The 117,681-nt window shown below is 55.3% G+C and overlaps 7 protein-coding genes across 7 annotated transcripts; 3 read left to right on the forward strand and 4 right to left on the reverse strand.

The window, feature by feature from the left end:
- The first annotated feature begins 10,937 nt into the window (after positions 1-10,937).
- CCNF (cyclin F) lies at positions 10,938-23,639 on the forward strand. Its single transcript, XM_084536309.1, has 17 exons — positions 10,938-11,024; positions 12,650-12,804; positions 13,232-13,338; positions 14,262-14,329; positions 15,112-15,305; positions 15,664-15,717; positions 16,252-16,356; positions 16,936-17,013; positions 17,430-17,581; positions 18,107-18,271; positions 18,940-19,063; positions 19,406-19,586; positions 20,031-20,118; positions 20,481-20,580; positions 20,883-21,013; positions 21,210-21,379; positions 21,918-23,639. Exons 1-17 carry the CDS (start codon positions 11,012-11,014, stop codon positions 22,379-22,381), a joined length of 2,349 nt encoding a protein of 782 aa, XP_084392435.1. The 5' UTR covers positions 10,938-11,011; the 3' UTR covers positions 22,382-23,639.
- A 333-nt stretch (positions 23,640-23,972) lies between these two features.
- Positions 23,973-37,308, reverse strand: VRK3 (VRK serine/threonine kinase 3; the record flags this gene model as incomplete). Its single annotated transcript, XM_084537006.1, has 12 exons — positions 23,973-24,300; positions 24,987-25,135; positions 26,039-26,100; positions 26,419-26,539; positions 27,250-27,382; positions 27,723-27,815; positions 28,177-28,276; positions 28,777-28,861; positions 29,677-29,743; positions 31,582-31,634; positions 32,763-33,072; positions 37,180-37,308. The coding sequence occupies 11 exons, from the start codon at positions 37,306-37,308 to the stop codon at positions 24,987-24,989; spliced, it is 1,302 nt and encodes a 433-aa protein (XP_084393132.1). The 3' UTR covers positions 23,973-24,300.
- A 1,531-nt stretch (positions 37,309-38,839) lies between these two features.
- On the forward strand, positions 38,840-66,790 carry ABCA3 (ATP binding cassette subfamily A member 3). Its single transcript, XM_084536310.1, has 31 exons — positions 38,840-38,929; positions 43,045-43,137; positions 45,187-45,451; positions 46,070-46,197; positions 46,329-46,494; positions 47,683-47,942; positions 48,805-48,921; positions 49,517-49,637; positions 50,084-50,257; positions 50,939-51,120; positions 52,062-52,208; positions 52,737-52,866; positions 53,359-53,513; positions 53,720-53,875; positions 54,194-54,404; positions 54,718-54,868; positions 55,496-55,594; positions 56,311-56,503; positions 57,291-57,594; positions 57,875-58,148; positions 58,388-58,592; positions 59,021-59,240; positions 59,483-59,641; positions 60,450-60,622; positions 61,069-61,203; positions 61,351-61,545; positions 62,145-62,332; positions 62,454-62,624; positions 62,726-62,913; positions 63,004-63,077; positions 63,629-66,790. Exons 2-31 carry the CDS (start codon positions 43,084-43,086, stop codon positions 63,758-63,760), a joined length of 5,127 nt encoding a protein of 1,708 aa, XP_084392436.1. The 5' UTR covers positions 38,840-38,929; positions 43,045-43,083; the 3' UTR covers positions 63,761-66,790.
- Positions 66,438-70,577, reverse strand: MCRIP2 (MAPK regulated corepressor interacting protein 2). The gene is made up of 5 exons (XM_084536312.1): positions 70,429-70,577; positions 70,201-70,279; positions 67,544-67,671; positions 67,366-67,467; positions 66,438-66,907 (listed from the first exon to the last, which is right to left on the reverse strand). The coding sequence occupies exons 1-5, from the start codon at positions 70,478-70,480 to the stop codon at positions 66,849-66,851; spliced, it is 420 nt and encodes a 139-aa protein (XP_084392438.1). The 5' UTR covers positions 70,481-70,577; the 3' UTR covers positions 66,438-66,848.
- Positions 70,578-72,220: 1,643 nt separating this feature from the next.
- On the forward strand, positions 72,221-75,192 carry METTL26 (methyltransferase like 26). Its single transcript, XM_084536342.1, has 6 exons — positions 72,221-72,445; positions 73,575-73,737; positions 73,899-73,958; positions 74,384-74,451; positions 74,681-74,759; positions 74,835-75,192. The coding sequence occupies exons 1-6, from the start codon at positions 72,255-72,257 to the stop codon at positions 74,880-74,882; spliced, it is 609 nt and encodes a 202-aa protein (XP_084392468.1). The 5' UTR covers positions 72,221-72,254; the 3' UTR covers positions 74,883-75,192.
- Positions 75,193-75,599: 407 nt separating this feature from the next.
- Positions 75,600-78,508, reverse strand: WFIKKN1 (WAP, follistatin/kazal, immunoglobulin, kunitz and netrin domain containing 1). Its single transcript, XM_084536341.1, has 2 exons — positions 77,963-78,508; positions 75,600-77,102 (listed from the first exon to the last, which is right to left on the reverse strand). The coding sequence occupies exons 1-2, from the start codon at positions 78,197-78,199 to the stop codon at positions 75,612-75,614; spliced, it is 1,728 nt and encodes a 575-aa protein (XP_084392467.1). The 5' UTR covers positions 78,200-78,508; the 3' UTR covers positions 75,600-75,611.
- A 3,245-nt stretch (positions 78,509-81,753) lies between these two features.
- Positions 81,754-113,551, reverse strand: RAB40C (RAB40C, member RAS oncogene family). The gene is made up of 6 exons (XM_084536311.1): positions 113,190-113,551; positions 97,806-97,866; positions 95,611-95,671; positions 86,991-87,068; positions 86,281-86,503; positions 81,754-84,907 (listed from the first exon to the last, which is right to left on the reverse strand). The coding sequence occupies exons 1-6, from the start codon at positions 113,329-113,331 to the stop codon at positions 84,627-84,629; spliced, it is 846 nt and encodes a 281-aa protein (XP_084392437.1). The 5' UTR covers positions 113,332-113,551; the 3' UTR covers positions 81,754-84,626.
- Positions 113,552-117,681: the final 4,130 nt, after the last annotated feature.

Here is a 117,681-nt window from a genome sequence, read left to right on the forward strand (position 1 = left end):
CCAACATCACTTATTTGGCTTGGCTCTGAGCAGTGGTGGGTCCCTTTGGAGCCAGAAGAAACTGGCTCTTATCAGACATGGCGCAGCTTCTGGACCCTTCTCACTGAGGCCACCCCTGCAGCCCCTGCTACCAAAACCTTGCCACATAAACCCAATACAGCAGGAAAGAGACTTCTCAGCACCTTTCTCCAAGAGCATTTGAATTCCTGGAACTTGGCTCTTATCTCAGCTTGGGAAGTCCAGGCCATGCTGACCAAAATCCATCTTCGACAAAGGGCAGGAAATGGCCCTGTCAACTGCAAGGAGCGTACAGCAGCAAGAAGAAGCCCACCGCCACCAACGGGGCCTGTCAAACACCCATCGTGAGGTGCCCCTCTGGGAGAAGAAGGGTCCATGCTTCATCCAATGTTGCCTCTTTGGATGGAACTTGGTTACTTTTTCTATGGGTGTCTCATAAAAGATCTAAAATAACTGTCTTCAGAATACAGTTTTATTTCCATTCTGGGAATACTTCCAGCTTGTTGAGTTACAGCATCACCGCAAAGAAAACGCGATTTTACGAGTGTAATTACTGAAGACAGCTATCAGAAGATGGTAACACTTTAACCGTGGAGCTTCTGGGAGCTTTGGGGCAGTGCCCTGGAAGGCACATTCAGAGACTTCTGGCCTGATTCCACACCCTCTGGGTACCATCAGGGCTCAGGGTCAGCCCTTGGAAGTGCTCAAGATTGTTTCAGGCTGCTGCCCAGCACTGGAAGCAGCACAGGGCTCTCTGCCTTGACCTTGACCCTGGGCTGGGGGATGCTGTGGGACAGACACAGAATGGGGTAATGAGCTGGTAGGACTTGGCACAGCAGCACTGGGACAACAGAACTTTTACAGCAAACACTTAAACATTTGTTTCTATTTGCAGTGAGTAATATTAATAAGTTTGAATTCATTTGGCTCTCCATTCTCATCCCCCAAGTGTTTCTGTCTCCTGTTGCTTTTGCTGTTCTTCAGGCTGCCCCTCCTCCACCGCATCTCCTCTTGGCCAGTCACTCGCTATCTTCCAAAGCCCTCCAGCAACCTTTTTGTTTCCGCAGCTGGGCTTATTGCTCTTCTCTTCCTTCCTGTTGCGTACGCACTCCCCTTCCTGCCCCAGTGATGTCCTGGCTTCAAGTTTGCCAGTGTTGGGTTGCAGATTCATTGGACGGGGCCCGGACCTGGCAGCGTGCGTGGTGTATTCCTGGCCAGCTGTCAGTAACGTTACGCGCCTGAGCCCGGAGCAGCTCTTTGAATGCGTTCCCATGCTCGCCTCTTTGGCTCTGCTTGGCCAAGCTTCTTCTGTTACACCCTCAGCCCACTTGCAGAAATCACTTCTATCCTTGCAGTTCTTAAAGCCAGAAATGTAATTGCAAGCATATCAGTGACTTCCTTTTCTCAAGCCAGAACTCCCTAGCAAATCTTTTATTTCACAGGATGCTAAAAAAAAATTATCTTGATTTACAGCAAAAATGAAAAATGTGATTCCCAAACCTATTGTATATGACTACTTGGATTTCCTGCATAGGTCATTTTTTTTCTTCTGACTTTGACCAGAGCTTTAATGCATTGCCACACTTGTCAGTGCAGGGATACGTGAGCATGCACTTCAGGCAGGAAACAGTCTGCAGTGTTTGTGCGGTGCCAGAAGCAGCAGGGTCTCACCTGCAGCTAATACTATTTAGTGATAATGTAATGCCAACAACAGTAATTAAACATGAGTGTAATTTAGCATGAAGACTCTTTTAATTTAACTTTGTCTAACGCCAGAGTGAGAGGAAAGCTATTTCAGCAGCTGTATTATCAGCCTCTGGCTGGTATAAGGCAGGTTGCATTTCCAGCCTCAGGGACATCACCTGTGCCTGAACTCAACCCCTGTCATGCATCCAGAGCCTAGCGACTGGGGTGCCTCTCCTGGAGAGCTCTGCAGAGCAATTCCACCCGCACGGCATCTTGGTTGTGTGCCAGAGACGCCTGTCCTTCGCTGCAGGTTCCCCTGAGACTGGTGGCTGCCAGCACCTGGGCTGGGTGCTTTAATTAATGTATACAAGTCCCTAATGCAACCGGCACGGGGACTGTTCATGTTCTCAGATGCAGGCTGGCAGCTGTGTTGGGCAGGAACTTCCACATGCTCTCTGCTTCTGGTCACATTTTGCACTGTTGTGTGGATTCAGGCAGGAGAAATCCAGAGCTCCCTTTACAAACGTGCGGCCACCAGACAGACAGGACAGGACGTAAGCAATGGCATTACAGCATATAGGTCAGCTGTTGAAACACCAAAAAGCCTGAGAGGCATAGGAATATATGACTACTGCTGTACTTCTTGGCACTGTGGCCAGCCAGAAGAGGATGGTAGCAGAGGGACAAATCACCACCCTGCACTCATCTCCTCACCTGATGGGGTTCTTTACCAAGGGCTGCAGAGATGTTTAATGGCCTGTCCTGCGAGGGATAATTGCTTGCGTTTTGGATGTACCATGTAGGATGCCCCCACACTGATCCACTGCAGCAGTGGGGTAAGGAGTATCAACTAAATAAGGAACAAATTCTTTTTTTCTGAACTAGATTTTAGAGATGTCTGCACCTGTGCTGAGCTGGCTGAGCCTGTGGCTGGTGTCTGTCGCCGCAGGAGGCCGACATTTTGCTCATACTGACTCAGAGAGGCAATTTCTGGGAAGCAGACTGAAACAAAAGTACCTGGGGCTGCAGGCGAAATGGAGCCACATTTTTATGTCGCAATTAACTAAAAGCAGAGAAAGTGCCTATGTCCTGCAGTGATTTCTCCATGCCTCATGGACTCCAAGAGGAGCTGCAATTTCTCCACTTGTCTAAAGGTGTGCCTGTAAATTATTATAAATATATATGTATTATTTGCCCCAAATTGGAAAAAAAAGAAAAAAAAAATGTCAATTAACAATTTAAAAGAATTTTGTCATAAATTGCCCAATTTGAATCTGTTCTGCAATCCCAAACTTTCCATTGCACAACAAGTCATGTGGGAGATTTTTGCCAGCCTAATTCTCACCCTTACCCTTCTAAGTACAAAGATGGTAGTGTTGCAGCTTGATTCTGTTTTCTGTTCTAGTCAAACTGTTTAAGAATGTGCTAACGGTTCATTCTTCTTGCAATTAGAATGACATGCAGCAATCAGATACTTTCCTACACTCCTGCAAAGTTTGCTGCAAAGGGGGGCAATGTAAGCACAGTGCTAGGAAACAAGTTACATATCTGTACAGAAAATCAATGGCAGTTAGCTGGCAAATTCCTTCTGGGATCTAGACCTGTATTTAATGCATGCCATTGCCTATTTGCAGGAAAAGAAAGACATGAGGGAAAGATGTTTCTTTCTTTCTGTTGAGTTCTCAAAGGATATTCTCAAGCATTTCATTTTCCACTTGGTTTTTGTATTAAAAATCCGAGTCTCTAAGGATCTACCTTTAAAGATTGCCTCTGAAGTGTAACAGGAGACACCACGAAATCCTGGCATCGCAAAGCTCAGGGAAATGAGTTTCCATTGTGGATGTGCACAAATCTGCTTTTTGTTGAAGCGGAGCCTGAAAGGTGGCTGACGTTTTTATGGCTTGTGCTTGCAGCGCTCTGAGGCTTGTATTTCCCAAGCAGTGCAGATGCACCACTGCTAGCTCCTTGGAAGCTGCACTGTTTACAGGGCTCAAACTGGCTGGGTGTGTTTAACCCAAGTCGAGTCCCAGCAGATTGTGTTCCAGCCTTCTAATCACCATCCAAACAATATTTTGACGTAGGCTACCACCGAGAAAACATTGCCTGTTTGGGAAGGAAGGGTCAGCAACTTCTCGGTAAAGTAGGGCTTGGTCCAAGGTCAAGGCAGGATGTCAAGTCAGCAGGCCTGGGTCTGAACCAGAGAGGGACACGATCAGGCATGGCCAGAGCTGCAAGCTCACGCAGGGCAGCAGCCCGAGCTTTCAGCAGCTCTGAAGACCCCCAGAAGGCTTCTCACTGCACCCCAGGATCTGCATCTGTGCCATACTGGAGCTAGCCTCGGCCACAGGGCACTGAGCCCCAAGGATGGGATGAGGTGTGCAAGGCCCATGTATAGGGGAGTGACCTGTGGGTCCTGCGGTGCCGTGGGTCCAGGCCAGCTCAGCAGCCACCGCCGGGCTCCTGCAGGGCCCAGGCAGCACCGTGGGACTGAGCTGAGTCATAAGACAAATATAAATCTTATTGACTGAGCAGGCCTGCACTGGCATGCAGGCAAGAAGAGGAAGCATCCACCATGGGGTTAGCCATGGGCAACGTTATATGGTAACGTTATATAACGTTCGTTGCAGGAAGGAGAATTAATTTTGCTGGTGTTGCAGAGAGCAAACCCAGTCCCACACAACTTCTCCTTCAGAGCCCTCGTCTCAGGCTGACTGGAGGGATGCTCCGGCAGACGTCACGGCACTGAGTCACACTACGGAGCGTTTGGAGCTATAATGGTGAAAGAGCTCACTCCTTTCTTCTGTTCTTAAACAGCAGCTTAATTTCCGGAAGAGGTCATAGATTACAAGAGAGGAAATACTGACACAGAAAGCTGCCAAGTGCTTACACTATCCTCCAGCTTGTCTTCTTCACACTCTGTATGAACGTTTCTCAAAGGCGCACTCTCCCATTATGTGCCTTGCCTGTGCTGCTGCTGCCTCAATAACCACACATTCACCATGTCCCTACGTCTATCTGGCAGGGTGAGGGGCAGCAGTGCTCGGGCACAGGCTGCTGCTCCTTCCTGGCCACCCGCAGAGCTCCCAGGTCTCGTGATGCTCAGCCCCTTTCCAGGCAGGGCACTCCGAGAAAAGGGGCTCTGGGCTGTGTCTCCTGTGTCTCCCCCTCTTGCACCTCCTCTCCCGCCTCAAGCCCTGGCGTTGCCCCTGGCTTTGCAAGGTCTGGGAAACGTCTGTTTTATGGCTTTCCTCTCTATAGCTCCTGCCCTCCAGAATCGCTGTCGTTTATCTCCCTGCATCATCAACTCTCCACCCCTTTCAAATTCAATTGAAAGCACATTTTCTCCCTTGCCTGTGGTTCTTAAATTATATACTCAGCTCACTTCAAAATATCAATTCAGAAACTTGGCGAGGTGATTATTAATAACAGCTCTGTTCTCCTCTGGAGGAGAAATAATACTAGAAATATGTGAAATGTGTACACAGTTGTCATTCTCATTCTCCTCTTTTGCCAAACGCTATGTTCTTTACAGGAAATAAAAACAACCCTACACCCAGTATTAAGTGGCTGAGACCGTGTAATCAGCGAGGCACCACGCAGGATGAGGGCTGTATTCCTTCACATGTCCTGAAGCTCAGGGTGTTCACCACCCTCTGCGATGAATTAGTGCTTGGCAGTACGTAGCTCAGCAGCACATATAGGGCTAGACCTTAACAAGCTGCATACGCAGCAATCTGGAGCCCAGCTGGGCATGTGTGGTCTCTCCATTCACTTGTGTACACGATAGATATAAATATGCTTAATTAGTCATGGCAAATTGTGCTTCAGCTGTATGGTTTTTATCCCCGGGGTTCCCATGGAAGGTGGGCCAGGGCTCCCCAGGGACCCAGTGCTGGCAGCACTGAGCTGTGGTCTGGCCTGCAAGCTGGGCTGGAAACTGCTTAGGTACATTTTTTATTTCCTTTCCTCTTTTTTCTTTGTTTAAGTGTGCTTATTAACATGCAGCAGAGTAGTGAAGGCTGTTCCATGGCCCATAACACCACAGCATGTGCGGAGAAGAAGCTCTGGGGTCTGACCCAAAATAAACCCGTGTGTGTGTATGTGTGTGTGTGTAAAAAATCTATGAGTGTCCAGGCACTTTTAACTCCAGGTTAGCTCTGGGAGAGGAGAGGCCCCGGCCTCCCCACTCTGAACCCTCTGGTGTTCAGAGACTCGCAGGATGATGTGCCAGCACAGACCAAAGCTCCGGCCCGGCACTTCAGCCCCCAGGCGCCGCGTGTTACAAGCATCTGTGCCAAGTACCTCAAAATTATACTTTTTTTTTTTTTAATAAAAAGATGTAAATTGAATATTTCATATCAGCAAGAGCGTCCGGAGGACAAAGCCTGGTCACAGCAAGAGCCTTTGGCTCTGTGACGACAGGCAGCACTCGGCTGGCAGATGGAGACCTGCTCCCTACCCGCGTGCTACAAGCACTCCTGCCGCTACTGCTGATCCGCACCGGGCACTCCCCTCCCACACAAATACGTTTTTTAAAGAAGTGGTGCCCATCCATTATTTGTAACACTCCTGTTTCAGCTCCCTAGCATGGCACTGGGGCCATACCACATGTCCACTGCAGCTTTGGGACAGATGGTGGAGGGCACCAGCAGCCACGCAGGATGGTCACCAGCACACCAAATGCTGGGAACCACAGTCCCCTGCTCAGGAAAATGAAGCCCATCGCAGGCTCCTTTGCCATGTCACTTGTTAGAAGCTACATTCACTGTTCCTCTGGACAGGCCTCAGTTTTGATTATCACTGAGTTAACCTGCTTCATGCAAACGACCGTGTTCGTGTTCATTTATTAGCAGAGTAGCATTTTCTCGTGGAAGGCTACGAGGTTATACACAGCAGTACTAAGCCCGAAGATGTGTGAAACAAAGACGTTCTGCTGCTAAAATACTAGTGCACTCCTCGGGTTAGGACTGCACTGAGATGTCCTCAGATTTGGAAAGACAAGCCAACAGCTGAAGGTCTCATGTCCCATAGTATGGGTTTGATGCCACCTCGTGGTAGTTTTATGTCCTGGTTTGAAAGGGGAGGTTTTCACTCTGAGGATGTTTCTCAAGTGCATTCCGTTCCCTATGAAAGAGAAATACAGTTTGGAGAAAGGAAGAAGACATTACAGGCATCCTGCTCTGTCCTTGCCCTTCATTGCAGATTTGCTGCACTGTAACCCAAGGAATTGTTAACAAATGTTAGTACAAACTAAAAATATTCTCCAAACCTGGACTTCAAATTAAACTCACTACTATCGTGCTGAAATTACCTAAAGTACAAGGAAGTGAGCATTAGAGGATACACTGAGATACCCTGACTTAAAACTTTAGCCACTGTTGTCTCACCTAAGGACCTCAGATGAACACTTCCACCCAATTTGCAGCTAGATTTGGAAAAGCTCCCTTGGGGAGCAACTTCCATCTCCAGCCCAGCAGTCGTTATATGGTGTTACAGGTGTAATAAAGAGCTGAGTTACATCACCTTCTTAAAAGCAGGACAAGAGAATTTGAAAGGCTGCTACCACCATTTCAACTGAGGATTGGCTCTTTCAAGAGAAAATTGGTTCCTCTATCCTCTCGGTAATTTAGTCGTACTACAGCAGAGGATGATATTTGCCAGGAGAATTCATAGAGCATTTCAGCCTTTCATGCAGTAAATGGCCTGTGGTTGCTTCTGTTTGCCCTTTGAACTGTGGAAAAGACACTCTTTTGCAACTGACCAAATGCATTCTTCAGATGTTATAACATAAAACTGTCACATTTATCGAGTGAGTGATCATGGTCTATGTAAAAATCATAGCAAAATGACTCCTGGGTGCCCACTTCTTTCCTAGCCTCAGGCATCCTCAGATTTGAAATGGCACCACATCAGCCCCTGCAGAAATGCTAGATCCTGAAGGCAGTAGAGCTGTGATGCTGCTGCAGCAGAGCTAATTACTCTTAGGTTTCCAGTTTGCTAATTAGCTTCCTTGTAAACTGTAATACCACAGGCATTTCATTTTTGGCTCCAGAACTATCTTGGACAGTGCCTGTCTTGGGGGAAGAACTTCTGCAAACCATGGCACTCCACTGTGCAGTGTACACAAGTGCTGTTTTAGTGTAAAGCTTAATGAAATTATGTTGGCAATGGCATGCAACACAACCTTTAGTATTCAGTTGCTTGTCTGCAACAAGCTGAACACATTCTGGATGTCTAAATTAAGTGGCTTGTTAATTTGTTCTTCAGATGGGATGCTGCACTCGTTGTTATCATTTTGTGATAAGACCTATTCGACTGAAACTCTTCATCTCTGCTCTCTCCTTGAAATCTGCATATATGAATCTAATCACAATCCACGTAAACATTATGGTGAAAAAATATACTAGCTCTAAAAAGACTTTCATAATTGACCATATGAAGAGGCTTAAAAGGCTGAAATTCCTGAGAAAGGGGACACTGATGAGCAGCAGCAATACATGTATATCCTCTTAATCCACAAATGGATTTTGAAAAATGCAAGTTGATATATGCCTTATTAACAGGTATATTTCAGCAAACTTACAGGCGATACTTTAAATGTCATGGGAGCTTAAAGACTAATACAGGAAAACCAAATCTAACAAGAGATTCTATGCGTGAAGGAAACCAAGTGGACAGACATTTCTGACAAGCCTGTTCTGCCCAGAAAAGCGACGGGGCCGCCACCGTGGTGGCAGGACTCCTCAACTCCCTCCTGCTTGATCTGCCACAGGCAAACTTCCCAGCGCCTGCAGGAGAAAGGGCTCTTGATGGGCTGTAGGCATCTATGAGAATCTCTTTCCCTGTAAGAAAATTGTCTCCTAGCCCAACAGACCTTGCCTTGGAAATAAAGATGTTTTGCCAAGGGAACGTATTTGCTGGCCATGCACATAATGCTCAGATGCCATGGTCTCAGACCCTTGAATCACTTCATGAGAGGAGTAAACACCTTGGCTGAAGATTGAGCAAGTGTAGCAGCATCTGTTGCCCCCAGAAGAACTGCCTCACATCTTTGTTGAGCTTTGTTTAAATCACAACAATTGAGGCAAATAAAAGGCTTTCACTGTGTTTAGCTTCACTTCCACAGCCAACAGATGTGAAGGGAAGAAAGACGTTCTGCTGTTCAGTGGAGACACGGCAAACAAGGGGAATCCAGCTCAGGCAACAGTGATTAAAACACACATGAATCAGCCTTCCTCTCTTTGGGGAAAGACTCATATCTGTGTCATGCCTTGCTGAGAAGTACAGGAGTGTGAGAGAGGTGCATCCAGCCTTGTCCCCCTCCCATCCCAACCTGGTCCCTCTCCCATCCCAACCTGCCGACTCCAGGCAGGGCTTGCAGACACCACAGGGTTTCAAAGCTCTTGCCAGATGGCCATGTTTAAGCAACATGAATCCCACTGCACACTGGTCTGCCTCTGATCTTGTATGTCAGAGATAAAGCCATCTGGATGTTCTGCCATCGGATTCCAGAGAGGACAAACCAGGACAAAGTTCACCACTGCTGAAAATCTCAACCACAATTATCATTTTCACAGAAAAGACAGAATATTGCTCTGAGTAATATATCTTATTAGAAGTCCTTTGTCTTTGTAAACCTGCTATAAACCCTCTGAAGATAGCCACAGAGAGACTCCCACATTAATTTCACTTGACTTTGTGTCAGGCCCACACAAGGTCGGCATAGTTGTTCCAGTAAATGAGCAATGCCTTTCCAGTAATAAGCACTGGGAGAATGGTATCTTCTGGCTTTTGGCAAGCAGCATCCCTTTAGCTGCAGCTGCTTTGGGGCCAGCTCACCAGTTCGGGTGTCAGAGCACTGCTGCCATGCCCTGCCCCAACCCTTTCCTGCATCTAGTCACGGACTTTGTGTTCCTGCCACCTCACTGCCAGCTCCCAGCTCTGTGTGCCCGCCTGGGTTTCTGTTGTAAGCTGCCCCCTTCCCCGTGGCCTGCCTTCCTCTGCTGCTCCAGTTTCGGGGAGGGATGAGATCTACCTGAGGGCACTCTGCCCCATGACTCACGGAGCATCTCCCGGGGGTATTTTAGCTTTCTGCGCAGAGCGGATTATTCACGTTTTGTTTGCTGACTCAACTTATTTTTAGTTGACAGAAACAGCTGTGAGGGGGAGAAGAAATACGGAACAAAAGCCGACAGCGTGATTAACTCTTTCACTCAAAACACTTCCCAGCTAAAAGGAGCTAAATATTTCATGAGAACTCGATGCCACTCTGCCATGCCCCAGGAACGTGAGGCAGCTCTGTGGATGGAGGTAGTGGATGTGCACGGGGGGAAGCCTTCCACAGCAGCTCCTGCATTCAGGGCTTTATTCACACCCGTGGTCACTGCACGGCTCTGGGGTTGGCACGAGGGGCTCCATCCCGGCACAGCATCATGGAGCCACCCGAAATAAGGCACCGAGCCGCCTCAGCTGGGCTCCCCCAGCCACCAAGCTGGAGCACCGGTGATACCTCAGAGCCCCCCAACCCCTCCCGTGGGAGCATCCAGAATGTTGTGTGATGAAATACGCTCCTAAAACCTCGGGGTGTCCTTAAATAAAACTCAGAGACACTCTACCAAACAGGAAAGTTTATTGAAGCTATGCTGGGCCCTGCGGGCCCCGCCTGGCACCGCCTGAGGGGAGCGGGCTCGCAGGCCGCGCCTGTTGCCATGGCAACGGCCGCCCCGCACACGGCGGGCAGGGTGGGGGGGATGTTGGGGGGGGGGGGGGGGGGGGTCCTTGCTCTCCGCACGCATGCGCCGCAGCCGCCGTGCCCGCGAGGTGCTCGAACCGCCAACTGCCCCGATTCGAATTCGCATCCTCGACGCCCAATCGCGGCCCGCGGGGCGGGCCCGGCCCCGCCCCCCCGCGCCCCGCCGGCCAATCAGGCGGCCCGCTGTGTTTAAAAAAAAAAGTGCGCGCGGCCGGCAGGCGTCGCTCAGCGGAGCCGGGCCGACGGCGGAAAGGGGCGGGGCTTCCGCCACCACCACCACCCCTCGGGGGGGCGGGGCCGGCGGGGAGGGGGCGTGGCTTGGGGCGGGGCCGGCCGCGCGCTCCTTCCCTGACCCTCGCTGAGCGCCGAGGGGGCGTGGCCGAGCCCCGGGGACGGAGCGGGCAGCGCGAAGCCCCGCCCCTCCACGACTAAACCCCGCCCCTCCTCCTCTAAGCCCCGCCCCCCGTAGTGATGCCCCGCCCCCGCGGCGCCTTCCCCTCAGAAGCGCTCCGGGCGCCGCCGCCGCTGCCGCTCGGTCCCCGGGGAGGCGCCGCGATGAAGGCGGGCGGTGAGTGCGGGCCGCGCCGCCCCGGCACCCCCACACGAAGCCCCCCGCGGCCCCTCAGCTCCCGGGGAATTCAAACCGGGGCGGGGACGGGGCCTCGGTGGGCTCCCGGGGTGGGGGAGGCCGGGGGGGGACCGGCGGGGAGGCTCCCGGAGGCGGCCGGGCCCCGGCGGCGCTGCCCCTGCCGGGAGGGCTCGGGCTGGGCTCCCCCCGGGGCCTGTGGAGCCGGGAGGGGTGCGGGGGTCCCGTCCGTTCCCTTCCCGGTGTGTGTGGGGGGAGCCGCGGGGCAGCGCTGGGCCCCGGCTGCGGAATTACGGAGGAGCAGGTCGAGGGGAAGGGAAAAGGGAGAGAACACCCCCCAAATATTCCCCGTGCTCCCCCTTTATCCGCCTCTCTCACCGTGGGGAGAAGCAGGGAGCGGTGCCGCGGGCTCAGCTGCTGCCTTCGGCCCCCACAGATCAGACAGGGCGGTTTGGTGTGTTACAGTGCTGCTCTCACCTACATCCAAATATCTCCACATGAGAAATGAGCCGGTGAGAATAGGGCCGACAGCGCCAGCTCGGGCGTGCAGCACGGTGTTGGGGTCTGTAGCAGAGCCAGAGAGTCTCCTAGGAAGCTTCTTTAGGAAGAAAACTAAATAAATTTCCCAGGTATAACCTCTTTTTGTGTGAGACTTGAACCAGATTTGAAAAGTACAACCAAGAAGCCCTCTGTGGCCAAAATGAAGACCTTTAAGTGGCCCTCTGATTCGTGGGGCTCAGGTTTTCACTTCAGAATTTAGTTTTGGAGCCCCCCATCTGTGAAGGAAACGTTCAGCTGCCTTTGGTCTCAGCAGTGGCCTCTGTTGCCCGAGCCTCTGCCTGCCCTCAGTCCGGGTGGCAGCCCAGCACTGTGCTCTCAGTAGCAGATGGAGAAAGGTTTGGGTTTCCTGTCCTCAGAGAGCAGTACGCTGTGCTCCCCTTGGGTTCGCCCCTCTCGGCTAATGCAGTGAGGGTGAACTCTTAACGAGCAACAAAAGTAGCCAGCGCCCTGGTCTGTGAGCTCTACAAAACGGTGAAGACTTCAGAGAAAGGTTTCCTGGTTCTTAGAGCTCTTCTCTGAGTACCCGTGGCAGCAACTGGCTGCCCAGGAAGGTGGGCTTCTGGCGTCAGCAGGTTTAGTGGGTCTTAACTTCCTAATCGAGCCGGTCACATTTCAAGGTCTGTTATCAATTGAGGAGGAAAAAAGTTGGGAGGTGGGGGAGGTAAATGGAGTTGTAGTGGTGACAGTTTAACTAAACAGGCAAATGGTGGAGTTAGGGCGCAGGAGGCTTCTCCTGGATGAGGAGTGTTTGAGCTGAATGGCGCGAGCCATCCTTCCTGAGCATCTCAGCTTAACTGACTAAACTGAACTAAGAAAAATGGAACCAGTCGCTTCTTCGTAGCTGAGTCTTACAGCATTCTGTGACGGGCTCAATCTCTACAGTTACTGTTTGAAGAAGTATTATATGCTGCAGTCAATAGGTACTTGATCAGATGTGTGTTTATGTGTGCATGTACGCTGTAAGTGCCTTTTTTACTTGTACTATTGCCTTTTTTTCTTGTACTATTCCATCACTAACTGAGGTGTTCTGTGGTTTTGTTTCCCAGTGATTCACTGTAGGTGCTCCAGGTGCTTTTCTTTCCCTTCAAAGCGGAGGATAAGAAAACGGCCCCGCGTCCTGACGTTGCTAAGCCTGCCCGAGGACGTTCTGTTTCATGTTCTGAAAGGCCTTCCTGCTGAGGACATCCTCTCGGTCAGAGCTGTGAGTCTGCAAGTGCTTCTCCTCTGTCGCATGCAATGGCTTATTTCTGCCATTAGGAGCCAGGACTGCGTACAGGAAAGTCTGTGTCCAAGTAAACCTGAAGGAAGGCAAAAAATACATGAAGTAGCTGGGTATTTGGTATCCTAGTAACTTTATTTCTTGCTACTCCAAGCTTCAAAAGAGTAGCAGTGATATTTGTTTGATTTGTGCTACTTTTCTGTGGAAATTGTCTTGCCAGCTCACTGGGACTGAACAAGTTGATTTGGTTTAGCATCTTTTGCCTTAGTGATGGTTAGACAGCAAGAGAGTTATGATCAACTTGTGATTAATTAGTTACCTATATAAAATTAGATCACAAAGAACTATTTCTCCTTTGGTCACTTTACTTTAACAATTATTATTTTACACTTCTTCCCCCACCCTGCAGGTGCACTCACATCTTAAATACCTTGTGGATAATCATGCTAGTGTTTGGGCATGTGCAAGTTTTGAAGATGTATGGCCTTCTCCAAAAAACCTGAAAGTGTTTGAAAGGTAAGTTCTAAGAATCAATATTCCCCTGAAGTTGTAGAGGAGGATGTTTCAAGCTAGATACACAGCTCTAATAAATCTTCACTACAAGTGAGAAATCTGGCTACCCTTTTTTTTTTTTTTTTTTTTATGGAAGTCTTTCCATAGGGCAATGAAGAATTATTGATTTCACGTGTAAGCTGCAAATAATTGCATACACTGAAGTTATTTCTCTCCAAGGGCATTAGTATTCCATGTTAGAACATGACACATTAACTGAAACGTTACAGGTGCTTCCATAGGAACGTGCAAGTGAGATCATAGGATCAAGAGCATAACTGTATTTCTGGGTCCTGGTTGTTTTGGTCACTTCTTGTGCAACCCACTGTACTGAAAAGCAGATAAACTTCAGTGTTAAAACAAGTGCAGTTTAAATGGGTAAATTATAAAATTAAAAAAGGAAGCACCATAAAAAGGAAGGAGAGTGTCTTACTCATCTGATTTGAAGGCGATGAATCAATATAAATGTCATGCTAATTGTTCTGCTTCTGGTTATTGCCTCTGCTCTGATGCATGTATCATCTTCTTTCTGAAGAAGATTTGTCTGAAAATTGGTCTGGAAGGGAGGAGCACAAGGGCTTGAGGCATGTCCTCGATGGTGCAAGTACTGAAGCATATTATTGCTTTCTTGTATCAGATGTTGCATGGGGCTGGGACACTGTTCCTGTGAATTGTCAAATTATCCTGGACATGGACATATGAAAGGGTTGCAGCAAGAAAAGCCACAGCATAATTTGCCTTTAAGTTAGGTAGTGAAAGCACGTATGCTGGTGGCTGGTGAACAGCAGATTCACAGCTTGGCCTCCACTGAAGTAACTTGTCTGCTGATGTGGGCCTGAAAACACCTACTGACTTCAACCTGAGGTATCTTCTGTGTTCCCATTCAGGGCTGCTGAAAGGGGTAACTTTGAAGCTGCTGTGAAGCTGGGAATAGCATACCTGTACAATGAAGGCTGTAAGTGTGGGAGCTTGTGCTTGGGTCCTTGGGGAAGACGGCATAATGGAAAGAAATAAAGACAAGCTGATGGCTTGTAGCTGCAGATCAGACTAATTCCCTCATCATTTTCACTGGCGACTTGCAAAACTATTTCTCCAGTGCCTTGAGCACTGATTTTTTTGTACCCAGGTTCTAGAGCAGTGATGTTCAGAGCCAATTTGCTGTCTTAAATGCGTGGTTAGGTCTTCTGTGTCATCATGCCTCTTCAGTTTTATCTTTCAGTACAACTTAAGAACTGGGCACTAAACTGCCAGGTGTCCAGTGCCATGGTGTATGGTGCACAGGGCTTTTAAAGCTACAAAATGAGTCTGTGCAAAGCCTACGAATTCATGTTTAGAAGTCATCTTTTGTAAACTCCTGGTCAAACTTGGCTACTTAACTAGTCTGTTGGTTGTAACAAAAGGGACTGATGGCAGGAGGAACCTCCTTGCTGAGGGTGCTAGCAAGGCAGGTAACTTGCACACTAATTCGTTTGTGCAGTGACAGGAATTAACATTGCTTTGAGTGTTGGTATTTGTAGAATGCCTCCTGGGTTTAGGGCTTTATGTTCCTACAGACTAATTATAATAAGATTTGTCTTCTCTTGCCATCTCCCTGATCTTTAAAGCTTTAAGGGGAAAATACAATCCAATCTTTTCCTGGTGGTATCTTATTTTCTCTCTCAGCCTGACTAAATGCCAAAACCATGATGTGAATAAACTCTGAACTCTTTCCTTTTTTTTTTATTGTTGTTTGTTTAGTGTCCATCTCTGATGAAGGTCGTGCAGAAGTGAATGGATTAAAGGCGTCTCATTTCTTCAGTCTGGCAGAGCGTTTGAATGTGTGCGCAGCCCCATTTATCTGGCTTTTTATTCGTCCTCCCTGGTCCTTGAGTGGAAGCTGTTGTAAAGCTGTGGTCTTTGAGAGTCTTAAAGCAGAGTGTCAGTTGGAGAAGGTAAGACTGCTTTCTGCCCTTGACTTTAAGACAGGCTGGTAGCTGCACCTACTTCTTTTGGAAAAATTGTTTTCATTTCCCCAAGGAGCTCCTATGCTCTTGCTGTTTAAGTGACTGAGGATCAATCATCTTAATGAATCTGCTGCCAAAGTACACAGTATATCATGAGTACCAGAGGCCTTGTGCTGTCTTCTGAGAGATTCAGTACTGTCTCAAAGATGACAAAACATTGAGAAAAGCCAGGGGGAAGAATGAAAGAATGAAAGGCAAACAACTTTACTCTGGAATTAATAGCAAAAAGTTGCTATTGTTCCTTGTTTATCTTTAGCAATACTTTATCTTGATGCTTTTTTTTCAGGCTCAGAAAGGATCTATTCTCTACTGCTTGGCTAAGGTCTTGAGTCTCTTTGAGGTGAGCGGTGTTTCTGATTTGATATGTTTGAGGATTCTGAAAGTGACTTTTATTGATGCTAATGCTGTGTTTGCCTTGAGTGAAGAAGAGAAAAATCATCCAAATGTTCTTATCTTCCTCAAGTGGCGTAACAATTTCTGCTCTCATGGGCTTAACCCAATAATTGTTTAAAGGAACATTATAAACTTAGTTTATCCAATTTTAGAAACAATTACATTAATTTTAGCACAATCATGGGCTTGCTGTGTGGTCAGGTCTTACAGGAAGCCTTCCATTCATAATGAGCATCAAACACAAAAATGGCCTTCAGTAGTGAACGAGGTAAAACGATTTTGTCTGGCTGAGGAAAACCACTGCTTCCTGAGATGGAATCTTTAAATGCTGAGTGGATGTTGGAGCAGCCCTCATAATCTGGAGTGGACTCACAAGTTGTTGATTCTGCTCTCCAGTTCTTAGTACAGAGCCATTCTGTAGCTTCTGAAGTATTGAGATCTGTCTGGACAGCATAAATACAGTCACGCCTTTCCTTCTTAGGATGAAGAAAAAAGGAAAGAGTCCCTTGAAATGTTTGAAGAATCTTCAAAGCAGGGTTGTTTAAACAGCTCCTACCTCCTTTGGGAAAGTAACAGAAAGGTTGCTGTAAGTAATTTTGTTTCTCAAAAAACATTTTCACTGCAATGTCTGAACCTTTGTCCTGTGCAAGGAACATATGGAGAAAGACATCGCTGTTTCTCAAATCTTACTTTCTTCATAACCAAGAATAGTAAGAACATTCACAAATGAGCTCTGGTGTCTGTCTTGGTGTTTAAAGTAAATGAGTCTACAAGTAGTTGTAAAAGGTGTTAGCAGTTCTTTCATAGTGAGCCTACTAAAGGCATAGAGACAGCTGGCCAGTGATCAGGTTGCTCACTTGGGAACAAGAGTGGGGAGATTGCCTGCGTTGTCATTTAAAAAAAAAAAAAAAAAAAAAAATGCCAAAACTAGTATGTTGGAATCTCCTGTAACCCTTCTCATTTCCTGCAAGACCCTGGGCAAGAGCTGAAGAAAGTTTTTCTTAAAAACAGTGTTGTCATGGTGAGAAACAGAACAGGCAGGTTGCTGAAATAATAGAGGTACCTGCAGGTACTGTTTTTTTTCTTTGGATATTAGTACTTCAGTCCTTCTGTTTGTTCTGTAAAGGTAATGGTTTTTGAAACGTGTTTACATTCTCCTCTACAGATGTCAGATCCCGGCAGGTACCTCCAAAGTCTCAGGAAGCTACGGGACTATGCAGCAAAGGGCTGCTGGGAAGCACAGGTAAGATTATTTATTTTTTTTCAACCCTCACACCAGAAAGCTATCTTCATTTGGTCTTATCTATGCGCTGTCACTATAGGCTTAGACTTCTCCCTTCAGAAGCAAGGTCAAAATTGCTGAATAATATCTATGTGTGTGTGTATATATACTCTGCAAATCACCCTCCTTTGGAAAATCCTGCACTTCTCCTTGGTACAATCCAAGGGTTAAGCTTGTGATAGACGTAAAAGCCTGCCCCTGAATTACGTGTGCAGTGTTGGGTATTTTAGCCAGACTAACAACTACTAATTATCTAGCAGTTCTCTCAAGTAGTTTCTCTTGTTCCCTCTTCTCAACAGGAAAATTACAGGACCATTCTAAGCTGCTTTATTTTGCATTTGGTAAAAACCCTTTCTTTTGTGTTTTCTCTACTACAGATAGCTTTAGCCAAAGCTTGTGGGAATGGAAACCAGCTAGGATTAGAGCCAAAATCTTCCAGTGAAATGGTGTCTCAGATCTTTCAAGCCTCCCTTCCTATCAGCAAGCAAAGTATCTTCACTGTGCAGAAAAGAATAAATGAAACAATGAGGTAAAAACTCAGATCCGGGAGTCAGGCCACACAGCAAAAAACTATTTCCCTTTACATCTGTAGAGGGGAAGCACACCTAGAATGAGGTCTGTTGGAAGATGAAATCTTTAGCTTTACTCCTCTGCAGTTCATTATGTGCAATCAGGTGCAAGCTAGTGCGTCAGCAGTGTGAATACTCAGCACTCCGGTGCCTGGGCACGCTCCCTGGCCTCCTGTTTAGGGGATGGAGGAAGGATCTTGGGGCAGGCTGGGGGTAGGTGGGAACGCCTTGTGCACAGTGTGGAGTTGTGTAACCACAGCCGTGCCCTCTCATGCGAGTGGAGCAGTAGTTGTCTCAGAATTCAGGTTGGGTATCAGGAAAAGGCTCTTCACTGAGAGGGTGGTCAGGCACTTAAACAGGGCTGTGGTCTTGTCTTTGAACTTTTAATTGGAGGAGGAATTCAGAAAACTAGGGAAAGGGAGGGTGTTTGGGACTGATTTGAATGGCTTCTAACAGGGCGGGATGTGTCTGTCTTTGCCATCTAGGTATATCCTGATTGATTGGCTGGTGGAAGTGGCTACCATGAAAGACTTCTCTTGCCTGTGCCTGCACATGACAGTGGGATGTGTGGATCGCTATTTGAAGCTGCGACCTGTACCTCGATCTCGACTCCAACTTCTGGGAATAGCCTGCATGGTTATTTGCACACGGTAGGGTTTCTGACTCATGCTGAGAGGTGGTTACTGTGATCATTCAAATTCATTTGTGCAGCTCAAGCTTTTTTCCCCCATGCTAATAATAGTACTGGAAAGAATCTTTGGCTTCCCTCTACAATGACTGCTGCTTGAACTGAATTCAAATACAAACAGTCCCAGCCTCTGCAAATGAGGCACAGAATATTCCTTGAACATGTTTTTTAATATGAAAACAACTCCATAGTGGTGGATAAGCCTAAATGCATTCCATCAATAACTGAAATCTTTCACACTCTCATCAGCATGAGTAACCCTGTAAGGAACAACTGCAGCAGTGTTGTTACCTAGTTCAGTCTGTTATGCTCAGATGAACAGAAGGGTGCGGTGGATAATTACTCTTCTCTGTTAATTACCTCAATATCTTGCATCTTAACCTAAGAAAGGTTTTATAAATGAAGAATTAGCAATGTCCTAGTAGGTGGTTTGAGCTAAAAGGTGAAATAAATGAAGAATTGCTATTTATTCTTTCCCAATCAGTACTTGACTTTATAAGGTACTTATTAAAGTTTAACTCCTTGGCCTTCTTGAATGCATTTATTGGCCACAGAAAGAAACAAATAGTGCATAAGTGCACAAGCTCACTCTCTTCTGGGGTTAACTGTTAGTATTCTTTGATATTGCAGTTTCATCAGCAAAGAGATCTTGACAATACGGGAAGCTGTGTGGCTAACGGACAACACATACAAATATGAAGACCTGGTGAGGATGATGGGCGAGATCATTTCTGCCCTGGAGGGAAAGATAAGGGTGAGTTTGGAAAGTGGAGGGAATACTTTGCCTGTAGGGCTCTTGTAATTAGTGCTTCTTATCTAAGACATTATTGTTTTATGCAGGTGTTCTTTATTAGCTATGGAGGCCATGCATGTTTAAGAGCATGCAGATGCAAAGCTCTCTCTCTTTCCGTAGTGATTAATACTTAGGTCTCTTGAGACAAGTTGAAGACACTTTTCTGCTGGAGAATATTTCAATGTTAGTGTAGTATTAAAAAAGGAAAGAAAACACGAATGAAAATGATGTCTTCTGGAAACAACTGTTCTAAATACTTGGTGTTTGTCTTGTATTGCCAACCTCTGTTATCCTTTGTATTAGATACCTACTATTGTGGACTACAAAGAAGTACTGTCAAACATAGTCTCACTGGAGAGAAGAACTCTACACCTTTACAGCTTCATTTGCGAACTGTCACTCTTAAACACAAGCCTTTTTGTGTATTCCCCAGCTCGCCTGGCTGCTGCGGCACTGCTGCTGGCTAAGATACTACACGGTCAAGGTAAGGAAAGCCCATTCGGAGCAGTTTGTAGTATGTCAGTCTGCCTTTCCCTTTTAGGGTGCCTTTTGCTTGTTTACTTGGAGTTTAACCAAGATGTCCCAGTCACTTTGGGGAGGCCGGGTGGAGAGGAGAACAGGTGTAAAATTTGAAAAATTAAGAGTTCAGTCTATTTGACTTCTTAATAGCTGTGATGAACAAGAGTATTAGCATCAGCCAATGCAAGTCCAGTGTTTAAACAAGTCTGAAGATTTCTGCCATTGTCTACGATGTAGGATTATATTTAGGTATATCTTAGGTTTTTCACGTAAAGCTATCCTTGAAGCTAATTCTTAACTTAAACTGTGTAGAGGCAAAAGCTCATGGCAATCGTTATCGCTTGATCTTTATCCCATAAAGAAATCTGATTATAGAACATGAAATGGTAATGCCTGTTCTCTTCTCTAGCACATCCCTGGACCAGCCAGTTGTCTGAGTGCACTGGCTTCTCTCTTGAAGACCTGTTGCCCTGTGTGCTAAGCCTCCACCAAAAATGGTAAGACTTCTGGAACTCTTTTGGGAGGAAACATGAGTGTGTGTATTCCAGCTCTCGCATCCATGCTGCATCCATAGGCAGCCCTTCCCCATGAAGGAGGTGGCTTTGGGGAACTGCCTTGCTCTCTCTACCATGAGGCACTGAAGTTTAGGGGCCGCTTCACTGACAGTTACTCTGTTTGTCCTGGTAGTGGCCCCAGGTTACAAAGACCTGGTGCTCCTCAAGTTAGTTCCCTGGTGAAATGCCAACTTCTTCAGCACAGAGCTAAGGTGGACAGAGGGAATGCACATAAACTGCTAGGTTTTGCTGTCACTGTTTCATGTAATTCATTCTAAGACTAGGACTTCAATCTGTCTTTGCAGTTTCCATGATGAGGTCCCAAAGGACTATAGGCAGGTGTCCTTAACTGCTGTGAAACAACGATTTGAAGATGAGCGTTATGAAGAAATAGGCAAAGAAAAGGTGGGTTAGCTCTTTGTTTCATTTGCTGAAGCTGGACACCCGGAGCAAAGCTACCATGTGGCAGGATGTACAAAACTTCACATAAGGGGAAGTGGGTTTTAACTTCAGGTTTTTGGAAGCGAGAACAACTAGGTAAAGTTGTGGCTTTTAAACTTCCCCTGCTGGGATTGCAACTGTAGGGTTGAGAACGTGTAGGAAGAACTCACCAGGATAGCTTACTTCTAGAAAAATAAGGATAAAATAGCTGTCTCCTGGCAGAGGGAATCACTTGATCTAATTCTTACTGACCCTTTATTTTTCAGATGATGAGTTACAGCCAGCTCTGCTCAGTGTTGGGTGTGAAACAGGAGGACCCGGAGCCCAGTCCTTTGCACACGAATGTGGTGGAAATTGAGACTTTCCTTAGCTCTCCCTCTGGAAAGAGAACTAAAAGGCTAGTATAAGTCATTGCTTTAAATGTCTCTGAAGACATGAAGATGTCTCCTCTTTCCTCCCCTCTGGTATCCTCAGGTTCTATTCTTAGATAAGATCATTTTTTCTGTAATCGCCTTAATTGGCATACCTATTAAAAGAGCTGGAAAAGTAGATCTCTTTTTTTAATGCGTGACTTCTGCATTTCTTTGCTACAGGAGGAGGGAAGACAGCATTCAGGATGACAGAGGCAGCTTTGTGACTACGCCTACAGCTGAACTGTCCACCCAGGAAGAAAGCCTTCTAGACAACTTCCTGGACTGGAGTTTAGATTCCTGCTCAGGTTATGAAGGTGATCAGGAAAGCGAAGGCGAGAGAGATGGAGATGGTGAGGCTTTTATTCTCCTTATTAAAAACTAGACAAGAATTAAAACTGGCTTGTTATCTTTGCTTAAAACTGTTTCTCAGGCACCAGGAGCCTGAACTTTCAGCAGAAGGTCAGCTGGAAGAACTCTTCCCCCTTTCCCCAGTGATTATAACTGTTAAACTGGTTTAGGAATATACAGAAGAAAAGGAACATACTGCTTCAGAACATAATGAGGGATTTTGGTAGTGGCTTAGCATTTCAAGACAGTATTTTCAGATACAACAGTAGGCCAAACCTGATGAATGGGACACTTGTAGCCAATTAGACACTATTATTATCTGTTTGTTCTGCTGATGCAGAGACTGGCCTTTCACTTTGCAAGCAGTTGTTAGGCAGTACCTATCCAAACAGGCTGATGGGGAAACAGTCTACCCTCCTGTCCACGTGTAAGAAGACACACAGTTCATATTTGTATGTTTTTTTTCTGCTTGACTGTGCTGAATGCCTGCTTGGTGATGCCCAAGTCATAACCAACCTTTCTCTTTTATCACCCTTGCAGTGACAGGTCCCAGTGGAATCTTGGATGTGACGGTGGTGTACGTGGACCCAGCGGAGCACTGCTGTCAGGACTCCAGCGATGAAGACAACCTCTCTGCAGAGTGGTCCGAGCATGCGGCACCGCAGAGGAAGGCCAAGACAGCGGATGACACTCACAGAGTTTCAACATATCTTGCCCCAAGAAACCCTAACCGGGAAGGGAGCTCGGGCTACTCTTCCATCAATGGTGCTAGTCCTACATCTTCTGTAGAAGGCAGCTGTGGAGTACCTCTCAAACCTACCTCAGCACTGTCTCTTGGCAGCGCCATGAACAAGGAGCCATGCCTGCCTCGTTACTTGGAATCATGTTTACAGTCAGTGTGTGCTAGGTCTAGTGATGGCAAGTGTGACAGAAGGCAAGTCAAACGAAAAAACATAGCGGAACACAGTGAAGGAAGGGTGAACTTGGGCTTCTTAAGCCTCTGACTTCACGCTTTTTACTTCTCTAGGTTTCCTGGAAACAGTATTTCTGTCATAGTCGTACAGGGATGATAGTGAATAATTGACAATACCTCCAAAAAGAGCCCTTCCCCTCAACTTTGCCTATCATGATCTGCAAGCCTGTCTTTTAATTCTGTAGCTCACTTCTGGGCTGTTTCCTTCCTTGATATCTGTCTTTTTTTAAGTATCCCCTATTGTCTGGTCCTGTGCAAATTAAGATCCTTTTCCACTGATGAAATGTTATAGCTTGTCATACCTCACCAGTTAATTCTTGGTGATAGGAAACTTGTCATGTCCCTTGCTTCACTGTGAGGCCTGGCACTATAAAAGAAAGGAATTTATTTTTGGTTGCCAAGTTACTAGATGTAACACTATGCTTGAATTCTTTCATTTGAAAAACCTTTTTGAGGTTGTGCTGCCTTTTTTTTTTCCAGCCAGGTACTATATCAAGTCAGCTGGTGCTTCCCTTGTCTGTGTGTGTGTATATATACCCTTTGCTGCACTGATCTAAGGTTTTTATGGATACAATCAAGAGGTAAATGAAGGCTCACAGCAGGTCTGAGCTTTTATTTTTTTAACCTACCTCTCACATGGTTTTAAGCCCTATTTGCCTCAGGCCTTAGTTGCCATATGTTCCCTCACCTGAAAAATCCTCCTCCTGTGCCTTATGCTTCACTGCCCAATGCTACAGTAATGTGATCTCCGTGAACTGTTAGTCTATGCTGGAACTGTGTGGTTAAGCTGCCACCTCCAGCCAGTGGCAAAACTTCATTTCCTGTCTTGCACAGTCTTCCTTGCTATTTCTATTAACGTGTCCTGAAATAAAGCACAAATCACTTGAACACTAGAAACAGGCATCAAGGTAATAATGGCAAACATTCTGTCGTACAGAAAGCCTTAACTTAATTTTTATTGTAACTGGATCCTAATTCACAAAGGCAGCATCTACTTTTCTTACAAAGAAATTATCTTCTGTGCTGTATCCATAGTGATGCTGACCCCAGCCTAGCCAACCCTGGTTAAAGCTCTGTCAGCCTGTGAATGTTGGGAAAACAGCCTTCTTTTTAAAAACATAGTGAGCATTCAAATACCAAGGTATAAGACTTCCAGGAGATGTCAATGAACTTAACACTGGAACTGGACTCCATGATTCTTCCTTTGTTTAGAATTTACTGTGGCAGATGGCAACAGTTCAGATACACACAATGTAGTGACTTTTTTATAAAACTTTTTTTTGTATAAATAGATGGCTCCTTGTATTACTTCTGTGGATGGTATCCCCTTTGCCTACTGCACTGAGCTGGAGCTTGGAGAGTTAAGGTACTGCTTAGGGATGAAGTCAGGGTTTAGCTCTGAGCCAAGTTGTTAGGATTGAGTTCCAAAAGGGACAGCCTGTAGGCTATTTACACGAACAGCATGAGCAGTTGGGAGAGCATCCTGCAAATTGCCATTACATGGCAAAAAAAAAAATTAGATGGGGCTCAAATCACCATCACAGCTCTATAGTATCCCCAGAAAGAAAGCCTCCAGAAATGCCTTGAACATGACAAATAACTGCATGACAGGGGGCCTTAGGTGCTTGTCTGTAAAGTTTATTATAAAACAACGTACTGCCACTGTTGTCACTTAAAAAAGTCCCTGATTTAGTTTCTTTGTGCCCTTCTCCTGGTGGCTAGAGTGCATTTCTCCAGCTGTTTACACTAACTTGCCATGCAGGAGCATCTTCACAGTAGCTTCTTACAGCAGTGGCTCAGCATTCAGTAGCACATTACGTTAAAATTAGAGGAAAATGCTTTTAAAAAGTCTTTCTCTAAACCAGGTAGGTAAAAGTTAAATGTCTTCTGAAAAGGGGCTCACACTGCAGAAAGTTTTGAACTCTGTTCTCCAGTCCAAGTTTCCTTGATCTAAAAGAAAAGGCACAAACAGGAATATTAACCAGCATTTGTACAATTCCTTCCCAGAAATCTGTTCCTGGGGCTCCTGCTTAATCCAGAGGCAGGCCCAGACTAGACGTAGATTTGTCTTTGTATTTATTTGTATTGTATCTCTTATCAAACCTTCACCTTGGCATGAAGTGTTTCATGGACAAAATAGAGCACTTGTGCCTACAGAGCTGCACTAGAAGCTGGCTTTATGAAAAAGAACTACAAAAGGTACAGCCCAGATTCTGGATTTTCTTTTTTTTCTTTTTTTTTTTTTTTTAAAAAAAAGACCACATCAATCTGTACTTTGTTAGCACCTTCAGGGCCCTGCAAACTTCAGCCTTTATTGCACCTGGAAGAAGGTGGCAAGTATAACGCCTTTCTTCAAAACCTCAAAGAAACAGATGTGACAACTGCTAAGCTTGGCCTTGCATAGCACTGGACTGGCCTCTTAGGAGGGAACGGTGAAAGAACAGTGCTGCTTTCACAGTCAGGAGGAGCCTCGTGGTCTCGGGTGAGTTCACAGACCACCCTACTCTCTTCTCACCTCTTGCTGCTGCCTGCAGCACCCCAGGGCGTACGGCACCGGGCAGCAGTGCCGTACTGCTCAAAGCAGCACAGGGGCACAAGTGTTTTGCACTGTGGCAGTCTGAACTGCAGGCACTTACTTAGGGCACTATCGTGATAGCCACAGAGTCGTAAGCTGATGCTTTCATCTTCTCCAGTGGCTTTTTGAAGAGCTGCCGCAGGAACTCATAGTTGGGCTTCTCCTCATACTCCAGTGCCATTACTTGCTGCAGGTAGTGCTGAAGGGCATCTGCAAAATGAGGAATGTCACTGCCCGGAGCAGCACGGCCACCCATCATCTTTACAAAGCTGCCAAATAGCCTCTCCAGACTGCATTCCCTGTAGACAGCTCACTCACCTGCCTTGGCCAGCTGCGGAGAAAAGAAAACAAAACCTGGACTGCATCAGGAGCAGTGGGAGCAGCAGGTACAAGGGCAGTGATTCGCCCCCTCTGCTCTTGTGAGGCATCACCCGCAGTGCCCTGCGTTCAGCTTGGGCCCCCAGCACAGGAAGGACAGGGAGCTGCTGGACTGAGTCCAGAGGAGGGCCACGAGGGCAACCAAAGGGATGGAGCACTTCCATTATGGCTGAGAGAGCTGCCTTGTTCAGCTCAGAGGAGAGAAGGCTCTGGGGAGATCTTACAGCGGCCTTCTAGTACCTAAAGGGGGCTACAGGAAAGCTGGAGAGGGACTCTTTGCCAGGAGCATAGTGATAGGACAAGGAGTCTTTAAAAGAGAGTAGACTTGGATTAGATCTAAGAAATTCTTCGTTATGTGGGCGGTGAAACCAGATGATCTTTAAGCTCCCTTCCCACCCAAACTGTATTGTGGGTCTATGAAAACAAAAGACTAATACGAAACTCAAAGATAGGATGGGGAAGTGACCCAAATCCTGCATTTTTAAAGCCCCCAGAACACTTGCCTCTTCAGCAAGGCTCATGAATACAGATAATGGGCAGCAGCCCTCCTTGTTTTGCTGCAAAGAAAACAAGGGATTCATTCACAGGGGGAGCCTGTCAGCTGCTCCATGCAATGCTTTGCCACCATCACCACTGGAAGCCATCCCAGCTAGCACGCCAGCACAGGGAAGGCTCTGACCTCAAGTACAGTCAATCCTCCCTCCACAAGAAGCCCACAGGAAAGCAAGCCCACACCTGGAATCGCTCTCTGCCCGATGAAGCACTGTCGGAGAAGGCATGTCACATCTGCTTTGTACCTGGAATAATCAGTGCAGAGTGCTGTCAGATGAGAAGCAAAGGAGCAGGCCCTCAAGCAGCCCACCTTTAACAACAGGGACAAAAAAAGGCTGAATTCAGGTGGCCAGGTTCTAAATGGTGCTGAACTCTGGGTTCACCAATAACCCTTTTGTTTGGGAGACACAACTTTGGCCACCTGCTTCCAGTCTCAGCCTTTACAGTGGATTAACCCACATCCCAATAGCGTACTGTGACCATGTGGTTTCTCTTTAAGTCATAGAACATTCCTCTGCACTTTCTGCTGAGCATTTCCCAAAAGAGCAGAAGATTTCTCCTACTTCTCTTTCTTCTCCACCACAGCTTCCACGTTCTTCAGATCATGAGACCAAGGCAAGAAGCCACAGAGCCATTTCAGGAGACAGTAGCCCAGAGATTCCAAGTCACTCCGTCGAGATGGTCCTGATGGGAAAGAAGGGAGATTGACACATGAAAAAATGTTTGGGAGGCTAGCACCTTTCCTTCAAATGAAAGTAGAGACTAGCACGCATTGCACAACCTCGGAAGTCTCTATTTTAAGCGTTCTTTATGTAAAACAGGCAGCCTTGTGACGGTGCACAAGCCTAAGGAGCTGAAGTACAGAAATGCAAGAGTTTCACTGCTAGAGGATATCGGTAGTTCTGAGAGCCTGCTGCCACACAGCTGAACGAGCACATCCCAGCCCCTGCACGAACATTTGCCCAGTGTGAACATTGCAACCAAGAGAGGTACTGGCTAATTTAAATACCCTTCCAGCTCTCACTGCTTCAAGGTCAGAGCAAAGCCAGCTTGCTTCAACTCTGTTTTGGGCAGGGATCCAGTCTGGTTTGAAACATATCCCTGCTAAGCCAGCAGGAAGCAGCCCAGTTTTCTATTCCTTGCATGCCTGCAGTAAAGCCAAGGCTCCAGATGGAGCAGGAACATCTCTGCACCTCTTGCTGCTGTTGCTGAGGAACCTGGCAAGTCCCAGCACAGCAGCCTAGAGAGAGGTTAGAGGGAACAGCCCGACCAGAAGCTGAGTTGCAGGTGATGATTTCCAGGCATTTTTACTGACAAATGCCAGCTCCAGAGAGCAATGCCACAGAAACAGCTCTGTGGCAAGCTTGACTGGCTTGTGTCAGAAATAGACTGACCTGCTCCCCTGTGGCTGTCCAGACTGATAAACTCTATCGTGCCTTCGTGAGGGGTCCTGCTGCCTTCGCGCTGAGCCACGTGCTTCCCTCCTGGGCAGTAACGGAACGCAAAGCAGTAGCCCGCTAGGGTCACCTACAAGACACCAAGGAACACACGTCTGAGCATTAATGCTTGGGGCCAGGACCCCGAGCTGTGTATCTGCTCCTCTTCCTCCATAGGTCTGCAGGACAGAGCCTGAAACTTCCCTCCACGGAATCTCCTTCTTGCAGACTCCAGGTGGCATGGCAGGTACCACGTCCACTCCTTCAGGTGTTAAATCTGTGAATTCCCCAATCCTGCACTACAAAACCTGCTTGAGCACTGCACAGAACGCATCGTTCCCCTGCTCAAGAGCAGGATCCTGGGTGTTCTGTCCTGTTTCACAAGCCCTCCTGCACTGCCATTTCCTTGCAGCACGGCTCCAGCTCCATACCTGCGTGAGGTCTGCTGGGTTCACGTAGATGTTCTCAGCCGTGATGTCCCCATGCACGTACTCATTTTCATGAAGGTACTCCAGGCAGTCTAGCTACAAGTAAACAGAACATGTCAACGTATTAGACCCATGCATTCCTTCTGCACACGGGCTTTCCCTAAACTGGACTTTCCAACGCAGCTCCTTGAAGCTGTGTGCAGGTACACATTAGCACCAAGTCTCACAGATTCTGATTTTCAAGTGCCAGGTTTCTTTCATTCTCCTTATCTCAAATTCCTTCAGATTTACATACTGCTCAAGAGATGCTGCTCAAGTTCACAACAGGCTCAAGTGATTCTGCTTTAAGACCCCAGCCAAGCCCCTGGGTTAGCTTTAAAACATCTTTAAAAGATTAGGGAAAAATTGTATGCCTTTTCTGAACAAGTCTCTTGGAAAGAATTGGTTCTCTACGTACCAGCCGGACTACGATCTGAAAAGCTGCCTTCTCATTCAGGCGTACGCCATCATTCAGGATGGAGTGAAGAGTTCGCCCTAAGTCTGAGAACACCAAAAACCTACAAGAGACAAGGACTTGGCAGTACCTACCTGGTTCAGAAACCCTACAACAGACACTCATCAAGCATTCTACCTGGATTAGACCTGTCCCCCACTTCACGTTGATGTGGGCAAAGCTTTTCTCATTTCTTATATATAACAAAAAACTCTATGAAAAGGAGAGACACGCTGACCACATATTACAAAGTCTCGTCTCCCCTTTTGAGTTAAGTTTAAAAGGCAGCAATAAGATGTCCCTGGGCCTGAGGAGCAGAAGCAGCAAAAGCAATGACTTCACCAGCAACACAAAGACTGAAGGGAACAGGTTATTGGGAGAGGCCATAATTTTTGGTAATAAATAATTTTGGTAATAAATGAAATAGGAGCAATACATACTTAGGAGCCTGTGGACAGCAAGAAATGAAACAGCAGAGAGCAAGAGGGAAAGAAAGAAAAAGCCCAAGAGGATGGCAATTGTGGACAAAAGAGCTCAGCTGTGTCCTTCACAGAGTCACCTCACCTGTATTTATCTGCATGCAGTCCAAAGCCAACACAATTGGGGATTCCCAGCAGGGGCAAAGAGTGTAGCTTCTTCCACTTATCCACTAGAAGGCAAGAGAAGAGGACAAAGTGCAGCAGATGCTGCTAAGGAGCTCCAAAACAAAGGAGCTCAGTCAGGGATGGCCTTTCTCCAAAGGCCTGATCTGCCCTGGGCAGCTCAGTTAAAAGTCACTCTCCTACTGATTCTGTCCTAGAAATGCCAGCCTAATATGCTGGGGTGTTAGCATGTCAATGAACACAGCACTGCAGAGCAAGAATACGACAGCAGGGATGCTGGAAATACCAGAGCAGGCTAAAGCATGTGCGTGCTATGGGGCTATGTAAAACAAGAAGGGAAGAAGAGAGAGTCAGAAGCAGTGATGGACAAGCAAATTCTACACATAGTCTTGGGAAGGACTTGATTGCAGTCTTCCCAGAAGTGCAAGTTTGTCAGGAATTCCCCCAAAACCCCTGCTCAAACACCTGCTCATGTTCCCTGGTCAGATTTGCCCGTGCTCAGGCTTTTGAGTCAACTGAGTAAATACTTGACAGCAGCTGACAGAAATGAGGAAGCAGCACAGAAGAGAGAGCGAGCAACGGCCAGCCAGGCTGCAGGATTCAACAGCTACCACCGAGATGAAGACGAAGCCTGGGTAGAGCAGGAGAGCAGCTTCAAAATGCCAATATTACAGTGTCCTGAAGGCAGGGACAGCCTGGGAGAGCAGGCTCTTGGCTGAACTGCTCAGCACTCTGGCACAGATGAAGCAACAAATTAGTTTATTCTAGCCTTGCCTTCTGAGAGACCGACAGAACCAACGAGAGAGTGATGCCAGTTTTCCTAACAAGCAGCCTCGTCCCCACCGTTCCAAGAAGCACCAACCTGTGTCTTTCTTTGCAGCTCGCTGGAAAAAGTTCTGTTCATTGTAGATCTTGCCATCTTTGGCATCCTAAAGGAAACAGAAAGAAAATGCATTACTTCAGCAACACACCCCCTGCTGGAATGGCAAATTTGGGCAAGACTGCTATAAGACCTTCACTAAATATTTTAAAACCTCCCCCTTCCTACCCCCAAAAAACAAAAGAACAGACAGCAGAAGAGCTGAGAAGAGAGTTCAGGTCTTTTGGCTCGCTGTTTAACGCTGCACCTGACAGCTGCACCAACTCCAAGCATCAGCATGGAAGGAGGGAGCAGCTCTCACACTGCACGTTTCAAGCGCTACCACTAAGAAGCATCCCTCGGTTAAGAGCACCTAGACAACGTGAACCATCTGGCAGCCTAGAACGAGCTCTAGTCCTGAAGCTGTTATGTTAGAAGGAGACAGAGGCAACCTTCATAGCCACAACACAGATGAGGTTCTTTCTGCGAAGAGGCAAGTCAAAGCTATTCCATTTTATGCTAGCTGTCAGAAAACGAGACAAGTATTCGCAACATTTCCTAAGTGTCTGGGTAATGTGTTGGATTCTTAAAATCCATCCTTTTTACACCAGTCAGCACTACTGCTCATTTACTACTGCTGTTATCAAGTGACCTGATGGTTTACAATCAACGTATACACGTCTGTGTGCCCACACACGTTTATACAGACATACACAGAAATATGCTCAGGACACTGCACGCTAACTTAGGGCAGATGCTACGCATGGGAGGAGGCAGCCGTTTCACATCCTGGCTGGTTTGATACCAAAGACCCCACCCACGAGCGGCCCTGGTTTCTGAGGGATCAGCAGTCTCCAGACAACACCAACGACCACGTTCCAGATATTTCATTGTGCATCTTGCCTGGAAAGCCAACCTGAACCCAAATGCTCTCGTGTGCTCTACTACAGACCGCTACAGCCGCCAGGGCTGGGCTGCAGTCAGAAGACTGCTGATCAAAACACCAGAAGGTGCAAAATACAGGAGCTGGGAGCGTTACGTACAGAACTGAACAAAGATCCCCACCTACTGGTTCTAGTTTTGTGGCAGCTAGCTGTCTGTTCTCATTAACGCTCTATTCTTTCTCCACTCTCTTATGTAGCTCTCCTCTGACAGAAGAGTGAATAATTTTACTAGCACATGTGAGTGGGCACCACCACGTCCCCCACAGAGCCATCAGTCATCAACTCAATTTCAACTGCAGAACAGCAATTACTGAAAATAACACGTTTCCGGAGAACACAAATCTTTGGAAGCGCCTAGGAAGCTGGCTTAGAATTACAACTTCAATTACTGTTTAATTTAAAGATGTGCTCTGGTGTTAAGAGTCTCTCAGTATAACCTCAGCGTAACCACCAAATGCTGTCATCTCCAGTTCTCCCCTGATTTCAGCAGGATTTATGCCCTTGCCATACAGGAAGAAAGCAGGCCTGACATTAATGGAACAAGAACTCTATCCTACAGCACTAAATTCAGGTTTAGAGATTACTGAGCCTTGTGGATTGAAGGGGCAGTCTTCTGGGATGAAGGGGTTTTTGTCTGTTTGCTTTTAAATGAATTCCTCGTAGCTATTTTTCTTCACACCTCTAGCGGAACAGCCAACGTCTACTGAAAACCAAGCAAGAGATTCCTGGGAAGTCTTATCCATCTCCTAAGCAATGGTGTTATTTTCCTCCCTCTGAGGGATTTTACCTATGGCGATGAGGACAGTGAAGCCAGTGCACACCCCACGAGGTGGCACAGCCTCAGGCTAGAGGGGGCCTCTCTGCCCACCTGCCCTGAATGCCACCTCTAGCCCTACAGGTGGGTGGGTCAGGCCCTGGACACAGCACTACACACTACTTCTTACCCAAACAGATCAAAACTCACAAGTTTGAGGGAGAATCTTTGCTTTTGAGGACAGGCTCCAGATGCTGACTGTGCTGTGGAAGGATGGAACAGATGTGGTTACAGAAGCACAGAAAAGAGCTACTCGCAGTGTCAGCTATGCCATTAAACACAGCCTGCACAGCCCGGCTTTTACTTAGCCTCTGCTTCTTTCGCTTGGACTTTGCAAAAGCTTCCTCCGTGACAGCGCCTTCCCATACTGCCACAAAATAATTCTTACCTTGCTCCAGAAGCACAGCACCCTGACATGCTTCAGGTGCAGATCTGCTTAAGTCACAGCAGCATCTACGCATGGCTACAGTAGGGGGGTGCTTTGAAGATGGCACGCAAAGAACAAATCATTAGTAGAATCTCAAAGGCATCCCCAAATTAATTTGATGAGAGTTCCCTCTGGCTCACTATGTAGTTTTTCCAGTCTGTAAGAGATCGCAGTCCCTCCTCCTCTGCGTAATGTTATTATGCACATGTGACCTTCCTCCTCCAAAATGTGCACCCACTACTTTGCCTTGGGGAAGGTTCCTTTCTGCTGCTCGCAGCCTGGATGCCACACAGAGGTTATCAGCTGCTCATCATCCAAAAGGTGTCTCTGTAAGAGCACCTTCCACTGCAGTAACAGCATTGATCTGCTCTTTTTCTGCCATCACGTCTGTGGATGCCCTGCCTTTGTTACGAAGTGGCATAACCAAGTAGAAGGAAACTAAAGCCGAACATCGGGCAAAGTGGGGACAATTCCTCCTGAGCAGTGTGTTCAGGGTGACGGTGGGGAATGGGATCAAAACTTTTCCCATGGAAATACAGAACTGGAGTGGTGAGAAAAGCTCAGCACGCACTGAACAGCCGAGACAATGCCCTGATGATTTCTCTGGTTCCTTTTGGCCCTGAAACGGGGAAAATCCCCACCTGACATTTACACAGCCCCGACAACACCTGCGGCACAGGAACTCGTGCAGGGGGCTCACGGCCTGTGGGTTGTGAACCTAAAAAAACAGGAAACGGCAGCACGGCCTGCAAGGCTTCTGGTCCCAGCACAGATCCCCGACCCCACGGGGCCTTTAAAACCCGGTGTGGGGCCGCCAGCCCCCGCCCCACAGCCCCCGTGGACCCCCCGCCAGCCCTGCCCGGGCCGTGCCCCCCTCACCCCCAGCTCCCCGTCCCCGCAGCACCTTCGTACATCAGCCCGGGCCCGCCGTGCTCCAGCAGCCGGCCCAGCCTCCAGCGCCTCTTGCCGTGATCCTCCAGCACCTCGGCCTCCGGGAACGGCACCGCCGCCACCGGCCGCGGCTTGCGGGGCGAGAAGGAGCCGCGCTTCGCCGCCGGGGACAGGGACGGGGACGGGGGCGGCCGGGAGGCCCCCGAGGGGGACGAGGAGCCGGGCCCGGCCGCGGGGCTCCGGGCCTGCCACGGCGCCGGGGCCGCCGCCCGCGGCCCGGCATCGCCGCAGCCCCGCCGCTGAGGGCCCGCGAGGAGCCGCTGCTGCCCGGCACGGGCACGGGCATGCGCGAGGCGGGGGGGGACGGGGGGGGACGGGGAGGGGACGGGGGCGGCTCCTCGGCACCGAGGGGGTCGGCGTGGAGTGGGGTGGGGGAAAGGGGGTGAGGAAGGGGAAGGGGAAGGGGGTGAAGGAGGAGAAGAGGATGAGGATGGGGAAAGGGGAGGAGAAGGAGAAAGTGAGGAAGGGAATAAGGATAAGGATTAAGATAAGGATAAGGATGGGGAAGAGGAAGGGAATGAGGATGGAGAAGGAGAAAGGGAAGGAGAAGGAGATAGGATAAGGATGGGGAATGGAAGGGGATGAGGATGGGGAAAGAGAAGGGGAAAGTGATGAGGATAGGAAAAGGGAAGGGGATGAGGAAGGGAAAGGGGATGAGGAAGGGGAAGAGGATGAGGATGAGGATGGGGAAAGGGAAGGGGATGAGGAAGGGAAAGGGAAGAGGATGAGGAAGGGGAAGAGGACAAGGAAGGGGAAAGGGAAGCGGATGAGGATGGGAAAAGGGAAGAGGATGAGAAAGGGGAAGGGGATGAGGAAGGGGAAGAGGATGAGGATGGGGAAAGGGAAGGGGATGAGGATGAGGAAGGGGAAGGGACAGAAAGAGAAGGAAGGGGAATGCTGCCAGGGGCTGCCCCTTCTGCCTCAACCAGCCTTCCCAGGTCCTGGCTCTGGAGGAAGGAGGATATTTCTGTTACTACCTTCTTGGTTTCAGGTTATTGGTTTGTTATTTAAGAAATTATAATAAAAAGCTACATAAAAGTGAATTTAGGACTATGAAACGGGTTCTCCAAAGTTCATGAGTGCTGGGGTTAATCAGACAGTGTCGGGAGGAGTAACAAGGCCCGCCGCTCTCTGTACAGCACACCATGAACCTCGGGCCGGCCCCACAGGGCCAACACAACAAATGCGGGTGGGCTGCGGCCGTTCTGCCCCGGGTGGGCACAACAGGGTCGCATGTGAGGAAGGTGCCGGTGGGACAGGCACAGGGGGTGCTGTCACGATGGCATCGCCCTCCAGACCTCGTCCTGGCCAGCCTGCAGCACCTCGCGTGCAGGGAGCAGGCTGGCAGCAGGCTGGGGCAGCAGCTGCCCTCACCACAGCTCAGCAAGACCAGAAGGGAGCTGGATGATTAATGGCAGGGCCAGGAAGGAGCTGCCTGAATAAAATGGCAGGGCTGGGAAGGAGCTGCCTGAATAAAATGGCACCTGGCATCAGCCCCACGCCAGGGCCCGGCTCAGGAAAGACTCCCCCAGCCAAGGCGTGCTGCACAGACCTTGTCCCACCTCAGGCTGGCTGCCCATCCCAGCCCCTCCAAACACCAAAAACATTCCTAACACTCGCTAAGCACTTGAAGTGTTCCCAGAAAAGCCCAAACTGCGCCAAGTGACGGAGGAGGCCCAGCACGTACTCGGATTGTTTGCTGCCGTCTGTTGCCGGCACTTTTCCATCTGCCTTTGAAGCGTGTGGACGCTGCCAGCAGCCGTGGAGCAGGCTGGCTGGGCTCCCACGTCCCTACCTGCGGCGTTCATCAGGACGCAGCACGCACTTGGGTCACTTTGTCATTTTTTCCTGGCACTGTGGGTGCAGCAGGGGTGTGCAGAGCTGGCTGCCCCCGCAGCCACCCCCCAGTGCGCCAGCTTCTTCTCAGTCCTAGCTATTCCTGCCCCTCGTATGGGTGCAGATAGCAATTCCTTTGTTAATCAGAGCTATGCGTCAGAATTTCCTTCATCAGATTTGGCTGAACACACCTTTACAGGCTGGTGGCGTCTTCACCTTGCTCCTGAATTAAGATCTATAATCGTTGCTTTTTCCTACCGAAGCCACCAGCTGGTGGCCCCGACGTGAATGTCATGTTTCAGCAACAACATATTAAGCCCTGCAGTTACAATTTTTTTTGTTGCTGTTGTTTTTGACTTTTTTAAATGGTGTTAATTCATGATCATAGCTCTATAATTCTGGTGGTGGTTGCCTAGGGAACAGTGATCATGACCTGATTACATTCAATTTGGGCAGAGAATAATCCATTCAGTAAACCAAAATACATATTGCTTTAAAAAGTCAAACCCCAGAAGGCCGAGAAAAAACGCTGAGAAAAATTAGTGGTGGGAAAAGGCAGATGGGAAAATGTGTGTGAAAAAAGGGGAATTCTTTAAGATTTCTTTCCAAGTGCCCCCAAGCTAGTATCAAAGAAAAAAAAAAAAAAAAAAAAAAGAGAGAGAGAGAGAGAGCCTGTCAGTGCGTACACAAAGCACTATTTTTTATGTTGCCTTGAATTCAGTTATATTGAATCACATTTTAAGTCTTTCTGCTCAGCCACTTGACATCACGCAACCCCTCCCCAGCTTTTCACAGCCTGCTTTCATCGTAACCACCCTGAGGCCCTGTGCATCACCAGCAGGAGCTGTTCTCTCGTGGACGTGTTGACCAGCGCAGGTCTGGCACACATCGTGCCCATTTATTCCCACACCATCTCCTAACTCCTAAGCAGTTACTTTACAAGCAAAAGCTCACTGTAAATCCATCCTTAACGTTGTGCAGAGCTTCTGCAGTGAGGCCCCAGCACACACCTGCCCCATCCCTGCCAGCCACAGTGGGCTCCCAGCAAACTTCTTCTTTCTGACGGGTTTGCAAACCCTGGCTATAATTTTTGTGTGGTAAGCAAATTACACTCAAAATATTTTTTGTCTGTGTGAACGTGGCTTTTAACTTGCTGAGGGTTTTGCATCTTGCTGTTTTCCTTGTTTGAAACAGAAAATGCCAGTATCTGAAGAATTTTATTTTGTGTATTTTAACTATTTGTTTGCATTTTGGCTAGCTTGCCTTGCTGTTAAGCCATCCCCCAGCAGGTTCACCATGGCAGAACCTCTGTGTCTTGGTGGCGCACTGGCTAGATGATATCTCCCCATCACTTACAAGAACTTTCCTCTGTATTTCATTTTCACTTCTCCCTGTGAGTTTCTCTGTTTTATGTAGTTCCTCCTGGCAAGGTTAAGTAAGCTTGCCAAGGGTTTTTGCCCTTACCTGTGCCCATTTTGCAGCCTGGCAGCTCCTGGCCGAGGCAGTGGTTGCCATCCCGTGATAGCACCAGCACGGCCTGACTTGCTGCTGAGAACTGAGCCTAGCATTAATGAAGCACAGTCCCAGCCATATCAGGTCACACTAAAGCCCAGATCCTGCCATCAGTGGTGGGTGATATCTGGGAAAGCGTGCAGAGACCAGGGGTGCATATACATGTATTCGTGGAGGATTCACGGAGGATTTTCCCAGTCTATGGCTCAGGGGATGCCCCTCCTTGTGCTTCTCCAGATGCAGTCATTTGGGATGTCTTTGCTGTCACATTTCTCCTCATTTCTCCTCCCGTGCACAGCGGTTTCTCGCTCTCACAGCCTCGTGGCCTCCCTCAGCAGTTTGGGCACATTTTCCCCATCCTCTCTGGGTGGAGTGCCCTCCTCCCTCATCCTCTGTGTCTCCTGGGCCACTCCCCAGGGGTTTCTGCAGGTTCCCAATGCACCTCACTGCTTCCCAAAGCACCTAACTGCACCCCACGCCTTCACTTGCTTGGTCCCGTGCCTCCCCCAGCCCTTTGCACACCCGGTCCTCCACCAGCTCCTCCTCTCCTCCCACCCCGGGCTGTCCATTTCACCAGTGCCTTATCTTCATCCAAACCAGGCTGCCTGCTCCTCCTGCCAGGGCTGCAGGCACGGCAGAGCACCACCTGCATCTCCTCTTGCCCTGGAGGCTGTTTTCAATGTCTCTTCTCCTCTGACCCTTGCTGAAGGAGCAGAGATATGAATTTACCTCTGGATGATTCCCTGCACCACTGCCCACCAACCCCACCCCATCCTTGATCTAAAAGCCCTCCTGGCATCGTTTTCAGCTTAAGAACTGATTTGGTTTCCATTTAGAGCTCATCATTCCTTGGAATGCTTTCTCTATTCTGAAAATGTCTCTATTTTTTTCCTAAGACTAAAGGCAACCAGCCACGCTGGCTGCAGTGTATGAGGTTTCCTCTAAAGCTGTGTTTTAGGTGAACTTCTGACTCTTCCTGCAGTGCTCCCAGATTCTGCAAGACATAATGTGTGGATGCTCACCCTGAGGCTCTGAAGCAGCAAGGCGCTGATCTGCTCCCCACTTGCACAAGGAACATCCCTGGCATCTTCTCTTGGGAGGTGGCGCTCTGGGGTAACAAACGCAGTCCCCAGTATTGCAACAGCCGGCATTGCAGCTAAGCCAACAAGTGGGAAGAAACTGGGACAAAATGGGAAGTGAACCCAGCAGAAGTCAGCTCTGTTTGCCTGTCTCTGACCCCGGGTTCGCGGTTTGGGGCTGTCCAGGGAAGTGTCGCTGGCAGCTCCTGCTCTTTAGGTGGCGGGGAGCACAAGGACATGGCCTGGTTCGTCCCTGGGTGCTGCACGGCCACACTGGCATCATCAAACAGTGCTCCCCAGCAGTAGCTGAGTGTGGGTATCCTCAGCACGCACCTCAGCCCCCTGGCCATGCAGCCCAGGGGCTGTCCTGGGAGCTGGTGTCCCCAGGCTCGGGGACACACAACCCGGCTCTGCCAGCATGGAGAGGCTCCCTGGGGACAGCTGGGTTGATGCTGGACACAGGAAGATGGTTGCAAACTGGAATTTCTGGAAGGAGGAGGTGACCAGCAGGTTTTAGCAGCGGGGTTAGCAGCTGTGCCAGCACAGGGGCTGACTTCTCATCCTTTCAGATGTTGCTGACGAGAGTGACGGAGCCATGGGGGGGACACACCCACAACCAAGCCCTCTTCAGCTTTCCGACACAGGGAGGTGGGAAAGCTGTCCCTGCGGTTTGTCTTCTGCCCGTGCCCAGTCCTGGATGGGATTGCCCAGTCCTCCGTGCCCTGCACCCGACTGCAGCCTTGGTCCTCGCACCTTGGCGTGCTGCTGCCCCTCTCCGCAGGGCAGCCCTGGCCCTGCTCCCGTCTCCTGAGCTGAGTCACCGCGATGTCACCCTGCCTCCTTGCAACATCCCTCATTTGCTGTTCCAGGAGCAACGAGGAGCCTGTAAATACCGGCTTTGGCAAGACTTATGTTTTGATCTAATCGCTCCGCTTCCTTCAAAGCCAGGCACAGAGAAGAGCCGAGTGAGGCAATAGGGAAGGTCACGGGGAAGCTGTAATTGGGGAAGATCAAGCCACGCTGGAGGAGGGGCGTGGACGCGGCAGGGCTGGCTCAACCCAGGCTGACGCGAGGCCGCAACGCCGTGGGCCTGCCTTCCACAGGCACCAGCTGCCCCAGATACCCCCCAGGACCCGTGGCCACGCTGCCGAGCTCCCTGGCACCGGCACAGAGCTCTGCCCACCCCGTTCCTGTTACACCTGCAGTAGGTCGAAAGCAATATGTTTGCAGCATGGTCCCAAGCGATGGTGAGAAGCCTCGAGGAGCCCACCAAGCCCCAGCTGGCCACGCTCGGAGTGCAGGCTCACCCCATCCCACCCCGCCAACCTGCACTCCCTATCTCCTGCCCCCGAGCCCTGCCACGAGCCCTGCTGGGGGTGCCCAGGGCTGGTTTTGGGGACGCTTCCCCCCCGGGCTCCCTATTTCTTGCCCTGCCTCCCCCCTTGCAGCCCTGCTCGGAGCCCCCAGCCCTGCCCGGGACCCCTTCCCCAGCCCCCAGGTGCCGCAGGTCCCCCCGCGGGCACGCGCGCCCCTCGCGCCCCCCCCCTACCGGAGCCAGCGGGCGCAGCCCCGGCGCGCGCGCGCGCTCGCGTGCACGCGCACGCCCGGCGCGTGCGCGGGGCGGGGCGGCTCCCGGGATGGCGGCGGCGCGGGCGCGGCGCTGAGGCCGGAGCCGCCCGGCCGGGGGGTGCCGGTGAGTGCGGGACCGGGGGGGGGGGCTCCGACCCCATGGCCGAGCCCCAGCAGCACCGGGAGGGTCCCCAAGGGGGGTCCCCATGGGGTCTCCGGGGGGTGGCGGCGGCGCCGCCGCCGCTGCTCGTGCCCGCTGCCGGTGCTCGCCCTTGGGGAGCGGGGAGCGCCGGGGGCGCGCACGGTGGGGGCCGCCCCGGGAGCCGCCGGTGCCGGTTCGCGGGGGCGCGCGTCGGGGTTCGGGCTCCGTGCGCACCGCAGTGCGCTGGGGCTGTCGGCTGCCGGGCGCACGGCTCCTGCGCTTCCTGCAGCAGCGAAACGGGAAAGGGACGGCAGCAGCCGGGAGCTGGCGGCTCGGGGCAGGCGGTCCCGGAGCCCTGCTGGAGGCAGGATGGCCGGGAGGTGTCGGAAATGGCTCCCGGCTCCCAAAAACGCTGTGCGCAGCTTGCCCCGTCCAGCCCGGGACGTGGCTGCCGGCACCGTGCCCGGCCCCGGCTGCTGCAGCCCCCCCAGCCTGCCGGGGATGCTCCCTCGCCGAGCCGGGGGGAGAAGCGATTAAAAAAAAAAAAAAAAAAGCCCCGTCTGCCATTTCCAGGCCGCGTTCCTATGGCAACAGGGCAGCAGAAGAGCAGAAATGAGGCGAGGGAGCTGAAATAAGTGCTGCATGGCCTTCACCCGGCCCTTCGGGGCGATGGCAGCGGGGTCGGGATGTGGCCACCGTCCCTGCCCGTCCTCCTGCCCCGATCCGAACCCATCAGGTCCTCGCGGGCAGGAGGGTGGCCACGGGGCCAGCCCTGTGCTCAGCAGGCTCGCTGTCCCTCGGGGCTGCGGTGCAGAAAGCGGGGGCTTTTTGGGGAGGTGGAACTGGGGGACCACGCGTTCCCCAAGCTGGCCGTGTTCCTGCTCCCCCTGGGCTAGTCGGTCCTGGCTGGCAGAGCGAGCGTTGAGGTCAGGCAGGAGAGCGTCTCTGGAGGTAACCTGATCTGCCCCGGCACCACGGGGTTGCAGGTGAGTTGCGTGGTGTCCTCCTGCAAGGTACACGCGGTGCCTCCCATGGTTGCACGGATCCGCCTGTGCACAGCCCCGCTTCCCAAGGGTGGCCATCCCGCTGGATCGCTGCATCGAGCGGCCCCAGGAGCAAGGCTGGGGCCTGCTGGGGCAGCAGAGCTTGCCTAGGGAGCGCCTTCCAAAAAAAAAAAGGCTTTCCCTTCAGGTTTTGCACGTTCTGAGTTGAAAAAATCATTTCTGGGGATGCTCAGAACCTGGGAAACCATTTTTTTTTTTTTGTGTGTGTTTAAGTCTGTAAGAGCAGCCCTGAGCGCCTTCCTGCTCTTGTTCCGCAGCCAGCAAACGGTTCGGTGTGGGTTTTCTTGGGGCACTTCAAAAAGGGTGGGCAGATTTGATTGGCAATACTGGAGTTTTCCAACGTTGCGTAGCATTGGCGTTACCCAAGAGGTGCTTGACACTTTCTCAGAGAGGTGAGAGCCCCGCTGGGAGCAGCAGCGCCGCGCGGGCACTCGGGAGGTGTCCGAGGGTGCGGCAGGGCGAGCAGCAGGTAGGTCGCTGTCGGATCGCCTGTGAGACAAAGGAGCAATGGCTTTGGTTGCCTCGATTCGTTCCCGATGCCCTTTGAGGAAGTGCAGGAGGAGGTTTTTGTGTTCAGGTGGTTCGTGTGGGCGCGCGGGCGTCCTGTCGTCTGCTTTGCTGCGTGTGGGGCCGGAGGGGTCCCGGCCCTTCCCGTGGCATTTCTGCTACGGTGTCACCTGGGGTGGAGAGGGCCTGGGATGGGCTTCGGTCTGTTTTAACCGAAATCTAGCAGCAGCCACCTTGGCAAAATCCCCTTTGCTGTTCCTCCCCTGCCTGCCGCCTGGGAGGGGGGTGTCTGACGGGCTCCTTCTGGAGCTCTTCTTCTTTTTCTGGGTTACTGCGCAGAGCAGGACAGTCTGGCGCAGATGTTGCTTGCTGCTGCAAGAATCGAACTTCTTTGTATCAAACGGGGAAAAAAGCAGATGGTTTTCTGCTCAGAGCTTGCACCTGGAGTTTGATTCAGGGCTGGACAGAAGTGTGCCAAGCCAGGAGGACACCTGGAGGGCTCGGGGACCTGGCTATGTAGGGCAGGCTGGCCAAATGGATGCTTGTTGCTTTATCCACGGATCCGTGTGGATTTTAACCTGCTCTTGCTGCTGTTCTGATACTCCCAGCTGCTGGCGCTGTGCTTGTGGCATGTTTTTACCCAGCTCTGGCCGGGTGGGTCACTGTCCACCCCCTGGCCTCGTTGGGCTGCTTCGCCTTGTACTCGCAGCTCTCTGCAGAGGCTATGGGCACTATTAATCTCCGGAGGCCCGGCTGTCTGTGGGTGCTTTTGGCCACAGGAAGCAATCACAGTGGCAGCAGCCCGGCCCCACTGCGGCCAGAGGGAGGAGGAGGAGGTGGCTGTCGTCGCGGGGGCAGCCGGGTGAGGCACGGAGCAGCGTGGCCGCCCCTCAGAGCCGGCTTTCCTGTGTCTGCAGGCGATGCTTTTGTGCAGCGTCTGCTGAAAACACAGCCTGCCTGCCTGCCTGCCTTTGCTCGCACGAGTGCAGCAAGCCTCCGAACCCGGGGAGCTGGTGCTGTACCCACCAGAGCTGGAGAACCTGCTGCCGAGCATCTCCCGTGCTATTTCTGGGAGGCAGCGTGTCCTTCTGTGTGCTGCCGGTGCTGCCAGCCCGTGGACCAAGCCGTGAGGCTGGGGCTGGAGCACGGGGCTCCTCGTGGCAGAGGGCACCTCCGAGGTGAAGCTGGGAAGAGGGGACTTGCTGGGCTCAGCCTCCGAGCACAGCAGGGCTGTTGTTTGGCTCAATGGCTCCTTTCCCCCGACTTTGTGGTTTGCGTTTCCCGGCTCCAGTTGCCGAATGTGATGTGATGAAGTGAGTTCAGCTGCCTGGCACAAGACCTTTGAGGTCAGGGATTTGTGAGATGATTGTTTGGCATTTATCCTGAGCTGCTGGCGGGGCCGTGCTACCTCCTGTCTTGTAGACCCAGGGTCAGCCCTGATGCTGGCTGGCTCTGCTCGTGCTGGGGCTGACCCCCTGCACTGGGGTGATGGGGTGAGTGCCAGCACAGCTCAACTCCTGCTGGGGCTGGAGAGTTTCCTCGGGGAACCCCTGCGTGCCCTCGGAGGGATGGCTCAGCTGGAAGCGGGAGGGGGGCTGGTGGGTTCCTCCAGAGAGGGGAACGGCTTGGGTGCAGCACCCTGGGGTGCTGACCTCTCTCCCCTGTGCTTTTCTCAACCTTGCCTCTCCTCTGGGACAAGAGTTTGTTCTGGGCAAGCATTGCTCCCGTTGCACAACCAACACTTCTGCCGCCTCGCGTCGCGGGAGGCGGGGGCGCAGCCTGAAACCTGAACCAAAGGAACGGGCGACAAGTGCCTTCCTGGCCAGCCTCGGGCCGGTCGTGGTGCTGTAATCCTGTGCTCACACCCCTTCACTACAGCTTTTCCCTGCCTGAAGGACCCCTACGAGGGGGTGCAGCTGCCCGAGCGCTGGCTCCCTTTGCACAGCAGCCTTCGGGGTGGCTTTTAGAGCCCTGGGCAGCAGCATGCTCGCCCAGCGCTGCACGTGGGGCTCCTGCCCTGCTCCGTGTGGTGGGTGCAGTGCCCCGGGAGCTCTGTGGGACGTGGCTGCAACACCTCCTGGTGCTCTCAGGCTGGGTTTCCGAGCAGCAGCCTCCCTCGCTGCGTGTCCAGATGCTTGCAGCTGCCTCGAGGCCGTGCGGATGGCTGGGACCAGATAGCACCAGAAACCCAAGGCGCCTCTGGCTCTCGAGGGCTCCTCGTGACCCTTGGGGAGGGAGCACTGTGGTTATTTTCCACTCTTTCGGGGCTGAGCCGGTTGTTGCAACATCGTCCTGGGAGCGGCGATAGCCACCCTCAGCCTTGCTGCCGACGCCTGGGATGTTTCCTGGTCTCCTCACACCATCATCATCGTCAGCTCCTGGCGCTCCTTGTGGCAAAATGAAACCCTGCTGCCCTGGGGGGGCTCAGCAACCTCTGCCCCACCACGCAAGCTCCTGGGCCTTGGCGGTGGGGAGCTGCCGGGGTCTGCGAGGGCACCGTGCTCACTGCTCTCTCCTCTTCCTCAGAGTCCTGCGAAGCGGCGGCGGTCCCCGTCCGATGGGAGGATGGTTGTTCTCAGGCAGTTTGGGCTGCTCCTCTGGAAGAACTACATCCTGCAGGTAGGCCGGCACGGCGCTCCTGGGGGGACACTGCCTTTGGCACTGCCAGACTTGGTTACATCAGAGCTTTTCCTGGCGTCCCGGTTCTTGTGTTTCTGTGTCAGGGCAGGCGGGCAGGGATCAGCGCCTCTCTGCCTCTGTCCCCATCCCCTTGTGCCCGCACTTCCCCATTTCCCTCGCTTCTGAAATCAGGCAGAGTTCAGCTTCCTTGCTCGTGGACACGATAACCCCCGTGCCCTCCTGTGCGGCGTGGCTTTTCTGAGCTATCTCCTTACACAAATCCTTAAAGGATTTGGCAGGTCCTGAGCAGTGTCTGTAAACCGCCACCCAGATGGTTTTACCCCATTACTCTCTGCTGCCCTCAGAAGCAGCTTTTAGGGGTGCGTGGGCTGCCTTAAACCACCGCTGTCCTGGCACCTGCTCCCAGCCCAGCTCTGTGCGTGGCAGCCCGCTAATTATGAGGGATTTAGGGAGCCTGGAGCTCGCTGCTCATCCTGCTGCCAGCCTTGCCCAGCAGAGTGGCAGCAGGAAGGGGCTGCAGCCCCCTGGAGCAGCGTGGCCGTGCCTCTCACCAGGCCTGGGCAGCACGGGAGGAGGAAGCAGCAGGCTGGGCAGCTTCAGTCCCCATTTTGCACATCAGCACTTGGGTAAAAGTAAAAAGGGGGCAGAGGGAGCTGGGCTGCTGCCTCGGTGCTAGGAGCAGGGCCAGCTTGCAGCATCCCACCAGGAGCATCCCCTCCCAGCACAGGGAGGGGAACACACCTCCACATGGAGCTGGGTGTTGGGGTGGGGGCACACGGCTTGCCCCGGGCTGGCAGCAGCAGCTGTTTGTGGTGCTGGCTGTGGATGGGTGTCCGTGGTGCCTCTGAAACACGTCAGCGTGAACGACTTCCGCGGTAGCAAAAGCTCGTGCTGGTAAATGCGCATCAGCCGCCAAGTTCACGGAGCCAGGCAGACCTTCTGGAGAAAGTCCAAGGGACTATTAGAGGGTTAATATGGTAGTAAATCTGCAGGAGGCAGCTGGTCTGCGAGAGCTGCATTATAAAACCATCAGACAACTGCAACACTCGCTTCTACGAGCGTCGCCTTTGGAACGCTCCTTTTCCCTGCCAGCCCAGAGCCTCCGCATCCCTCCTGCGATGCCAGGGCTGACTCCGTGCTCCTTGCTCTGACAGGCTGCCCAACTTGCTCCTTTTTCCCCTCCCGTCTGAAAAACAAATCCTTCCTCCAGTCTGCAGAGAGCCTGGGAGGTTATAACTTGCTGGGCAGCGCCGCTCAGGGGCTGATGGTTGTGGGTCTGAAGGAGCTGCTGCAGAGCACGGGGCTGGAGCAGCGGGCAGCGCAGGCAGGGCTGCACCCAAAACGCCCCACGGTGCCGCGGATCTCACCGGGGCTTGCTGGGCCTGGGTGCGTGCAGAGAAATCTCAGGAGCCGTGGCTGCAGCGATCGAGGTCGGGCGAGATGGGTTTGCCCTGCCTGTGGGCAGCTCGGGCTGCAGGAGGAGGCGCTCCTTGCCCCCGCGCCGCAAACCATCCTGCACGAGGCTGGGCGCCTGCCAGCAGAAATGGAGGAGCCCCATTCTAAATGCTAATTAATGCCCAGGCTGAGCACGTGCTTGCTGGCAGTTCGTTTTTGAAGTCTTGCGAGGAAGCCCCGGGGGAGAACTGAGGGGCTGGAGGGTGGTGCTCGGGCTGCCTGGGACGCGTGCTGAGCTCAGGCTGACTCTAAAGGCACGCGGCTCAGAGCCGGACGGAGGTTAGGGAAGGGGACAGGAACCGCCGTGGCTGGGAAGTCCTGGGAGCTGTGGGAACCTCCTCGGTGCAGCCATCAGAGCCCGCTTGGCCTCGTGGTTAACTTGGCTGCTTCCTCCGTTGTGGCCAGCTGCAGGAAAGCCCCGGCTGCGAAACCTGCGCGGCTGCAGGCGCTGCGAGGAGCGCTTCGGGCACCCGGTGTTTGCGCGCCCCGGTCGTCGTTGCTGCACTCGCTCTGCTTCCAGTGTTAACATCTCGGTGTGGTTTTTGTTCTCCCCTCCCCTTGGCCTCGCTGCAGAAACGGCAGATTTTGGTAACGATCATCGAAATCTGCCTCCCGCTGCTGTTTGCTGCCATCCTGATCGCGCTTCGGCATCGGGTGCACTCCATCAGCCACCCCAACGCCACCATCTACCCCGCCGAGTCCGTGGATGACCTGCCGGGCTTCTTCTACCGCCGGCACCCGAGCAACCCCTGGGAGCTGGCGTATGTCCCCTCCAACAGCAGCGCCGTCAGGAGCATCGCTGAGGCGGTGGAGAGAGCTTTACCCATCAGCATCCGAGGTGAGAGGGGCCAGGCCACAGCTCGTGCGTGGTCACGGCTCCATCCTGCACCGCCGCGGTGGCGTGGACGGGGTGCGATGTCCTCGGCTTCATGGGTGCCGGGGCAGCGCCTGTGCTCTGACGGCCGGGGTGAGGAGGTCTCCCAGAACAGCCCTCTGCTCAGCAGCCTGGTCTTACAGGGAACGGGTAAAGCAAATGAGGTTGGAAAAAGGGCATCCAGCTGGACGAATTTAGGCTTTGTCAGTCTGCCTTCCACCCTGGGACCAGAAATTCTCAGACAAACTTCTATTCGGTTAAATACCCACGCTCGGTTCCAAGGATGCCTCGATTTTGTCAGAACATCAAGGCAACGGTTTTCCTGTGTAAAGCTGCAGGGTTTAGTTCTGATTTTTGTCACATCTTGTTGCAGTTTCTATCTAGAAAAATACTGGCTTAAAATAGTTGAAGAAAACTGGCTGTCGCTTCCCTAAAGCTGAGCATTTTGGAAATCTCCTTGCACAGAAAATCTTAGCACTTCGTGTTTCAAACTGAAAATAACGTTAGGTTTTCCTGTGCAAGGAGATCTAACTTCTGCTTCCTGAGTACCAGCAGCTCATGGCCCGGCTTTCCTCCCTGCAGCTCAGGGCTTCGCCTCAGAGAGGGAGTTCGAGGAGTACGTCAGGGTGGACAACCGCTCGGGCAGCGTGCTGGCTGCTGTCGTCTTCAAGCACCGCTTCAACCACAGCACGGCCCCACTGCCCCTCCAGGTGAGTGCTGCGGGACCACAGGGACAGCGGGGCTGGATGCAGCCCCCGGCACCTTGCAGCAGCTGCTCCTGGGACGGGTCCCAAAATTACCCCTTTGTGGTCGGTGCGTGACGTGGTCGTCCTCCCTGCAGGTGGACTATGAGCTGCGCTTCAAGTACAGCCCCAGGAACGCCCCGCGGAGCGAGCAGACGGGCCTGAACCCCAACCTGGACCGTGACTGGCACACCAGCTACCTCTTCCCACTCTTCCAGCTGCCCGGCCCCCGAGAGGCCAAGTTTGCGGATGGGGGAACGCCAGGTGAGGCCGCCGGCAGGTCTGCACTGCTCTGCCAGGCGAGGAGATGGGCGTGTGGATGTTCTTCTTTTCTATTTTTAAATGGGTTACTGGAAAATATATTTCAGGGTCCAAACTATCTAGGATTTATCGTGCTATTTAAATGGTTAAAATAGAGCAATACTGTGGTTTGAGCGCGGGTTTTTAATGAAAGCCAGACCACAGCCTGAGCAGGAGGCAGCGGCCACGTTGCTGGAACTGGCACCAGTTTCAAACCAGCCCAGCTCTTGATTTTGGGAGCTTCCTTTCTGGCTGTGAAAGGGATATTTCCCCCAGCCTGGTGTCTTCTTCCTCCTGATTTCATGGCGACATCAAGCAAAAGACTGAAGGACTGAGAAGGCAGGCAGACTGTTCTTGCTCACAGAGTGTAATGAAAACCAAGCACAAGAGAACAATACCTGCTAGTTCAAATATCTTGCGGGACAGGGTGACCAGAAGCTGGGATCAGTTCTCTCACTACAGTGTTTGTTTAGCAACTTAGTTAATATATAACATCGACTAATCTCATATTCTCACCTTTTCCTTACCTGTCTAGCACGTTTTAAGCAGCCAGCTTTCAAAATGCTCGCTTGGGGCATTCTGAACAGAATCTGAGTCTCAATTTCAGTAATGTGGCAGAAATCCCAAGTGACAATAGAACAGTTAAAAAACAAAAATAAATCTTTCACTATTTTCTAACGCACAAAATTTTTAAACCAAATGTGTCCGTAATGGGATATATTCTTCCTCACCAAAACATACTGTAGTTTCCCATGTTCTTGGTTTACCAAAAAAAACAAACAAACACCACAAATAAACTCTGCTCGGTGGCATTGTTGATGGTTAACGATGACCGAGAATCTTAGACAAATAAAAACGTGGGCAGAAAAAGGATTGCAGGTTATTTTGAGGATCTCTGCTAGCTGCTTTTAAATTATGATTGCTAAAGATTTAAATTCCTCTGATTTAAATCTTTCCCAGCATCTGCTGGAATGATAGAGAGTGTTTTCATAGTAACGTTTCCTTCTGTTTTGAGTTCTTTTTATGTTTCCTGCTCTTCCCAAGAAATCCCTCCTTCTGTAAAGGCTGCTTCTCTTCCAAAGGCGCCGTGCTCTTCTCTACTTCCTGGAGAGCACGCGCCCATCCCTACTTTATGGTGTTGTTGCCGTGCAGGTTATATCCGAGAAGGTTTCCTGGCAGTGCAGCATGCTGTGGACAGGGCCATCATGCAGTACCATGCCAACGCCAGCGCCGCCAGCCTGCTGGAGAACATCACGGTGGTGGTGCAGCGCTTCCCCTACCCGCCCTACGTCAACGACCTCTTCGTCCTCGCCATCCAGAACCAGCTTCCCCTGCTGCTCATGCTCAGCTTCACCTACACCTCGCTCAACATCGTCCGCGCCGTTGTGCACGAGAAGGAGAAGAAGCTGAAGGTAATGCAAGGGTCTGTAGGCATCCAGACAGGCCTTGAATATCTCCAGAGAAGGAGACCCCACAGCCTCCCTGGGCAGCCTGTCCCAGTGCTCCGTCACCCTCACTGTGAAGAAGTCCTTCCACGTGTTGGTGTGGAACTGCCTGTGATCTATCTTGTGGCCATTACCCCTTGTCCTGTCCCCACAAACCACTGAAAAGAGGTTGGCCAAATCCCTCTGTCTCCCACACTTAAGGGATTTATAACCATTGATGAGATCCCCTCTCAGTCTTCTCTTCTCAAGGCTGACCAGACCCAGGTCTCTCAGCCTTTCTTCATAGGGTAGATGCTCCAGGCCCCATATCATCTTTGTGGCCCTCTGCTGGACTCTGTCCAGGAGATCCCTGTCCTTTTTTTAGCGGGGAGCCCAGAACTGGACACAGCACTCCAGGTTAAATCCCCGCTGGGTTCAGAGCCAGCACACAGGAGTCAGGGAGGCTCGATGGCAGCGGGATTAGCAAGGCACTGCGAGGAATGTCGCTAATCCTGCTGCTGGGACGCGGCTCTGCGCTCCGCTTCCCTTGCTGTGAGGGTGCTCGGAGGGGCAGCCCACAGAGAGGCAGCTCTCATGGGCGCAGGAGATCAGCGTGTGGGAAACGGGACTTTTGTCTTTCCAATTTGGAACCCCGTGTTTCCCTGCTGTGGTGTGTGGGCAGGGGGGAGCTCGGCCAACAGCTCCTGTGGGGCACCCGGGGCTGCCACCTCCCTCGACAGTGCTGGGGGGCAGAGGGGTCTCCACCTCTCCACCTCCCCTTGCCGTGGCCCTGTTCCCCTGCCCGGGAAGTGTGGCAGCAGCCCCGGGTGACGGCGTGACCTCCCTGCAGGAGTACATGCACATGATGGGGCTCAGCAACTGGTTGCACTGGAGCGCCTGGTTCCTCATGTTCTTCCTCTTCCTCCTGGTGTCCGTGTTCTTCGTCACCGTGCTCTTCTGTGTCAAGGTGAGTGTCTGCCCTCGGGCCAGAAGCTCTGTGGTGCCGGGGCACGAGGGTGACAGGGCTCCTCTGCCGCGGGCTGGGCTGTCCCGGTGACCTGGGACTCGTCCCCGTGTGTCACAGAGGCTGGAGTTGGCCTTCTGCTGAGCTGCGTGGGCAGAGCTGGAGCTCTGTGGGTGAATGCACGTGGAGGGCACCCAGGAGCCTGTTTCAGTTGCTCCCAGCTTCGGGATGTTGCATCCACAGCCCCATAGCTGCCTCTCACGGCAGCAGTGAGCTGCCCAGGAGGCTGGGTGGGAGCTCTGCGGGCGCAGGCACTGTCCAGGCAGGGCCACCCCACCGCTCAGGGCTGCGTCCTTGGCACCTCGAGCTCTCCTCTCCTCACGTCTGCGCTGCAAGAAGCAGGAGGTGGCTGTCTGGATGCAGAGCAAGGCATCCCCTGCCTTGTAGACCCTGCATCACACAAGGACAGCCCAGTTTCCTTCCTCTGGACTGCTCTGGGAGGGTCTGGGTGTCTCCACCTGCCTCTGTTTGCCTTTACCCCACGGAGGACACCAGGCTCGCAGTGCCAGCCCCACGCCTGACCCCGTTTTCTCGGCAGGTGAGCGAACAAGGAGCGGTGCTTACCAACAGTGACCCCACGCTGGTGTTCACCTTCCTCGCCATCTTCTCCATCTCCTCCATCTCCTTCAACTTCATGGTGAGCACCTTCTTCTCGAGAGGTGAGTTCCTCCCCGCCCGCCTCCTCGCAGGGCTGGGTGGGTCGGCATGCAATGCCAGGGGGGTTGTGCTGTAAGACCTTCAATTAATTTTGGTTGGGAGGGAGTTCTGGAGGTCATCAGTGCGTGCTAAGCAGGGCCAGCTCCAGAGTTACATGAGGTCGCATGGGGCTGCGTGTAGAATAACTTGTTTTGATATGTGGAGGGAGGTTCTTTCCTCTGTTTTTTGGCTGCGTTTTCCACACCGTGCATTGGAAGTGTACACTGGCACTTCCCAAACCAGATGGGCTCATGTGTTAGGGCCTCGTCCAGCTGCTGCAGCCCCGGCATGCACTGGGTTGGGCAACTCATCATCCTGCCTCCCTTGTACAAAAGGTCTCAATCTCTGGATGGAAAGCTGGTGAGAAGTTGGTTGATGTTTTCCCTCCCTCTTTTCTCTGTGCTCGCAGCAAATGTTGCGGCTGCTGCCGGTGGCTTCCTGTACTTCTTCTCCTACATCCCCTACTTCTTCATCTCGCCTCGCTACGACCTCATGTCCCACAGCCAGAAGCTGGCGTCCTGCCTTATCTCCAACGTGGCCATGGCCATGGGGGCACAGCTCATCGGCATGTTTGAAGGAAAAGGTGAGCACGTCCTTCGGTGCGTCAGAGCTTCCTGCGGTGGGTCAGGACGGGCTGGCAGGTGGTTTGAGGGGCAGAAAGAAGTCAGGGAGAGGCTGTATGAGAGCAGGACGGGTACTTTCTGGATGCTCCACAGCTCTTGTCAGAACCAGGGCTCTGCCCTCTCCAAACCCATGCATCTGGCAGTCACCAAATGGAGTGTCTGCTCTGCACAGTGCTGTCGCATGCTGCTTTGGTGGCAAAGTTAATTCTGCTCCAAGGGATGGGAACTTACTGTGTTTCCTCTCCATTTTTTAATTTCTACATTAGTAAGAATCCTCTGTTGGTTCCAGCAGAGGAAGCATTTTTGCAAAGTGGTGGGACTAAAAGGAGGCTGCAGGGATGGAAGGGCAGTGGCCGGAGAGGAGATGGTTTCTTCTCAGGGCAGTTATGGAGAATGTGATAGAAGTTGGTGATGTGTGCAAGGGACAGGGTGGGAGCCTCCAGGTTTAGTATGCTTCTGCTACGTCTTTATGTATTTGAAATGGAGGTTGTCGGGCTGTGCATGTGCTTCTCGTTATAGAGCACTGAATTAGGGTCGGGGGTGCTATCTTGCAGCCCTGGGAACACTTGCTGCTCCCCTCCGTCCTTCTGGGGGTGAGCAGTGCCCTGGGCAGGGGTGAGCAGTGCCCTGTGTCACTGCAGGGACTGGCATTCAGTGGAGGGACCTCATGAAGCCCATCAGCGTGGACGACAACTTCACCTTGGCACAAGTCCTGGGGATGCTGCTCCTGGACTCGGTGCTCTATGGCCTGGTGGCCTGGTACGTGGAGGCTGTCTTCCCGGGGGAGTACGGTGTGCCGCAGCCCTGGTACTTCTTCCTGACGGTGAGCACTGCCTGCACACCCTTTCCACCCTTTCCAGTAGGATTTACAGGCATTACTCAGCGATGTTTTCTGGTTTGGCGTTGTGCAGCAGGTCAGACTAAAGCAAAATGGTGGCACCACCAGCTTCCAAAACTGGGGGGCCTGCAGTGCATCTGCGGTCAAGGGTGATGCTGCCAGATTTTTGTCTATGACCTGCAAAACATAGTTCTTCTTGTCTTTCAATCTTTGTCCCAACACTTCTTGGCACACACGTTGTTGCTAACCATGTCTCCATGCCCCAAGCAAAGGCATTAGAGAGAAGACCCAGGTGAGGGTCAGCAAACACAGTCGCTTGAGACCGCCCTGAGCAGCAAGGTGCAGCGGGGTCTGTCCCGTGCTGTCACCGCTGGCCTGGGGAGGCTGTAGCTGCAGGGCCAGCCAGTTGTCACCCGTCGGCTCTGCTGCACTCACTGCCAGGTCTGATGTCACCCCAGCCTGTCCCCGTGGTGGTCACTGCAGCTCAGCTGCTTGCTGAGAATTGCCTAAGCTGCACTGAGACATCGCTTGTGATTGCATGAATGTTGGGAGGCTTTTCCTCCTCCCCTCTAAATCCCCTTATCCCAGCATAATTGCACTCGAGCATCTGACTTCCTCTTGAAGCTAGACCCACGCAAAGCTCTTGGTGGAGTGGAGATGCGGGTGTTGGGATGGTGATTTGGGGCAGAAGGCAGTAGTACCCCAGGGCAGCCCTGTGCTGGGCACCTTGGTGTGCTGGCACTCAGATGCCCTAGGCCCGGGAGTTGCTGACTTGCTATTTACACAGGGTTTTAAGGTCCTGGACATTTAATTCCTAGAGAAGCAGGTCAAAAAGGGTGTAACTGCAGCAAGTGCATCCCAGGCCTTTTCCATTTAGAGCATACAGGGTTTTGGGGGCTGATTGTCTCTCTGCCTTCTCCTGTCAGCCCTCATACTGGTGTGGGCGCCCCAGGACGGTTGTGGGAAAAGAGAAAGAGGAGGAGGAGGACCCTGAGAAAGCCCTGAAGAGCCAGTACATCGAGGAGGAGCCTTCTGACCTCGTGTCAGGAATCAAAATAAAGCACCTTTCCAAGGTACTGCCTGCCCAGCGCCAGTTCTGGTCCCGTGCTCTCCCTTCCCCCGTGCTGTCTCGGCGTTCGAGCAGTCCCCGGCCATGCAGTTCCTGCAAGGAGCAGCCAGGTGTGGTGGCCGACAAGAGCACAGCTCAGGCCTTTTCCCACAACCATTTGTCAAGCGATCTCACAGCACCCTGAGCTCACGGGGTGCCTTGATCCCTGCTCTGGAAGGGCAGTAGGCATGGCCTGCGTGGTGGTCCAGGCAGAGCAGCCCCATTCTTCCAGCACAGCAGGCCTGCAGGGCTCTCTGTCCTGGTCCCCCCGGGCTGAGCTGTGCTTGCCCATGCAGCAGCAGTGCCTGTTGCACCTGGTGCTTGGTTTTCTGAAAGCTCCCACCTCTGGGGAGGTTCCCCATCACTTACTGCCCTCTTCACCCAGGGGTCTTCAACCCCACGTGAGCGTGACAGGCTTGGGCTGCCTGGAGGGCGCAGGCCTGACAGCACTCGGCGTGAGTGCAGCATCAGCTCAGTAACGTGATCTCTGCAGGTCTTCAGAGTGGGAAACAAGGTGAAGGAGGCAGTCAAGGACTTAACGGTGAACATGTACGAAGGGCAGATCACCGTTCTGTTGGGACACAATGGGGCTGGGAAGACCACCACTCTGTCCATGCTCACAGGTAGGGGCTGTGTCCAGCCTGCGGGCTTGCTGGGCAGGGCTGGGTGGGGTCCTCTCTGTGCTTCCTCTCTGAGCCTGGAGAGGGTTTTGCCCTTCCTCAGAGCACCTTGGGTTTGCTGAGCTGTTAGCTGGGGATGGCAGGGTGTTGGGACGCACATCAGTGCCTGGGGGAGATGGAGGGAGCCTGGGGGATCGGCCTGAGGGTGTCCTCTGGAGGGAAAGGTGCCTGGAGCAGATCGCAGCCGGCACTGCAAGGAGAAAGGCTCGCTGTAGGATGGGTCGCTGTGGGCTTCCTGCACACACAGCAGCACCAATTTTGCCTGTGGTAGCCTCTCGGCCTCCCTTGTGGGTGGGAGGGAAGAGCTCCGTGCCCCAGCCTCAGTGGGTGCCAGCTGGGCAGCGCCTGGGGGGGCTCGTGGCCACGGCAGGGCCCTGCCCTTTCCTCCAGCTCAGCCATGCAGGCTCAGCACAGGTCTGCTGCTGTTCCTCGCAGGTCTGTACTCCCCGACGAGCGGGCAGGCGTACATCAACGGCTACGAGATCTCGCAGGACATGGTGCTGATCCGCCGCAGCCTGGGGCTGTGTCCCCAGCACGACATGCTCTTCGACAACATGACGGTGGAGGAGCACCTCCACTTCTACGCGGGGGTGAGCCTGGTGCTGGGGCAGCCTGGGGCTCGTGGTGCAGCACTGCACGCTGCTCGTGGGGCTGTCAGCGGGCAGGCGAGGCCCTGGGTGTGGAGCAGGGGCTGTGATGGGGCTTAGCAGCTGGTTGCTGGTGAGGTGGGAAGGGTCTTTGTCAGGGACGCTTGCCCCTGCAGGTGTACCTAGCCCTCTTTCCCCTTGTCTGGCAGCTGAAGGGATTCCCAGCATCCAAGTGCCCTGAGGAGATCAACCACGTCCTGCGGATCCTGAACCTGGAGGACAAACGCCACTCGCTGACCAAGGCGCTCTCCGGAGGCATGAAGAGAAAGCTCTCCATCGGCATCGCCCTCATCGGGGACTCCAAGGCAAGCATCCGTGGTGGGGCTCGCTTTGAGCCTTTCTCCCCAGGGCTTTTTCTGCAGCTCTGAGGTTGTCCCTCACTTGTTGTTTGTTACTGGAGATGCAGGGGCAGTGAGGAGGTGGAAGCACTGCCACGAAGGGAAGCAGCTCTGAGACTGATGTCCTGAGGCTGCAGTGCAGCTCTGCTGCCTGGGAACTCCCCCAGACAAGCCCACTGCATGGACATTGGGGGCTCAAGGCTCATGGGTCCCAGGTTTACCCCTTCCAGCACTGCTGTGCCTCTCCCAGAACCATTTTGACCAGCGCCCATCTCCCATGCACAGGTGGTGATGCTGGATGAGCCGACATCGGGGATGGACCCAGCCTCTCGCCGAGCCACCTGGGACCTCCTCCAGCAGCAGAGGAGCAACCGCACCATCCTGCTCACCACCCACTTCATGGACGAGGCTGACCTGCTGGGGGACCGCATCGCTATCATGGCCAAGGGCGAGCTGCAGTGCTGCGGCTCCTCGCTCTTCCTCAAACGTAAATACGGTAAGGAAGGAGCAGGCAGGCTCTGCTGGAGTGTTTGTCCTCTTTCTGCCTCCCCGTCACGCTGTTACGCCTTTCCTGAGGCCCATACCCTGCTTATTTCTCACAGCTAGTCGCTCAGAGGTGGCTGGTGCTGTGAAAGCTTTGCTCCTTGGCTGGCCTTCAGCCCTTCTCGCTGGCTTTTGCATTGTGACCACAGCCCACGCAAAGCCAGCAAGGCCCTGCGGTGCCTTGGCAGCCTCCTTGGCAGCCCCTCTCTGTGCTCCAGCACTGAAGGGCCAGGTCTGGCTTACCCTCTTTTTTCCCCTCTTCCCAGGGGCAGGATACCACATGGTGATGGTGAAAGAGCCTTACTGTAACCTGGGGGAGATCTCCCGCCTCATCTGTCAGTACGTGCCCAACGCCACCATGGAGAGCAACGCCGGGGCAGAGCTGTCCTTCATCCTACCCAAAGAGAGCACCCACAGGTAATGGTGCCACCTCCTGCTCTCCCTCCCCAAGCGGGTCCCCTGTCCCCATGCACTGGGGGATCTCTGCTCTCTGCATCTCCTGGGAAGCCGCAGGTGTGCGTGAGCCCGTGGCTGCAGTGCTGGTCCTGGGAAGTCGAGTCGGGTTCCTCTTCTCACTGCAGTCCCCCCCTGTGTCTGCTGGCACGTCACTCTCCTGCCACCGTGCCTGTCATGCAGAAACTGCCTGGGCAGGGTGTGGGAGGCTGGGGGCATTGGTTTCTCTGGATGGGGCAATGGCATGAGGGTGGATGAGGCTGCCTGTGACAAGGGAGAACAGCAGAAGACGGAGACCAGATGCTGTTCCTGGGGATAGAAGGACACCCAGTGCTGCAGGCAGCCCTGAAGCTGGCTGCAGGACTCAAACCATCACTTTGAGTTCTCTCATCCTCTTCGCACCTGTGGCTGTGCTGAAATCCAAGCCCCAGGGTGTGCCTTTGGATGGGTGCTGCACTGCACGGCTTTGTCTGCCATCTGTGAAACCACATCCCGGTGCCCCCAAGCAGGGGGATCTGCCCGCTGGAGCTGGCTTTTGGCTGCAGCAGAAGGGATGAGCAGCAGAGCCTGACACCTCGCTTGTCCTTCCAGGTTTGAGGCCCTGTTCACGGAGCTGGAGCAGAAGCGTGAGGAGCTGGGCATCGCAAGCTACGGTGCCTCGGTCACCACCATGGAGGAAGTCTTCCTGAGGTAGGGGGACAGGGAGCTGGGCTGTGGTCCAGCTGGTGGGAAGAGCAGCCTGTGGGGGCACGAGCTGGGTCCTCCATCGTGAGCTGAGTCCCCCCCCAAGAGTGGTGGTCAGGGACCCTTTGGGGCTGGCTGCGCAATCCGTGTGCCTTAGTCATGTCCTGCAAGAGTTTTCCAGAGGGTAATGGGACTGGGACCATGCAGCGTGTGGGCAGGGGTGGCCTGGGCTCTGTGAGCAGCACTGGGACAGTCCCAACAGCCATCTTGTGGCACAGCCCCCATGGGCATCAGCAGCAGTGGTGTCCAGCACAGCCCCACAGCTCTCTGGGCTGGAAACAGCAAGTCCAAGTGTAGGTGTGAAGTCCCACTAAGTCATGTTTTTACTTTTTCCCTGCAAAAACAAACATTTGATTTTTAATGGATTAGGAAAACAATCAAATAAACAAACAAACAAAAAAAAAACAGTTGCAACTGTGGAAGAAGCTTCATACGGACAGCACCTTTCTGCCAAAGGCCCTTCCCAAAGTTCTGTGTCTGAATGTCCAGACTGGGGGAAAAACACCTGCCCTGGGGAGAGAAGGAAGGTTGGAAGGGTCAATCCAATGCAGGTTGCATTGGGCTCTCCACAGCACACGTGGGTTTTGTCTCCTGGGTTTGGCTTCTCCAGCTTGATCCTGTCTGGGTTCTCCTCTCATCCTCCCCTGTCCCTCCTGGTGCAGAGTTGGGAAGCTGGTGGACTCCAGCATGGACATCCAGGCCATCCAGCTGCCTGCTCTGCAGTACCAGCACGAGAGGCGTTCCAACGACTGGGCCATGGATGACTCCAGCAGCCTGAGCGGGATGACGGACATGACGGATGACAGCGGAGCGCTCATCACAGAGGACTGCTCCAGCATCAAGCTCAACACCGGGGTGAGTGCTGGGTGTCGGGGCCCCAGGGACAGGACCTCGGCACTGGGGTTACTGGATGGAGCCCCCCACGGCCCTGTCTCACCTTGTGTGAGTTGGAAGTCACTAGTGGAGAAGCGGAATCCTAAACTTCAGCACAAATTATTTTAAGGGTCGCTTGGGGTTGGTCACTGCCAATCTTCACGTTAATCCCGTGCTCTGTAGAGGTGCCACCTTGTGAAGATGTCTAGGTGATCCCAAGTGTTTCTCATCTGCTTTTGCTACAGCCCTTGGCATTTCCAGCAGGGAGATGAGAGAGGCTTCTTTCCCTCGCTGGGTGTTCCAGATCTGCTGCAGTCCTTCATGGCCCGCTGCCTACATGCCTGTGATAAGTTGCCCTGTCCTTCTCAAGGGCATGTCTCACACTAGAGGGAGAAAGATGTTTATGGTTTAAAAAGTAAAGAAGGCGTTCACATGCGCTGGGCTTGGGAGCTTCGGGCCTCTCAGCTGCCTTGGCAGGCAGCCCTGCCGCAGCAATCCTATTTGAGAACCTCCTGTGCTGAGAGTTGGGCTGAGGTGAAGGCCGTGTCTGAAGCTGCTTTTCTGAGCCCTTAGATCCCAAAGTGGATTCTGAACGGCTGACCAGCTGTACCGAAGTCAAGCAGCTGCCCTGCTAACCCCTTTGCTGCAAGCAGCTGGTGGCACAGCCTGGGAGCCGGAGGGGGACAGGGAGGGGGCTCTGGGCTCGTTCCCTCCCCAGCCGTGCGTGGTGGTGCTGGGCCCGGTGCTGACCTGCCTTCTCCCCTGCCAGTTCTACCTGTGCTGCCAGCAGTTCTACGCCATGTTCATGAAGCGAGCCATGTACAGCTGGCGCAACTGGAAGATGGTGGCAGCGCAGTTCCTCGTGCCTCTGATCTTCACTGCCTTTGCCCTCATCGTGGCCAAGACCTTCCCGGGACCCAGGGACTCCTCCCTGCTGAGGCTGACGCTGGAGCCCTACGGCCAGACCATTGTGCCTTTCTCCGTCCCGGCCACCTCGGCTCTGTCTCAGAAGCTGGCAGAGCAGTACGTGGAGCTACTGGATGCCCAGCGCCAGTCGCCGCTGGAGGTGCCGGGTGAGGCTTGGCAGGGCACCCGGGCAATGCCCAGCGATGTGTGCGGGGGCTGCAGGCTTCTCTCCTGCCAGGGCTGGGGTCCCATTTGATGCACCCTGTTGCATCCTGTCCTGCACAGGAGGGTCCCACAGCGGGCTCCTTCCCCTCCTCACCCAGACAGAGCTGTGTTTTCAGGGCTGAGTGGGCCACCAGGGCTGGCACTGCCTGGGGGTTTCTCCAGGTGGCCCCAGTCAGCTCTCATTGCCTGGAGTCCGCTTGTAACAGCAGCGGTGTTCAGCAGGTGGCCTGGAGGAGTACCTCATCTCGAGAGCATCCGAGGAGGGGGGAGCCTTCAACGAGCACTACATCGCTGCCGCCTCCTTCGAAGGAGCTGGAAACCGCACGATGGTCACCGCGCTCTTCAACAACCAGGCCTATCACTCCCCCGCCACGGCCCTAATGCTGGCCGACAACGCTGTCTTCAGGGTGCTGGCAGGCCCCAATGCCTCCATCACGGTCACCAACTACCCGCAGCCCCGCAACATCACCGAGAAGGCCAAAGACCAGCTCATGGAGTACGTCCGATCGCGCAGCGCTTCCTTTCCTGCTAGGGTGTCTGGCAGGGTGGCTGGAGGTTTGTGGTGTGCCAGGAGGGCTGTTTGTGCCCTCGTCCCACAGAGACGTGCTTTTTTTGGGGGCATTCACTAGTGTAGACTCCATGGGAAGCACGGTGAAGGTGTGTTGTCCCCATGCGGCCTCCGTGTCGGTCTGTCAGGCTGTTCCTGTTCTAACCAGCCCCGCTGCTCTCCCACAGGGGCCAGACCGGGTTTGCCATTGCGATCAACCTGCTGTACGGCATGGCCTCGCTTGCCAGCACCTTCGCCCTCCTGCTGGTCAGTGAGCGGGCCATCAAGGCCAAGCACGTCCAGTTCGTCAGCGGCGTCTACGTGGTCAACTTCTGGCTGTCCGCCCTGCTCTGGGACATCATCAACTTCCTCATTCCCTGCGCTCTGATGCTGGTAGGTCACTTCTGACAGCCCAACGCCCTCCTGTCTCAGTGAAACCCCTGCAGCTCATGGAAAGTTGCAGGGATCTCCCAGATGAGCTCCAGGTGCTTCTTGTGGATCCTCTGGGAGATCCGGGATGTGTGTTGGTAGAGCCCAGCTCCCCTGATCCAGGTCTGTTGGGTGCAGCGGGTGTGGGCACTGGCACTAGAAAATCTGACGTGTGGGAGCATGGAGAGAAGTTCCCTGGATTCACCCTTAGGCGTCTAAATCTGCAGAAAGAGGGCTTTCCTTGGGGATGGGCATGGGCTGCTGGTGCTGCCAGCAGGAGCTGTGTGTGAGCAGTTCCCTGGTCAGGGCGGTGCAGCCTGGGCCATGGAGGCAGGATGGCATCGCTTGCAGTCAAGACAAACATGCGCTCTCCTCACCTTGCTGTGCCCCAGGTGATATTCCAAGCCTTTGACGTGCAAGCCTTCACGCAAGACAGCCACCTCGTCGATGTGATGCTGATCTTCCTCCTTTATGGCTGGGCCATCATCCCCCTTATGTACCTCCTCAGCTTCTTCTTCTCGGTGGCAGCCACTGCCTACACCCGCCTCACCATCTTCAACATCCTCTCGGGCACAGCCACCTTCCTCGCTGTCACCATCATGAGCATCCCAGGTGGGTGGCTGCCCTCTCTGCACACCCAGCACTGCACCCTGCAGTCACCGAGAAGATGCAGCCCCTAAGGGGACTCCTTCACACTTAGGCTCTAGGGCCACATAGCAGAAAACCCCCCAGGCAGCCCCTTCTCACCCATTAAGCAGAACAAAATGTGTTGTTTCTCCTTCTGAGATGCGTCAGGGTCTTTCTCTAAAAGCAGCTAAATCCAGCCTGTTGATCCTCCTCTGGTCCTCTTTCAGAGCTGGGCTTGGTGGACCTCTCCAGAACCCTGGATAAAGTCTTCCTGGCCTTACCCAATTACTGCTTGGGCCAGTGCATCAGTGACTTCTACCAGAACTACGAGTTCATTCAGTTCTGCACCTCCTCCGTTGAAGCCATCTTCATCTGCAAGGCATTCAGTGAGTCTCTGCCTTGGTCCTGGCCGGCCCCTTTTGGGGTTCTCTGTGGGGCAGGCGATGGGGCTGGGGGGGCTGGGAAGGCTGGTGTGGGTCCAGCAGGGCTGTGGGCAGCTCTGGTTCTGTTCTGGAGGAAATCCAGCTGGAGTTGGAGGGGTGAGCTTTGCTCTGCATGTGTCCTGTGGCAGCTGGAGGTGATGGAGTGGAGTTTGTAGTGGGGATGGGGCTAAAATCCACAACAGCATCTGGGTCTCTGCTGTGGGGGTGCCTGTCCCCAGGCTGCTCCCAGCCGGGGCTTGGGAAGGAGATGCTCGCCTGGGGAGGTGGCTCCAGTGTCACCAGGCCTCGAACCCGACCTGGGCAGTAGCTCCAGGTGTCATTTTAAAGCAAAAATGGGGCAGCATTGGACACTAATGGAGTGATCTAGATAAGGAACCTTTTTTCTTACTAACGAGAAGCCAGGAGTTGGACTCGATATCCTTGTGGATCCCTTCCAACTCGGGGTATTCTTTGATTCTGTGATTTGGAGGAAAATGTGGACTGGGGAAAGTTTCATGGACTAGTCAGGAAAAGCCAGGCACGGTCCTGAACGAGTGACTCGGTCTCTTCTGTGTCTGTGCCCAGCACCTTGGTGCCAGATGCCCTCCAGGACCTGAATCCTCTTGTGGGAAGTGCTGGAAAGAGCTGTGGGCAGGGAGCCCGGTGGGGGTGGGGATGGGGCTGGCAAAGCTCACAGCTTTCTCTGAAGCTTATCTGCCCTTCCCCAGAGTGGGGATTGATCCAAGTTTGGTTTTGTTCCAACCCTGCTCAGATATCAGCTATCAGATGAACTACTTTTCCTGGGAATCGCCTGGGATCGGGCGGTACTTGACCTCCTTGACCATCCAGGGCTTCTCCTTCCTCTTCCTCCTCTTCCTCATTGAGACAAACCTTCTCTGGAGGCTGAGAACTTTGGTCTGTGGCATCTGCAGGCGGCGGAAATGGGTGAGCTGAAGCACGTGGGGGGGAGAAGCAAGGTGCCCTTGTGACAAAGCAGGAGTCCCCGCGGGCTGGAGACAGGGCTGTGTCCCTCACTTGGATCAAACCCTAATGCTGGGAGTTCGTGGGGTCACTCAGATGTGGTGGTTAGGGCTCCAAATTCTGCTTCTGCCTCCATTTGGTACTCTGCATGAAGTGTCACGTGGCTGGGACGCTTCAGGAGCTGCAGCTCCCAAACCCCACGGGCTCTTGGCCTTTTTACCTCAATCATCTTCCCTGGGGAGCAGCCGTGGGGCAGGTTGCTCTGAGGGGCAGGTCCCGTGGGACGTGTGGGTTGGAGTGGGGTGCCCCAGAGGTGGCTGATGGAGGGGGTGGCTCCTGCCAGGGCAGCCCAGAGGAAGCCCCTTGTCCCCCAGCAGCAAGGTGACGGTGCTTTTTGTCCCCGTATTCAGGTGGCACTGCTGAACAGGGTGTCCGTGCTTCCTGAGGACCGTGACGTAGCAGATGAGAGGAAGAAGGTTTTGGAGTCACCGCCAGAGCTGCTGTCATCTCTGAGCAGCCCCCTGGTCATCAAGGAGCTCACTAAGGTGAGGAGAGCGAGGTCTGTGCTGGGCATCCTGCTGGGAGCAGAGCCGTGCTCCCTGGGGGCTGGGGAAGCCCCCGCCAGCCTGGCTGTGCCGTCAGGCACCTGGCACGTGCCCTGACCTGCACGCTTGTGCTGTGCTCTCCCCCAGGTCTACGACAGCCGGGAGTCCCTGCTGGCAGTGGACAGGATCTCCTTGGCGGTCAGCAAAGGGGAATGCTTTGGTCTTCTCGGCTTCAACGGAGCGGGCAAAACCACCACGTTCAAGATGCTGACAGGTGATGAGAGCATCACGTCAGGGGATGCCTTTGTGGATGGCCACAGCATCCTGGCCAACATCAAGAAGGTACCGAGGGCTGCGGGGGCGGTGTCTGGTGTCCTGCTGGGCTGGGCCATCTCAAAGTGCCTCTGAGGAGGGCATGGTTGCGAGTGTCAGGGGTGATGTGATGCCCCAGGGATGTGGTGTTCTCATCTGGCTCCCCGTTAATTTGTTCACCTGGAATCAATCCCCTCTCTACTGGGTTAACAGATGGGAAACAAAGGGAAGCCTAACCTTGGGAGGGTGGCAGAAGCTTTAAAATGGGTTAGCTCTGCAACTGGGCACGTGAAAAATGTGAGTTAGTGCCCACGGTCGGACAGTGGTCTCCCTAAAACAAGCAGGTGAGATGCTTCCAAACCCCTGCTAGGTCTCTTCTTGCTGGGAATCACCCACTCCCTGTGGCAAGGCAAGAGATAAGTCACAACCTGAAACACCCCGGAGCATGGGTCAGGGGTTTCAGCCCCATCCCTGGGTGCACCTACCTCTGTCAGCCCTGGACATCCCCATTACACGAAGCCCATAACCTTGCGGAGGTGCAAAGCGACCCTCTGGGGGGTGCCAGGACACCTCACGGTGCAGACCTGCTGCCGAGCTGACCCCCTTGGCTTCCTCTCTTCCCCCCCAAGGTCCAGCAGCGGATCGGGTACTGCCCGCAGTTCGATGCCCTCCTGGAGCACATGACGGGCCGCGAGACCCTCAGCATGTACGCCCGGCTGCGGGGCATCCCCGAGCGCTACATCGGCAGCTGCGTGGAGAACATGCTGAGGGGGCTGCTCCTGGAGCCCCACGCGGACAAGCTCGTCAGGACCTACAGGTGAGCAGGGACTCAAACGCGCCCCTGCGTGCCCCCACACCCTCTCCGAGGGGTCCTCTCCACTTTTCCTGGCGTGGTTTCTCCGTGCTCACGTCGGGCCCCTCTCCGTCTCCCCCTGCAGCGGTGGCAACAAGCGGAAGCTGAGCGCCGGCATCGCCCTCATCGGCGGCCCCCCCGTCATCTTCCTGGACGAGCCCTCCACCGGCATGGACCCCGTGGCCCGGCGTTTGCTCTGGGACGCCGTGACGCGGACGCGGGAGTGCGGCAAGTCCATCATCTTCACCTCCCACAGGTGACTCCTCTGGGCAGGGAGGTTTTGGGGGTGCGGCGGGCAGAGCCGGCACGTCCCGGCGCCCCTGCCCCACTGAACGAGCCCCCCCTCCTGTCCCGCAGCATGGAGGAGTGCGAGGCCCTGTGCACGCGGCTGGCCATCATGGTGAACGGGCAGTTCAAGTGCCTGGGCAGCCCCCAGCACCTGAAGAGCAAGTTCGGCAGCGGCTACACCTTGCTGGCCAAAACGCGGAGCGACGAGGAAGGCGAGCTGCAGGCCTTCAAGGCCTTCGTGGAGAAGACTTTCCCAGGTACCGGGAGCTGCCGGGCTGGGGGCCGGGGGCTTTGGTGAGCTTCAGGAGTTTCTTAGCTCAGAGCCTCTCTCTCCTGGTCTCTCCCAGGCAGTGTCCTGAAGCACGAGCACCAGGGCATGGTGCATTACCACTTGACCAACAAGAACCTCAGCTGGGCACAGGTAAGGGGGTGCCAGAGCACGTCTCCTCCCTTTGCAGGAGGAGGCAAGGGTGGCTGCGGGGGTGGCTGCGTTCCTTCGCGTTCACACGCTGATTTTGCTTGTGTTCATCTCCAAGCATTTCCTGAAGGCTCTGCGACAGCAGGGCGCTGGAGGGGCTGTGTTTGGTCATCACGTCCATCTCCCTGCCGGGAGCACAGCATGAGGTTCCCATGAGCCAGCACAGACCCTCCAGGGCCTGCGGGGTTTGAGCCTCGCTGCTCCTTGCTGCTCCCCGGGGCTGCAGGCGGTGGCTTTGCAGAGCCACCAGCCCTGTTGGACCCCAGCCCAGGAAACGTGTGCATTTTTTTAATGGGCTCGGGTACTCTGCTAAATAATGGTACTCTGCTAAATAATCCGTCTCCTGGCTTCTCACCACCCTCCTGCCAGGGAAGGTTTTGCTGCCCCGTGGTTTCCATGGGGAAAAGCTTTGCTCTTTCAGCCGCAGCCTGCTGTGGCTCTCCCCAGGATGAGGGATCTGGCAGTGACTGGTGCTGCTGTGCTGTCCTGTGCAGGTCTTTGGGGCCTTGGAGAAAGCCAAAGAGAAGTATCGCTTAGAAGACTATTCGGTTAGCCAGATATCCCTGGAGCAAGTCTTCATGAGCTTCACTCGCTTCCAGCACTACACAGAGGACAGAGGGAAATGAGCAAAAGCCCCCTGGTGTCCTTCTCCATGGACTGGCCCTGCTGCCTATACATAGTATATATAGAGACAGTAATTTATATATCAGCGTGTGTCTTAAATAATGTATAAATGTAAGAAAATTTTCACTGGGGTGGGGAGAGGATGGAATCGTACCCTCTGCTCTCGGGATACACGAGCAGTGCGTGTGCACGGGTGTGCGTGTGCCTGCGTGCGCATGTGACACTTCACTCGTCATCATTTGTCCCCATCTACAAAAAAAAAAAAAAGCCCCCGAAGCCAGGGAAGGCACGGACGGGTGCAGGCAGGCGTTGTGGGCTGGGCTGGAGCTCCGTCGGCAGCGGGGCGCAGGAGCTTCAGGTCCCCACACACCCGTCCCGTCCCCCCCACACACCCTGCCCGGCACTCACACGCACCAGGAGGTTGCTTCATGGTCTGTGCACGCATGCTGAATTGTATTCTGTTCGCTGTTTTGGTTTGCTTGTGGTTTATCAGGATGCTGTTGAATAGCTTAGATCCAAAATGTTTGCTGGGTTAATTGGGGTGCTCTGTGGTTGCCCTCGGGGGCGCTTCGCCCTAGCTGGAGGGGACACAGAGGAGCAGCCGCGGGTTTTCCCCAGCAGCAAAACTCCCACCCCGAGCACGAGAGGTGCAGGGAAGGCAGAAAGGACAGGCTGTGTCTGCACAGCCCTGCTTAGTGCAAGCAGCATGTGCTGAGTCGTCTCCGTTGGCACCAAAACCCCTGGTGCCACCACCCAGGCTCCTGGTGCCATGGCAAAAGGGAACCCCGACACCTCCTCTTCCTCCTGCTGCCCAAAAACCTCTGTGGATGTGGGCGAGCCGGGCAGCAGCCCGAGTAGAGTGCGAGGCCGTGCGGCTCTGGCGCTGGGCCGAGGGAGGACACACCGATGGCGAAATGCCCAGCGCGTGATGAATCCTGCCCCGGGGCTCAGCGAGGAGGCAGCAATGGGTTGGAGGTGTTGCAGGCTGCCTGGGCATGCTGCCTGGCTCCGTGTTGCATCCATTAAAAGGGTGAAACAGCAGCACTGCCCTGGAGCCTGTGACACAGGCTGCAGGACGGGGCTTGGAGGCTGGCAATGCGCTCAGTGCGCTCGGGTCCTGCTGCTCTGCCCCCTCCTCACCATGCTGGGCTGCAGCCCCTGCTGAGCAAAGAGCCCAGAGGCAGCAACGGGGATTAATTTTGGTGTTTCCCAGCGTTGCTTTTTTTTGTTTGTTTGTTTTCCATACGTGTTTACTCTTGTCTGTCTCTAACTAGTCCCTGTGTCACCTGCGGGCAGTCCCCTTCTGGCTGGCTGCTCCGTGATCAATGCAGAGCTATTTGCACTATAGTAATACACACAATTGCACATACTAAATGAATTAATATTTATGGCAAGGGGTGCTGATTCCCTTCCTGTGATTGCATTGTCAGGGGTTGGGCTACGTTTTGGGTTGGGTTTTTGTTTCGTTCCTGTAACCAAATCGTTCTTTCCTGTTCCATCCTTCCCTTTGCCTACTGTTGTTGTTTAAGATGATGGTGCATCATGTTACTAAGAATCTCCCTGGATCTTAACCAAGTCTGTTTTTATTGGTGAGCAGCAGCCCCCCGGCACCCAGGAGCCCCCTTGGGCTGTGGGTGCAGGGGATCTGCTCGCTGGGAGCATCCCCGCACCACGCGGGGGATAATGAGGGAGCCAGGGAGGAAAACCCCAGCACCCCCGACCTTCCCCTGCTCTGAGCTGCTCAGTTGCAAGGAAAATGTGTGGTGCTTTGTTGGGCTGTCCTGGATCTGCCCAGAGCCTGTTGAACTTGTGGTGCCAACTGGGGGCAGAGGGAGACGAGTAGGACAGGGCAGAGCTGCACCCACAGAGGGGAGCAGTGGGGCAGGAGGGCTGGATGGCACAGCCACGCACCTCCAGCACGGGTCCTGCTGGGGCAGGAGGGACCTGACGGGGTGCTGGGTGCCTGCAGGTCCCTGACACAGGACCAAGAGCGCTCCTGGCCTGTGCTGGAGCTGGCCCCAGGTGGGCACGGCCACCCTGAGGCACAGCCAAAGCTGTGGGGTGGCCCCCAGGACCCTGTCCCGCACCTCTCCTCCTGCAGGGTCGGGATGCCGGGGGTGCAGCTGCTGCTTGGCCCCAGGCAGGAGCAGCGGGGATTGGGGATGTGGCTGCTGTGCCCAGGGGGGCTGCAGCACTGTTCTTGTGTTCCCACCATAGGAATAAAACAGATTTTTTTTCCAGTGGGTGTCTGCTGGCCTCCTTCAGAGTCAGGGGCAGCTCCAGCCGGAGTCCCGTGGCAGAGGGGTGGGCTCCAGCCTGGGAAAGCAAGGGAACTGGGGGCTGGTGGTGGGCTGTGGGGCCCTGCACTCACTGCTGGGGCTGCAAGCACCCCTCTGGGGGAAGTGTCCCCCGTCCCTTCCCCTGCAGGATGGTGCTGGCCCTCAGCCCTTCTCCCTGCTGCTTTACCCCCACGTGCTGGAGAGACGATGCACAGCGCGGTTCTGACACCCCCCTGCCCCAAAGGTGCCCCCACAGCAGCCTCCCTCGGCCTGTACGGGGTGGAAGAAGCAGGAGGCAGCTCCGAGGAGGGCCTGGAGGAAGCCAGGGGGCTGCCCCAGCTCAGCCTCAGCTGCTCCACCGAGCAAATCCTCCCCAGCCCGCCGCAAGCGCCTCGCCACGGGCAGTTTGAGCGCTTTATTGTCTGGCAGTCCTGCTACAGCCACCTGCTGTCCTCCGGGGGGGAGGCTGCTCCTGCCTGGCCCCAGCACGGCACCGCAGTGTCCCGGGGGGGCTGCCGGAGCCGCAGACGTCTCAGAACTGGCACTTGAGGAATCCCGGCCGGGGCCGCTCGCGGCTCCTCCGCCCTGCGCAGGGAGCAGGCGCGTGGCCGGGCATGGCTGTGGTCCGGTCCCGCCGTCCTCGGTGGGCTGGCAGAGAGGGGTCACGGGGTTGCTGACATCTTGTAAAAAGGTGTTTCTAAATACCACCGAGTCCAGGGTGTGACCAGAGAGGCTCTTAGTTTTTTGTTTTTTGTTTTTTTTTTTTTTAAAAAAGAAGAAAAAAAAACTTTCTTCCCTTTTATGATATGGTTCAGATTTTGGCCAAAAATTGTTTTGCCCACCACTCCTCCAGGTCGATGGGAACAAAATCTGAAAGAGAGGGGAGGGAGAGAGCATAGGAGAGCAGCTGGAGAAGGCAGCAGAGCACAGCCTGTTCCCACCAGTGTGCATTCCCTGTGTCTGTTTGCCACTGGGAAAAACACCACTGAGATCCCCCCTCCCTGGAGCCCCCTCCCAGGCTGGGGCTATGGGGTCCTTCACTTTTTGGGGCCGTAACCTCCTCGGCTGCTGCAGGAGCCCCAGGGTGGCTGCCCAGAGAGCTCACACATGTTGTCCCCTGCCCCTGTGCTGTGTGCCTGGGGCAGGGGGAGCAGCTCCTCGGGGCAGGACTGGGGGCTCTCTACATGGCATCGGCTCCCCTTTGGTGGCTGGAGGAGGCACCGCTCTGAGACGAGGCAGCAGCGAGGCATCCTGCTGGCTGGGCCTCCAGCAGGGCCTGTGGGACCCCCCCACATCCCCTCTCCACCCCACCCCCAAACCTCACTCACATTTCAGGCTGGGGTCCGGGGTTTTCTCTACGTACTGCACGGGCCCGCGGGCGCTCTCCCCTCTCTGGCTGTCGTCCAGCTGCTGCTCGACCTCCTGCCAGGCTGGGGACAGAGGGCAGCGGGTGAGGCCCGGGCCAGCAGCCAGCGCCCCACAGGGCCTCCCCCGAGCCCCCTGCACCTTCGTAGACGAAGCGGACGTTCTCCTCGTGGGCGGCCGTGTAGCACTCCTCAGGCCCCGCGGCGTGCGGCAGCAGCACCTGAGGCCGCTTGCCGTTCACTCTGTTGAAGACGAGCTTCGGGAGCGGGCTGCGGGGGCAAGGCGAGGGTTGAGGAGGAGGAGGAGGAGGAGCCGGTGCTGGACGGGTGCCGCAGGAGCTCGTGGAAGCGATGCACACACAGCCAGCCCCAGCCTCGAGCCTGGCCCGTAGGGCTGCCCGGGGACAGCAGGGACACGGCCGCACAGCACGGCAGGGCCACCACGGCTCTGCGCCGTCCCCTCCCCATCGCTCCACAGCACGGAGGGGCAGGACGGACAGACAGACAGACAGGGTGGGCACCCAGGTCCTGAAGGCAGTGCTCAGCGATTCCTTCTCCCCCAGGAAAAAGCTGAAGGAGCTGCTCCAGCCTGGGCCAGAGGGTGCAAGAAGGCTGCGGGTGGCCCCAAGGCAGTGCCCACAGGCAGGTTCCCGGGCCAAGCAGGGACATTTGCTTTTCAGGTTTCAGCTGTGCCCCCGGTGAAGGCAGAAGGGTTGCTGCAGGGTGACAGCACGCTCGCTAGGCTGGGGGCACAGGGAAGCAGGCTGGGCCCAAAAGTAACGGGGAAAAGTGTGCCAGGGTGCACGGCATGCTGCTCACCCCCCCGCCGTGCAGGGAGGCACACACGGCCCCTCACAGCCATGCAGGGGACACGGGGGGGGACACACGAGCATGTGGCACCAGGAACCCGCCAGCTGCTGCAGCTCTGCAAAGCCTGGAGTGCTTCAGGGCAAACACCTCCACCTCACGGCGAGGGGAAACCGAGGCACGGAGGCATTAAATGAGGGTAGTGCACAGCCACGTGCCCGGCCAGGCAGCCACGCAGCCTTGGACTGCAAACCTTGGGAAGCGTTAAACTGATGCAACAGGCGGCAAGGAAAGGTCACCCAGCCCGAGAGGAGCCTGCGGAGGGTGAAGGGCACCACGGGTGGGGGAAAGCCCCAGGGGAACTGTGCCTGCAAGCACCGGAAGGGAGATGACAGCAAAAGCAAGAGCTGCCCCCTCCCGCCCTGGCACAAAGGAAATTTGCTGCCAAAGAGGAATTGCTGAAACACAAGGAAAATGGAAGTGAGATGTTGTTTGGGCAGTGGGAAGTGCTCTGAGCACAGGCAAACATCTGAACTCGTGATGCCGAGCTCGCTGGAGCGGCCCTGCTCCTCCTGCTGCAGCAGCGGGGTGCCCGGCTCCAGCAGCACATCCACAGGGCACTCGGGGAACTGGGACCAGAGCGGGCTCCCCGCGACCTGGCACCCCTCCTGCCCAGAGCAGGGCACTCGAACCCATCTGGAAACCCTGCGAAGCCAGCCAGACCCAAACTGAGGACCTGGAGCGAGGCTCGGCAGCGTGCTGCACGCCAAGGTTCAGTATTTGAGCTGCCCTTGAGCAGCTCTGGGGCAGGACACGTTTGCAGCGGTCACGCTTCTCACGGGACAAAGTCTGAAAGGCCCCAGAGCACGTGGGGGGGGGGGGGGGAGGTGGAACATGGTTTGGAGAGCAGCAGAGCTGGAGCAGGCAGCCCCTGCCCGTGCCCCTGCAGCCTGCGGGAGCTGCCCCAAGGCATGGGGCAGGGGAAGGCTCCCCCAAAGCCACGCAGCCCCAGCCCCAGCCCCACACGCACGCCCCAGGGCACCCAGCACGTTCAAGCACCTGCTGCGGGGAGGGAGCGTGAGCAGGCAGCCTGCCCTGAGGAGGGAGAACGGTTCAGCAGTTAATTTATGAGATGACAGGCAAGAAAGCAAGCTGGAGGTGAAGCTTTTCTTACGCATTTCTTGAAGATGGAGGAAAGGGGAGAAAGCAGCATCGCCTCCTCCCACTACAGCCAGCCCCAGGGCTCGCCCCAGCTCCCCAGCCCCACGCCTGCTGCAGCAGCACCCTCCTTCAGGGAGGTTATCTCCCCCCTCCAGCCGCTTAACCCCCTTCCAGCAGCTCCTGCTGAGAGCTGGGAGCCCATCCCAAAGGCTTTTTCCCCCTTCCTTGGGGAGGGAAAGGGACAGGTGGCGAGGGCAGGGAGCAGACCCGGGCTGCAGGAGCTGCCTCGCGCAGCCGACAAACCGCACGGAGCCGGGGGGAGCCCCCTGCTCGCAGAGCCTGGGGGGGCCGAGCACAGCCCGGGGGGGCCGTAACCCACCGCAGCGGGGCCCTGCCGGGCTGCTGGAGGCGCAGCGGGCACCGATTGAGCCCCGCTCCCTGCCCGGCCCTCCCCGCCGCTTGCACAACTCCGCCGGGGCCGGCCGCGGGGGGCTCCCAGCTCCCGGCGGGGGGGACCTCGCAGCCCGGCACCCCCGGGCTTTGAGGGACCGACCTCGCACCTAGCGCTGCCCGGGGGGGGCGGCGAAGCTCCGCGCCCCCTCCCCGCGGCGCTCAGCCCCCCGCAGCCCCCCGGGGGGCAGCCCCCAACCGGGACCCCCCTCCCCGGCGCGCTCCGGTTCCCCCCTCACCCTCCACACTCCCTCCCTTGCCGGGGGGCTCCGCGCCCCGTCCCGCTCCCCCCCCCCCCTTCCCCGTGGCGTCCCGTCCCGTCCCGGCGCCGCACGGCCGCGGTCACCTTTCCCCAAGGTCACGGCGCTCAGAGGGGCTCACCTGGCGGGGGGCCAGGCACCGGGCTGCAGCCGGCCCCGCGGCTCGCCCACCTTGCTCTCCACCGGCTGCTGTGTCGGACCTGCGGGCGGCAGCGGCCGTCAGAGCCGGGCGGCGAGGAGCCGGGGGGGCACCGGCACCGCCGCTCGGCCCCCCCCCCTCTTCCCTCCGCCTCCGCCTTCTCTCTTTGCTCCGTGTCCCCCCCCCCTCCGCCTCCCCGGTCCCCGCTACCTGTGCGGCGCTGCGTGGCCAGCTTGCTGGGGCCGCGTGTCAGCGTGTACATCCTGCGGCCCCCCCCGACGGCACGGCCCGGCCCGGCCCGGCACGGCCCCGCCGCTCCTGCCGGCCGAGTGCGCTCGGCGCCCCCCCGGGGCCTTTAACCGGGCCCGCCCCCTCCAAGGGGGCGGTTCGCAGAGCGCGGGGCCGTGGGGGGGGGGTGGCCGTGGGAGCTCGGGGCTCGGGGGTGGGGAGCTGCGAGGTGTCCCCCACGCGGCCGCGTCCCTGCGGGGAGCGGGGAGGGGGGCGCGCGTGGGGCGCGTGGGGGCCGTGGGGGCCCCGGGCACGTGGAGGGCGCAGGGCGCACGTGGAGCGCAGGGGCGGGGAGGGCGCAGGAGTCACTCGTGCGACACCCGGGGGACACGCGCGGGACCCCTGGGAGGACACATGGCAGGCGCAGGGGACAAGGAGGAGCGGCTGGGACGCGCAGGGGACACGCAGGGGACAGCGCAAGGTGCCAGGGCACGGCTGAGCGCTGCGGCTGGCACCGCGTGTCCTGGGCCGCAGAGGTGCCACCACCCCCTGTCCCTCTGCACGAGGGGACAGCGAGGGGCCCTGGGTCTGGGTGAGGGCAGCACCTCGCTCCTGGCACTCTGTGTCCCCAAATCTGCACAGGGCTCGGGGACACCCCTGGGTGCTGCCACCCACTGAGCCCGGAGGTCCCTGAGCTGTGTGAGCAGGAGCAGTGTGCCCCCCAACACTGCACCCCATGGGGCCACCCCACAGCACAGGACGAAGGGCTGGGTGGGTGCAGCCCCATCCTCGTGCCGAGGTGACCTTTGGACGGGGAAGGTGCACGAGGTCTGCGGGCCAGAATGCACGGTGGGAGGCGTGGGGCTGGGGGTGGCCCCCATGTCTGGGTGGTGTCACCTGCCCTGGGCAGTGCTGGGGGCTTTGGGGAGAGGCTGTGGGACAACTCTTGGGGTGGTGAAGATGCCTCAGCCTAGCTCTGGGGCCTGCACAGCCCTCCCGTGCCACTCATGTGGTGGGGATGAGCAGGGCCGGATCCTGCAGGGTGCTGGGCACCCCTGGGTGGCCCACGGGAGTGCAGCCAGCAGCCCCCCAGAGCTCCCCCAACCCCTCCGGGATACCTCACACGGCAGGCCCTGGTTAACGTGACTGTGACCCTGCAGCCCAGGGGACCTCAGTGTTCCCATCCTGCCGCCCGGGGGGGTCGTGCCTCAGTTTCCCCCACCCGAGACAGCAGCAGATGGCCGAGGACACCTGCGTGCACCGCGTGGCCTCCCCACGCTTCGCCACGCACAGGCCCGGAGTCCCGCAGCACCCCGGGCTTCGGCGGGGGCACCGCGGCCGTCGGGGGTCGTTGGGGGCCGTCGGGGGTCGCTGCAGGGGGGGGAGAAACGGGGCCGGGAGAGACTCAAAAGGGACCGGGCTGGGTTTTGTAACCAGCGGCGCCGCTGGTGTAGTGGTATCATGCAAGATTCCCATTCTTGCGACCCGGGTTCGATTCCCGGGCGGCGCAGAATCTTTTTTTCCCTTATCTTTTATTTTTCTTAAATCTCGACGAGATTCCCTTTTCACCTTTTAACGTAAAACCTCGGCATTTTTTTTGCCACGTCCCGGGGCCGGGACGGCGGCGAGGGCGGCTGTCGGATTTTTTTTTTTTTTTTTTTTTTTTTTTTGGGGGGGTGGAGGAGGAAGGAGGGTGGCAGCAGCGGGGCGGGCTGGGAGCTGTAGTCCTGTGCCCTGCGACTACACTCCCCAGCGTGCCGTGCCTCCCCGTGCCTCCCCGTGCCACCCCCAGCCCGCCCCGTCCAACCATGCTGGCGCCGGCGGCGGCGGAGCGCAACAAGGGCCCGATCCTGGCGGTGCTGCGGGAGTACGCGGGGCCGGGCCCCGTGCGGGTGCTGGAGGTGGGGGCTGGCGCGGGGCTGCACGCCGCGCACTGCGCCCGGGCGCTGCCGCACGCCCGCTGGCTGCCCTCCGACGTGGAGCCCCGGGCGCTGCGCAGGTGAGAGGAGAGGGGCCGGGGGCGGCGGCTCCGGGCTGCCCGGGGGGGGGCCGCAGCGGGAACCGAGCTGGGGCTGAACCCCCCCCCCCGGGGTCTCCGGTTGGCAGCGTTTGCTTCTGGGTGGCTCCCGGGGGGAGGGCGTGCGACGGCGAGGGGATGCGGGGGGCACCGCGCCCCGCTGCCCACCGGCACTGCCGGGAACCCCGACGGAGCCGCCAGCCCCCCTGAGGAGCCCCCAGCCCCCCCGACGAAGCCCCCAGCCCCTTTCCACGAGCCCCCAGCCCCCCGAGGAGCCGCCAGCCCCCGGTTGTTCGCGCTGCGGGGCTGCGTGCGGGGGCCCCGCCGCGCCCAGATGCCCATTCCAGGCATTGCAGCGCCGCACGGGATCGGTTTTCCATCGAGGAAACCAAAATAAACGCGGGCTCTTAAAAGGAGAGGAATTCCCCAACAGCAAATCACTCCCTTCCAGCGGCCTGCTGCAGAGGGGCAGAAATAGCCACCGGGGCCGGGGGGCTCAGCCTGCATCCTTCCACCCGTCCCCTCGTCGGGAGCAGCCCCGAGCACTCGCTGCCCTGGTTAAAAATACTCCCCGGGCTGGGGCAGAGGTTCAGCGCGGGGCCAGACCGCCGTGCGGCACTCACAGCCCTTCTCTGGCCACATCTCCACGTCCAGGCTGATTTTCAGAGCCAGGGTGGAGGGGTTGTGCTGCTTGCCCTGAGCCCTTCAGGGACAGGGCTGGAAGAGGCAGTGCTGGGACCTGGGAGCGGTGTCTAGAGGGTTTCTCTGGGATTTTTCAGTGTGTTCTTAAAGCCAGGTTTGCAGGAGGCTCTCCTCCTCGTGGCTGGGAGCCGTGCCGTGCGTGGTGCTGTGCGGGCTGGGAACCTCCTGCTCTCCAAAGCAGCTCCCTGGATGTGAGTGGAGGCAAGGCTCATGCAGTGCCCCGTCATCCCGCAGCCCCTGAAGCACCAGAGCCAAGCTGGTGCCCCCCTCCTCTGCTGGGTTGCGAGCACAGCCTTATTACGAGACATCAGAGACTCCACCTGGGAGACGCTGCCGGCAGCCGGGGCGGGTGGGCTTCGGGTGCTGCTGCGGGGCGGCGCTGGGGCTGACGGGGGGGTTGTGCCCGCAGCATCGCTGCCTACGCAGAGGCCATGCAGGTGCCCAACATGCTGCCGCCCATCTACCTGGACGTCTCGCAGGGCTGGGAGACCTGGGGGGGCACCCAGCCCGCCACCCTCGACCTCGTCGTCAGCATCAACATGATGCACATCTCGGAGCTGCGCTGCACGGAGGTGAGCGGTGCCCGGCACCCCTGGGGGCGTGGGGGGCTCGGTTGCAGCTCCCTGTATTTATTGGGGGGCTCGGGGTGAAGGCTGCAGTGCCCGGGGTTGGGAAATCAGCTGCGGGGTGTCCCTGGTGTTCTGACCCAGCCCCTGCTTCTTTCTTTCCCCAGGGGCTGTTCAAGGGGGCCGGGGTGCTGCTGAAGCCCGGAGGCGTGCTCTTCACCTACGGGGTGGGTGCTGCTCCAAGGGCTGGGTGGGAGCACGGTGATGGGGTGAGGGGTGGCCCTGGGCATGCTGGAGCTCCTGCTGGGGGGCAGAGGGGGGGATTCCCTGGACTGGGAAAAGGGGGGCTCAAGTTAAGGGGGGATCAGTCTTCTGGGGAGCGCTGTGAGCTCTGGATGGGGCTGCTTTGGCCATTCGCCCCCAGCACTTCAGGGGTGCTGTCTGCTGGGTGTAAGCACTCCTGCATCACCCCAAAACACTCTGCAGAGGAGCAGAGCAGAGGCTGGGAGCCCTGCGGTGGGTGACAACATCTGTGGCTCCTTCCAGGGCCGTGTCCCTTCTTGCTTGGCCTCGGGGGGACAGGGACAGGGACTGGGGATTCCAGCAGGGAGCCGTGGCTCGAGCCCACAGCTCCGGCTTTGTGTCCCGGCAGCCCTACGCTGTGGATGGCCAGATCAGTCCCCAAAGCAACGTGGAATTTGACCGCAGCCTGAGGCAGAGGTAGGAGGGGGAAGCCAGGGGCTGGGGGTCCAAGCAGCCTGCCTGGGGCTGCCCCCGCTGCCCGCCCTGCTGGCACTGCCCACCGCGTGCCCACCCTCCGAGTGGGATCCCTCGGGAAAACACCTAAAGCAGGGGCTCCTCGGGGCACCCGTGGGAGATGGGGTCATTTTGGGGGTGAGGTGTCTGCCTGCCCGTCCGCCTGGCTCACCGGTGCCTCCCTTCCCGGCAGCAACCCCGCCTGGGGCCTTCGGGACACGGCGCTGCTGCGGCAGCTGGCTGAGGCCAACGGGATGCGCCTGGAGAGGATGGTAGGTGCTGAGTCCCTGGGGGGGACGGTCCCCGTGATGGTGGCCCCCCCCCCGACCCCAGCTCTGTGCTTGCAGGTGGACATGCCGGCCAACAACAAGAGCCTCATCTTCCGCAAGCTGTAACCCGCTGCACCCTGCGGGCACCTCCCAGCACGGCTTTGCGAGGGGCTGGGCACAGCAGCGAGGGCACAGTGCCACGGCTTGCCCCGGCCAGAGGTCTCGGCTCCATCTCCTCTGGCTCCTCCGTGGGACTCCCTGGGTGGCACAACCTGGGAGGGGGCGCAGGGGGCAGCTCTCTCCCGGTGCTGGTTTCCATGTCTCCAGGCAGGCACCGTGCCGAGCTGTGGGACCCCGTTCCCCACATGGGACCACGCTGCTGCCCCCAATAAAGTCTGGGGGGCTGCGCCCCACCAGCAGCTTCCCAAGAGCTCCAGCCTGGCTGCCACGCACTGTCCCTGTTCCAGAGACACATTTGGGGTGGGGGCTCTCCCTCCATCACCGCCCCCCAGCACTGAGGCTGTGGGGCACCAGCCCCTGCCCAGAGCCCTGCAGCGCGCAGCCACGGAGCAGTGCAGAGCTCGAGGGCATCACGCTGCACCCGAGGCTTCGGTGCTGCGGGAAGGTTATCGTGGGTGGGGGGCCGGGCAGACCCCTCTGCAACCCAGCCCAGTCCTTTATTGCTGCTGCCCAGGCTGGGGGTACATGGGGAGGGCATGCGGACAGATAAATTACAGGGGAGGGAACTACAAAATGGTGATAACTGCTAAATAAATGCGGGCTTGGGCGTGCTGTCCCCCCCCAGCAGGGGTCTGCAGCCCCGCAGCCCCCGCGTCTGCGCATCCCAGCTCGCCCCTAGTCCTGGAAGCGGTTGAGGAGGTCGCAGGTTTTCTTCTCCATCAGCTCGTAGATCTTCTTCACCCGCTTGTCGTTGGCTGCCCGGACGTAGCTGCTGGGGTCCAGCGTGGCCATGCCGTCGTGCACCTCGCCCATGATGATGAGCGGCCCGTCCTCGGCCGTCATGTTGGGGCAGGGGCAGCTCCAGTCCATGTCGGTCAAGGTCACCTCCAGATACTTGATGTTGAAGAACTTGAGGCCCATCTTCTCATCCTTGAGGACGTCCTCGAGGGCGAAGCGGGCGATGCCCGAGTCCTGGTCCTCGACGATCTCCATCAGCCGCCCCACGATGGCGAAGTCGCTGCGGCAGAGGCTCAGCACCATCTTGCTCTTGAGGCGGCAGGCCTTGCACTGCAGGCTCTTGGGGAAGGGGCAGACGTCCTCGCAGGTCTCCTTGCTGTCGAAGTTGTTGTTGTTGCCCTCGCAGCCGCCGTAGACGAAGGAGTGGCACTGCTTCAGCAGGTGGTTGTAGGCCCAGCGGGGCTCCCAGTTCTGGCAGGGGCCCTGCACCATGGGCAGCAGGCAGGTGGGCCGGGCGCTGCCCAGGCAGGCGGCGCGGCACTCCTCGTACGTCTCGAAGTGGTTCCTGTTGGCGCCGCAGCCGCCGTAGCGGAAGGTGAGGCAGGAGCCCTGCTTGGCGTCGAAGTGCCAGCGCACCTCCAGGGCCTCGCAGCGGCGCCGGTCAGGCTCCTTCAGGCACTCGGCGCTGGGGAAGGGCTGGGGGCTGCTGGCCCGCGGGGTCCCCCCGGGCTCCCGCTTGAGCACCGAGAGCGGGAAGTCGGCGCGCAGCAGCCCGGCGGCGTTCCTGGCCGTGCAGGTGTAGATGCCGGCGTCCTCCTGGCGGGCGTTGTAGATGACCAGCTGCCCGATGTTGGTGACCACCACGTTGCCGTACATCTGGTCGGGCCGCATGATGAAGTTCTCGGCCCGGTCGCTCTGCTTCTCCCAGGTGATGTCGGGCCGCGGGCGGCCGCTCACGTCGCAGCGGAAGCTGACGGTGCCGCCGGCACGCACGGCCTGGTGGAAGGGGTTGCTGTAGAGGGCGGGGGGCACCGGCACCTCGGGGCCGGCGCCTGGCGTGGGCCGCGCCGTCGTCTCCCGCGGCACGGGGCTGGTGTCGGGCCAGGTGAAGATGTACTTGCAGGGCACGGTGGTGAGGCGCGTGCCGCGGAGGCACGCCTCGGCATCCATGTAGCACTTGTTGTAGTAGGTGAGGCCGTCGGAGGCGCAGGTGAAGTTGGGCTCCTTCTCGCAGCGGTCCTTGCACTTGCAGACGGGCTGCCCGTCCCAGATGTCGCAGTCGGAGCCCTGCTGCGCGCACACGAAGCTCTCGCACGAGGGCCCGCGGCCCAGCTCCAGCGCCGGCAGGCTGCCGTCGGCGAAGCGGGCGGCCACGCAGCTGCGCAGCCCGCAGACGTTGGTGCAGCACTTCTCGAAGCCCTCGCAGTCCTGGCCGGGAGGGGAAGGGAAGGAAAAGGAGGGGAGAGAGGGGGTCAGCGCCATGCCACCGCTGTGGGGATGCTCCCACTGCTGGAGAACCTTCACCGTTCCTGGGCTCCTCTGGGTGCTGGGTCCGAGTTGGACCTTCCCTGCACAGCTGTGTGCCCGGACCCAGGTTGAACTCAGCCCCCCAGGATGGTGGGGGTGAGGCACAGACAGCCCCCCCTGCACAGCGATGCCATGCCCTGGGGCAGCGCGGTCACCCGGTGAGGACCTGCCACCGTGGGTGCACTGAGAGGGGACCCGGTGCTGTCCCCCCCCCCCCATGGGTCGGGGAGCCTGCAAGCTTTGGCTGGCTGAGGGGAGGCAGAACTCATTGCAGTGATGAACTGCGGCGTGCTCAGTCCCCTGGGATGGGCAGCACTGGGCTCCTGGGAAAGCTGAGGGGCTTGGTGGGGGGAGCAGTCGCAGTGCACCCACACCCCTCGTCTCAGCGGCGGCCCCACAACCAGCTGGGAGCATCCTGGGGGTGCATGGGGTAGGGGGGAGGTCTTGGACATGGAGAGTGGCTGGGGGGGACACGGTGGGGCAATAAGCCGTAGCTTTGCCTGCTGCAGGGCTTGGGAACAGCCCCTGGGCACCGCTCGTGCAGGGCAGGGTGAAGTTGCAGAGGGGCTGAGCACGCGGGGCACCGGCTGCAGCCTCCAGCGCTGGGACCAGCCATCCCGACACACCGGGAACCAGCACCCCCTGGGGACACCCCAGCCCTACAAAACCACACGGGTTTTTCCAAGCAGCTGCGTGCAGCCCCAGCAGCACCCAAACCCATCCCATCCGTGCCCGCAGCCCCCATGCAGCCCCCCGCTCACCTGGTCGGCCTGGCACTCCCGCTCGCAGGTGCTCTGCGCGTCCACCCAGAGGTTGGGGTTCAGCTGGTTGGGGCAGACCCCCAGGTGCCGCATCCTGGCCGGCTGCAGGCTCAGCCCGGCGGCGGCGGCGGCCAGCAAGGGCAGGAGCAGCGCCGCACGCATCGGCTCAGCCCTGCCGAGCTGCCACCCGCCTGCGCGCACCCGGCGTCCCGGGCGGCCAAAACTCCGGCGAGGCATCTGGCTGCCCTGTGCCCTGCTGCGAGGCTCGGCACAAATCACATTGGATGGAGGGGAAAAAAAAAATCAAAAAAAAAATCAAAAAGGAGGCAGGGAGGACAAAGAGGAGGAGGAGATGAGGTCCAAACTGCCGTGGTTTAGCACGCCTGCAGCGTGCTGGCTCTGCAGGGATGCTGCCCAGCACCTCCGTCCATCGCTGAGCCCTCAGGGTGATGGGGACAGCATCGTGCAGTGGTGGCTCAGCCTCGTTGGTGTCCCTGTGCTGCCGGGGGGCTCACTCCATGCCTGGCACCCCGAAGCCGTGGCAGCGGCGGCAGGGCCAGGCTCCCAGCACGGCGGGAGCGGGCAGTGGGGCTGGGGTGCAGCCTGCGTGTGGGGCAGGGGTGGAAGGGGAGGACGGGAAGGTTGTAATCTGAATCCCCTCCCTTCTCACTGATGTTTCTGGGTGTTTGGAATGGAAAAGGCGCTGACCTCAGCCTCTAACCCCGTCTGAGCCGATCGACTGGGCAAACACAGGGGGGAGATCAAAGGCAGAATGCGGAAAGTCTCCAAAGAGAGAGAGTGAAAGGAGGGGAAAAAAATGCCCGGCCCATGGAGCCGAATTCCTGCAGGATGAGAAAACAGCCAGAGCCTGTTGTCTGCCCGCCGCGGCTCGGCCACCCCGGGTCTGCTGGCGGGGAAGCAGCCGCAGCCCCCAGCCCCACGGCACCGCCGGCCGGAGATCCAGGCTACAGCAGCCGGGCAGTGGGGCTGGGGGGCTGCAGGGCCATGCTGGGGGCTGCTCTGGGACCCCCACCCCACGTCTGCCTTCTCCTCTGGGCACCTGCAGGCTCCCCCAGCCCCCCGTAAACCCACAGGTTTGTAGCTGGCCCTCCCTCCCTCCCCGCTCCAGCGGCAGCCGGTGATGATCTGCAGCTGGGTTTTTACGCTCCGTATTTTTCTGCTCCGGGGAGGCAGCTCCTGGCCGTGCCAGACCCCGGCCGGACCCTGCGCCGGGGCTGCAATCCCACCGCTGCCTTGCACAGCACCTCCCGGAGCCAGCCCTAAGCTGGCAGGAGCCTGCCCTTGCTCCCAGCCAGATTCCCTTAATCCCTGCTGGAGACTGACCTGGGGCAGGAAGGGTCTCGGAGCGGCCTGGGGAGCATTAACTCCTGCAGCACTGGCAGAAGCCGCGACCTGAGCTTTGACCTGGGAGCTGGATGAGCACCAAACCCCTGCCAGGCGCAGGCAGAGCTGGGTGCGCTCCCTCCTTAGCCTTTTTTTTTTACCCCCAGCCCGTCGTAGTGCTGAGGGGTGGCAAAATGTGCAAGTCAGCACCAGGTCCAGGCTGTCCCCCGGGCATCACCCTGTCCCCCAGGCGCAGGGGGAGCTGGCACGGCCACTGTCAGCCCCAAATGTGCCGGCTGCAGGCGCCCAAGGAGGAGCCGTCGCCTCCTGCCCCAGGCTGGGCTCACCCCGCACGGCCCCGCTGCAGCAGCTCCCTCCCCGCAGCCCCTGCTGGGTGGTGTGGAGGGGTCAGGATCTGGCTGGGGGCAGACAACCCCTTGGCTGAGTTGGCCTGGGGTGTGCAGGGGGGGTTGTGCTGCCCTGGGACACCAGCGGGGAGGCTGGCGAGAGATTTTGCAAACGGAGAATTGCATCCGAGCAGCCTGAGGGGCAGCACAGCAGCCTGGAGCCCCCTGCACCCCCGGTACACAGCCACAGGGCTCTGTGTGGAGACCCCACACGCCCCCAGCCCCAAATCCCCCTCGCTCCAGCCGAGGTGCAGCCGTGTGGGCATCGCCACCTGGGGACCCTGGGGACGGGACGGGCACATCCAGCACTCGCCTCCCCCAGTGGTGGTGCTGCTGCTGCTTCAGGACAGGGTCGACAAGGCAATCCTCCTGCCCCCCAGAACAAGCATGCTATAAACCCTCCTCATCTAAAGGCTTTCAGGAGTTGTGACTTCACAACTCCCCGTGTCTGCACACCAAGGTGCCCAAACACCAGGGCCTGGGACACAAGTCCTGAGGGGAGCGGCTGAGGGAGCTGGGGGGGGTTTGGGCTGGGGAAGGGGAGGCTCAGGGGAGACCTCATTGCTCTACAACTACCTGAAAGGGAGGTGTGGGGAGCTGGGGGTCGGCCTCTGCTCACAGGTAACCAGTGATAGGACCAGAGGGAATGGCCTCAAGGTCCACCAGGGGAGGTTCAGGTTGGAAATGAGGAGACATTTCTGCTCACAAAGAGCAGTCAGGCATTGGGACGGGTTGCCCAGGGAGGTGGTGGAGTCCCCGTCCCTGGGGGTGTTCAAGGAAACGTTGGACATGGTGCTTGGGGACATGGCTTAGTGATGACAGTGGTGGCAGAGGGTGGTAGGACCAGGTGATCCTGGAGGTGTTTCCCAACCCTGCTGTTCCTATGGCTGTATTACTGTTCCCAGCTCTGCTCCCAGCCCCAGCCACCGCTCAGACACACATCGTGCACCAAAGTGGGGATTTTTGGGGGTCATTTCCAAGGTCACAGACGCTGATGGTGGCTTTTGCTCAGCAGCCCCAGCTGAGAGGAGCAGCTCATCCCGTGCCACAGCGAGGACGATAGCTCCTGCTCCAGCAACGCGGCCACCGCACCCCAGCACTGAGCAGCCCGGGTAGGGGCAGGGGAGCACTGCCTCCTCCCCACAGCCCCACGGAACAACCCGGGGGGCACAATGAGACCAGCCAGAGCCACAGCATGCTGTGTATGGCATCTCCTTGCCCTGCTCCCCCCACAGAGCTGTCTCCTGCTGGCGCTTCCCCCACCTGAAGCCACCCACAGCCCTCGGCCAGACCGTGCTGATGAGGAGCAGTCGCTGCCAGAAGCCACCCGGAGAACAAAAAGGGCTCCGTGACTCTTCCCCGGCCAAGCTTTTACCTTAGTTAAGGGTTTTCCAGGCTGCAGACGCTATCTGATTTCCCCCCTTGCCCCCTCCCAGCCCCAGCAATAATTACTTAAGCTGTTAAAACAAGCGTGGCCGGTCTGGTACGAAGTGGAAAATCTGATCCTCGGGAAGTGAGCAGCCAGGGGAAGAGGGAGGTCACGGGGAGGTGGGCTGGGAGCAGAAGAGGATGGGGCGAGGAGGTTTCCTTCCAGCCCTGCAGCAAGCTGCTGGCTCTGGACTCCAGCACCCAGCTCCCAGGGCCATGGGGTGGCTGCACAAACCCATGGGCACCACAGGGAAGGCGCCTTCTTGTAGCACTCAGCCCCTGCCAGGCCAGGCTCTGCTTGCTTAAAGCTACCCAGCCTCAGCCATTGTGTGACAATCGAGCTTTTAAAATCGAGAACAATTTTAGCTTTTGTATGTATGGAGCAGGGCAAAACACCAGAACCGGCGTCGGGAGTTTAAGATTCCCACCTCCCCAAAGGGAAGCTGAGATCAGTGTCAGCTCCTGTTGCTGGATGGGGTACACACCAGCATCACAAGCACACCTGCTTTTGCCCAGTTTTGGGCAAAACCACCACTTTTTCTTTTACAGCTCTTCCCAGCCTCCTCCCACACCCCCCCAAAAAAACCCTGATACAACTCCTCCACCTCCTGGTTGGCAGTTCAAAACAAAAAAGGCTTTAATTTATATAAAACAAAACCATGTATAATCAGTTGAACAACATTGACTGTACAAAGGAATAAAAAAATAAAAGGACAGTCCAGGAAACAAAAACAAAACACAACCCTCAGGAATGGTACAAGTGTTGGAGAGCAGCTAAAGACTAGTGTTGACATCAGATGCAAGAACCTCTTTTCCTTTTTAAATTAAAAAAAATAATAATAAAATAAATTGCTGAGCAAACATTCCGGGTGAATCTTTCGTTCTCCCTCCAGACAGGATCTCTTGAACTTTACAGGATGGAAAAAAAAAAAAAAAAAAAAAAAATCAGCTTTGGGCAAAAGGCGCAGGAGGTGCCGCACGTATCAAAGCAAAACCAAGCAGAGGTACGTCGAGTTTTTCTACACATGCAGCAGCTTTGTGACTTTGTGAAGGAAACCTTCGTGCCTCTCCGCCTCACGCGCCGCTGCCTGGCTGCCGCGGAGGCGAGAGGCCGCCTGCAGCCCAGCCCCGCGCTGCCCAGGAGATGTTTTCCAGGAGGAGCTGCCTTCTGCAGCGCTGGGGTGCATCACCTGTTGGCCGTATATCCCCAGCCCGCCGGGCTGCTGAGCCAGCGATTGTCTTCTGCTGTGTGTTAAGTGATGGGAAACAGGTGCCAGCCGTCCCAGACAGGTTCCAGAAATCCCCCGGACTCCGTGCCGAAATCGGCTGCAGCTTTGCTCCTGAGCCAAATCACCACTACAAAGGATTCTTCTCCCCCCCTCTGCCCGGGGTTTAATTCTCTCCCCGCTCATTTGAGCTGGGCAATAAAGCACACCAGGGACAAGCCAAGAAACCCACCCCAGCGCTGGGTTTTGTTCCGCAGAGCGGGGAGGGGGAAGGCTCCTTCCTCGCCCAGGGCAGGGGGCTGCCCGCCCGCCTGCTGCTTGCACCAAGGGGGTCGTCAGCCTCGCAGAAACTGCTGCAGCTTCATCCTGCCCGTGCAAGGCGACGGGGAGCTTTGGGAGGAGAGGAGAGGAGCACGCCGAGGCCCCGAGGAGTTGCTGACAACAGGAGGAAGATGGCAGCACTGCACCGCCGCTCTCCTCCGCGGAGACGAAGAGCAGTTCACTTTCTGCCGCGGTGCTCGCAATCCACACGTCCTGGCTGGCTGCAGGGACCTGTCAGCACAGCTCAGTACCACTGCCAGGCCCTGCTCTTCTGCTGCAGTAAGGTCTAGGCGTGAGTTTTCAGTTTCCAGGTGAATTTCCATCACAAACCAATACACTGCCAAGGGACTGCGCCAGGGATGCACATGCCTTTGTTTGACAGATCTTCTCCTGCCCCAGGCGCGTATCTCAGGCTCTCGCCACCGAGCCTGCACGTCCTCTAAAACCCAGGAGCAGTCCCACAGGACAAAGCAGTCGGCTTTCCTGATCTCTGCCGTGGCCACGAGCCCAGCACGCTCACCACGGCGGGACGTGGAGGCCGGTGACTGCTGCCTGCTGCGCAAACGGCGCCCAGCGTCCACCCCCAGCCACAGCCCCACTGCTGCTCCTTCACCTCCAGCGGGACGAGCTGCATCTGCCCCTGCCCGCTTTCATCCAGGAGGAGCCACAGCAGCACGAGCTCAGGCAGGGCATCTTTGGGAAAGCAAAGCAAAAAAGGCAGGATTCAGGGCCAGTCTCACGGGGTGGCAATGCGAGGATCCAGGAGGTGCACAAAGCACATCGTGGAGGCAGGGCTCTGCTGCGCTGCTCCCAGTACAGGACAAGGTTGGCACCTTCCTGCTGCTTTAGGCTCGGGGCTTCCCCCCTCTGCTCCTCAGCCCCTGATCTCCTCACATCTTCTAACGTGCACCTGATAGAGGCGTCAGTCGGTCGCCTGGGTGGGTTCAAACCTCAGAGCTGCCTCTTTGTCCTGCCCGCTGAAAACAAAATCCAGCCCCAGGCCCTTGCTCTGCCCTCGAATCGATTCTAAATCCCACCCTGCCTTCGGCACTCAAATTTTAGGGTACAATCAGAGTAAAGCAGCTTGGGGTACGTAACACGCCCATCGTTCTTTCCTTCTGCATATGTAGTATTTAAAAAAAACAGCATAAATCCTGGCAGCGACTGGAAGTCTCTTAAAGCATTTGTGTATTTTCATCTTAAAATCCTCCATCTTTCCCCTTTTGCTGACACTGGTAAAGTTAATCCCGTGCTTTTATTTACATGGCTGCATAAAATTTTCCCTGACTGCTTCTTAAAAAAAACCTTAAAAAACAAGTGATATATATATATGTATAATATTTACATAAATAAACGAAGAAGGCAAGCAGACTGCTTCCTTCAGCTTGCCAATCGGCCAACTCCTGCCTTTTTTTTTTTTTTCCCCCCTCTTTTCTTTTTGGCAACAGCAGGTTAACATCCTGGTGGAAACGGTCACTAGTCCCCTGTCCCCATTTTCTTTACTACATCCAACAGCCACTATTGCACCAGCAATCTGTTCAGGAGTCCAAGAGTTAAAGTTGCAGCACAGACTCTCCTTGCCTACTCCCTTAAGCCTCTCAATCTGCCATTAAATCCATTTCTCCATCGAAACTGGATGAGCTTTTTCCCCTTCCCCCCTCCCCAACCCGGCAGCTGCTGAATTTTCCACCCCGGGCCGAGAGGCAAAGCCCAAAGCATTCTTGGAGGGTCACTTGGCAGAGTCCTCTCCCCCCCGGCCGGCACCGCGCTTCACATGCGAGGCCAAACGTGAGCACGTTCCCAACGCTCACACGCGCCGTCAGAGGAGCAGCCGAGGCCCATCCGAAGGGATCCAGTCGAAAAGGGTGAAGTGTGCAAACATCTGTACATCGGTGGGTGGGTGCGGACACGTTCGGAGCTCACGGCGCCTCCGTCCTGCTAAGAGATCTTGCAGTTGTTGCGCGAGCAGTTCTGTGGGGGGCTCTGGGGCGGCCGAATCGACTTGGATCTCTTCAAGCTGTTGCCTTTGCTGCTGCTCCCGCCGCCGCTGCTGGCCAGGGAGTACGACCGGCCGTGCATCATCACCGCGTTCATCCCGTTGGCCATGGAGAAGGATTTCAGGTGACTCTTGATGGTGACGGGCAGCGGCAGCTTGTCGATGAGGTGCACCGGGGTGCAGGAAACTATGGCTCGGCAGCACAGGTCCTGTAGGCTGAACACTGGTGGGAGAAAAAGACCGGACAGTCAAGGCCCAAGAGACCTCAAGGGCTGCCTCCTTCCTGCACCCATTCTTTACAACGTGCAGTTTTTGCTTAGAAGGGGAGAAGAGCTAATAGTGACTGCAGGGGAGCCCTGAGCAGAGAGCAGATCAGTTAGGGTAGGTGTGGGGTAGGGCTCAGGTAGGCTCTGCCTGCGGAGGCCAGACTTTGCAGGAGGCCAGCTGTAGTGTCAACCCTGGGCTCAGATGCTGGGCAGGCTTGTGCCCCTGCTCCACGCCTGGTTTCCCCCTGGGCAGCCTGAAGGGGAGGCCAGGGAAGGAGTTCTCTCTGTTGGCCAGCCCTGATGTAGGATGTTCTCGTTGGGGACCTACTTGGTGAGCAGCAGCCACGAGCTGCCTCTCTGCGGGGTGCTTGCAGCAGCGGGATCCCATCCAGCCAGGACAAGCTTCCCAGAGTCCTCGTAGCTCAGCGTAACCACGTGGATCTGCCTTGGCAAGTCGGCTCGGATGGGATTTCCCAGCAGCCGGCCACAGGAGGGCACACGTTCACCTCCAGCTGGCTGCTGAAGTCTCTCTGCTGCTCCCAGGCAGGCAGCAGTTAGGGGTGCTGCCCTCTGGGAGAGTCTGGCAGACACTTTGGTGAGTGGGGCCAGCAAGTGGGATCGTCCCTCCCTAGCGAGCAGGATGGCAGGACCCCGACGAAGGCAGGTCATCCCTCGTGGGGTGTTAAACTCCTGCTGCTCAGCCTGCCAGCAGGACATGCTGCTACCTCCAGCCAGGAGCGTGGGGCCTAAGGGTTATTTCGCTTCTAATTCACTGGGCTGGGACATCAGGTGGCCTCTGCTCACTGCCTTCCGCCCTGCAGCACATGCACCTTGATACACAGAACATCCCAGCCCTCTGCTTCATGCCTACAGCAGGGACACGGTTTATCCCTTTTCAACTCCTTGTGCTGCCCGGGGCTCACTCTGCCCCCACGTCTTGCCAAAACAGGAGATACAGGCTCAGGCAAGGATAAGGACAGAGTTGCTTACACTCGGGTTCATCCCACACAACCATCTGACTGCAGTACTTTCAAGCTGTGAGCTTAATCACCCTCAGCCTCATCTAGAGTAAACGCAGAGGTGCAGGATGTCCCAGAGCAGCTCAGAGCCCAGACATGCTGAGCTGCCCTCTGGAGCTGCCCATCCCTCACTGCAGGGCTCTGGCACCAGCACAGGCAGCTTGCTGCAGCTCAGCTTCAGCATTTCACCATTTCACCAGGTCAGGTGCTTTCAGACCCCACGGGGACAAGCACACGAGCCTCCCACCCAGGCAGTCCTACCCCTCTCTCCTTCATCCCCTCCAGCTGCCCACGCAGAGCGCCCTCCTCACCTCTGTTGGGTCTCCAGATCTTCTCCATGCCGTGCCGCATGAGGACGATCCGGGAGAGCTCCGTGAAGGACTCTATCACGTTGAAGTTGCACAGGGGGCTGACCTCAAAGAACGTCATGCAGTTCTTCTCCGCGTAGGCCCGGGCCTGCTCCGTGGGCACCTGCCGCTTGAAGGCGAGGTGAAGCCTGTTCCCCACCAGGATCCGGGGGACACCAGGGGCATGCTAAAAAAAAGAAAAAAAGAAGTGAAGAAAGTCACAGTTTGCCTTTAGCCACGGCAGCCGACACCTGGTGTTCTACCTGGCTTCAACAGCAGTGACAGGCAACGGAAGAGAGGCTGCTCTGACTGCTGAGCAATCAATACTACACGATGAAGACAACTCATTTATCCCTCCCACAGTCCACTTCAGAGGGAACTTTCCTGTCTTTCTTGCCATTCCCAGGCCCTTTCCTGCTACTCCAGGATTATACCGAACCGATATTGATGGACAAACATTAAACCCTGCCTCTGCCTGTAGCGGCCTGCCATCACCTCCTCTCCCCAGCCGAGCCACGCTTGTCCCCAGACCAGAGGTGGCATCTCCCTGGGGTTTTGTTGGACTGCTGCCCTCCTGTGCCACGTTTCTCCCCAAACAGTCCCACACGTGTTTTGGGACACAGCTGGCACGGTAGGAAGCTGGTATGCTCCACGGGTTCTTCCCTTTGGCTTACCTCATCTATTTCCTTGATCCATCGATCTATCCCATCGAAGGACCAGCGGTTTGTGATGTCGTACACCAGGAGAATTCCCTGAGGGAAGAAAACACGCGATCAGTAAGTCATGTAGCAGGCAAACTAAAAGGGAGATGCACCTGGAAGACCACTGCTATGCCCAGAACCTAAAAGGCTAAGGAAAGGTTTCTCTAGTCACATTATTTGCATTTACTAGGCCTAAAATTCACATAACAGGTCTGTATGAACTTAGACCTGCTAGGGAAGGTTTTACTCCCGTTTCCAACAAGAAAGCAGCTCTGGAAGAGACACCGGTTTGTTTTGGCCTGAACAGACCCCAAAACACTTCAAAGCAGCAGGCTCTGCAGAGGAGGAACTGCCCCAGTGCCTCTGTATCCAGAGGAGAAAGGCTCTGCTTTGCACACCCTCCTCCTACCACAAACCTGATACACATTCACAGAGGGAGGAACAGTTTTTTTCTCTTCCCCTTATGCAGCACACCTGCAGTGAATGGCAGCAGCTCCCAATAAAGCAGCTCACCTATCTTCAAAACCTGTTCCTTTTCCATCCAGAACCCGTCTCATTTGGTCCTCCCGTTGCTGCCAAGGAAGCAGTGCAGTGACTGCAGCAATCGAGAGCTCTGGAGGACAGAGACCCCCAGCCTGGCACCCACACCAGACCCACCAAGGGCAGCCCATGCTCGCAGAGCTCCCAGAGGAGCGACGCTGGCAAACCCCCGAGGTCCTGCTGCAGGGTGCACAGCTCAAGGGGACAGTCCCAGTGCCAGCTGCAAAACCCAGAAGGACCAAGGAGGTGCCGGAGGGAGGAGGCAGGGGTAAGCCGCGTGCAGCCCAGCCCAAGAAATGTGCCCAGTGCCCAGGAGCAGCTGGGGGCACGGGGAGCTGCCTCGGTGCTGGGCAAGTCAGCTGCCAGCCACCCTCTGCTGGGAGCTGGGAACTCCAGCAACTCCACGAGCTGTGGCACAGTATTTTCAGCACCCTTGAAAAAAATAAAAATAAAAAAGGGTGCCTCCTGTGTCCCCATGCCCAAACACACCTTCCCTAACGCCACCCACATCTCACTGCCTGGCCACCTGCAGGGCTGGCAGCTGGGACAGGCACGGCCCAAGGAGGAAAAGTTTGTGCCTGCAGCCCCCACTGCAAGCCCTGGAGCATCGGCCCAGCTGATGCTGAGAATCATTTCAAGCAAGCAGTGAGTGCTGCAGTTGGTGTTCTGGCTTCTTGGCACCCTGTAATCAAGGGCATTTCAAGTGACAAGAGGCTCTTTGAGGTTACTTCGGAATTGGAACTGAAGATACCCTGAAGTGGGGACTGCAGGAGGCAGGGAGGGCAGGCCGGGGGCAGCCTGCACTGAAGCCATGCACAGACACAGGAGGGGGGCAGGAGCATCTTCCCTCCCCTCCAAGGAAGGTCTAGAGCTCATTCCTCAAGTCTATGGTCTTTTTGCAGCATCATTCCTAGAACAGTGAAGTCTTACACTCAAAATGAATGAGGCTTTCCCCCTCTCTTCTTCTGAAGGAGTGAAGGGGGTTCTCCTAAGTCTCGACAGGAGAAAAAAAAGTCTAGGAAGAAAGTTTTCACCCAAATAAAAAAGGCTCACAGAAACTCAAGCTAGTGCTTTTCAAGAAGCCAATCAAGAACTACCTACTATCAGGATATATTATGTTAAAGTGCATTTTGAAAAAACAAAAAGCAAGACTCAGCTTTCTTTTAATTATTGTTACATCTGTTTTGACTTCTGGCTTCCAAGGCTGTGCATGTGAATGAATGATAACCAGGAAATAACAAAGGCAGACGTTTGATGACCCCCTTCCAAGACAAATTGCCAGAGAGCTGAAGTCTACTTATTTTATTTCTGGACTGACGGCTTCCTTTAGCCAAGGGAAACAGACCAAGACCTAGTTTGTGAAGACTGCTTCTGCCAGAAATTCGCTCTAGGAGAACAGCGCTTTTCAGCTTGCTGGCAGCTCCAGCCTAGATCTGCTTTAGAGAGGAACACGGATTCACCACCAGCCAAAACACAGCCCCCAGTTCTCGGGAGCAGGGGGAAGGTCACGGCCGTGCTCCCTGCGAGGAGAGACGCCGTCTGCCAGCTCATCCCCAAGGTCATAACACAGCTCCGTGCGTGACATTTGGAGTTCAGGCTGTCAAGTCAAGCTTGCCAAAGCCACAAGACACCAAGGCCACGTTGTCTAACGCCTTGATCCTGTCCCCATCCTGCCCAGCACGGGCTTTAAGACCAGCTCTGCTTTCACCAGCACAAACTGGAGGAAGCAGCCCCAGAAGTGCCCAGCCCGTGGTGGCCCTGGGCTTCCCCAGGTGGCACAGATGTGCTCCAGACACCACATTTCCAGGGCACACATCCCCAGAGCACGCTGTCATCGCCGCGTTCTGCCCTGCAGAGAGCAGTGCGCAGACACGCACACAGACAGGGAGCTGGCTCCATCTCTGCAGACAGCTCCAAGTGAGATCTGTCAGGTTGTCTTTTCTATTTTTAGTTTTTAAACAAAAAAAGTGTGCAGAATTTTAATCAACTCAGCTAGAAAGATGAACAGATCCCCATTTGCAGCCTAAATCATCCCCTAAGTGCCTCGATGGCTGTCAGCACTTGAATGTCTCCATCCCTCTCAATATTTAGTTTCACAAGACATCCACCTCCGTGTCTTGCAGTAACACCTCGTGAAGGTATCCTGGAGCCCTCACCAACCCTCAAACAGCCTTTCCCCCTGCCTGCCTAGAGGTTTAGGGTGGAAGAAGAGTGGGCTGACCTGTCTCAGGTCTTTTCAGAGTTAATTTTCCAAGTTCGTTTCCACTCTGCTTTTGTTCCACGCTGCTGGGACTGCTGCAAGCCTGAGCACTCCAGTGACAAATTTCCACATGAGCACACGGTGCCATGAACACAGAGATCATCTGCTATCGTATCCAGCAGCACATGTGGACACTTAACTTTGCCAAAATCAAGCTTGTTTTCAGCAGGAGCTTGCACAAAGATCCGTCCCCATACCCAAAGGGGGAAATCAAATCCCGCCCCTGCCTCCTTGCTGCAGGTGCCTCGAGCAGGTTTACAAGCGATGTGCTTTGGAAGGTGGCAGACACAGCGTGCTCGCCCAGCAGAGCAGAGCAGAGCAGGCTTCTCAGCTGCGAGCAGGGGGCTCCAGCTGCTCACACAGGCCTGCAAGAACAAGGCTGGGAGAACTGAGTGCTCGCAGCAGTGCCAAAGCCTCAGCAGAGGACAGGGCAGCCAGGGAAGGACACTCGCTGGTGTCCTCCACAGGCAGAGCAGAGCTGAAGCTGCCCAAACACCCCCCCCGGCTGCACTTCTCCAGCCCGTAGGACTATCCGGCCCCAAACAAGGATCTGGCAGTGACGGCAGGCAGAACACTCTGTCCTGCCTTCTCCATCAGGGCCGGGCTCAGCCGCAGCTTTCCAGCTGGCACCGCAGGCCTTGGCTCGCAGCACAGCTACACCCTGCTGCCAGAGCGTTTCCCAACAGCGTTAACACATCGTGGGGGTTATTTATCACCAAGCTTTCCATAAACGTTTCGCCTGGCAGGGCCAGCTCCCCCAGCAGCTGGGCAGCCCTCTGAGTGACCCGGGGCAGGTAGGGTATGTGCAAGGCGCAGCAGCGCCTGCGTCTCGGAGGCTGCTGAGCTGCCAGGAGCAGCCAGCAGCGCCCTGCATACTAAGATGCCCCCACCAGGATAAACAGCAACTGCTCAAATCAGCTGCCTAAGCAGAACTCGACAGCATTCGTTATTCTGTTAGGGCTGCAGCTCTGCTGGAAGATGGGAGCATTTCTGAACGTTGATCACGACTTTCTGTAGGCAAACTATTCCTGAAGGACTTCATCCAGCACACTGTCTGGGACGTGCTGGCAAGCCGCGTTTCCAGCAGCAGTTTAAGTCACTGGCACATGAGGAGATCAGAAGTGACACTGGATCTGCGTCTTCCTTGCTAGATCAGGATGTGCCACCAGGATTCCTGCTGCCTTCAGCGATGACTGCTGGAAGAGACGCGTTGGCTCCCAGCAGCCGTCGGAGCAGCTGCTGCACACACGCAGCAGTTGATGCCGGTGTGCCTGCTCTGCTGTGGGTGTGCTGGGACCTTATTGCCAAGCAGAAACAGCCCAAGAGCAAACCAAAAGAGCTCTGAAGCACCTTTAAGCATCGCCAAATACCCTTCCCCATGCACCACACTGCAGCAGTACACAAATTCTGCAAGCCCCTGATGTTCCAGGTAATTCACTCCTCTTGCAAAGCCCAAGGCCAAGTGCCACCTCCCAGCTAAGCCTCCCAAGGGGCTAGAAGTTGGATGTCACACAGCTCTTGCCTCCCAGCGGAAGGGGATCACAGCTCTGCAGCTGTGAGAGCACCCAGCACGTGCCACAGCTCTGTCACAGCCAGCAGCAGAGCTGAGAGCTGCAGCCCAGCGGTTCACAGGAGCAGATGCTCACTGCTTGTTACCCACCTTCATTAGATCCGAGCCACAAAACCAAAACAAGAGCTGAGTTAGTTAACTCCTTACACCTCGGTCTCTTCTTTTGGCCAAGGAACTGGTTAGCGTGGGAAGGTCCCACCACACCTCAGCACCACCTCACCTTCAACATGGGTAGCACGAGATGAGATGCCAGTGCTGTTCTGAAATCAGGGACACTCCAGAGCATGTCAGTGACACCACAACACCTCTGCGTTGCGTTCCCACCTCCACCTTGCCCCTGGAGTCAGCACAACGTGGTCTGGGTGATGCTGCCCCCACCCCACCAGGCTCCTCTCATGCCCCAGAGCAAGACCCTGGAGCAGCATGGTGCAGAGCTGCTGGCACAACAAGCCCCAACGGGGAAGGGATGATGAAAGCTGCTGGGTTAGGAGAAGGGAAACGCAGACCCCAGGGAAGCAAGGAGAGAAAAGGAGGGAGGTCCCAGGCACAGTATGCCACAAGCCCCTGCCTTGAGCCAAATAGCTCTCTGCGTCCCTGAAGAGATCAGATCTGCCAGGCAGGGCAGGGAGGGAAAGCAAGAGAGATCTGTGACCCCAGCTGCAAATCCAGGGGTAAATGGGATTGTCCGACTTGGCTCAACAAGGGGCTGCTCCTCATTTAAAGCCGGTTCATCTGGGACAGCAGAACTACTTTGAGGTCTAAACAGCAGTGTGGAAACTAAGCCACGGACAGCCGGTGAAGGCACCCAGGTGCTCGGGAAGAGCCCTTCCACTTGGGAGGGAGCTGCCTGCGGCCCAGGCTGAGCAGAGAACAGCTCCGCGCTGTGCTGCACCAGGAAGGGGGGCTCATAAGTAGGTCTGGTTCCTGTCTGCAGGCTGATTTTCCCCTTGGCAATCAATCTCTGCAGGGTTTAACTTCAGAAGTTCTTATCACTCCACTCAAGAAACCACGAGGTGGGGATGGGAGCCAGGTGCGCTTCCCCTGCTTGAAGGCACTTCTCATTCCAAGCAGCTGTTTTGCCTATTTTCTGAAGCACTCGCCATTCAGATGCACTTACCCTCTTCTCAGTCAGCCCTGGGAAAAGCCAGGCCAGCCTCCTGCTTGCCCAACAGCCTCTCAAAGACCTCTTTGGACACCCAGCTCTGAGCCACTCTTAAAGCTCCCCTTGTGTTCCGTGCAGGAAGCTCAGCTCGGAGCCTCCATCCTCTACTCAAAAAAAAGAAACCCTTTTGCTGGGTTTCAGCATAAAGGTGCTCACTGCCAGTTTATACCAAGCTGTTCTTGAACAAGTATCACACTGCTCTTTAAACTGAGCTTTTCCCCCCGGCATCTCTCTTCTCTGCTGTATTTATTCTTCCTGAGCTTTTGGTAAGTTAAAAAATAAAAAAAAAAGAGCTGTTTCTCTTGCTTCCAGCTGGATTTGCATCAGGCTTTCTACATCAGAAGTTTTGAAGTCTGACAATACCAAGACAGAAGAGAAGAAAGACTAAAAGCAAAGCAGTCCAACACACAGCATCAAGTGTACCTCCAAAAAAGCAAGCACAGGAGCACTTCATTTTTTCCCCTTGCCTGAGACCACACAGGGTTACACTGCCTTTACGCTGTCAATAAAAATGGTATTGCCAATCTTCTAAGCAGCAGCTTTCACTGAGCAAGGAGAGCACTGCCCAGCTGTGCTGAAGTTGGCTTCTGCACACCAAAAATAACTACAGCTATTCAGGTCTGCTCCTGCAAAGATATTTGTCGTTCACATTTAACATCACTCCTGCTTTGGTTAACCATTAGGAGTTTAAATTAAGATGCTTTCCTTTCACTGAAAGATGTGGAGAGTCATTTAAGAGACAGAACCTGTATTCCTGCTAACGCAGGGATGTTGCTGGATTGCCACGTGGACACCAATCACCTGATGCCAAAACCAAAAGTTTTACTTCAAGCCACCTGGAGAAGACTGCAGCAGGACTCCAGGTGCCAGCCTTCAAAAAGCACCCGCTGATCAGTGCTCCACACAAGACCGTTTTTCAGAGGGCAGTGGAGATTTTTCACTTGGGAAGCTCCCCTCCTCCCCTGGGCAGGCTTGCTGCTTGGGCTGTTTTGTTGTTCTGACGGGTAGAGGCTGACTGTTGTGGCACCGCAACAGTTGTTTGGAACAGGGAGTTGTGGCACAAGCCGAATTGAGACCTTGAAGCATAAGCTACACTTTGCTGCCCAAGTAAGGTGCATGCTCCAGCACTCAGCATTAGAGGATTCACATTAAAAGGGCCTCTGCCAAGCCGGCTGATGGTGTTTGTTGTGAATGTCTCGAACCAACACCTTGACAAAGGCAGGCAGATAAGACGGATGAGGCGAGCTTTCCAGACTTTAAAGTGGGAGTTCCTACAGCAACACTGATGAATAAAACAGAAGGGCAAGATGTTACCTCCAAAGCAAAGAAGATCAAGAGCCTCACTGCGAGGACAGGAGATAAAAGCAATCCATTTCAAACTTAAGGCCGGCCACGTATACACCTTATCCCATCCAGCATCAGATGTAATAGCACAGAAAACAGGCTGCAGGAATTTGACGGATACGCTCTAGGTGCCTTCCAGCTCCACTTCAGCTTCTAGACAGACGTGTACATCATCTATCCAAGTATTCCCATCACTACTTTCATCTCTCCCATCTGCCCCAGATCACCACATGGCAGCTGTGTCCTGGCAGCAAGGTGCAGGCTCTGCTGGGCGAAGCCCTATGGAGACGTGGTGTTGCTCAGAGGAGCTCAGTCTGCACGAAGGGATGAAAGGCTGCTGTGCAGCAGCTTGGGAGAGCAGCTCATGCTGCAGATGGGTAAAAGCTCTCATTAACTTTCTGGACACATTAGGTGGAAGCCTACCCCTCTCTTCGGTTTCTATTGCCGAGTTGATTTGGGCATGGTGAGGGAAAGGACGCCGTCTCAAGCACAGGTTATATTAGGACCAAAGCGCTAGAGTATTCTGAAACAGCATGGACAGAGGGAAATTTCAACTCCCACATTGGACCAAGCGTGCAGGAGATCCTGCTCTCTCCCACCGCCCGTGGCACACCGCAGCACTCCCCACCCCGCACCGGGAAGTTGGCCTCCTCTTCAAAGCAGCTGCCTCAAAGCCATGCACGGCACCGGAGGCGTGCACAGACAAGGCTGAGACACCGGGGGAGATACCAACGGCGCATCCCAGGCTAAGTGCTTTCATGTCTAAAGCCCAAGTGAATATGCAGAACAGCTTAGGGAAGGAGAGCGTGACGGATTTTGCCAGTTTGCAAAGCAAGTCCGCAGCTACAAGAAGTGAAAAGCCAAGAGCAACAGTGGCAGAGGTTGAACAGAAATGGCAAATCTCCCAATGGCTCGGGAGCTGCCGGGATGCTGGCTCGGTCACTAAGTTGATGTACAGTTTTGGACTCAGTGCGTAGAAGGAAGAGAATTTTCCCAACTTTTTAAATTGTAAAACACCATCATTCATTTCACTTACTGAGGCTCTACCTAGGGGGACCCTGCCATGTTACTCAGGGGATGGCTATTGATACAAGAAAGCATTATAAACTAGCAGCAATTTTTCCAAAGGAGCAGAAGATTTCTCTAGCGTTCAGAACCAACGTTATTCTGGAGAAAGCCCCAAAGAAGCAGCTCAAAATTTAAACAGTTTCACGTTTTAAGGAGTCTACTTTAAGATCCAGTTGAGCTGCTCTAGTTTCAAGTTTACGTGCAAGCAGGAGAAACCTTATTTTTGGAACTGACTTGGAGGCAACGCAGACAAAGAACTCCTTTGGGAAAGCTGCTGTCATACTGAACCAAACCTAATAAACCTTGGAAGTTAGCATCCACATCAAAGCTAAGGGAGATCTCAGATTAGAATTGCCATGTCCTCTATAACCCCACCTTCACAGCCCCTGCCTAGAAACCAACAGCCTCCAACAGCCCTTTTCCACAGCTGTCTAGGAAAGTGTCACTCACTCCCATCTTCCCCATCGTTTCATAAAATGAGAAAACTAGACTTCAGGAATATATGTGGTACCTCTCCCTATTTATGGTTCTCATCTTTTTGATGCTTGATGCATTTCTCCTCAGAGCTCTTAAGGCTGTAAAAAAATTTAATGCCATCGTAAAGAAAAAGAAAGTGTGCTCCTGTCAAATAACTGAGGGCAGCACTTACCTGGGCTCCTCTAGAGTACGATCTGAAAATGGTACAAAATCTTCCTTGCCCTGATGTGTCCCTGCAACAAAGAAAACTAAAATTACACCTGTGAAATTTAGGAAGGAAAAAAAATAAAACACAAAGGACGAATTTCTCATTGGACTAGAAACCAGCCAGGGTAGATCTCATCAGTTCTTAGAACACGTGTGGTACATGAATTGCTCTGCAAGGTGTTTTCGGGAAGAATGTGAAGACGTGTGCTGGGTGCATCACCACCTTTGGTTACAGTCAGACATGCAGAGCTTCCTCACTGTCACTGTGCTTGTGACGTACAAGCATGTAAACCATTTTCTTCTCTCGCACAAAGCATCTTCTTCCTGGTTCCCTACAGTCCACTGGAATTCAAAGTACAAATGAGACTTCAGATCTCTTCTGTCACGGAGGAGCTGGCGTATCATAAAATGAACCTAACCACTGAAGATGGGAGAGACTGTCCTGCACTGTCTGGTCTTGTGGATTTTTTCCAACGTGTTTTAACCAAAGTAAGAGGAAGAATACACCTGGATCTGACAAACCTGGACCAGCATACCCAACACAGAGCTCAGAAACAAGCCTAAGGAAAAATGTTTCTAAAATGCTGTCACAACAAGGGGCTGTTTGGACACTGACTGCAACTCCTGACGCAGGAAATACGATTACATTACCAGCACCGAGCAGCGCCTCTGGGAGCATCTGGGACGGTAAGCCAGAGCTCAGCACGCTGAGCTGATTTAAGCAGTATACTCCAAAATGCATCAAGGCCGTCAGAGATATGGGATGGCGTGGGCCGTATTTGCTTCATACTGGCCCAGTGAAGACACGTTAATGACCACTGAGGAAGTTAATGAATCCCTCATACCAGATATGCACCAGATAAATGAAAAAGGCAGTGACCTCAAGCTTTAAGAGAGTCATTCAGGGATCTCATTGGTCCTGTACACCAGCCTAGCAGCCTGTGCTTTAATCTCCTTCCCTAACAATCAGATATTTGGTTGCATGAGGAAAGTAATGGTAAAAGATTGCATTAAGACATCATAAACCAACACTACCAGCTTTTCAGGTAAGGTTCTGGGCTGGTTCTCCAACTCTAGGATTCTCTCTCCAACTCAAGGATTATACTATAGAATGAAGATTTCAGGAGGGAAGCAGTGGGTAACTATATATACATGGAGCTCAAATGTTAAAATAGAAGTCTTACAAGAGAAACAAAAGAATATTAAAATCATATATAAACATATGGGTAGAAGAGATAAATTAGCTGTTAGAAACATGAAGACATTCAGCTCCTTGGAGATCAGGATTATAATTAAGCCATGAAGCTATACACTGTTAGAGTCAGTCACTGAGGCTGTTCCTCTTTCCTATTTAGGGAAGGCTGTTCCTCTTCCCTAATTTAACCAGTCACATGGATCATTAGCATTCCAGTTATTTCATACATGCTTTGGTAGACGTTTAATTTAATATTTTAGGGCCTGTGTCATTTCCTACTAGATCCAGGTGAAACGCAGAACAAGGGCAGCCTGTCTGTCCTTCCTATCTCATCTACAGGATTCTTGAGGCAGCTTCTCAGCAGTTTAAACCTCAGGACTCGAGGTCTTCTTCCAGTGCTGACAGATAAGGAAGGAACCACCCCTCGTGTGCAGTGTTCTCACATCTCCATCCCAGTGTCAGGTCACTCCAGTAAGCCCTGCTCTCCAGTTATTCACCGTACTCTGTGGCTGAGAGGTCTGTTCATCGCTCTCATTGGAAATTTCTACTCCAGTCCCTGAGCGATACCCAGGCTTCCACAGGAACTGAGGGCTTCACCCCTTTTGTCTTCCCAATTCTCTCATATTGATTTCTCATCCTAGGATTTCAGGGAAGTATTTATTTCCAAAACACTATCGTTCCCCAAGTGACTGAGATCTGCACGGGAACACAGTCAGGTATGACAGAGAAAGTCTCACGTTGGACCACTCTGGCAAAAGATAGCAAGCTGCTTGTGCTGCTCAGGAATGGAGAGGGGTCTGATTTGCCAGAATAACACTCTGGTACAAGGAGCTAGCAAGCCTCACCACCTGGCTGGGGCTGCTCTGCGCTCTCCACACCTTGGTGCCGCATCCCACTCGCAGGACCAGCTGCTCCGCTCACCAGTAATGTGCTCACAGCCAAAGCAGCTCAAAAACAAAGCTCACCAGAGTTCCAGCTTGACCCTTCTGCCGTCCAACAAGATGGTAGTGGTCTTGTAGTCAATTCCTAGAAGGAAAACAAAACAAAGTTGAGTTAACACTGAGCATGTCTTCAGAGATGGACAAGAAATCTGCTTTGCCCATCCACATCCATCGTTTCGTGTTTACATAAAGCGATGTAAAAACCGTCTTGCTCTGCTACATGGTTAGGAAGGATTACACAGCCTTGACAGAGCAGATCTCCTCTTCAAAGCAAAGCTTACTCCTGTGGAACTCTTCTCCCTCCTCCCTAAAAATACTGTTAACCCCTAGGAGGCTTTCTATTTCTCCATTATTGAGCAGAAGCTGTGAGGGCTCCAGCTGTAGGAGATGCAGCACTCTGCAGCGTTATCCCAGGTGTTACAGGATTCTGGGGGGTGAGCCAGAGATGAACAATTTCAAAGCATGACCTGCAGACCCAGCAGCCCAAAAGAACATCACTATCCGAAACATTCAAAGTACATTTTGGGAGGTGGTGATGCTGAAAAGCCTGTCCAGAGAATACAGTTTCTTCTTTCCAACTACGAAGACAAAAAAAATTGAGAACTCCTACAAGGCATGCTCACCTGCTACACTCGCTAATAAAAATACACAAATTAAAACTTTTCACTTCATTCAAAAGTGAAAACTCAAACTTGGTGGCAGATGAAGAGACTCCAACATCGATGCATTTTGGGACAACATTACTTTCTCTGTCGTCACCTACACTCATCCTTCAGGTTACTGCAGCAGCTCGTAGTGCAGAATAACAAGGGGCACAGTCGACGCGAGTGCCAAGCTCCAAAAAGCAGCCAGGGACGAGCCCAGCAGCCCCTCAGCTACAAACTCCACCAAGTCAGGGCAGGCTCCATCATTTCCATACCTTTTTTTCCTCCTTCTCTACAGAAAAAAAGAACTGAAGGGCTTCATATCTGGGTCACAGGGGGCTGCGAACTGGGTCAGGAAGTGAGGCTGACGCAGCTTCAGAGAAGGCTCCTGGTGCAGCTCGGGGCCATGCCCAGCAGGGCTCTCACAGAGCGCTGCCTCCGCACCAAACAGCACGGACAGGGGCTCCTCACAGAGCCCCAGTGCCAGAACAGGGCCTCCCCAGCACTGCCCCCCAAGACTGTGCCAACGAGCAACTCATTTGCACTGGAGACTGTTAAAAGCAGAGCCTGGTGACAGGCTGCACCCCTGCCATGCAGAGAGGAAGGTTGCAGCAGGGCAGCTCGGCTTGCAAGCAGCACCTCTGAGCCAAGCTGAGGGTGCTGCTCCCCGCCACCAAAACGTAGGGGCACAGCCAAGAGGATGTGCCCGGGGAAGCGGCTGTCCCACGGGCTCCAGCTGTGAGGTCTGGAGGCAGCCTGGAAAGCAGGAACAAATTCACAGGCATCTTTAATAACTCCACGCACCTCCACTTGGGTTACATCAGCTTCATTTTCTCCTCCAGCCACTAGATACCAAAGTCTGAACCTAAATTAGAGACCCACTCGTGTTCCTGCCCGGATTTCCCTTCCCCTGCACGAACGCCTCCCCGACAACCAAATGGGCAAGTTGGTCAATAAAGCAAATGGATTTGTTCCTGAGCCATCAGCAGGAATCCCGTTAGTGAACAACAAATTAGATTTCAGTCTTCGCAGGGTGCTATAAAAAGCAATAAAAGATAATTATCTTAAATTCCAACTATTTCCAGTGCTTTATCACAGAAAGGAGACGGTTTACGTTTTATCTTCCTCCAGAGGCGAGGGAATGATTTGTATTTGTTGTCAGGCAGACACAAATCTCCCCATGCCCAGGGACAGCGAGCGGGCCCGCCTGGCAGCCAGCAGGGAGCATCCTGACACCTCCCGATTCCCAAAGCGGGGCTGACCCCCCAGCCACTGCTCCCACCCAAAACGACACCGTGCACTTCAAAGCAGAGTAACACAGCCCTTCGGGAAGGACAACCACCAGCAAAGCACACAGCCTCCAGAAAGCACCAGCCAGAAACTTCCCGAGCTCCTGCTTCAACTGCTCCTTGCTCTGATGGTGCTCAGGGAAAATACCTGGTGGTGGTCCTTCGCTGCAGCGTCTGACACCTACAAAATAGGCCAGATGGAGGCTCCCAGACAGCCCAAGGAATTAACGTGCATTCAGGTGAAGAGCAGAGCTGGTTTGCCTTTTTATTCCAGGCTACATTCAGTACTGAAACATACCTGGTAAAGCAAGCTGGAAGAAAGCGATGCGCTTTTTACCTTGCACGTCTTCAGCAAAAACCCACCGACAAGCTCACTGGGGAGGACAAAGGCTTGCAGCCGCACCATCTGTACCTAACTTTATTTTTTAGGTCTGTTCTGTGGTTAGCTCAGTGCTCAGCCCAGGTCACACGTGCAGTCCCCACCCATGCAAGCCAAACGCAGGGCCCTGCAGTGCTGCTGCCCCCACGGGTCCCCAGCGTCCCTAAACCCACGGGACTCACCGGGGAAGCTGCCACTGGCTCCGGCCACTTCCTTGGGCACAGCAGCACAAATGGAAGGAAGGATGAGGGTTTTCCCTACAAAAGCCTTCTCCTAGGTGCTCGCCAAGCAGCCCTGCCTGCAGCAGCTCCCAGCTGGGGCTTGCCCCTTGTCCCAGGGCTCTGGGGACAGTGGGGACGGGGGCCACCGCCCCGCGGGGCGCAGCGGCCGCTAGATGCCACTGTCGCACAGAGGCTGCTGGCAGCACCACGGCTGCTCTTTTCTCTTTTGTCTTCATTTCAGGCAGCTCGGAAGCTGGTGAAGGGAAGTTTTTTTTAAAAAAATTCATTTCTGGAGTTGGCAGGGTTTCCCCCACCTGAGCATCACCTCTGCGCGCAGCAGCGCACAGCTCATTTCGAGACTGACATTTCGGCTCCGCCGGCGCAGGCTTTGATCCCCCGGAAGGGATGCGTGGCTGCAAAGCCCACGCGATGCTCCTGCGGCTCATGCAGCACCAGCCACCTCGCCACCACAGCCCCACGGGGCAAGCAGCGCTGTGGGGAGAGAAAGCAGCCTCGCTGAGAGCTCGTTTGTGTCAGCCCATCTCCTTCCTGACCGATATCTAGCATGATGCAACAAAACGAACGAAGCTTGGAGAACAAGTCCGGGCTGTTCTCTGTAATTGAGCATTCAGTTCGACTCCTCGGCTATTTTTCCAGCCCTGCTTTAGGCTCCTACCGACGCTGACGCCATCTCAGCCTCGCTCCCGGAGCAGCCGGGCGATCTGTTGTTGTCACACGGCTGCTGCCAGACATCCCGCTCCCCTCCGTGGAGCTGGGCTTCGTGCACGAGCATGGTAATCGCTCCCAGGCAGGGCTCCAAGGGATCCCAAACCTTTATTCGCTTTGCCACTCGGTACAAGGGAAACCTAAACACAAGCCACTTTCCCATGGGAATAGGCAGGGTGTATGTAGGAATCTCTGACCTGTTCCCGATTACTCATGCCGAGCACAGGATGCTTCACATCAACGAGAGCTGAAACAAAACTTGGCTTAGTTAAAATTCGGACTTCCAGCTAAAGCTTACACCTGACGTAAGCAGAAAAAGTAAAGCCACACCAAGAAGGGGCATTTTCTTCCAGCACGTGACAGTCAGTGCTTTGTGATCCCTTCTCCTGGGAACTTGGTGCCCTCATCGTGCCCCAACAGAGGCAGCAGCGGGCAGGCAGGCACACGGCCTGGGAAGTGGCACTGGAAAAGGCAGAGAGACAATGGGAGCAGGTATTTCATGCTGCTCGAGCTCTTCTTTTAAAGAGTAAGACATCACGAAAATTGCTTTAAATAGTTTAAGCAACCAAGGTTCTGTAAATGTCACTGCTGTAAGCACAGTAGTGTCTTGGCTTTATGCAAGATTTTGTTTCAGGAGAAAGAAAAAGGAGAGAGTTTGGCAGATACAGACTCAGGACTGACCCTGCCTAACGCCTGTGCAAGGGACCAGACAGGTTTCCTCTTCTTGAAGAGGAGGATCTGAGCCAAGCCTTCTCCATTTTCCTGTGCAGCAGTAAGGAGAGCACGTGGGTTTTCTCTCCTCTGGATTTCCCAGGTGATCCTCAGGCAGTGCTGGGATGCAAACAAGTCCAGCTCTCCGTAAGCAGAGGCAGCGAGGCCACTGCTGGAGCCAGTACTGCATTTCAGGTTTGTTATCAGCCCCGATCAACCATCCTCTTCCAGAGAGGCTCTGATAAGCCAACCCCAACCGCCAGCCCCACCAAACCCGTGTACACACACAGGTGGTGCTGCTGGAAGGAGCAGAGGGAGGAAGGAGCTCGCCCCACCTCGCAGCAAGCCCTCAGGGGTTTGCCTCCAGCCTTTCCCCAGGTCTGCTGCCAGCCTGCTGCAGTGCAGAATCTCCAGCTTGCATCCGTGGTGCAAAACACACAAATCACCTACGGATCTGGGGCAGAAGGCATCCCAGGTGACGTCCAAGAACTTCTTCCCAAAGGAAAGAACAAATGCATTCGAGTGAGATGCTGACACAGTTTTAAGACAAGCTTGCTTTCTGTCCTGGAGATGCTCTACTTCAAGTCCCTCACAGCTGGTGCTAATCTGTCCGGCCAGAGACGCTGCTGCCACTTCACTTCTGCAGCAGATTGCTTTCTGGTCATGGCAGCAATGAATCTACCCCTTACTTTGTTAGCCTACCCACAACAAAAAAACAACATACATTAGCTGAACTTCATAAAAAAATCTAACCCAGCCCCCAGCTTGCAGACATGCTCTGTATCATGCCATCTCAGCCTGTTGGTTTTTTTAAAGCAGGTTTTAGTTCATTTGTAATTCAAAAGAATTAGAGCCCATTTGTGATATAGGCTTATATATGGTCAGCAATCAGAACTTGGGGTATTCAGTGATGAGTCGGGACCTATCCTTCAATCAATGCATTATATAAATAGGAAAACAAGATAAATTGAGTAGACTCTCATTGCCCAACTACTGCTTTTAGACAGATTGGTATTTCATCTGTACACACAGCCAAGCAAAAGCAACTCCATGGTGTAACCCTCCCAAGAAACAAAGGCACCTGAGGTCTGAGGGAACACAAGGAAGGAGATGTGCCTGATCCATTGGGACCTGCAGAGGAACCCTGCTGCACTGGAAGTTCCAGTAGAGGCTCCCAAGCCACCCAGAAGCAGTCATCGTGCCATTGGGGTGCCTTTTGGAGCAAGCCCAGGACCCATTTCCATTTGGGACGGGGCACCTCTGCCATCAGCACTGCCAAAGCCACGACACCACAGCTGTCTGAGGACGCTGCATTATCACCCAAACACTTCTGGTTTTGTGTAGGTCTAGGACAAAGTTCTCAGGTAATGATTTTCGTAAAGCTTCCTTAGATTGCCAGCCCTTGATGTTGGGACCTAAACCCCAGCACCTCCTCATGGCCATGACTTGAGTCGAATTCCCCTCTGCACGGCTGCCCCAGACGTCCTCCCCCACTCCCGTGGGGTGCTTCTGGAGCAGGGTGCAGCACACCACGAGCCGCGAACCCCTGAAGAGCAAACCTCAGCCAGCTCCATTGGGAGGAGGAATTAAGCCCCATTAAGGAGGGGAAGAGGCTTAACGCTACCCTGGCCAGAGCCTGCTGGGATCTGTGGGGAGAGCAGAGCTGGAATCAGAAACACAGCACACGTGCCCAAGATTTAACTTTCTGCAGTGTCCTGGTGACCTCAGGTAACCGGCTTTGAGGAGCTGGTTGTGATGCTCTGTGCTGAAGATGCTCAGGAGAAAGCGATGTAGTTCCCTATGAGCACCTGGCAAATAAATACCTGAAAGAAAAAAAAAAAACAAAAAACAAAAAAAAACACACACACACACAAAGACATGCTGTGTTTGTAAAATAGGAGAACGACATCAAGGGTACTGAGCATACCCCATTTCTCCTGTGCCTTGGGCAGCACTGAACACCTCAGAGTCAGCGTGGCAGACTATGGAGAGAGACTGCAACAAATCTATAGTACCAGTGTCATGGAAATCCTTACTGACACACAAGGATGGATCAGAAGTCCTGAGCATCTAGTATATGGCTGGTCTTAAGGAAGTGAAAACAAACGCTTAGAACATAAGCCCAAAGAAATAATATAGGGCAGGCAACAGAATGTAAATAGTCTTTTCTTCCTTTCTGTAGAAGGAAGATGTTACGAACAGATCTCCAGCACAGCTTCTTGGCAGGAAGGACTTCCAGAGCTGCAGCTAAGCAGAGATGGGTAAACCTGACTTATAGCCTTTTACATCAAGATACAGCCTTGGACGAGAACACCGCACACAGTTCTGAGTTCTCAGAAGGAGGTGTGAGAGCAGGGCAGGAGGCTCAGCAGTGCCGTAACCCCGCTCAGCTCCCACTGCAGGATGAGGACCAGCAGCAGCTCCGTGCCTGAGGGGCAGCAGCCGAGCACACGTCCCCAGCAGGCAGGGCCAGGAAGGTCCTTGGACAGCTGAATCAGATGGTGCTGATCACGGCCAAACGAGCTCAGACCATGCAGCACGGTGCTGCCTGGGCATGGAAAGGAACAAATTCACCTGTGCACACCGGAGAGGCACAGCCCACCTCCGCAGAGGAAACGCACACTGCGTGCGAGACACAAGCTGCTGAAAGCTCCCTCCCTCTCCTCCACGCAGGGCTCGTGCCGACCTTTCAGGTGGGTTAAAAGAACAAACAAACAAGGTGTTAAACTTGCACCAGGAGCAGCGCAGCGAGCGGCGCACACAGCAGGCTCCGTACCGGCGTGCTTCGGTTCTCTGCTCCAGCCTGAAGCAGTCAGCGCAGAACTTAATTTATCCCAAATGCCAGCAATAGCTGAGAAGTGTCCAAAGACGACTGCTTGCTCTGCCAAGTCCCTGGGTGCTACAGATGTTAACAAAAAGCTTCTCAGCCACGACCGACGTGGCTGGGTTTTGAAGCCCAAAGCCCTGCCCTTGTGCGTGCCGGCCGGGCACGGGGAGCAGCCGGGCACAGCACCGGCCACGCGCTGGCAGGGCAGCAGCACGGGGCCACCCGGGACACAGCAGCTCACATCCTGCACTTGTCCTCTGTAGAGCAGTGTATGGTGATAAATACGGCCGGTAACAGTCATCCTACAGCCACTGAACCCAGCAGCCAAGTCGCTCCAAGCAGCATGAAACAGAACACGAAGCCAGCACCATTAAAAGTTCCACGTACCTTATCTTCAGTTGTTTTTTTTGTTTTGTTTTGTTTTGTTTTTGTCCCCCCTTGACTTGTGCTTTTTGTGCCTTCACCAGCCTACAAGCAAAGGACAGCCAGGGCTGAAGATTCGTACCAGAATTGTTCACTTGTGGGCGAAGGTCAGCACAGAAAGCGCTGTCACTCCATTGCTAGTCAAACGAGGCAGATGAGCACAGGAGTCACAGCAGCCCAAAAGGTCCTTGTAAGCCACTGGACGGAAATTCAAAGCACACATGCTAGGGAAGGTGTCACTGGGCAACGTGCACTGACTGCTGTGCCAAAACCAAAACCCTCCTCCCAGGCAGAAGGCAGCTGCCGGGGCCAGCACGGGAAGGATTTGCGCACCGCGGATGCATCATCTGTAAGTTACACCGAACTGTTTAGAAAAATGTGCTATGAGCACAAACAGCAGCTGACGAAAAAACCAAATTCAACCCATTCAAATAACAACTAATGAAGTCATCCGACCTTAAAAAAAATGTGCTGTGTACGGCAGCACATTAGCAGCAGCAATGCAGCCAGTCAGCTCAGAGCTGCAAGCCACAGGAAAAAACCCTTCCAAACAACACATGAGCTCATCGGCTTGAGTCATGCATTCAATTACCCACTCCTTAGATTGACAAATAACAAATTATCTTCATCAACAACAGGGGTCAACAAAACATACGGCTTGGAAGAAGGATGGAGTCCCTGCAGCTCTGTGCCTTCCAGCGCGGACACGAACCTCGCAGCACCGCTGTTGGAGCGTGGTGGTGAGGTTCCCAAACAGCATCGCTGCCCTGCGCCCCCGGCTGGTGCTGGCAGAGCTGGAGCTGAGGGTCCAAAAGCAGGTGCTTGTCCCACTGCCCTGCGCCGCTTTGTGGAGCAGAAGCTACGTCAGGAACAAGACCAAGAGGTCTCGGTTCCTACTGGGCACCTAGGAGACCAGCGGCGCATCGTGCTGGTCACAGGGGAGCGGGGTAGGTGGAGGCCGTCTGCTCTGCCCTTCATCACCTCCTCCTCCTCAAGCAGGAAGGACAAAACCCATCCCTGCTGTGCAGTCGAACGGGAAGCACCTCACCTTGGTTGTGGGTGCTTCACAGCTTCACAAAGCCTTTCGCAGACCCAAGAGACCGCTCCCAGGCAGCTTCATCTCCAGTGGCAGGGACCTCGAGCAGTAACTGCTCCTTCAGTTTTGTGACCAGCCAGAAGTAAAACGTGCATTCAGAGTGCTCGGGGAGCCCAGACCTGCAGAGCACCCACCAGCAGCCTGCTCCACCTCCCTGCAGCACCCCGGTGGCCACGGGGTCCAGCACTCAGCTCCGGGTGACATCCGCATCCAAAACCGCGCCTGGAGCCAGGAGCAAATCTGTTCCTGCAGCTCACACCACAGCAGCAGGCACCCGGGACGCCACAGAAACAGTCAGAAGTCAGTCCAGAATCGGGAATGTCGAGTGGGTTTGTTCTTTAGAAGAAAATCAAGATTGGTTTTATGCACAGAAGCTCCCACGGACAAAAAGAGTTTCTTCATGCCTCGCAGTTCAGATGTCCATAAAAGCGGCACAGCTGCACGCGGAGACAAAGGCAGCCTGTGAGGAGGCATCACAGGGCACCAGAACAATCCGCATTGTTGCTGGACCACCAGACAAACACCGAGGCACGCTTGGGGACAAAAAAAAACATTCAACAAGGCCCGAGTGACTGCGTGAAACACCTCCACAGCGCCGGCCTTGCGGAGTTGGCTGCCGCCAGCTCCCGAGGCTGTCCCCACGAGGGACAGCGGCACCGTGCTTGGAGGCCGGCAGCCTGAAGCCTACACGGGGAGCGGAGGCACGGGGCTCCCAGGCTCCCAGGAGGGAGGCCACAGCTTGCTGAAGGGCTGACACGGCCGAGCACCACTGCCTGGTGCCAAGACCTGGCCCCCAGCAGGAGCCGGCCCTGATGGCGAGGTGAGCGCAGCCCGACACACGCTGCCGAGCGCTCTGCTTGCAGCCCAAACGGAATCACAGAATCATAAAGGTTGGAAAAGCCTCCGAGATCATCTGGTCCAACCATCCCCTACCACCATCACCCACTAAACCCTGTCCCTAACACCACATCCAGCCTTTCCTTGAACACCCCCAGGGACGGGGACTCCCCCACCTCTCTGAGCCACCCGTCCCAACGCCTGGCTGCTCTTCTGAGCAGAGATGTCTCCTCATTGCCAGCCTGAACCTTGAGAGCACAACCTCCAGTCCTACCTCTAGTTATCCGCCAGCCTTCCCCTACAGCTGCTGCAGAGGACACCTCGCCCCAGAACCTCGGCTGGGGTCACGAAGCATCGCTTTGGCTGCTACGAAGAGAAAGGAGGGATTGCACCTGGTTGGGTTAGACAAAAGCACCGAGCGTTGCCCTTACAACGCAGACAGCCCCTACAAGAACAGGCACACACTGACCCGAGGAGACATTTAGGACGTGCCTGCATTTTGTCGTGCAGTGAGCAGCACGGGCAGGGCTCTGGCCAGGTAGGATCAGCCCTGCACGACTTCTCCTCGTGCCTCAGCACAGACAGTGCCGGCTCCCTGTACGGAGCTGAGAATCGGCTCAGGACACCTCACAGTCCAAAATAAATAAATAAAAAATCCCACACACAACAGAAAACACACGCACGGTTCTTGGGACAAGAACCATGGGCAAAACAGCCCGACTGCTGCCAAAACCAGCAAAAACCAAGGGGCAGTCATTGCTCTGGACGTGGCTGTGAGAGTGTGCGGGGAGCGACCTTGTGCAAAGCCAGGAACGTGGCATAAAAACCCCCAGATCTGCTGGGCAACTCAGAAGGAGAGATGGAAAGCAAGTTAAAGTGATGCTTAAAAAAAATATTTGTTTCCTTGAAATGGAATAAAGTATTATTCCAGAGACAGACAGCATCATATGGTTTAATAGCCATACAATCTATGGGTATGTAGGAGGCTTCTCACCAAGCAGAAGCCCCCTCGGACCAAGCTGAATCTCAGAACCGATGTCACAGCCTTGCTGTGAGCACGGCTCTTGCAGGAAGCAGCAGACCCACGCTGGTGGTGTGGAGCAGACCCACGCCACGGTGGCCCTCCATGCCCCAAGGAGGGTTTCTTCCAGACTGCCTCAGGCAAAACCCAGCTCTCAGGAAAGCATTCAGCAAAACAGCAAAAACAGGCTGAGGATTTTCGCCTCAGAGCTTCCTCCCTCCTCCTCAGCCTGAAATCAAACAGAAACTGGTATAACAGAAGGAATCTGGATCACTGCTCCTATGGTGATGAGCCTGGGCTGTCGGAGGGAGAAGAGGGGTAGAGGAAAGTTTGGGGAAGAAAACGAGAGCAGCGAGGTTGTAAAACCCCAGCTCTGAAAGTTCAGCTTGCAGCGTCGCTCTTTGTGAGCCCAGCAGAGAGATGCTCTGCTCCTCAGTGAGAGAGGGAGGCAGGGAGCTGCCTGAGGAAAACGTGCCAGGGAACAGCTGGAAACAAAAGCTGAAGGGGATGGGGCGGGGAAGGAGGAGACATTTTACACGGGTTTTCCTCTGCAGTTTATAGCCAAGGCCAACAGACGCAGACAAGTTCATCTCGCGATCTAGAAAAATCAAAACCTATTGGCGTTTAAAAAACAAGCTCAAAAAATAAAGACAAACTTCATTTCTGTTATTAGGAGAGCATCCCACCCACTTCAGATTCATCCCACTCATTCGACATCACCTTCGTGGACCTGAGGCTCAGGCATACAGCAGCCACCTAGAAGCAAAGCCTTTATGCAGTGTTAGAGGCAGTGAGAACTGCCCAGGCAACCGAGAGCTCAGCAGAATAAGTGCCCAGCATTGCAAAAACACAGCCCTGCTGGAAGGTGACGCATGCACAACAGCCTCACACGCTGAGCATCCTCCGTCCCGACCTGAGAGAGCAGAAGACATCCAGGCCTGCCGGGGACTTGGTCCCCTGGAGCAGAGATGGAGCTGCAGGACTGCACGTTCAGAAATAATTTTACCCAAAGGAAAAGTAAATGAGGGAGAACTACGAGATACCAGAGTGGTTTCCAACCCAACGCCTGCTCCGATGAGATCAGTTCTGCATCCCTGATGACCACGGAAAAAAACAGTCCTGAAGGACACTGATGCGAGCGCTGGCAGCCGCGAGGACCTGCTGTAACAAACCCTCTCTGCTCTTTCAGCAGCTTGAGGAGATTCCCAGCAGCACGATCAGCCTGTCTGAGCCGGGGCATTCCCCACGGACCCATCCTGCAGCCACGACAGGGACGTGATGGCGAGGCTCCTTTTAGAACATCCTGCCTCAAATCCAACTCCCAGCAGAGCACTAAAACCTCAAAATGAAGCATTATTCCCGTTCCTACAGCCCTGCCCCAGATCTTGCCAAGCAGGGGTGCACCCCACAATATTTGCTCATATTCTCAGGGGGGATGGCGAGCTGTCAGGTGTACAGAGCTGCATGTTTAAAGCAGAACTGCTCGCCTGTGTGCTTCTGAGCATCCAGAGGTGGGTCACTCAACGACAGCATCCTCGGGTACCACAGCACCACGAATTGTGCTCGAATGCAGACATTGAGCCCCAGACGGGGCCGGGGTCTCCCTGCAGAGGGGCCGGTGACATCCCTGCCCTGCAGTGGCACCTTCCCGTGCTGCTGTACGGAGACCAGAGCGCAGCAGACCTGAGCTTCCCTCCTCATGACTTTCTTAATACAAACTGAGAACAGAAAAAATACAAAATAAAATAATCTATTCCCCTTCCAATCAAACCCATCTGCTCAGAAACATGCTCCGCTCCTTCCCGAGCACACGGCTCTCCTCTCCCATGGGAGCAGCAGCAGGTGAGGGGGAAGACTCAGCCACAGAAAAAGCATCCGATCACGTGAGGCTGAGCGGGGAGCACATTGCATTCGTGTCTGAGCGCTGAGGGCAGCCCAGGCCCTACTCCTGCTGCACACCGAGCACCTTGGCCCACGCCGCGGCGGCATCCGCGCCTGCCGGGCAGCGGCTCCGGGTGAGTCAGGCCGTGGGGCTGCGGCACGGCGCAGGGCAGCCTCGTCAGCAAGCCAACTAACGAGCTCGGCAGGATTGTTTCAGCACGCTGACAATGAGATGGTCCAGAGGGGACGGGTGACACGGCGCTGACGGGGCATCGGGGCTGGCTGCGGGCGAGCACACGGCCACTGCTCGGCTCAGCGCTCGCAGCCCCGCAGAGTCCGGCTTCCACCCGTCCAAGGGCCAGGACAGGACCCTCGTGGGCAGCAAAAGCACTGAAGGGACAAGCGAGCCGTGGAGGTGGCTCCTGTCTGTGGGCAAGGCATGTGGTCCTGCTCCGAGGCAGCTCGGACACCGCCACAGGGCTGGAAACCTGCCTGCTGCACCTCGGGAGCACGGCTGAGAGGGAAAAGCTTTTGGGGAAAGGCAGGGTTCTGGCTCGCGGGTGAGGTCTGCCAGCTGCCAGGAGCAGTGGGGGGCTCTGAGAGCAGCAGCCTGCTTCCACAGCAGCAGATTTGGGAAGTTTGAGGGGGAAAAAGCTGGGAAGGACAACGCTGGAAGCTCAGAAATCAGAACCGTAGCGTTCTCCCGAAAGCTCACATTTTCCCTAAAATACTAGGGAGGATGCTTGCTTAGGGCTTTCTGAAGCTGAGCAAGAAGCAGCAAAATACAATTCCACCTCAGCTAGAAACCCTCCTGGGGCAGGGGTGCCAATGCCCAGCCACATGGCACAAGCAGCAGCCCCTGGGGACAGACCCTGCTCCTCACCAGGAGCACGCTCAGCCTCACACTCCTCAACGCCAACACTCAGCGGCTTCAGCAGCAACCCAGTGAGGAACACAGGTGAGAGCTGGACGCCAAATCTCCGTTCACACTGCCTCTGCTGAGCCTCCAGAAGCTCCGTTCCTGGTGTCTGGTGTCGCACAGGGTGCCACGCTACAGGGAGACGCTGAGAAGCAGGGTTTTGGGATCCTGGACGAGGGCAGAGAGAAGCAACCACGATGCTTTAAGACTCATCACACAGCCCTCCAGGCTTTCAGAACTGGGTGGGAGCAAGCAGAGGCTCCCTGCTGCTTAGAGCTCCCAAAGGAGATGCTGGTAGGAAAAGGGCTCTCTTATCCCTTGGCCGCCCACTTCTCCAACACCTCACTGCTCGCGGAGCGAAGAATCCCTCTCACTGCTTTCTAGACATCAGGTGTAGGGCAGGTAAGCAGGAAAAGATCCAGGGCTTCATTTACAGAGTTTCCCTTTTAAAAGGTGTGCCTCCCCAGAGCCGAAAGGAAGGTATTTCACCCTGCATTTCTAAAACTTGCATCCAAACAGCTGTCCTCGGCCAAATGACCCTGATGGGACAGCGCGTGGGCACCCTACTTACCCCTTCCCCAACACAGGTTGGGTACAAGGGATCTGAGCATGAGCCGAGACACGTCCCTGTCACCATGCGACCTAAAGCACGCTCCTTTTCACACCGATCAGGGCAAGTTTTGTCTTCAGGAGAGAAAAAAAACAGGCATGTGCCTGCGCATCGAGGGCCAGTCTCCATCGGGGCACAGGCAGCACACGCGGCGAGGCTTCCCCTGCCGGTACGCACACCCCAGCTGATCAGAGACGGAGGAAACCTGACTGCCAGGGCTGTCAGGAATCTCTCTGGTATCAAATTCACTCAGATTTCAAAGCTGCTCAATCTGATTATCCAAAAGGCATGCAGTTGCAGAAGCAACAGAGACTATCGAGGCATATATTGCTGTAATAAAAACAGCACGTGACCCAATTCCCTAATTAGCAATAGGTTCAATTGCCTACAGAAGATGAGGGGAGGTTTTGAAAACGTTATTTCTTTTTCAAGAAATAGACAGCGTTACCTCGTTGTTACGAACAGCAGGTACAGAGATAAACCTGCTACAGCCACAGCGACAGCTCTTTGGGCTCTGCACATGCATCAGGGAGCCCACCACACGCTCCCTTTCCAATTGTCCGCATTATTCCTGCATCACTAGCCTCAAAATAATGGTTTTATTGGAAGACAACTCCATTGTTAACACCCCACCTAAAACAAACGCTCCTCACCCCTCTCCATGCAGCGGGCGCTACGCTCCGGGTGCTTCAGGGATGCAAAGGCTTCAGGCAGCTGCCCAGCATCTCCTCGAATGCAAACCGCACAAGCGCAGCCAGACATCCAAACAGATGAATGATCCCACAGCCTCCTAGTTCCAGAATTTGCTACTCTCGTTTCACAACTACCCTGACTTCTGAGTCACTGCCTCCCCGTGAGTATCTGCAGAGCAGGTGCGCTCTTGCATCAGCTCCTACGGAGATGGCAGCAGCTCGGGGGGCCGAGCACAGCATCGGGAGGAGAGCCACGCCGCTCCTGTATGCTCCGTGTTCAGCCAGCTTCAATTCAGAGCCCCCAGAAGCACCCAATCCTCCCAGATCCCTGTTTACAGACAGAACAGGGCACCAACCGCTCCAGCCCTCGGGCCAGCTGCGGCGCTGGGGCAGGATCTGAATTGCGCTGCTTCTGTCGAGCCCCTGGGGCCGTTATTTCGCATCGAGGCCGGGGAGAAGGATGACAGATTGAACATCACCCCAGGACCTGCACCCTGCCAGGCCGTGTTACGCTTTGACTGCGGCGAGGGGACGCAGGAAATAGCACAGCGCCACTCCTTGGCTCTTAATTACGGTCTTGTGACACTGTAGTTAATGGTCTGTCAGGGGCTCCATTATAAGCCGTGATGTTTGCAGGAGGGGCACAAACCAAGCCGTGCTCAGCAGCCGGCCACCCAGCGCTACCAGCTCTGCTCTGGCAGCACCGCTCCCGCTCTGCTCCCGTTCTTTTGTTCCGGGCCCCGCTTCCTTCTAGCGCGGCTCAGCCCTGGCGTTAACCCCTGTGGAGATAATGGAGAAGCTGCCCGGGCTCTGTGAGCAGGCCGTGGAGGCAGAGCCCGGCTCGGTGACGGCCCCATAGACCCGAGCTATGGGGTCGGTGCTTTGTGGGGGCACTGACTGCTCTGCCAGACCCTTGGGGGAACCCCATAAGCAGTGGCAGCCTCCCTGCTGCCAGGAGCACACACCCCGATGGGAAGCATTGTAGGGACACAGGGACAAACCCAACCCTGCAAAACCAACCCCATAAAACCCCAAATGACCCAACCCAACCCAAAACAACCCAAAAAACCCACCCCAACCCCAAAAAAAACCACCCAAACCCCCAAAAAACCCACCCCAGCCCCCCGCTCACCGTTGCTGTAGGCGTAGGGGGACTCGGACGCCCCGTCCTGGAGGCTCTCCAGGATCTCGCCCTTGCCCACGTCGCTGTCCCCCACCAGCAGGAATTTCAGCAGGTAGTCGTAGCTCTTCACCGGGCTGCCCTGCGTCCCCATCGCCCCTGGCTCGGCCGGGAGGCTCAGGCCGCATTCCAGGGCTGCTGCTGCTGCTGCTGCTCCGCCGCCGGGCTCGGGGCAGCCTCGGCTCTGGGGGCTGAGCCCCGGAGCCCCGCCGCCACCCCCGCTCCTCGGTCCCTGCCCCAGCCCCGGCCCCGCGCTCAGCTCCGCGCCGGGCGCCCCGGGGCCGGGCCGCAGCCTCCGCCTGGCGCCGCGCAGCGCCCGCTCGGCCCGAGGAGAGGCGGCGGCCGCGCCCCGCCCCGCGGCTGCCAGCGCGCCTCGCCATAGGGCGGGAGGCACGTCCGTCACGCCGCGCCCCGCCCCTCTCGCGGGGGAGGGGGTGGAGGGAGGTGCGGTGGGGAACTACGAGTCCCGGCGTGCTCCGCGCGGGTGGGGGCGGTGGAAAGAGCGGGCGCGGCGGCGCGGGGAGTGATGGGAACGCGAGGCTGGGAGGGGGGGCGGAGGGGCGAGGCCGGGAACCGCGCCCCCCCATGGCTGCCCCCGCGGGGACAACGAGCCCCGGGCAGGGGGACCCCAGGGACACCCCCAGGGCCCCCCTGGACCCCCAGAGGGACCCTATGGACCCCAGAGGGACCCCGTGGACCCCAGAGGGACCCCATTGTCCCCCCCAGGAGGACCCTCTGGATCTCCACAGGGACCCCATGCCCCCCCCGAGTGACCCCATAGCCCCCCAGGGGGATCCCACGGACCCCCAGCTCCTGCTCCGGCTCTGGTGGATCAGGAATCAGGGTCTGGCCCCACAGCGGGGCTCAGCCCCACGCCATCTTGTAGCCCCTCTGCCTGCCTGTCCCCCCCAAACCTCTCCTCTGGTCGTTCCCAAAGCGCTGTGGGGGTGGAGTTGCCCCCCCAGGCCGGGGTCCCCTGGTGCGTGACAGCCTGCGAGGGGAGGCAGGGCACGGAGCACGAGCTCAACCCTTACAAGCCCTCAGAGAATCCCCTCCACTCAGCGCCACTGCTTAATTCCTGGAGCACCCCCAGATTCCCTTGGGTGGAGCGGGAGGGCGATGGGCTGGATGGGGTGGGTGGGGGCGCTGGGCAGGGAGCGGGGCAGTCAGAAGGGGCTCAGGGGGCTGGGAGCCGCAGGCACGGGGATGCTGGGCAGCCCCATGGCAGCCTCTTCTGCCAGGAATCAGAACCACAGAGCCATTAGGGCTGGGAAAGCCTTCCGAGATCATCGGGTCCAACCGTCCCCCTACCACCAGTGTCACCCACTGAACCACGTCCCTAAGCACCAGGTTCATTTAACCTGCTCCAGCTGCGAGGGTTTGGAAGCCTCCCCAGAAGTGGGGCAACCTGCAACAGGAGCAGAAGGGGGAATGACCACCAGCACCAGCCCTCAGCTGAATGAGGAGCTCCGGGCACCGAGACCCGAGCACCGTGCACGGGCCTGGGGCCGCCAGCTCTGTGCCTTGCTCCCCGGGGGCACGGTTGGCTCTCCCCGCCCCGCTGTGTGTCCGTCTGTGTCCGTCTGTCCGGGCTGAGCCTGCTGCCACATCCCAGGGCGCTCGCTGCCTTTGTTCAGGGCCTGGCAGGCGGCTGGGAGCCAGCGCTGCGGCAGGGCTGGGGGCGAGCCGGGGGGAGGCCTGGCGGTGGGCACGGATCCAGCCCCGCGTGCCCCCGCCTCGGTGGTCCCAGCCCAGCTCCCTCCCCGTGCCGAAGGGCTGGAGCTCATTTGCTGCCTCGGAGCCGCACGATCTCAGCTCCCTCGGGAGGGCTTGTTTTGATGAGGCTTTTGTTAAAATAACCTCCCCGCAGTCACTGAAAATGCATGAGGAAGCGCAGAGCGCTCAGCTCGCAGCCGCGGCCCTGGTGCGCTGTGTAAAGCGGCACAAAATCACCCCCCCACAGCAGGCCCGGGCATCCTCACCCAGCACTGCCTGGTTTGGGCCATCCCAAACGCAGCAGAGGAGAGAAGTCATTCCCCGTGGTGCTGCTCCCACCCCACCCAACCCAAAGCTGTGGGAGGAAGAGGCCAGGCAGGCGTCTCCTTGAGTTTGCTTCTTTTTTCATTGCCTCTCCTCCTGCCGCTCTTTCCAGGGCCAAGGTTTCCAGGCGAGGTGTATGGCTGTTGGAGTGCTCCTCATCCCCCTGGTGGGACGGTGGCACACCAAGCAGATCCCACACTGACAGTGATCCCCGTGGGAGAGGAGAAGGCAACCCAGGTGGCTCCAGGTGCTCCCAGCAGCACGAGGTCAGGCAGATGCCACGGGGTGAACCTAGCCGGCTGCACCCTGCCCAGTGGGCACGAGGCAGCTGGTGCAAGCTGCTGAAGGATAGGGAAAGGAAAAAAGAAAACGAAAACGAAAAAGAAAAAATGAGAGGAGGAAGAGGAGTAAATTCAAGGGTGTTGGCTGCTCTCATGTGGAAAGGAGAGGAGCAGCCCCAAGCACCCCATTCCCAGGCATGGCACATATCCCTGCTCAGGTGGTGCAGCTTGTCCCCTTGTCCTGCCTCTCACCTCGAGCAGCCACATGTGGTGGAAAACTGTGCCACGGGGAAAGTGGAAAGATGGCCATGGCCATCTCCCAGTGCTGGGGCAGGATCTGCTGGATCTGTGCTCCTCCTTGCAAGGCTTTTGTGACCTGGCCTCAGCAGAGCACTCTGCTGGGGGAGCGGTGGGTGAATTACCCCCTGTGTGTGGGGAACAGAGATCACGGCCAGGCCGGGGGGAGCAGCCCAGCCCTCCCGCAGCCCCCCTGCTCCATCCCCCTGGCACCAGCCGCTGCTGCAGGCAGCCACGCAGGGGTCGGCATGCAGAAACGAGAGGGAAGAGCTTGATTTTTCTCCCAACATCTTTATTCCAGTGTAATCAAAAACCAATTAAGTTCCGATTAAAAGGCTTAATTAACCAAAAAATCCACACCTGTCAGCAGAGAAAACATCTCCATCCCTATATTGTCACCCAGCAGCACCTGCAGAACCTCTCTGGTCCCTACTGCACGTGGACCAGCAGGTACAAACCCCACGAGCATCGCCGTGCCTTTGCACAAATGGTGCTGGGATGGGCACACAGCAGAGCTGTTTGCTGAGCTGGATGGCTGTGCTTTGAGTGGTGCTAACAGGGGCATTTTAAAACAAACGCTGCCTTGCTGCTATGTGAGCACTTTGCTCCTGCCTAGCACTTGGTAACCAATGCGAATGCAAACAGAAAATGGGCCGGTGCTGTTTAACCAGCACAAGACTTCCTCATCATCTCTGATGTTCACATACAAACACACACGTCAAATTAAAGTACAAATGTTTCAGAACTTCAAAAAATAATTTAAAACTGGAAAGACTGTAAGTAGAAGGATTGACTACAACAGTTGTGGAGTTCTCATGAACTTCCCCAGTCCCAGATGCTGCTTAAATAGTGCTACGGCCAGGAGGTGCACACGCAGCCTCCCTCCAGCCCTGCTGGATGCAGCCCAGGCTCTGGCTCCTCTGCTTCCCCGGGCACTCAGCGTGCCCAGCACCACCGCCTGCTTTCTGTGCCACGGCCCCCATTTAGAAACGAAGGGTTTACATCCTGCTGCCTTCAGCATTTATAATTGCATGTGGCCTCCTCACACGCAGCTTGCTGGGACAATAAGCGGGCAGCTGGCATGTTCTGGGTTTGAGGTCTGTGCCCTGACGTGGATGAGCACTGGAGGGAGGCTGCCAGCTGCCACCAGGGCTCACGGGACAGGTTCTCTGAGCAGGTCTTCAGCTCCCAGTGAAAAAAGGTGGGCCAGATGCAAAGGGGATGGGATGGGTGCACCGTTCCCATCTGGGAAGGGAGATCAGCTGCTCACATAGGGTTTGGATTGCTCTAAACATGTTTATCCTGCACAGTGGAATATAACCTGGAAGATCCTGAATGAGCTGGAAAGCCCAGTGGCCTCATGTCATCTGCTGAAATCCAGGCACGTCCCCGCTGTGTTCACCAGCATCCTGCCACGGGGTACCCTCGGAGAGCCCCAGAGCACCGCGCAAAGGCAGCTCCCAGCTCCGTGCAGCCTCACACGCTGCCAGCCTCGGAGGGTCTGCCCCACGGCCCACAGGGAGGCAATGGGCATGAATTAAAACACATGAAATGGTCTAAACATCAGGAACACTTATTCGTGGTGACTGAGCACTGGCACAGGTTGCACGGGGAGGTTTTGGGGTCTCCTTCCCAGGAGATACCCAAATCCATCTGGACATAGTCCTGGGCAACCCACTGCAGGTGGCCCTGTCTGAGCAGGGGCGTTGGACCAGGTCCACAGCCCCATTCCAGCCTCAGCTACCCTGTGATTCACAACGGTGTAATCACCAGGTCTGGGCACAGGGTAAATCAGTAAGGGCTTGAGATAAGGAAGAAGGTGTTGT

Source organism: Aythya ferina, assembly GCF_964211825.1.
Source record: "Aythya ferina genome assembly, chromosome: 15".
NCBI classification, from domain to species: domain Eukaryota; kingdom Metazoa; phylum Chordata; class Aves; order Anseriformes; family Anatidae; genus Aythya; species Aythya ferina.

Coding starts and splice junctions, on each gene's coding strand:
- CCNF (XM_084536309.1), top strand. Junction 20,119..20,480: donor CTAAGCCTCCACCAAAAATG/GTAAGACTTCTG, acceptor CTGTCTTTGCAG/TTTCCATGATGAGGTCCCAA. Junction 21,014..21,209: donor TCTGGAAAGAGAACTAAAAG/GCTAGTATAAGT, acceptor TCTTTGCTACAG/GAGGAGGGAAGACAGCATTC.
- ABCA3 (XM_084536310.1), top strand. CDS start 43,084: ATGGTTGTTCTCAGGCAGTTTGGGCTGCTCCTCTGGAAGAACTACATC. Junction 52,209..52,736: donor AAATAAAGCACCTTTCCAAG/GTACTGCCTGCC, acceptor TGATCTCTGCAG/GTCTTCAGAGTGGGAAACAA. Junction 62,625..62,725: donor ATCATCTTCACCTCCCACAG/GTGACTCCTCTG, acceptor CCTGTCCCGCAG/CATGGAGGAGTGCGAGGCCC.
- MCRIP2 (XM_084536312.1), bottom strand. CDS start 70,480: ATGTACACGCTGACACGCGGCCCCAGCAAGCTGGCCACGCAGCGCCGC. Junction 67,672..70,200: donor GGTGCCTGGCCCCCCGCCAG/GTGAGCCCCTCT, acceptor TTGCCCCCGCAG/CCCGCTCCCGAAGCTCGTCT. Junction 67,468..67,543: donor CGTCCGCTTCGTCTACGAAG/GTGCAGGGGGCT, acceptor CTCTGTCCCCAG/CCTGGCAGGAGGTCGAGCAG.
- METTL26 (XM_084536342.1), top strand. CDS start 72,255: ATGCTGGCGCCGGCGGCGGCGGAGCGCAACAAGGGCCCGATCCTGGCG. Junction 74,452..74,680: donor GACCGCAGCCTGAGGCAGAG/GTAGGAGGGGGA, acceptor CCTTCCCGGCAG/CAACCCCGCCTGGGGCCTTC. Junction 74,760..74,834: donor GGATGCGCCTGGAGAGGATG/GTAGGTGCTGAG, acceptor CTGTGCTTGCAG/GTGGACATGCCGGCCAACAA.
- WFIKKN1 (XM_084536341.1), bottom strand. CDS start 78,199: ATGCCTCGCCGGAGTTTTGGCCGCCCGGGACGCCGGGTGCGCGCAGGC. Junction 77,103..77,962: donor GGGAGTGCCAGGCCGACCAG/GTGAGCGGGGGG, acceptor CCTCCCGGCCAG/GACTGCGAGGGCTTCGAGAA.
- RAB40C (XM_084536311.1), bottom strand. CDS start 113,331: ATGGGGACGCAGGGCAGCCCGGTGAAGAGCTACGACTACCTGCTGAAA. Junction 95,672..97,805: donor AGGGTCAAGCTGGAACTCTG/GTGAGCTTTGTT, acceptor TCTTTGTTGCAG/GGACACATCAGGGCAAGGAA. Junction 84,908..86,280: donor GATCTGGAGACCCAACAGAG/GTGAGGAGGGCG, acceptor TTCTCCCACCAG/TGTTCAGCCTACAGGACCTG.